This window comes from Thamnophis elegans, chromosome 8 (genome assembly GCF_009769535.1).
Source record: "Thamnophis elegans isolate rThaEle1 chromosome 8, rThaEle1.pri, whole genome shotgun sequence".
Lineage (NCBI taxonomy): Eukaryota > Metazoa > Chordata > Lepidosauria > Squamata > Colubridae > Thamnophis > Thamnophis elegans.
In genome coordinates this window covers 8079422-8223600 of record NC_045548.1, presented here as the reverse complement: position 1 = coordinate 8223600, position 144179 = coordinate 8079422, and the positions used below count along the sequence as shown (strand labels likewise).

At 43.1% G+C, this 144179-nt stretch overlaps 1 protein-coding gene across 1 annotated transcript; it reads left to right on the top strand.

Moving 5' to 3' along the window:
- Positions 1-40220: 40220 nt before the first annotated feature.
- On the top strand, positions 40221-127008 carry NEDD9 (neural precursor cell expressed, developmentally down-regulated 9). The gene is made up of 7 exons (XM_032223349.1): positions 40221-40508; positions 74958-75383; positions 111966-112067; positions 117161-117262; positions 119980-121173; positions 122843-122932; positions 125988-127008. Exons 1-7 carry the CDS (start codon positions 40497-40499, stop codon positions 126495-126497), a joined length of 2436 nt encoding a protein of 811 aa, XP_032079240.1. The 5' UTR covers positions 40221-40496; the 3' UTR covers positions 126498-127008.
- Positions 127009-144179: the final 17171 nt, after the last annotated feature.

Here is a 144179-nt window from a genome sequence, read left to right as displayed (position 1 = left end):
GCACATCTGGGAAAACCCGAATCTGAAAGTTTCCAGGTTTTCCTCACCCAAGTGAAAGTTCAAGTCCCTACCCAGCACCAGAGGTTGGTTCCTACCAATTCGCACCTATTCGGTAGAACCGGTTCGTCAAATCTACCGAACCGGTTAGAAGAGGTTCCACCAGTGGACCCGGAAAGCAGGCCACACCTACAGAAGAGCTTCCAAAATTTTTTGGAACCCACCACTGGTCCTTGGATAGGATTATTCTACACTATCATGCTCCTATTTATAAAACTCAGTGCCTCTGTGAAAGATAAGGATGACTACTGCGTTTGTGGTGCAATCAGAACATTGCGTGTGTTGAAGTTGTTTTAACGCAAACCAAAGATGCCTTTTAAAAAACAAGTTTACATCATATTCTTATGCATGCCAGTGCTGTGTGGGAGGTAATTTAAGGTGGTTCTGACAAGTGTCGTCGGCATCTTCATATCCGGTCACATGGGCAGCAAGCCATTCCCATCCAGTCATATGGGTGGCAAGCCACTCCCATCCGGTCACATGGGCGGCAAGCCACTCCCACAAAGGAGGCCACACCCACAGAGTAGGTTCGAACAATTTTTGAAACCCACCACTGCCCAGCACCCACATGTCCATCACATGATCCAATCAGGCACCGTCCAAAACTGGAGATGCCTCCCAGTCACTACATCGCAGCTGCAGGGCAAGATGGCCTTGACTTTCTGAGAAAGAAAGTTATTTTGACTATATATCACCCCACACTCTGTACAATTCCCCCTCCCGTTTTTGCCACAGTAGAAAATGCGGCCTAACGTCCCAAAGGTAAAAAGATGGCTTCCAGGCCTGACGGTGAATTGAATATGAAAGAAAAAGGTGAGATAAAATTCTAAACCTTTTTAGATTTAGAATTTGCAGCTGACTCCAAAAGTTGAAGTTAGTGAGGTTGACCACTCTATGTCTCTATATTTACTATTGAATACTCAATTGATGAGGAAATTCAGGCTTCACTGCCTCTCTCCTACAGGTTAAGAAAACATTATAGTTCTATGACTAAGTCCTTGAAACTCCACTGATTTCTGCGATATTTTTAAAAGGTGAATTTTATATAAGAAAGGCAGGGAGATACACTGCTGGAGTGAGTCGTCCGTTCCCCCTCCCCCCCACACTTATGAAGAAATAGAAGGGACCGGAAAAGACTTATCTCATATACTGTATGTGGGTGTAATAACTTGTATCTGGAATTATGCATGCATTTGAACCTGATTACAAGTAGTTCTGATGCCGCTAATATTTTTTTTCCTTTGCTTTCACTTGTGTGATGATCAGTATGTGTTGTGTGTTCTCTGTGGAAAAATAATGTCTTAGTGGCATCCACTGGTTAGCATGTGTGAGTCATGGCATCACCCCACTATACAGGAAAGGAGGGAGGGAGGAAGGGAGGAAGGGAAGGGAAGGAAAGGAAAGAAGCAGTGGTGGGATTCAGCCAGTTCGCACCTATTCGGGAGAACCGGTTGGTAACTTTCTAAGCAGTTCGGAGAACCGGTTGTTGGAAGAAATCTCCTTTTGTTTTTTCCCACTTTACAAGGCTAATCCTGTAAGAAAGGCAGGAAGGAAAAATTCTAGTGTTGTTTCTAGCCTAATCTTTATTGCCCTGCTTACAGAAACTGCCTCTCTGGTTAACCCTTATTACATTGTAACAGCTAAGGCGAAGTGCCCATCGACCTGAGTGACGTTGAGTTGGCCACGCCCACCCAGTCACATGACCACCAAGCCCCACCTATTCAGCTGGTCATTAGGGCAGAGAACCGGTTGTTAAATTATTTGAATCCCACCACTGGAAGGAAGGAAGGAAGGAAGGAAGGAAGGAAGGAAGGAAGGAAGGAAGGAAGGAAGGAAGGAGACAAAGACAAAGACAGTCTGGGGAAAACATATATAGCCTATCACAGTGTTGGCTAACCTTTCTGTCCTCACATGCCAAAAGTAAGTGTGCACACAAGATATCAGGCACATGTGTGCCCACACCCATAATGCAATGCATGTGTGACCCCCCCTGTGCATGTGTGTGTGACCCCCCCAACCCCCTGCGCATGCATACATGACCCCCCGTGCCCCATTTTGTGCCTAGCAGGCCTCCCTGAAGCCTCCCAGGACCAAAACAGGGTGTGGGTGGGGCACTGACCCCCCCCATGTGCCCCCTTCACCCCACGTATGCATATGCGACCTCCCCACCCCACCCCTGCACATGCACACACATCTCCGACATGCACAGCAGAGACCCCAAAATCAGCTGGCTGGCAGGAGGCGCACACGCCTGCATGGCGGAGCTGAGCTGGGGCTAGGGCTCGCGTGCCCACAGAGAGGGCTCCACATACCATCTAAAGCACCCGTGCCATATGTTCGCAATCACGGGCCTATGAGTTATCCATCCCTGGTTTAAGTGTCCTTAGTTAGGTGGCACAGTGGTTAAATGCAGCACTGCAGGCTACTTCAGCTGACTGCAATTCAGCAGTTCGGCTGTTCAAATCTCACTGGCTCAGGGTTGACTCAGTCTTCTATCCTTCCGAGGTGGGTAAAATGAGGACCCGGATTGTTGTTGGGGGCAATATGCTGACTCTGTAAACCGCTTAGAGAGGGCTGAAAGCCCTATGAAGCGGTATATAAGTCTAACTGCTGTTGCTATTGCTAACTGCTATTCTCTTGTACATGAATGAAATGAGTTCTGCAGTCTAATGCAGAACGACATGTATTTTTGTCATAATTACATGTATATTTATATTTTTATGAATTAAAAGTAAAATAAGAAAGAAAGAAAGAAAGAAAGAAAGAAAGAAAGAAAGAAAGAAAGAAAGAAAGAAAGAAAGAAAGAAAGAAAGCAAATGAATTTGTGTCCCTAAAACATGAAAATTAAAATCAGAATAACATAATTTCAATTGTGGAATGTCATTCCACATTCTGATTGCTGTGCTGGGATAGACCTAGAGAAAATGCCTAGAAATTGTTCTGTGAATATCTCAGGCTCAGAATGAAGTTTTACTACAATTCTACAGATTGAACAAACTGTCTGTTTTCTTTAATATAACAAACATTGGTAGTTGATTGAATGTTGAATTACCAGGAAAATAGGATATCAACATGGTGTCCACTTCTTATGAAAGCAAAATAATGTAGTCCATTATGAGAAAAATACAGTAATGAGCATAAACTGTACTGAGATCTTTTCTTCTCATTACAAAGAAAAATAAATCTGCTCTATACTTTCAGAAGTTGCAACCCACTTTGAAAAGTCAAAAGCTAGGATGAATTACTGTCCAAATACACTATGCCTTAAGCCATGTTATTTACATGTCTAAAACCTACTCTACCTCTGACGGTATGGGGATTTTAGAAATGTTTTATTGATGCATAAATCAGTACTAAAAGGCAGCCTGAATATAGCCAGGAATTTTATTGAAAGATTCAAATCCCCTAGGCTTGTCTGGAAAATAAGAAACATGTTCAGAGATGAAAAGTACTGCAAGATTAAGGTTCACAAGTGAAGGCCGACCAGTTTTGTCTAGACGGAATGTTAACCTTCTTGTTCAAAACGAGGAAAATGGGACAGATGCTGACTAAATTATTTCTGCATTAGAGTCTTCTGTCTTTGATTAAATGTATGTGACGGGGATAGGAGTTAGCTAAGTCACATAAAGTAACCGTAACAGGGGCAGGGAACAGGAAGCAAAGAAATGCTGTGCAGTAAATGACCTCTGGATTGTGTGCATATTTTTATTGTGTTGATGTCTTCTGTCAGCAATCTAGAAATGAATCCATTTAAAATATGATCAAAAGAGGTGTTCCTCTCCAGCTTCACCTACCTGCAAATTGCTACCAAATATTTTCACTGAATCCCAAATTTGGGCTCACCTCCCTTTTTCTGTCTGTCTGTCTGTCTGTCTGTCTGTCTGTCTGTCTGTCTGTCTGTCTTACAGCAGGGATAGAAACTGTTTTTTCAGCCTGAGAGCAGGATTGAATCACGAAATATCTCCAGGAGTGACAAAATATGAATCAGTGGCCACAGAATCTAAAATCAGGGGTGCCACTTCTTAGACATTCTATACACACTAAGATTCAGTGATCGGGACACATGCCTTTTTTGTCCGCTGGTGTGCAAACTAGGATTGTATGTGTTAGAGTGGGTGAATGGAAGAGACAGGACTCAACAACAAACAGCTCTTTATTCAATAACTATGTACAATCCAGCAATTCGCCTGTCTGACAGCTTGCCTCTCTGCAGAGAGAGGAGTTCCCGCCAAGGCCAACTGTCTGGCATACCAACCTGATGATGCTTTTTGACGATGTCTCCCACATGACACCTGTCGGGTGTTTGGATTGGACTATGGGATGGGGTTACCAAGGGGAGGGGGTTGGGTCACATATTGATATCTATGATTACGCGCGCTTTTGCCCCAGATCTTGCTTTGCTTAGCTGCTATCTACTCATAACCAGTAAAAGTACTCTTAATTCTGCAAAATGGAGTTGAGTGGTTTCTTTCTTGGTTATTGAGAGAAGCAGCCTCGACAGGAGATCTCAGATGGCTCAACCAATCAGCTTGAAGTATTTTCCCGCCAGAACAGTGCAACCTGGTGAAGCCCATTACATCAATCTTGATGTCTAACAGGATGACATGTTGAACCATGGTCAGGAGAAATTTTGAAGGAGGAGGTTTTTTTAGGCCAGATAGAAAAAGATTGTGAAAGGACCTTATGCATGCATTATTATATAACATAGCACATAGTTTCTTGAATAATGAACATTTCTGTGGGATACAACCAGAGGTGGGTTCCTACTGGTTCGGAGGTAGTAACTTGTAGGTAGTAGGTAGTAACTTGGCCGAACCGGTTCTCTTGTTTTTTCTTCTGTGCATGTCAGTGGTGGGTTTCAAATTTTTTTAGAACCTCTTCTGTAGGTGTGGCCTGCTTTATGGGAGTGGCTTTCCGGCCATGTGACTGAATAGGAGTGGCTTGCTGGCCATGTGACTGGGTGGGCGTGGCCAACTTGTAAAATGTGGTGAAACTCATTTAACAACGCTCTTCCTTAGCAACCAAAATGTTGGCTCAGAAACTCTGGCATTTGAAGCACGCAAGTCTTAAAGCTGTCAAGTTACAAGACCCTTGCACCCCTAATGCTTTAGGAAAAAAAACCCAGGTGTGTTCAAACTTGACAGCTTTAAGACTTGTGGACTTCAACTCCCAGAATTCCTCCTCCAGTCATGTTGGCTCAGCATCTCTGGCATTTGAAGCACGCAAGTCTTAAAGCTGTCAAGTTACAAGACCCTTGCACCACTAACGCTTTAGAAAGAAAAACCCAGGTGTGTTCAAACTTGACAGCTTTAAGACTTGTGGACTTCAACTCCCAGAATTCCTCCTCTTGCTCTCCATCTTGATGATGTGCGGACGGGCGGGGGGAGGGAACTGGAACCGGTTCTAAACGGCACTGTAGATTTGTGGAACCTCTTCTATAGAAGAGGTTAGAACTGGCAGGAACCCACCTTTGGCGCATGTGGAGAAGCAATTTTTTTTACTACTGTGCATGTGGGGACGTGAAGCGCATCCCAGAGCAAAACGGCAGTAACCGAAGCCAGAACCTACCGGTGGATACAACATTATTCAAAGTAACAATGCCTTTTGGATTTTCTTGTTTGCACTATATATATCTCTCTCTTTGCAGAGATTAGCACCAAAGTGGATTTACTGTTCTGGTTCCCGTTTTGAAGCCAAGTAAAAATCTTGCTATCAATGCAGAAGGATGAAACTGGCAGCGAATAAAACAAGTTAACATGTTTGCACAGGGATCTGATGCTCTATAGTAGTGCACAGTCCACCTTTCTTATTTTGCCATTATTCTCTGCACCTTTACAAATCGAAAGAGGGCACGGTGCCAGGTAAAGGCTGCATCTTGAGTCTGCATGCCCATTTGCTCAAACACCTGGACCTCAGCCATTGTTCATTGCACCTACCTCATGAAAAAGCATCAGCAGCTCTTTTCTTCTTTGGCCCAATTGTTTGGAAGAAAATGGTTTGCAAACTGATAACAGCTATTGTGTTTTATTGCCTATTGGTTCGTTTCCTGGCATTTAGGCAGAACAAATAGCTTGGTGGGGTCGCTAACAGGGATCCGCTAAGGGACCATACAACAAGGAGTTGGCCTTGCGAAGTACAGTCTCATTAGGAGATTTTTATCAAGGCTCATACAATCCACTTTTGCTTCTACAAAGTCATATAAACAAAGAAGCTCAGCTGGATGAAGCAAGGTAAAAACAAGAGTGGCTGAGGGTGTCTGATATATGTGTGTGTATAATACACACACACACACACACATGCACAGGAGAATGTATGGTATGTGTCATTTGCCTATTTTGCAATGATTTCCCAATGATTGCAATTATTACTTTAAAATATCCTGGAGTTCATATGAGCCTGGAAACTACATAGAGCCGAGGTGGCGCAGTGGTTAAATGCAGCACTGCAGGCTACTTCAGCTGACTGCAGTTCTGCAGTTCGGCTGTTCAAATCTCACCGGCTCAGGGTTGACTCAGCCTTCCATCCTTCCGAGGTGGGTAAAATGAGGACCCAGATTGGTGTTGGGGGCAATATGCTGACTCTGTAAACTGCTTAGAGAGGGCTGAAAGCCCCATGAAGCGGTATATAAGTCTAACTGCTATTGCTATTGCTACATCTTCTCATCCTTCACTTTAATCAGAGAAATTCCATAGCTTAGTAGTAGACATATATAGTACTTTGTAGTTGAGACACTCGAGATTCAATCCATTGCATTTCCAATTAAAAATATAGATACTAATTATAAATGTAAAAAGGAAAATGTTTTCCCTGCCCAGTTGTGTCTGACTCGGAGGGGAATAACTTGGTGGCAAATTCAATCATGCAACCACATTCTATTTTTTTTTTTAGTCCTTTGTCTGAATGTATATATTTTTTTAAAGGTAAGTATCACACTTTTCCTCCTTTTTAATTTTAAATGAATGGAGGAGGAGTCCATTATTTTCCAAGTCACTGAATTATTTTGTGAGTATTTTTATATCTCCAGTAACTTCCAAGGTGGCGCAGTGGTTAAATGCAGCACTGCAGGCTGACTGCTAGATCAGCAGTTCAGCGGTTCAAATCCCACCGGCTCAGGGTTGACTCAGCCTTCCATCCTTCCGAGGTGGGTAAAATGAGGACCCGGATTGTTGTTGGGGGCAATATGCTGACTCTGTAAACCGCTTAGAGAGGGCTGAAAGCCCTATGAAGCGGTATATAAGTCTACTGTTATTGCTATTGCTATTCTACATTTATTTGATTTACACCAGAATAGTGTTTTTAAACACTGTCTCTATCCTTATCAGTGCAACTTATTGTACAAAAATCTTCATTCTTTGGAGCCAAGATTTCAGACTTCACTGTATGAAGACTGATTTTTCTGAGAGGAGGGCCCTGCTCCTCTCTTTCACATTCCTGCCTGTCTATTGGGTCTCACATCTGCCTCTCCACCCCAAAGATCCAATACCATTGGCAATTTTCTCCATTTGATTGGGAAGGGGTGGGTGGGAAGAGAAAACTTTATAGTTGGGGTGGGTTAATAGCAATAGCAGTTAGACTTATATACCGCTTCGTAGGGCTTTCAGCCCTCTCTAAGCGGTTTACAGAGTCAGCATATTGCCCCCAACAACAATCCGGGTCCTCGTTTTACCCACCTCGGAAGGATGGAAGGCTGAGTCAACCTTGAGCCGGTTGAGAGAGAGAGAGAGGGAGAGAGAGAGGGAGGGAGGGAGGGAGAGAGGGAGGGGGGAGAGAGAGAGAGAGAGGGAGGGAGGGAGGAAGAGAGAGAGAGAGAGAGAGGGGGGGGTGCTGGAACTCCTTCTGACCCAGGTTAAAATAAACTAGCATGTTGCAAGTTACAGCGTAAGCAAAGAAAATTTCAATGTTTTTAAGTTTTAGAATAAATGGAAATGGACTCGTATTCTTTGTCTTCTTGTTGATAGCACTTCAAAGAAATATGAGATTTGGCATTCTGAAGCATTTTGTTTTATACATGCTTGTGGATTTTCCATTCTCTGATATTTCTCAACGGAGATCAGGCCCTAATAAGGCTGAGAATTGGCAGCATTTTGATAGGGAAAACAAACAAGTGAAGTTCAAAGATTTTTTAAAAAGAGGGTATCTGCATTTTGAGTAACAGTAACAGTATTAACGTTAATAATTACTTCTGCTTAAACATAATTTTTTGTTGTTGATATATACAACAGTTGAAACAAGGAGCTTTTTTGGTATTAAAAGAGAGAAAGATGAGTGAAATCTCTCTTTGGCTTTAAGACTGTTTACTTTCCAAGTCTTTAGTTCCACATTTGTGAGCCATATTAGCTGGCTAATTTCTTGTTTTGTCTGAAACAATGTGCATGTGTGTTTGTTTATATATGTATATATACATGGAACTAGAGAATTTCTGGTTAGTGACCAGAAGTATTGTAAGTTCTTCAGGACTAGTTATGGCCCCTTATAGTTCTACAGTACCAGTACAATAAAGTTTGATCAGTTTAGCAACAAAACGTTACTTATCTCTGCTGCAAGTACAAAAAGAATGAAAGAAAATTCATTTTGGGGGGAGGAAACCTGGACTATCTGTATCTTGATGGATAGTGATAGGAAGTCAAGGCCTCAAAGATGAACAGCACTGACAGCAATCAAGTCAAGGTAAAGGTTCCCCTCGCACCTATGTGCTAGACCCATGATGGCGAACCTATGGCATGCGTGCCATGAGGAGCCATTTGTCAGGGCACGCAAAGCCGTTTGTCACGTGAAGCCATTGTCAGGTGGCACGCAGAGCTATTTGTCAGGGCACGCGAGTCAGGTCACAGCCTTTTTTTGAGGGTTCCACCACAAAACCGCGTTCGACTAAACCGCGTAGCTGACATCATCACAGGGCGACAACAGCACGGAGACAGAAGCACGCTGTAAACGCTAAACCTAAAATTAACCCCTAAACCTAAACCTAACTCCCCTAAACCTAATCCCAAACCTAACCCTAAACCTAACCCTTAACCTAACCCTAAACCTAATCCTAAACCTAACCCTTAACTTCACCCTAACCCTTAACCTAACCCTAACCCTAACCCTAACCCTAACCCTAACCCTAACCCTAACCCTAACCCTAACCCTAACCCTAACCCTAACCCTAACCCTTAACCTAACCCTAACCCTAAACCTAGCCCTTAACCTAACCCTAAAGCTAACCCTAAAGCTAACCCTAAACCTAACCCTTACCTTAAGTTGAATCGGCTTGCTTTCAAAGCGCTATTTAAAGCGCCCTTCTTTCTCCGCGTTCGCTGTTGTTGCCCTGTTGATGACATCAGTGACGCGGTTTAATCGGGCGCGGCTTAGTCGAGCGCGGTTTTGTCGTGCCACGTTTTTTGAGGCCATTTTTTGCCCTCTGGAGGCTTCCCTGAAGCCACCAAAGCGCGAAAAACCGGCCCTACGGGCAAACTGGAAATTCAGAAATGGACTTCCGGTTTACTCGTAGGACCCTGTTTTTTTGCCCTCCGGAACCTTCAGGGAAACCTCCGGGAACTCAAAAGTTTGGGAATGGTGATTTCTGGTTATCCATAGTGCCGATTTTTGACCTCCGGAGCCTTCAGGAGGCTTCCCTGAAGACTCTGGAAGGCAAAAACCAGCCCTACGAGCAAACTGGACTTCCAGTTTGTCCGTAGGTCTGTTTTTTGCCCTCCAGAGCCTTCAGGGAAGCCTCCTGAAGGCTCCGGAGGTCAAAAATCGGCCCTACGGACAAACTGGAAGTCACCATTTCCGAACTTCCAGGTTTCCTGTAGGTCCGATTTTTGCTCTCTGGAGGCTTCAGGGAAGCTCCTAAGGCCTCTGGAGGGCATCAGGGGGGAGGCTGTTTTTGCCCTCCCCAAGCTCCTAGAAAACCTCTGGATCCTGGGGAAGGTAAAAAAACTGCAGCAAAGCAGGGTTTTTTTGATGATTGCATGCATGTACGTGCATTTGGAGAGGGGCACATATAGCATTATGGGTGTGGCACGCCGGCACACGACCCTCCCTGTGCTCCCCCTGCTTTTGGCACAGCAGGCAAAAATGGTTTGCCATCACTGTGCTAGACGTTCCCGACTCTAGGGGTCGGTGCTCATCTCCATTTCTAAGCCGAAGAGCCAGTGCTGTCTGAAGACATCTTCGTGGTCATGTGGCTGGCATGGCTAAACGCTGAAGGCGCACAGAATGCTGTTACTTTCCCACCAAGATATTCCCTATTTTTCTACTCGCATTTTTACATGCTTTAGACCTGCTAGGTTAGCAGAAGCTGTGGCAAGTAACGGAAGCTCACTCCGTTATGCGGTGCTAGGGATTCGAACCACCGAACTGCCGACCTTTCTGATTGACAAGCCCAGTGTCTTAGCCACTGAGCCCCCACATCCCCTTGACAGCAGCCAAACCACCCGTTATAAAGATGGACAGTGAGACCACATTGGCAGATCAGGGTTCATTATAGGAAGTAGTGAGTGGATATACATTTTCTTTTGGAGAAGGAAACCCCAGACTGACAGCAGGACTCATGGACTAGATTTTGCAAGCAAACCAGCTCTACTGGAGAATATCTCTACTCTACTGACTGGAATACATGAACACATTGTGAAGTTACATTTTCCTCAAAGCAAGTCCTGGTATATTACCACTGTCACTGCGTCTGCACCAACTTTCACTAGTCCAAAGTAAGTTTGTAAGTTTAATTTTATCTATAGGCCGCCCAATCCCGAAGGACTCTGCGCGGCTTACAGAAGGGAAGAGAAAGAAAATAAAAGAAAGTAAAAATAAAATAAGACAAGTTAAAACGACACGGATACATTCATTTCAGTCGGGGCTGGACCACAACAATGAGGTCAACAGCCCCAGGCCTGCCGGAATAGCCAGGTCTTGACGGCTTTTCTGAAGGCCATGAGAGTGGGTGAGGTCCGGATTTCTGGGGGTAGTTTGTTCCAAAGGGTCGGGGCAGCCACAGAGAAGGCTCTCCTCCGGGGAGCCGCCAGCCGACATTGTCTGGCTGACGGCATCCGAAGGAGGCCAACCCTGTGGGATCTTACCGGCCGCTGGGAGGAATGTAGGCGGTCTCGCAGGTATGCTGGTCCTAAGCCATGTAGGGCTTTAAAGGTAATAACCAGCACCTTGTATTGCATCCGGAGACCAATGGGTAGCCAGTGCAGGTCGCGGAGGATAGGTATAACATGGGTGTGCCTAGGTACACCCAATATCGCTCGCGCGGCTGCATTCTGGACTAGTTGCAGTCTCCGAACGCTTTTCAAGGGTATCCCCATGTAGAGCGCGTTGCAGTAATCCAGCCAAAGGAAGACAAAGGAGGTTTCTACCAGGACCTGGATGAGATTATTTGAACAACCTGTGCCAGTGACAAATTTGGCATTTGGGATGAATTCAACAGTAGGTAGGGACAGACAGTAACAACTGGAGCAGTGTCTTTGGAAGACATGGAGTAGAAAACCTAAATAACAATGGCCTGCAGCTTCTGAGCAAATGTGCCCAGCATAACCTGTGCATCACTAACAGGATGTTCAGACTTGCAAACAAGCACAAAATTACCTGGATCATTGCAGGTCCAAATAGTGGAATCTACTTGACTATGTGATAGCACAGCAGCATAGATGAAGTGCACCACATCATGTCTTCTTTGAACCTGGAGGATTATCACTGTATAAAATCCATGTTTGTTCAAGGTAATTTAAGCTGATATCCTGTTTCTTGCAACAGGCAGCCAGATGATTAAAGCTAACTGATTTTTCATAACATGTTAATCCCTCATGAATCATAAAAAGATTCAAGATTACCATTTCAAGCTATGCACTATATTTTGTATACAGTGGCCCACCAAGTGTAGTTGAGCTCTTCTAGTTTGGACAAATTACTGAAATTGAGCGCTCTTTCTAAAAACATTAAATTGAAATAACTAGAAACATTGTTCTATACGGGCTTAAAATATCTTCCCTAAACATTGATTACATATACATGATATCACTGTATGTAAAACCTCTGAAGAAGATTCGGTTCCGGCTTTCTGCTTCATTTCGAGTGGCTAAGATTAAGCAACTATTCATGGGTGGGAAGGAAAAGCCCCAGGCTACATATTATTATATGTTTTCTAATTAGGGCCAGGTTAAAGTAGTTCTAAATCCCTAAAGCAGACAAAATAATGTTCTCATCCTTCGTGTTGGATGATAATTATGGTTTCTTAGAAAAGCAGTTAATGACAGCTTGCTGTTTTATGACCTAAGGCAGAATTGACTTGCAATTGTTTCATTGTAAGCTCCTTCAATTATTCAACGAGGCCACCAAAATCCTGTTATCTCATGGCACAGCAATCTTTCACATTATCCATTGAATATGTGTAAGATGTTCTTCATGTAGTGACCCACACAGTTCACCCAGTCCACTGGAATGTTGTGCATCACCTTTCCCCCACCAGTGATTCTACCACAAAAGAAAAAGGCTCAGTGACAAAAAAATAACAATCAGCTTAGTCCCATCCAGTGGTGGGATTCAATTTTTTTTTTTTTACTACCGATTCTGTGGGCGTGGTTTTGTGGGCATGGCTTTGTGGGCATGGCAAGGGAAGGATACTGCTAAATCCCCATTCCCTCCCCGCCCCACTCACCTGCTTTCCAGCTCCATTCTCTTGTTCAGGGCAACAAAAGACGAAAAGTGGGGGCGGGGCCAGCCTGTTTGCCGGTTCTCCAAACTACTCAAAATTTCTGCTACTGATTCTCCAGAACCTGTCAGATGTGGCTGAATACCACCTCTAGTTCCGTTCCAAGACAAATGTGTAAAAGCAGGTGTAGGCCTCTATTTATTTAAGAAATAAATATAGGTACTACATCTTGGTCATTTCTTTTGTTAAAAAAATAATAAATCCAAAATGTATGGTTGAAAAGTACATTTATTGGCATCAGCCTAAATACCAGCGAAGGATATGCAGGAAAACTGTTGAGTTTTTGCAGAACAAAAAGCAGAAAAGGCTAGAAGTTTTAAAAAAATAAGTCAGATGTTGTAACCGAGAATCTGCAATTTACAATAAATTTATTTTCCTTTTGTCTAATCCTCTTTTGTGAGGAAGAACTTTGCTATAACATTATGAAAAATGTTAACCCAAAAGGGGGAGACATGGCTTTCAGTTGAAGCTCATTTACAGAATCTGCACACTACGGTTTGCCTAAAAAATTATTCTCTTTTGGTCTAATTTAAATCTCCCCTAGTTATTTTTTCTGGATGATGTGATAACCATATGAACGTTGCATATAATTTTATTCTGCTTTATTACAGGGGTGAAATTCAGCAGGTTTTGACAGGTTCTGGAGAACCGGTAATGGAAATTTGGAGTAGTTTGGAGAACTGGCAAATACCACCTCTGGTGGCCCCAGAGTGGGGTGGGAATGAAGATTTTGCAGTATTCTTCCCTTGCCACGCCCACCAAGCCACGCCCACAGAACCAGTAGTAAAAAAAAATTGAATTTCACCACTGCTTTATTATGGTTTTTCCCTTGAAATAATCAGTTCCCAAAAATTAAGTAAATGTATCCCATTCTCTCAATTTTCTAGCACAGAAAACTGTTTAGGTAATATGTGCCTCTTTCTATTTCACATTAAAAATGCAGACTGGCAGAAGACCAAAGGAGCCTTCCTAGAAAAAGGGATCAGTGACTCTATATGTCATTCCAATCAACCTATCCTTCTTTGGGCAATTACCTCAACCAGGAGAAAATGACCTGATGTTCTCCAGAAATTGGAGACTTCAGTTCTAATTAGCCAGAAACGGTTTGGCCAATGAGGAGGGATCATGCTAGTTATGCCCCAGACATCTGGAAGGTCATCGAGTACTGTAATAGATCATGGAAAAATGTTTGTAAGCAGTAAAACGTGTGATTCCAGGTTCATGTGACTTCCTGAAGGATTTATTTTCAGCTCTTTACTATTTCAGGCAGCTCTATGGTGCAATAATGAGAGAGAGAGAGAGAGAGAGAGAGAGAGAGAGAGAGAGAGAGAGAGAGAGAGAGAGAGAGAGAGAGAGAGAGAGAATGAATAACTAGATTGCTTGACTATAAATCAGAAAAAAGCTTGATTTATTGTCAAGTGATAGGTCAGTGGTGGGATTCAAATAGCAGTAGACTTATATACCGCTTCATAGGGCTTTCAGCCCTCTCTAAGCGGTTTACAGAGAGTCAGCATATTGCCCCCAACAATCTGGGTCCTCATTTTACCCACCTCGGAAGGATGGAAGGCTGAGTCAACCCTGAGCCGGTGAGATTTGAACCGCTGAACTGCTGATCTAGCAGTAGCCTGCAGTGCTGCATTTAACCACTGCGCCACCTTGGCTCTGGTCTACCAACCAGTTCTCTGCCCTAATGACTAGCTGGGTAGGCGGGGCTCGGTGGTCATGTGATCATGTGGGTGTGGCCAAGTCAATGTCACTCAGGTCGATGGGGAACTTCGTCTTAGTTGTTACAATGGTAATAAGGGTTAACTGGAGAGGCAGTTTCTGTAAGCAGGGCAATAAAGATTAGGCTAGAAACAGCACCAGAATGTTTCCTTCCTGCCTTCCTTACAGGATTAGCCCTGTAAAGTGGGAAAAAACAAAAGGAGATTTCTTCCAACAATCGGTTCTCTGAACTGCTTAGAAAGTTACCAACCGGTTCTCCCGAATAGGTGCGAACTGGCTGAATCCCACCACTGTGATAGGTATAGCAATAGCAATCCCACTTAGACTTATATACTGCCCCACAGTTTTCTCTGGACACTTTCAATGTCAGCATATTGGCCCTAAACAAACTGGGTCCTCATTTTACCTCTGAAGGATGGAAGACTGAGTCCACCTCGAGCCCTATAGAATGTAAAAGTTAACTTGCATCAATCCATCCCTACTTCAATCGATATTTTCTCCTAGGAATATGTTACAAACTGAGAAAAATAATGTTCTATTGCAGGGACCCCCCACCTTTTGGGTGCCAGGGACCGGTTCTGTAGAGGGTGCTTTTTCTGTAGATCATGGGATTATGTGTGCGGTTTAGTGTGCTGCCTTGGATCAGTGGTGGGATTCAACATTTTTAACTACCGGTTGTGTGGGTGTGGCATGGCTTTGTGGGCGTGGCAGGGGAAGGATACTGCAAAATCCCCATCCCCTCCCCACTCCTGGGGGGAAGGTTACTGCAAAATCCCCATTCCAGTGGTGGGTTTCTGCCAGTTCGCACTGGCTCGGGAGAACCGGATGGTGAAATTTACCGATCCGGTGAGAGGAGGTTCGACCGGTGGACCCAGAAGTAACTTCCAGAACGCCTGCCCCAGTCCTGTCGCTCACTCGCTCACCCCTGCCCATCCGGAAGCAGCTCCATCGCTCGCTCTGCCCGCCCGTCCGCACTATTCTAGCCCAATTCGGTGTCAAGTCCCATACCTGGAAGTGGAGGTGGTGAACGGAGAAGCATGGAGAGGAACGACACAATCCACCAGACAGCAGCAACAAGCTCAGACGTTTTCTCCTGGATTCCCTTCTGTCCTGCCTCCTCCGATCTCCCTAAGTTCTTTCTCCAGCATGTGATAGCTTTCTACTGGATTCCTCTCTGTCCTGCCTCCTCTGATCTCCCAAAGTTCTTTCCCTAGCATGTGATAGCTTTCTACTGGATTCCTCTCTGTCCTGCCTTCTCCGATCTCCCAAAGTTCTTTCCCCAGCATGTGATAGCTTTCTACTGGATTCCTCTCTGTCCTGCCTTCCCTGATCTCCCTAATTTCGGCCCTTAATCCTCCAGTTGTCTATTTTGGGAAGATTTTCCCCTCTTCCCCCCCCCCCCTCCACTTCATAGGAGTCCCAAAAATTTTTGCCACATGGCTTGGGGGTGGGGGTGGTCATGTGACTGAGTGTGCATGAGTGATGTCAAGTTGTCCATACCCGCCTGGTCACATGACTGCCAAGCCACGCCCACAAAATAGGCCACACCCACAGAATAGGTTCTAAAAAAATTTGAAACCCACCACTGCTCCATTCCCTCCTCACCCCACTAACCGGCTTTCCAGCTCCTGTTCAGGGCAACAAAAGAAGATCAGCTGGGAGGATGGGAGACAGGGGGCGGGGCCAGCCTATTTGCCGGTTCTTCCAAATTACTCAAAATTTCTGCTACTGGTTCTCCAGGACCTCTCAGAACTGGCTGAATACCACCTCTGCCTTAGATCCAATGTGTGTGTGTGGATGGGACTTTTCTTGCTTGTGCTGTTTGGTGCCTGGTGGGCTGCAGACCAGTATATCACATGCACATATAGGCAATGTTTCCGCTCCCCTTTTCTAACCTTAAGGAAATCACAGCCTTTGCCATTTTTTTAATATTCTTTTGAGATGAGTCAGGAAGGTTTGGGGCCGTCTTTGAGCTTCAGAAAGGGCAGAGTTTTACATTGCTTCCTTTTGTGGTCAGCCTGTTGCTGAACGTTTTTTTTTTTACCTAGTTTGTGGGTTCCTGTCTCTATTTTTGTTTTCTCCTTCACTTTATATGTAAAAAGGTAAGGTATAAAACCCATCAACAGTAAGGGAGATAGCTGTCTGCTTTCCATCCTTATCTTTGTTTGCTGTTTCATAAAAAATGAATTTGTATTTCAGAAAGCCCCAAGTCAACTGATATTTCTAAGGCTGACATGCACTTAAATCACCCCTGCCTTTATTTTTTGTTGACATCCATAAAATAGAAAGATCAGGAAAGACTGCTTCTGAAGATAGAGACAATAGGATGTTACTGGCAGGGACGTGCAGTCAGGGGAGGCAGGGGAGGCAGAGCCTCACCACTGTCATCAGGAAAAGAAAAAAATGTGAAAGGAAAAAGGCAAGAGCTGAGGTCAGGCTGAGCTAGTTGCTGCCAGAGTCACCATGGATGACTCTGCTTAGTGCTTAACTGTTTAAAAAAGCCTCTAAAAAAGTGCCCTCTACAGGAGGAGGCGGGAGAACGAGGTTCCTCATCTAGTCTGGCTTTATGATCACTCGAGCAGAGCTAAGCAAGGGTTAAAAGCCGAAAAATTCCTGACGTAGATGAGGCACGTCGTTCTCCTGCCTCCTGTAGAGGGCGGGGTTTTTTAGAGGCTTTTTAGAGGCTCTGGCAGCAACTAGCCCAGCCTGACCTCAGCTCTTGCCTTTTTCCTTTTACATTTTTTTTTCTTTTCATGATGGCAGGCAAGAGCAGAGTTGAAATCCTCTCTGAAACAGCTGGAAAAAGTACGTGTGGGTCGGAGGGAGGGGGAGGAATTCAAAAAGTTTGATTGCATGCAGAGCCACGTTGCCTTTTCAAACACACACACACACACACACACACACACACCTGGATAAATGTATATAAGCCCAGCTTCACTGATTACAAGTTTGAAAAGGCAACGTGGCTCCACCTGCAATCAAAGGCTCGGATCGGAAGGTAGCAGGGGAATGGAGGGGTGTATGACAGAGGAGGTGGTTTCAAGCCATTGGAAAATATATCCAATCAAACTTCTGTGTTTGTGTTTGTTTGAGAGTGAGTGAGTGAGAGAGGGATCCAACTTCTCTCTGTGTGTGTGTCTGTTTGAGAGAAGGAGTGGAGGGAGAGAGGGAGGAAGGAGGGGGAGGGAGAAGAAAAAGAATGAAGTAAAACTTTTTCACAAAGGAGAAATGCTGTCGCTTTAAATCGGAACTGAGCATGCCTGGCTGTGGAATTCTGGGAGTTGAAGTCCACAAGTCTAAAAAAATTTGAAACCCCTGTGTCAGTGCCTCACCAGCCATAAACCTCACCGCACGTCACTGGTTACTGGTAAAAACAATATACAGTAATTTCTTGAACTTACCGCATATGTAACAGAAAGGTTGCTGGCAATGCTATATCCTGGCATCATTCTGAACATACAAGTGATGGCACACCTGTTGGAAATTATAATTGCAAATTCTGATTTATCTGTATAATCATCACATATGTTGAAAAAATATACGGAACTGTTTTTTTTTAAAGCCCTCTTTTGTCAGACCTATTCATGTCCTTATTCAGGCTTCAATAAATCCGCCTGCTTTTTCATATCATAATTTTGCAAAGGTTTCAAAGCTTTCTGAGGGAGAAGGCTACCCTGCCTATTCTTCCTGGATCCAGTTAAAAACCCACAGGATCCTGATTTAATCTCCCAGAGTGGCAGCCCAGGCTCCGTTTGTTAGTGAGCTGTGTGGCATATAAATTTAATGAATAAATAAATGAATAATAACAATCTCCATTTGCACAGAGAATTTTTGAACTTCTTTTGTGTGGTGTGGGTTTAAATAAGTTTATAAATCTGATAGCTGCTTTTTTTAAAGGCCACTGGCACATCTTAGCAAGGCTTTGCTTTGGTATTTCCCTACAAAAATGTAGCCTTTGCTTGAAAAAAATGTTTGGCACAAACAAAACATTTTTTAGTCTCCACTTACGAGCTAGATCGATTTGTTCAACACCAGAAAAAGTTAGTAAGTTATGTGGAATGCTCTTACCATGTGTTGCATTGATTCTTAGATTCCTTGTTAATTATGTAGGCTTTGTGGCATTTAATAATAAAGAATTTTTTTTAAAGGATTTGGGGTTGTTTACAATATTTTCTAACAACAAAAAGTGCCATAAATTCATTTCTACAATATCATGATGGAAAAATGTGCTAAAGTATTTCCATAACTCAAATGTAGTCCTTTGGCATTAGCTCTGAGGCAGTAAATTTAGAAAATTAGGACCAGATGAATTTAAAATAGAAACTTACATAACTTTTACATTGTATGGATACGTGTGTTTTCCTAAATGTGTGTGCTTGGTGCAGTGTTAATAAAATTTAACTTTCACATGATGAAAGAAATGACCTTCTGGGTTCGGCTCCAAGTGGGGAAAAAGACACTGGAGACATGGAGGCTGCTTGGAAAGATGGTTTATTGTTGGACAGGACCACATGGGTTGAGCCCTGAACAGAAAAGGTGATCACATGCTTCAATGTTGGTGGAGAAGAAGAGAAGGGCCAAGGGAGGGGCTTGCTAGGCTTTTTATAACCTGTTCAGTCCCACCTCCCTGTTTCCTGTTCCTGTGTAAGAAATGCATTCTGATTGGTTGACAGACTCCCATGGGGCCATGCAGGGGCAACTCTCTAGGCTGCGTTTTGGATCCAGGTTTGGTTGAGTTCTCAGATGCCATGTGGTCAGTTGGGGCCAATATTACCATGCTTTAATCGCATCCCCTTGGAGCTGGAGAAGTCTTTATTATGTAAAGTGGACTAGCTTTGCCCATTGACAAAATGGGGATGGGCAGGAAGCTACAGGCGGCTATTCTGTCTTTTAAAACAGGTTTCTTTCTTTTCACATCCAGAGAAATATTCTGCCTTTTCAATATTTCCTAGGATATTTCATTTTTCTGGGAGAGGGCTGGGTGATAACTTCCTACACATATATCATTTGGCAATTATATGCATGCAATTTGTCCTATTAATGGAGAATACTCTTAGACAGTACAGGCCCACCATTGAATATGTATTTGTAAAGAGAGCTGGGTTTAATTCAATTATGTCAAATATCTTTAAATAAAAACAAAGGCACTAGAGGTAGGGTTTGATTTATTTATTTATTTATTTATTTATTTATTTATTTATTTATTTATTTATTTATTTATTATTTAATTGTTTTGTATGCCGCCCACTCTCGAGAGACTATGAGCAGGCCTAGATCCAGGGGTAGTCTTCAAAATCTTTAGCAAGGGGTTCTCTGCCCGGTTGCTGGGTGGGCGTAGCGATGCTAGGTAGCAGAGGTGGGTTCCTACCAATTCGCACCTATTCGGTAGAACCGGTTCGTCAAATCTACCGAACCGGTTAGAAGAGGTTCCACCAGTGGACCAGGAAAGCAGGCCACACCTACAGAAGAGGTTCCAAAGAATTTTGAAACCCACCACTGGCAAGGATCTTGTAACTTGACAGCTTTAAGACTTGCATGCTTCAATGCCAGAGTTTCTGAATAGCTACGTGGTCCGACCTAAGTACTAATTCATAATTTCATATCCGGTCACATGGGCAGCAAGCCACTCCCATCCGGTCACATGGGTGGCAAGCCACTCCCACAAAGGAGGCCACACCCACAGGGTAGGTTCCAACAATTTTTGAAACCCACCACTGGTAGTTAGGTTAACTAATTTGGGATTAAGGGAAAAGTCCTATAAATCTTATTAATAAATCATTGTTTAAAGACAGCTATAAAGGTATAATGTTGTGTGGGCCTGTGGAGAGGAGAGGTGAGATAAACAGTAAATAACTTTTAGTCAACTACAATAATAACAAGGAAATGTTAATGGATAATATTTAATGATACATACAGGTGTGTTATTGGAGGGGGGGGAATGCTTAGATATCTTATTTAACTGAATTTGTTTTAGAATATGTCATAAAGGTGTAATGTTATTGGAGAGCTATTGAAAACTGCAAATGAATGCCAGTAGGTGGTTGTGTCTTTAAATAGAAATGATTCTAGATAAAAAACACGTTTAAATAACGGTAACCAAATGAGAATTGTGATACAGGGATAGTAAAATACATAATTTTTCCTTCTTGACTTAAAATGTACAACTCGATTTGAATGAAGTATATGTAAGGATTCTGGAAGAAACGCACGGAATATATTTGTAACCAATCGATACGCTTTCTACAAGATGTAACAAAAAGATTATTCTTCTTTTGTGTGTGTGCGTGTGATTTTGTTTAACCTAAAACAATAAAAAAATTCTCAAAAAACCAAGGGGTTCTTTGCCCGGTTGCTGGGTGGGCGTGGCGTAGGTGGGCGTGACAATAGTAGGCGTGGCCTAGTCGGCCTCCTGCACTATGGTGGGGAGGGTGTTTTTGCCCTCCCTTTAAGCTCTGGAGGTTTTTCTCGAGCCTCCGGGAGGGCAAAAATGGCCTCCCCAGGCTCCTGATGCCTTCTAGAGGCTAGAAACAGGCCCGAACTTCCAATAGGGCCCTTTTTCTGCCCTCCCTGAGCCTCCGTGGATGCCTTGCACTCACCTGCATCCAAAATGGGCCCCGTGGGGACTCCTGGGAGGGGAGGGGCAAGGTGGGCAGGGCCAGCCAGGAGTTGGATTTGGGGGTTCTCCGAACTACACACTGCAAACCCCCAGCAGCCCACCCCTGTCTCGCCCCCCCCCCTGCCCTAGGCATTCCAAGGCCTCCCTGACTCCAAGTCACCCCATACTTGGCTTCCTGCCCCTCGGGGTCCCTGCCAGCCTCAAGCCTGCTTTCCCACCCCACCAGAACTCTGCAATCTTTGCCATGTTTAGTAGATGGCAGTAAAACAATTGCTTTTTTTTTTTTTTTGGTTAACAGCAATAAATCAATGGTGTTGCTGTTTTCAATCAGATGATCATCAGGCTTGTGGGAACAAAATTATTGGTTTCCCACTGATAATGACCCAGCAATTTGATATGGCCATCAGGGCGGAAAAGATGACCCACTCACCACCCAGATAAATGCTCTCCCCCCCCCCCCTCTATCTGAAGGTTCACAAAATCAGTGGCCTTCAGCTTTTGCACAGTCGTATCCTGTAAGGATTTTTATATGTCGTGAATGTTGCCAAATGAAATGCGACTCCTTGTTTGGTTGTGATATCCTGAAGAGTGTTTTGAGAAACACTTGTTCACCTGGTATTCAGTCTTAATATCTTTTCAATAGCAGATTAGGGCATTCTAATCATTCCATTCTTTTTCACGCCATGCTGAAATTATTTTGTAGAAAGTTAGCCCCCACCCCTCTCCTAGAAGAATGAAATATTTTGACAAATATTAAAAAGGCGGAATATTATATTTCCCTAAAGGGAGAAATGGAGAAATATGCTCTTGGAAAGCAGCCCCTACTTTTCTTAATAGCCCTGTGGGAAGTTATCATCCAGCCCTCTCCCAGAAAAATGAAATATCCTAGGAAATATTGAAAAGGCAGAATATTTCTCTGGATATGAAAAGAAAGAAACATGTTTTAAAAGACAGAATAGTTGCCTGTAGCTTCCTGCCCATCCCCACTGTTAATGGGCCATTAAGAAGGCCAAGCTAGTCCCTTTTACATAATAAAGACTTCTCCACTGCAGCCCCAGGGGGAATGGGAGTAAAGGCATGATAATATTGGCCCTTTACTCAATTGACCACATGGCATCTGAGAACTCAACTAAGCCTGGATTCAAAACACAGCCCAGAGAGTTGCCCCTGCATGGCCCTATGGGAGTCTGACAACCAATCAGAATACATTTCTTACACAGGAACAGGAAACAGAGAGGTGGGACTAAACAGGTTATAAAAAGCCTAGCAAGCCCCTCCTTCAGCCCTTCTCTTCTTCTCCACCAACATTGAAGCATGTGATCCCCTTTTCTGTTCAGGGCTCAAGCCATGTGGCCCTGTCCAACAATAAACCATCTTTCCAAGCAGCCTCCATGTCTCCAGTGTCTTTTTCCCCACTTGGAGCCGAACCCAGAAGGACATTTCTTTCATCATCCCTCAGCAGATGTCAGCACTTAAGAGATAAAGAGATAGATAGCTCTATTCATAAGCAAATACCATCACCCAAGATCCAACAAAGGTAAGATTAGCCCTCAGCCACAATAGGAATTGCCCAACACTCCTTCATTGCATCAGCAGTCCAAACTTCAACCAAATTTAGCTCAGACAAGCTACAGAGCCAGCTATGATCCCTACATAACCCCTACAACAGCCAATAGAATACATGTTCTTGCACAGCAACAGGAAGTTCAAGTGCAAAGCCCAAGAGAAGGTATAAAAACTGCTCTGTCTCAACCCTATGTGGTCAGCTGCCCAGAAGCACCCATGTGGTTCTGCTTCATCATTAAACCATCTTTCCAATCAGCCTTGGAACTGAACCAGATGGATATTTCCTCCAACAATTTTATTCAGTTCTGAGGTTCATTCAATTTATTGTTCTTTTAGTAAGTAGGTTTAAGTGCTTCTATATGGCTGATGTCCTTTTTCTGGTGCCCAAATCCATGCTAACTTTGGATTTGGATTTTACTTTGTCGTGTTTTATTATGTTAAGTTTGTCTGGAATATTATTATTATTTTGCCACTGTGAGGAATCCTTTCTCTAAAGCAACAAATACATATAATGAGTAAACACATTCAATATTCTTATTTTAATATATTCCTGGGAGGGGGAACTATTCACGTTTTCAAAACCAGAACTGTGGGTGTTTTGCAAAAGGAAGGGGAAAAAGAGGTGGGGGGGGGAATCAAATAAAGCCTCAGTAATGCAATATTGAATCTTTCTCCTGCTTTGTTCACCAAGAATCCTGTGTCACAGTAACACTATTGTTCCGATCTTTTGAAAGTCACATTTCCTAATTACTGGGATGGGACACGGAGGAAATCAGAAAGTCTGTATTTGTGTGTCTGCTTGAGTGTGTAGGAGAAAAGAGAATAATACATATCTGAAAATGACAACGGTATTTCAGTTAAAGAGGCCTGAAGTAAATCCAATATATTTGTGGGAATTATAGGCACTGGATTTTGTTGGGCAAAAAAGTTTCCAGTTTTTCTTAGAGCCAGCGGGGGAAAAATGCTCTTTCTTTGCTCAAGTAGGAGTTGCCCCACACACACTCTCTCTTTTTTTTATAAAACTTCTAAAGTGTGTCTATGTATTAGAGTGGCCACTTTTAAGTGGGTGGGGAGCAGAGAAGAGAATGGGCATTCAGAGCAGCAGAAGATTGCCGGCTCGGCTTTGTTTCAGAAATGAAAGAAACTTTGAAAGTGTCGTTAGAAGCAATTGACTGCCGCCAACCGACATCTGTGCATTCCATTCTTTCTTCCCCTCTCTACATAGTTCAGATTCTTCTCCTGCTTCCGACACACCAGCTTGTGACTGGGCAAAAGACAGACTAGAACCGCAGTCCTGGATCCGTTCTTAATTCCAACAGGTTAAATACGCAGCCATTTGCAAGAAGAGATACAGTGTTTTGATAGAGACGGCGTTTAGCCTATGTGAAGTTTTTTGTTCATCTTAAATACCCAAGACTGAATTCCACGTCTAACCATTTACTTTTAGAAACAAACGGGTATGGCTTTGTCTACAGATGGAGTTCCATAGGTTGTTCCATCAGCATCTGGTATATGGATGATCCGTATACCATACACAACCTGGATTAAGTATTAGGTATTCCCCGTTTCCATCTATCATTTCCCAGTGCACGAAAAATAGTTATGAACATATAATTATGCCGTTGAGCTTCACTCTGAACTTATAGATTCCTCTGGGACACATCCCTCCACTAAAGATATACAGAGCAAGACCGCAAGAGCAATTAGGTTTTACAGCACGCAACTGATTTTGCACCATTAATGGAATTTCCTGTTTAATAAAAAGGATTACGAATAGACTTAGAGGCATTCATGGAGTTTAACCGGCCTTTGTTGTTGGATGCATTGCCTTCTGGGAACATAGCAGTCTATTTTGTTCAAGTGAAAGGGATGGAAGCCACATTAGAAGCTTCAAGATTTTCCAAACCATACAGTCAGGTCTAGAATGGACTTGCTCCAACGGTTAAAGAAGAGGAAAAACGGGGGAATCGTGAGGCCCACATTTGTTGGGATGGTGATTCGGAGTTTCAAGGGACAATGGGATAGATTGAGACAGCATTTTGTAGCACTGTAGAAAGTTGCAATAATAATCTCTTCATAGGCAAATAACTCTCTGATTGCTATGGAGTTTCACTGGGTGATACCCCTCTGCAGTGGGAAGGGACCTGTCACATGTACGGTACTTTGGGTTTTTATCTACTGAAAGGCAATATGAGATAAATCATCCAAGTGACCTGGTATCTAACCTTTATATAGAGGTGAATATGATAGATAGATAGAAAGATAGAAAGATAGAAAGATAGATAGATAGATAGATAGATAGATAGATAGATAGATAGATAGATAGATAGATAGATAGCAGTGACATGTGGTGAGGTTTATGGCTGGTGAGGCAGCAATTTTTTTAGACTTGTGGACTTCAACTCCCAGAATTCCACAGCCAGGCATGCTCAGTTCCGATTTAAAGCGACAGCATTTGTTTTTCTCCTTTGCTAAATAAGTTTCCTTCTTTCTTTTTCTTCCCCTTCCCCTCCTTCCTCCCTCTCTCCCTCCCTCCCCGCTCTCTCAAACACACACACACACAAAGTTGCACCAGGAGGATGAAGTTTGAATTCCTCCCCCTCCCTCCGACCCACAGGTACCTTTTCCAGCTGTTTCAGAGAGGATTTCAACTCTGCTCTTGCCTGTCATCATGAAAAGAAAAAAAAATGTAAAAGGAAAAAGGCAAGAGCTGAGGTCAGGCTGGGCTAGTTGCTGCCAGAGTCACCGTGGATGACTCTGCTTAACTTTTTAAAAAAGCTTCTAAAAAAGCACCCTCTACAGGAGGAAGCAGGAGAACGACGTGCCTCATCTACGTCAGGAATTTTTCGGCTTTTAACCCTTGCTTAACTCTGCTCGAGTGATCATAAAAAGTCAGACTAGATGAGGCACGTGGTTCTCCTGCCACCTCCTGTAGAGGGCGCTTTTTAGAGGCTTTTTTAAACAGTTAAGCACTAAGCAGAGTCATCCACGGTGACTCTGGCAGCAACTAGCTCAGCCTGACCTCAGCTCTTGCCTTTTTCCTTTTACATTTTTTTTCTTTTCATGATGACAGTGGTGAGGCTCTGCCTCCCCTGACTCCCCTGACTGCACATCCCAGATAGATAGATAGATAGATAGATAGATAGATAGATAGATAGATAGATAGATAGATGATAGATAGATAGATAGATAGATAGATAGATAGATAGATGATAGATAGATAGATAGATAGATAGATGATAGATAGATAGATAGATAGATAGATAGATAGATAGATAGATAGATAGATAGATAGATAGATGGATGATAGATGATAGATAGATAGATAGATAGATAGATAGATAGATAGATAGATAGATAGATAGATGATAGATAGATAGATAGATAGATAGATAGATAGATAGATAGATAGATGGATGATAGATGATAGATAGATAGATAGATAGATAGATAGATAGATAGATAGATGATAGATAGATAGATAGATAGATAGATAGATAGATAGATAGATAGATAGATAGATGATAGATGATAGATAGATAGATAGATAGATAGATAGATAGATAGATAGATGATAGATGATAGATAGATAGATAGATAGATAGATAGATAGATGATAGATAGATAGATAGATAGATAGATAGATAGATAGATAGATAGATAGATAGATAGATGATAGATGATAGATAGATAGATAGATAGATAGATAGATAGATAGATGATAGATAGATAGATAGATAGATAGATAGATAGATAGATAGATAGATAGATAGATACGGCGATATATAAAAACCACTTGTTTCTTTTGACTCCACTTCCCAGCTTACAAGGGCAAGGCATGATTGCAGTATTATTATTTCTTTCCTCTCTCTCTGCTGAATTGAAGCAAGCTCTCGTAAAAGCAGTATATTTAGAATGAGTAAGTGGCTTTTGGTAACCCACTGAAAAACGACTCTGACTTTTTCATAAAGGTCAGTGCATCTTGAAGGTGATTAAGTTCACCTTGTGGCTCTTCAATCATTTGCTTTGCTGACTCCTTTGCTCAGTTTAAGCTAGCGGTCAACTGATTGAATCAGAGACAAATGCTTGCTCTTCAGCCACAATGCAACCCTGCCACTTGGATTTGTGTCAGGTGAGCGTGGTTAATAGCAGCAATCCCATAGTCATCAGGTTAATCCAGATCCAAGCAAACAAACATGCCTTGACTTCCATTCTAGAGATCATTTCCAATCTTGGTGTCATGTTGGGCATACAGGTACATCTAAGTATCATAAAAAGCGCAAATGAACTTTTGAATTAGGAAAAGGCTCCTGACTGTACATTATAGGGAAGTTGTGCTACTCGTTTAAAAGCAAATAGATTGACTAGCAGGTATATAATTCCCTCACTGATTCCTGTGGCATCCTAGTGTTGAAAGAAATGTCCTTCTGGGTTCGGCTCCAAGTGGGGAAAAAGACACTGGAGACATGGAGGCTGCTTGGAAAGATGGTTTATTGGTGGACGGGACCACATGGCTTGAGTCCTGAACAGAAAAGGTGATCACATGCTTCAATGTTGGTGGAGAAGAGAAGCGCTGAGGGAGGGGCTTGCTAGGCTTTTTATAACCTGTCCAGTCCCACCTCTCTGTTTCCTGTTCCTGTGTAAGAAATGTATTCTGATTGGTTGTCAGACTCCCATGGGGCCATGCAGGGGCAATTCTCTAGGCTGTGTTTTGAATCCAAGTTTGGTTGAGTTCTCAGATGCCATGTGGTCAGTTGGGGCCAATATTATCATGCTTTAATCCCATCTCCCTGGAGCTGAAGGGGAGAATTCTTTATTATGTAAAGTGGACTAGCTTGGCCTTCTTAATGGCCCATTGATAAAGTGGGGATGGGCAGGAAGCTACAGGAAGTTATTCTGTCTTTTAAAACATGTTTCTTTCTTTTCACATCCAGAGAAATATTCTGCCTTTTCAATATTTCCTAGGATATTTCATTTTTCTGGGAGAGGGCTGGTTGATAACTTCCTACACTAGGATTGTGTCTTTATTCTGATGGAGATACACATTTTATCTGAGTAGTTTTCCTTCAAGAAGATTGGACAATTACTCCAAACTCTTCAAAAAAAATCTAATCTGCCCTTCACTGTGATTATTAATATACCAACCATGAGTTTTAAGGTTGTTAGGGGAAAAATTGATGCTTGATAATTATAATAGGTGCTTGATAATTTATAATTACTTTTTTTTAACAAGCAATTGTGCTACAAAGTCTGGTTAAGCCAACTAATGCCCCAGGCCCAGGCTAATAAAGAAGTTCCTCTACAGAAGTGAAACCCTCACATTGTCAGCATTCCAAGTATCATGTAGAATTAAATCAGAGTCCAAGGCAAAACGATCCTTAAAGTTCCAATTTAATAAAGCAGACATCTTAGCACATCTGTGTTAATCCCAATTCTGGAAATGCCATCAGAATCCCACCCAGTTGAAAGTTCATGATCTTGTCCCCACACCCACAATCCATCACATGGTCCAATCTCCTTCTTCTACGATGGCATCCACACCCAGCTGCTTCCGGTCAGGTGTAAAAGTGCAGAGACAAAGGATGACCAGTTCACATCTATTCGGTAGAACCAGTTCATCAAATCTATCGAACCAGTTAGAAGAGGTTCCACCAGTGGACCCGGAAAGCAGGCCACACCTACAGAAGAGGTTCCAAAAAATTTTGAAACCACCACTGGTGTGTGTGTAATGTCCCGCAGTTATCTACGCATTAATAATGATCTAGTAATATTTCCTTATACATATTAGGGAGCTTTCCTTACATAATTGGTGTTTTCTTTCATACTTTTGGATTTCTAATTTCTGTTTCCGTTAATTGGCAATTGCTAAAACCAATCCCACGTGAAAAAGTATTCAAAGCCTTCTTCATTTTAATTGTCAATTTATTTATTCCTGCACATTCTAATATTTATTCATTTACATCTCTCTGTTTTTCCACTGTTGTGCAAACACAATTCCAGCAGCTGCTAACATGTGTAAAATTAAATATATATTATACTCCCTTTGAAATAGCCAACAAAATATTTCTGGGTTTAATTCCATATCTTGCTTTACAATTGCTTCTAACCACTAACTTCTGAATAGCTACTTGGACCGACCTAAGTACTAATTCATAATTTCATATCTGGTCACATGGGCTGCAAGCCACTCCCATCCGGTCACATGGGCAGCAAGCCACTCCCATCCGGTCACATGGGTGACAAGCCACTCCCACAAAGGAGGCCACACCCACAGAGTAGGTTCCAACAATTTTTGAAACCCACCACTGGAAGAAAGGCTCACTGTTTGATAGAGTCAGTTTCCAGGAAGGCCTGCAGAGCAAAGAAATATACAAATAAAGGACTGGAAGCTCTCAGATTCCACTGACGAGAGATTAATTGGCATTTCACTTAGTTGACCTCCAGTGATTCTAACTGTATGTTTAAGCTGCCCTCTGAAACCAGTCGTAGCCTACGAAGTTCAAGCATAGCCCACATTAAAATAGCCCTTTCAGCATCCAGTTTTATTGGACTTAAGTGTCAGACACTCAATTTTCTAAAAGGGAGCAGTAATATAATATCAAGTTGTAAAACCATTTGACATCTATGGTTGTTAGGAAAATGTAAGTAGTTGCACTGACCGCAACTGTCCTTTAAAGAGTTTGTTATACTTTTGCAGTTTCACCATCTTCGGTATCACTTTTGTAGTGGATTCCGTTTCAGACATTTTAAATTACCTCACACACAGCACTGGCACGCATAAGAATATGATGTAAACTTGTTTTTTAAAAGGCATCTTTGGTTTGCGTTAAAACAACTTCAACACACGCAATGTTCTGATTGCACCACAAACGCAGGAGTCATCCTTCCCTTTCACAGAGGCACTGAGTTTTATAAATATGAGCATGATAGTGTAGAATAATCATATCCAAGGACCAGTGGTGGGTTTCAAAAGATTTTGGAACCTCTTCTGTAGGTGTGGCCTGCTTTCCGGGTCCACTGGTGGAACCTCTTCTAACCGGTTCGGTAGATTTGATGAATCGGTTCTACCGAATAGGTGCGAACTGGTAGGAACCCACCTCTGGCCCATTTTCAAAGGAACATAGAACCGGTTCGCTCTCTGTTTGAAGGCAGCACTACCGGTTCGTTAGAACTGGTCCGAACCTGTAGGAACCCACCTCTGGGTAGGAGTGAAAGATGTGGAAGGAAGAAATGAAAAGAGCAAGTGGTGCTCATCAGCCCATCTCATTTGCCCCCGTTAATTAAAAAATCATCTTAGTGTTGGGTACTAGAGAATTTCTCTAGGGGAGGAATTCCTTAAATTGATGCTAGGAAGGCTGATGGCGAATCTAACAGAGCAAAGGAAGAACCTTGATTGGGTTTAAATGTTATAGCAATTTTCAATATTATTTTGGTGCCTTAGAGGCAATTGGGAATCCTGGCAACTATCTGGACAACTCCATGTGCAAGATTTTCAGAAGCAAACTGCCATTGCCTTCTTCATACGGCTGAAAAAGAGAGAGAGTGGTTGGTTGAAGTCACCCAGTTGATTTTGTGCCTAAGGCAGGATTCCCTGTTGTGGTGGCGCAGTGGTTAGCATGCAGAATGGCAGGCTAATTCTGCCGACTGCCAGCAGTTCAATCCCAACTGGCTGAAGCCTTCCACCCTTCCAAGGTCGGTAAAACGAGGATCCAGATTGTTGGGGGCAATATGCTGACTCTGTAAAACCGCTTAGAGTAAAGCACCGTGAAGCGGTATAGAAGTCTAAGTGAAAGATTATAATTCAATATGAATATGTGTATGCTTGCTAAATGTAACAAATATGATTAAAATACTTTATTTGTATTAAAATATATGACATGCAGAAAATGGTGATTGACATAAAAATAACATATTGAAATATTGAATAACCAAATAATGAAGGTTTATAAGTTGAACAAGCAAATAATGGCATATTTCAATTTAGCATAAATGTTTGTACTATTATTAGAATTATATAAACTTGCTAAAAGTAATAAATATGATTAATAATATTCTATTTATATTAAAAGGTATGACACTTATAATAGAGTGATTGGCATAGAAATGACACATTGAAATATTGAATGACTAAATAATGAAAGATTATAATTTAATAAAAAATATGTGTATTATTACCAAAGAGGGTAACTTTCATAGGAAGTTTAGAGAACAAAGAAAGTTTCTCAGATTAGAAAACATCAGAGATTGTACTAATCAGGAAGCCAAGGAAGAACTTAAATATCCCAATTAAACAAAAACTCCACAAGGAATTCCTTAAATCAGATAAAGATAATTAAGCCTAGTGCTATCCGCTAACTATATGGCAGTATTCATGGAGCCATTCTATTCATCTATGTTCAGTTAAAGAAAGCAAACACCGTTGTCCATTCCAAATTTCTTATAGGTTACTTTCAGGTAAATAGCTCCAGGTATTAGCAATAAAGGAAATTTCCACGTCAAATAACTTCCATTCTTCAATCACTGATAGAAGTAAAACTGAGCTGCAGTCTTCTTCACTTCTGCTGACCTGAAAATGCCAAACTATTTAAGAAATCAAGAGCTCCCACTGGCTGACCAGTAAGACTATACGAAGAGCATCTACCCCAAACTTGATCTTGGAATAAAGAAAATCCTCATTCCCTTGCTCCCCTCAGGAAGGAATAAATGGCTAGCACCCTATTTATGCATTTTATGCAAAAGCATTCATTTATCTGGTTGTGTGCAAAAAGCAATTTTCACCGCACTGTTTGACAACAACATGTTGCATCATATATGGAGTGTGACATTTAATGCAGTGTTTTCAGTCTGCTACTCAGAGGTGGGTTCCTACCAGTTCGCACCAGTTCTGTAGAACCGGTTCGTCAAATCTACCGAACCGGTTAGAAGAGGTTCCACCAGTGGACCCGGTAAGCAAGCCACACCTACAGAAGAGGTTCCAAAAATTTTTGAAACCCACCACTAACACACACACACACACACACACACACACACAAACACACACACACATACACACACACACACACACACATATACAGAGACTCACACAGAGAGAGAAAGAGAAAGAAAGGAAGAAAGAAAGAGAAAAAAAGAAAGAAAAAGTGAGAGAGAGATGAAAGAAGTAAGTTTATAAGTTTATAAGTTTAATAACATTTATATGCCGCCCAATCCCGTAGGACTCCGGGCGGCTTACAGTACAGAATAAATCAAGAAAAAATAAATAAAATAGAAGGAAAGAAAAGATAGATTTAAAAAACACACCATGCACTCCGTTCTAAATGGGGCTGGACCGTATTTTGGGGTCAACAGCCCCAGGCCTGCCGGAACAGCCAGGTTTTAATGGCTTTCCGGAAGGCCGAGAGAGTGGGAAGGGTCCGGATCTCTGCGGGTAGATCATTCCACAGGGCCGGGGCAGCTACAGAGAAAGACCTGTAAAAAGCTCTTTCCTGTAAAAAAAGGAAAAAGGGACAGAGAGATAAAAGGAAGGAGGGAGGGAGAGGGAGAGAGGGAGAGAGAGAGAGAGAGAGAGAGAGAGAGAACACATGGCTGGCAAGCCACTCCCACCAGGTCACATGGCCGGCAAGCCACTCCCACAAAGGAGGCCACACCCACAGAGTAGGTTGGAAAAAATTTTGAAACCCACCACGGCTGCTACTGATGTGTTTACATTGGTTTTTTAAAAATTCTTATGAATCTAGAAATAGCCCCACGATACCTAATAAAAGAACGAAAATCCAGATTCCCCGTTCAGAGTTGCTGGAAATCCAGCTGCATCTACTCTGAAATGGAAACTTTGTACAGCAATCTGGTAAGAGAATGCAGCTTTCTGCTCGGTTTTAGACCTTTGGAAGCAATCCAAGTCCATCTGTGTCTCAGGAATACTGGTGCAGGTCCAAGTTGGTCAGAATGAAAGAAAGAAATCCCAAGTCCTACTAGCAGAATGCTTTGAGTCTCAGACAAGATATATATTTTTTTAGTTCAAATCGTTTTGTCTGGCTGGAGTTAGTCCCAGTCAAGATAGCGAACGTCTAGCCAGGAATCATCTAGGCCTCATTAGAAGGAATGGCAATAGTATTTCACCATTTCATTTTTCTCTGGCTTGTTCCCTAGTGAACTCAGATTACTTTTTCACTATGGCCTTTATTTCATAAATGCAACCAACAGGCAACCTGGGTCATTTTAAACAATTATGTTCTTTGGCACTTGATTAAGGCATAAAAACCAAGTCTTCCATCCCCTCCTTTTTCCCTCCTTTTGCAAGATAAACCTTTGATTTGCTTTTTTAAAAAATCTCAGTAATCAGTGGTGGGTTTCAAAAATTGTTCGAACCTACTCTGTGGGTGTGGCCTCCTTTGTGGGAGTGGCTTGCCGTCCATGTGACCGGATGGGAGTGGCTTGCCGCCCATGTGACCGGATATGAAGATGCCGACGACACTTGTCAGAACCACCTTAAATTACCTGACACACAGCACTGGCATGCATAAGAATATGATGTCAACTTGTTTTTTAAAAGGCATCTTTGGTTTGCGTTAAAACAACTTCAACACACGCAATGTTCTGATTGCACCACAAACGCAGTAGTCATCCTTACCTTTCACAGAGGCACTGAGTTTTATAAATATGAGCTCGATAGTGTAGAATAATCATCTCCAAGGACCAGTGGTGGGTTTCAAAAAAGTTTGGAACCTCTTCTGTAGGTGTGGCCTGCTTTCCAGGTCCACTGGTGGAACCTCTTCTAACCGGTTCGGTAGATTTGACGAACCGGTTCTACCGAATAGGTGCGAACTGGTAGGAACCCACCTCTGTCAGTGATAATATTTGAAGCATTATTTCTTGAGGAGGGGAACAGGGGACGGACCAGTTAAGATGCAGTGAATGTGAGAACTGTCAAATGATGAGCAGTAATCAAGAAAGGCAATTCTTCCTTCTTTCATTTAAAACGAGGGTATTTTTCTTTCTCTTGGAAAAATCAATTCATTCCATCTTAATTTACAAAATAACTTTCCAAAGTACAGAGACTTCCCAACTTAGCGTCTTTTAATCATCGTCCACTTTAGGACACAAGAAATTCTCCAGAATTCTGGAAAATATACTTACATCCCTCTACTTTTGCCCTTTCCAGTTAAATAGTGTTTTATTCATAGGTTTTGCTTTTAAAATTAACCTGCAAATTTTGTTCAAGGAAGCCTGATCTACAAACAAGATAGATACTAGTCTTCCTCACCATTTGGATGAACTGGACCAGTGATGTGCAGTCAGGGGAGGCAGGGGAGGCAGGGCCTCACCACTGTCATGATGGGGAAAAAAAATTAAAAGGAAAAAGGCAGAGGTAGTTGCTGCCAGATTCACAGTGGATGACTCTGGTTAGTGCTTAACTGCAGGGGGAGGCGAGAGAACAACGGGCCTCCTTTACTCTAGCTTTATCATTACTTGAGCAGAGTTAAGCAAGGGTTAAAAGGCGAAAAATTCCTTATGCAAAGGAGGCACGTGGTTCTCTCGCCTCCTCCTACAGAGGGAACTATTTTTAGAGGCTTTTTTTAAACAATTAAGCAGAGTCATCCACGTGGTGACTCTACCAGCAACTATCCCAGCCTGGCTAGAGCAGCTCTTGCCTTTTTCTTTTTACATTTTCATCGTGGCGGACAAGAGGAGAGTTGAAATCCTCTGACACAGCTGGAAAAGGTATGTGGGATGGAGGGAGGGGGCAGGGGGGAGGAATACAAAATTATTTGTAAGTAATTGTAATTTGTTTTATTATAAGCAATTTGTGTGTGTGTATGTGTGTTTTACTTGCCTCTGCTGGCGTGCGGGCTGGCACTTTTTTATTTTTTATTTTTTTAACCCATGCCGCCACACCCTGCCATAGAGTGAAACATGTCCTGCTTTATGGCCAGGAGGTGCGCTGGCACTTTAAAGTGCATGCCGCCACCCCAGGCCCGGCCATACAGCCCACTGTATGCCCAGAGTGGCGGCATGCACTTTAAAGTGCCAGCACACCTCCCGGCCATAAAGCAGGACATTTTTTGCTCTATGGTGGGGCATGGTGGCATGCACTTTAAAGTGCCGGCATGCCTTCCGGCCATAAAGTAGGTCCCGCTGTATGCCCTTGGTGGCGGCATGTACTTTAAAGTGCCAGCGCACCTCCCAGCCATAAATCAGGACATGTTTCACTCTATGACGGGGCGTGGCGGCATGCACTTTAAAATGCCGGCGTGCCTTCCGGCCATTCAGCACGTCCCGCTGTATAGCCGGGGTGGTGGCATGCAATTTAAAGTACCACGCGCCAGGCTGGGTGAGTTGCGGAAGATGGGCGGGAGATGGCGCAGGTATCCAGAGCCCCTTCTGTCATCGTCCCTGAGGAGCCACCACCGCTGCCTCACTCCTTCTCGTCTTCACCGCACGTCACTGAACTGGACTATAATTGCAGATCTCTAGAATGGTGTTTTTTGACTGCTGTAACTTTAAGAACAACCTCCCAGAATTCCCCATGCTGGCTGGGGAATTCTGGGAGGTGCAATCTACATATCTCAAGGCTGCCCAGGTTGAGAAACACTGCTCTAGCATAACAAATGGGCCCTTCTGTGTCCAAATAGTCTTTGTCTTACAACCATTTGTTTAGTGACCATTCGAAATTACAATAGCATGGGAAAAAAGGCATTTATGACTGTTGTTCAGACTTACGACCATTGCAGCATCCCCATGGTCATGTGATCAAAATTCAGACACTTGGCACCCAGTTCATATTTACGACGATTGCAGTGTCCCAGGGGCATGCAATCGCCTTTTGCCACCTTCTGATAAGCAAAGTCAATGGGGAAGCCAGATTCACTTAAAAGCCATGTTACTAACTTGTTGTGGGCCAGCAGGAGCCGTTGGAGCTGCCACCAGACTCCGACAGCGAGGGGCCCTCTGATTCGGCTCTGGAGGATGTGGAGGACCCTGGACAGGGTTCCGACACCGAGCAGGGCGCAGAGAGGCTGGTTGGCCACCAGGAGGTGCCTGAGCCTTGGACCAGTAGGGAGAAGACAAGGGAGAGTGAGCCAGAAGCCAGTAGTGAGTTGTTCCGGGATGCATGCCATCGAAGAGCTAATAGGCATCAGGAACAATTACGCAATTACAGGTAATTGCACTCAGCTGGTGGTCATTAGGCTCCTCTCCAGACTATAAAAAGCTACTTGTGCACATGCCCCTCTTTGCCGAAGTCAACGTAGGATTGAATGTTGGAGAACATCGTTATGAGCTTGGCAGGCTGGATTGCTGCCAAGCCTTATCTGTGTTTATTGCTGCCCGAGCTTGTCTGTGCCGGTTTGCTGCCAAGGGCCTGTCTGTCTGTTAATTAAATGCCGTAATTTATCTCTGGCTCGGAGCGTGCTTTGGTGTGGAACGAGGGGAGTCAGAACACTAACTTAACAACTGAAGTAATGCACTTCACAACTGAGGCAGGAAAGGTCGTAAAATGGGGCAAGAGCCACATAACACATGTTTCACTTAGTGATAGAAATGTTGGGCTCAAATTGTGGTTGCAAGTCAAGGACTACCTGTTCTTTGCTTTCTGATTCTTTTGTTCAGAGTCTCAGTGGACAAAGCAACTGTTCTACCACTATGAGCCAATTGCTCCCTGGGTAATGCAATTAGATATTCAAAGCCCATTTCCTTACTTGCTAAATTCCTAAGAACTAAAATGCTGTTCCTGCAGATACTGAGATATTGCTATCCTACACATCAGTGGTGGGTTTCAAATTTTTTGGGAACCTACTCTGTAGGTGTGGCCTGCTTTGTGGGAGTGGCTTACTGGCCATGTGACTGGGTGGGAATGGCTTGCCAGCCATGTGACCGGGTGGGAGTGGCCAAGATGATGTCAGCATTCCCAGTCAAGATAGAGGTATAAATTACACAGAAAAGAAAGAGGCATCCATACATCAGAATTTAACTTCAAAGCAGTGGCAACAACTTAAATTCATTAAAAATTAATGTTTTTTAGGGCTATGCAGTGTTTTTGAATATATAGGAATGTAAAGCCCACAGCATCTACTTGGTACTTTTTAAAGCAGCGGCACCTTTTTCCTGGATTCATGAAATATCTACTTTAAAGAGTTGTGGGTGGGGTACTATATTTAGAGTCTTATTTGCTAGACTGTAGCTTTCCTTCGCATCTTTTGGGATAGATATAGGCTTAGTGAGATTTCCTTTACAATTTATTTATTTTTTATTATTCTGAAAAAACTCACTGCAACACATATACACCAAATCTGGAGATTTCATGGTGAGGCATGGTATTTGGCTTTTATATATATCTTTTATGGTTCCACCACAAAACCGCGGTAGACTAAAGCGCGCTCGACGAAAGCGCGTACGTGACGTCGTCACAGTGCGACGAAAACAGCACGCTGTGAGCGGTAAACTTAAAATTAACGCGTAAATCTAAACCTAACCCCCCCAAACCTAACCCTAAACCTAACCCTATACCTAACCCTTAACCTAACGCTAAACCTAACCCTAACGCTTAACATAACCCTAAACCTAACCCTAACCCTTAACCTAACTCTAACCCTAAACCTAATCCTTACCTTTATGTGAATCGGCTTGCTTTAAAAGCGCTTTTTAAAGCGCCCTTTCTTCTCCGCGGTGGTATTTGTCGCGCTGCTGATGACGTCAGGTACGCGCTTTAATCGGGCGCGCTTTAGTGGACCGCGGTTTTGACGGGTCACGATCTTTTATATATATCATCTCACAGTGGAAGAATAAAAGACCAAGTAAACGACTCGGCTCCTGCGTTTGGTGCACATTATGAGAATGTACGAATCCCAAGCCACCCAAAGACCCTGGTGAAAAGTGATCCAGTGATCCATTAACTCAAGTCTTCCACAACTTTCCATCTTTAGCTTGGAGCTGCAATCCTAACATATCTGCAATTGTGAAAGTCTTGATTAAAGTCAATTCCCCTTGTGGGCGGAAGGTACCCGGAGTGTCGAACAAAACCATAGGCGTGATTTGGTGGTTGCTACAAGACCAGACTTTTGTCTATAGAAAAACTGATGTGGTCTCTCCCAGCCACTTTTTAACTAATTTCTTATGTGTTAACTATTCCACAACACGCCAACCTGGGGTTAATTTTGTCCAGGCATCAAGTATCAAGACTATTGCTTCAGCCACCTGTGATTTCTGATCAGTTATTTCAGTGTGGGCAATTCTGGGAGTTGGAGTCCACGCATTTTAAAGTTGTCACACATTTAAAAAGTTTAAAGAGGCTGAGAAAGACGAGGTTGTTTGGACCTCGGGTTCCGTTTGACAAACCAGAGCCCGAGAGCCGAAGCCAGCGGTTTCCTGTCAAAGAGTTTCGCTTTCAAAAAGAGACTTTTGAACACTTCGGGCTGCTCCCTAAACGAGGGTTTCGTACGCTTCTTGTGAGAACTCATATTTCCCCCTCCTCCTTCGGTGCTTTGCAGCACAAAGGAGGACCTATGCAGAAGATCGGGGCGAGAGAACGGAACGAGCCGACCACCAAGATCTCTTTTTCTTCTAAAACGGCCCTTCGAGCCAAGGCGGAGAAAGGCAGGCGAGCGAGCGAGCGAGCGACGGCGCCGCGACTACCTTCCCTTAGCCGTAGCTCGCTGGCACCGTGTCACCTAAGGAAGCCGCGGCTTCTAACGCCGCAACATTGCGAGAAACTCTGGCGGAGGAAGCCGTTTCAAGTTAACAAATCCCAAATCCAGGATACTGAAAACTTCGTACTTTTTCCCCCCCTCCGAAGCGACCGACTTCGGAGCAAAACTTCGGATGACTTTCGCACTCGAACCCTAAAAGCGGCGTCCCTGATTGGTGGGGGGAGGGGAGAGAGAGGGAGAGAGATAGAGGGAGGGGGAAAGGGAGAGAGAAAAAGGAAGAGGCAGGGGGAGAGATAGAGGGAGCGAGGGAGGGAGGGAGAGAGGGAGAGAGATAGAGGGAGGGGGAAAGGGAGAGAGAAAAAGGAAGAGGCAGGGGGAGAGATAGAGGGAGCGAGGGAGGGGAGAGAGAGGGAGAGAGATAGAGGGAGGGGGAAAGGGAGAGAGAAAAAGGAAGAGGCAGGGGGAGAGATAGAGGGAGCGAGGGAGGGAGGGAGAGAGAGAGAGGGAGCGAGGGAGAGGGGGAGAGGGAGGGAGGGAGAGGAGGAGAGAGAGGGAGGGGGAGAAAGAGGGAGGGGGAGAGAGAGGGAAAGGGAGGGGGAGAGAGAGAGGGAGGGGGAGAGAGAAAAAGGGAGAGAGGGAGGGAGGGAGGGGGAGAGAGGGAGGGAGAGAGATAGAGGGAGCGAGGGAGAGGGGAGAGAGAGGGAGGGAGAGGGAGGGAGGGGGAGAGGGAGGGAGGGAGAGGAGGAGAGAGAAAAAGGGAGAGAAAGAGGGAGGGGGAGAGAGAGGGAAAGGGAGGGGGAGAGAGAGAGGGAGGGAGGGGGGAGAGAGGGAGGGAGAGAGATAGAGGGAGCGAGGGAGGGAGGGAGGGGGAGAGGGAGAGAGAAAAAGGGAGGGGGAGGGGGAGGGGGAGAGAGAGAGGGAAAGGGAGGGGGAGAGAGAGAGGGAGGGGGAGAGAGAGGGAGGGGGAGAGAGAAAAAGGGAGAGAGAGAGGGAGGGAGGGGGAGAGAGGGAGGGAGAGAGATAGAGGGAGCGAGGGAGAGGGGGAGAGAGGGAGGGAGAGGGAGGGAGGGGGAGAGGGAGAGAGAAAAAGGGAGAGAGAGAGGGAGGGGGAGAGAGAGGGAAAGGGAGAGGGAGAGAGAGAGGGAGGGGGAGAGAGAGGGAGGGGAAGAAAGAGAGGGAGGGGGAGAAAGAGAGGGAGGGGGAGAGAGAAAAAGGGAGAGAGAGAGGGAGGGGGAGAGAGAAAAAGGGAGAGAGAGAGGGAGGGGGAGAGAGGGAGGGAGAGAGATGGAGGGAGGGAGAGGGGGAGAGAGAGGGAGGGGGAGAAAGAGGGAGGGAGGGAGGGGGAGGGGGAGAGAGAAAAAGGGAGAGAGAGAGGGAGGGGGAGAGAGAGGGAAAGGGAGGGAGAGAGAGAGGGAGGGGGAGAGAGAGGGAGGGGAAGAAAGAGAGGGAGGGGGAGAAAGAGAGGGAGGGAGAGAGAGGGGAGAGAGAGAGGGAGGGGGAGAGAGAAGGAGGGGGACAGAGAGGGAGGGGGACAGAGAGGGGGAGAGAAAGGGAGGGGGAGAGAGAGAGGGAGGGGGAGAGAGAGAGGGAGGGAGGGAGGGGGAGAGAGAATGTAAAATAATTATCCAAATGACATTGCACTGAAAAACACCTTTAAAAAGGTGGCATTTTCTAAAGATTTTCCTCTAAGCCCAGAAGCTCCCATAGAAGTGCAATTTGTACACAATTTTGTATAACTAACACACACACACAAATATACACACACACACACACACACACAAAAACACCGAGAGCAGGAGGGCGGGGCGACGTCCGCGCCGTTGCCATCTCCGTCCTCCCCCCTCCCCCCCCCAGTCCTGCGCTCGGCTGGCTTTCTCGCCAATCACGGGCCGGTATGCAAACGAGCCGAGCGTTTTGCCCGCTGCGAGCAAAACAATGAGCTCAGACTGGCTGGGGCAAGCGGAGCGGCGGCGGCGGCGGCGGCGTTTGCGTGCGAGGCGGCTCTTTGGCCCGCTGAAGCGGCGGCGCATCCTCGGCGGGCTCTCTCTCTTGAACCTCGCGCTTGAAGGCGGCCGGGGAAATGGAGCGCTCGGCTCGCGCCAGCTGCTGCCTGTAAAGCCCACCGGATTTCGCCCAGCAGAGACATCTCCCCCCCCCCATCCCACCCCGCCCTCCCCAACCCGCGTCCGCGAGTATGAAGTACAAGGTATGGTGCAGCAAGAGATCGCCGTGTTTTTGGGGAGTCGGGGCGGGGGGAGGCTGAATGCACGCGCGGGGCTGTGTGTGTGCGAGCAACTTTCCAGCTGCTGGTTGCAAAAGAGAAACCGAGCGGCTCCGGAGGCATCTCGGAAGGAAAGGACGGAGCGAGCGGATGGTGCCGACGAGGCAGCTCCGCTGTGCAAACCGGTCTGTCAAAGGAACCCCCCACCCCACCCCGGGGAGGGGGGATTTAAACTAGGGGTGTGTGTGAAAGGCTTGCTACCTTCCTGCCGTGACACCGACACCGATTCCCGCCTTTCAAGCGGAGCTTTCCCGACCTGGCGCCCTGCAAGATGCTCTTCAAGCTGTCCGTGGAATCCGTGGGATTTCAGTTCAACTCGGAATTAGAGCTGGAGGGGACTTTGGAGGTCTTCTAGTCCGACCCCCCCTGCTCAAGCAGGACACGCTATGCCAGTGGTCTCCAACCTTGGCAATCTTAAGTCTGGAGGACTTCAACTCCCAGAATTCCCCAGCCAGCTTAGCTGGCTGGGGAATTCTGGGAGTTGAAGTCCTTCAGGCTTAAGATTGCCAAAGTTGGACACCACTGCATACCATTTCACACAAGTGACTGCCCAGTCTTAAAAAAAAATCTCCGGTGATGACGCTCCCACAACTTCTGAAGGCCAGCTGTGCCACTGGTTAATTGCTCTCACTTTTAGGAAGTTTCATCCGTGATTTCAAGTTGCTTCTCTCCTCGATTGATTAACATCCATTGTTCCTTGTCTTGTTCTCTGGAAAATAAATTGACACCCCCCCCCCCCTGTCTTCCTTGGAGCAGCCCCTCAAATACTGGAATACTGCTACCATGGCATCCCTAGTCCTTTTTCTCTATACTAAATGATAGTTGTCGGCATCCAGAGGGCGCCAGGCTGAAAAAGGCTGCTGTAAACTTTGAGGAGAATTGCCTTTTGCTTTTATTGCTTCTAATGTGGGAACTTTTTTTTGCTCCCAAGATAACAACATATGCTGGGCATTGGCATCATTGTTGTTGCTCTGAGTCAAGCCCATTGCATCAAATAAATCCCACGCAATGCCCTTTATCTAAGCCTAAATCCTGTTGAACTAAGGAATCATATATACATCATCCGGCCAAGTTTATTACTTACAAATAAGTCTGTTAGCTCAGTTTTGTCATAAGCGTAGCAAATGTTTAACTTTTCTGACTAAGAGGCAAGGTAAAAAATATGACAAATGCCTCATAAAACCATGTAAATCAGTCTTGAATGGGCAGCTAAAAGAGAAGCCGTTCTGATTACATTCAGTTGCTTAAAAAAATCTGCTTACTTGTGAATCAATCTACAGGTAGTCCTTGACTCACAATAGTTTAATGGTTTAGTGACTGGTAAAAGTTACCATGGCATTGAAAAAAATGGATTGATGACCATTTTTCACAGTTATGACTCAAAGCTCTTGTGATCAAAATTTAGATGCTTGGCAATGGGTTCATACTTATGACTGTTGCTGTGTCCCAAGGGCACGTGATCGCCTTTTGCAACCTTCTGATAAACAAAATCAACTTAACAACTGTGGCAAGAAATGGAGCAAAACTCACTTAACCAAAAATTGTGGGGCTCAATTGTGGTCGTAAGTCGAGGAATACCTGTATTAATGTTGCCTAAGTAAAAATGACAACCTCAGATATGCAGATGATACCACTCTAATGGCAGAAAGTGAAGAGGAAGTAAAGAGCCTCTTGATGTGGGTGAAGGAGAGTGCAAAAGTTGGCTTGAAACTCGACATTAAGAAAACTATGATCGTGGCATCTGGCCCTCTCAATTCCTGTCAAATAGATGGGAAAGAAATGGAGGTAGTGACAGATTTTATTTTCCTGGGCTCCCAAGATCACCGCAGATGGGGACTGCAGCCAAGAAGTTAAAAGACGCTTGCTCCTGGGGGAGGATAGCTATGGCAAATCTAGACAGCAGACTAAAAAGCAGAGACATCACTCTGCCAACAAAAGTGTGTATAGTCAAGGCTACGGTTTTCCCAGTTGCAATGTATAGCTGTGAAAGTTGGGCCATAAGAAAGGCTGAGCGCCAAAGAATTGAGGCCTTTGAACTATGGTGCTGGAGAAGACTCCTGCGAGTCCCTTGGACTGCAAGGCAATCAAACCGGTCAGTCCTAGAGGAGATCAACCCTGCCTGCTCTTTAGAAGGCCAGATCCTGAAGATGAAACTCAAATACTTTGGCCACCTAATGAGAAGGAAGGACTCACTGGAGAAGAGCCTAATGCTGGGAACGATGGAGGGCAAAAGAAGAATGGGATGACAGAGAATGAGGTGGCTGGATGGAGTCACCGAAGCAGTAGGCATGAGCTTAAATGGACTCCGAGGGATGATAGAGGACAGGGAGACCTGGAGAAATGTTGTTCATGGGTCACGATGGGTTGGACACAACTTCATGACTAACAACAACAACAAAGCAAAAATGATAAAAAGATTGCATTGGGATCCTTTCAAGCTCCGACTTTAAGCAAGACAAGTATTTCTTTGGCTTTTCTGAAATCATAAATCAGGATTTTATTTCCTGGTACTTAAGAAAATAGCTTTTGCAACATAACAATCAGCTGTTGACTTGAGAGGAGGTAGAATTTCACCTTGTCTCATGCAAGTATATGTAGACAGTGTGAATAGATGGTTTCCCCCCCCCCCCAGTGAAATACCATGTTTTGATAAGCAGTACTGTATAATTGCGGAATAATTGCTTGTTTACTTTAAGTAGAAATGCTTTAATGGACAGTGGGGCAAAGTGCTAGCTTCCTCGATCTGATGCTTCTAGATATGATGGACTATACTTTTTGGCATTTCAGGCCTTGGTAGTGGATGTTGGGAATTGTAATCCAGGACATCTGGACTCAGGCAAGAGAGCAAGGGATGATCCTTATTATTTCTCTACACTAAATTCCTTCATGGCACGACAAAACCGTGCTCGACTAAGCCACGCCCGATTAAACCGCGTCGCTGACGTCATCAACAGGGCGACAACAGCGAGCGCGGAGAAAGAAGGGCACTTTAAATAGCGCTTTGAAAGCAAGCCGATTCAACTTAAGGTAAGGGTTAGGTTTAGGGTTAGGTTTAGGGTTAGGTTAAGGGTTAGGGTTAGGTTTAGGGTTAGGTTAAGGGTTAGGTTTAGGGTTGGGGTTAGGTTAAGGGTTAGGTTTAGGGTTAGGTTTAGGATTAGGGTTAGGGGGGTTAGGTTTAGGTGTTAATTTTAGGTTTAGCGTTTACAGCGTGCTTCTGTCGCCCGGTTTCGTCAAGCGCGGTTTAGTCGAACGCGGTTTTGCGGTGGAACCAAATTCCTTGCCTTTCTCAAACTTGGCAACTTTAAGCCAGCTAGGAAATTCTGGGTATTGAAGTCCACCCATCTTAAAATTGCCAAGTTTGACAAACACTGATCTGGAAAGACACTATAACCCTCTGTGCACTGATGTGTGCGCAACCATGGAATATATCTGGGATATGAATTTAGCAAATACAGCCACTACAATCTTATTTTCTTAAAACTGACAAGGATGTGGGAAAGCAAGCACATCAAGATTATCAAAAATCCATAAGCTCCCAAAATTGTTCACAACATCAACATTATTTGGGGTGGTGGTTGAGTCTTTAGCTATAGATAAACTTTCATATATTCAATATATACAGTACTGTAGTTTTGTGTTGCTTCTAGGAGCCTATAGCAATAGCACCTAGACTTATATACTATTTCATAGTGCTTTTACAGCCCTCTCTAAATCAGAGGTGAGTTCCTACCAGTTCGCACCAGTTCGGTAGAACCGGTTCGTCAAATCTACCGAACCGGTTAGAAGAGGTTCCACCAGTGGACCCAGAAAGCAGGCCTACAGAAGAGATTCCAAATTTTTTTGAAACCCACCACTGCTCTAAATGGTTTACAGAGTCAGCATATTGTCCCCAACGAACTGGGTCCTCATTTTACTCACCTCGGAAAGATGGAAAGCTGAGTCAATCTTGAGCCTGTGAGATTTGATCTGCCAAACTGCAGCCAGCAGTCAGCTGAAATAGCCTGCAGTACTGCACTCTCACCACTGCGCCACCTCAACTCTATATCCTATGATGATAGGAGGGCCCGGATATGCAAAAATAAGAAAGTAAATAATGATATCAACTAGATAAGCCGTGACCCATTGCTTCAGAGATATTTTCTTATGTTGAATGACTGTGGCAGATGCAATGGAAATGGGAGTGGCTTCCAACTTCCTGCCAGCTTCCCCATTGACGTTTCTTCTAGAAAGCTGGCAGGGAGTTGTTAGAAAAGACAATGACATGATTTCAGCTGATCGTGGCAGCACAGAAGTGCTCAAAACTTTGCCAAATTTTAATCCCACAGGAGTCGTGGGTCGCAGATTTTGTGTGCATTTTGTAAATTAACCCATTTGTGACAGGTTGATTCAAAAATTATTGCTCTTTGATGCACTGTGTTGCAATATTCAGATGAACACAAGGGTTTTAGTAGTATATAGATTCATGCCTAAAGATAAATATAGTACCTAAAAGTAATCTATTCATGTCTTTTCGGAACTTACCAGACACATGCAAACTACACGTTAAGTAGACATTTAAAGATTATAGCAACTGCACGCCTATTGCAGTTATTGCTTGATTACAAGAAAATTGACAGAAAGATCCTCGAAGGACAATAGGAAATATCTATGAAACTAGTGTGAATTTCTCTAGTCTGGTATCATTCAGAGGTACTGGATTATTACTACTATCATGCCATTGGGGCACGTTGAAGCTGTGGGCCAACACATTTGCAACACCATGGGTTGCAAAAACCTGGTTAGGAGTATAATGTAGTTAGATCTTTTTCTTTTTACTAAAAGTGCCTCTTCTTGAGAGGAACCTCAAGCAGCTGCAATCATAAGACCTACCTGCAATTTGACTGCAATTAGCCATAGCACTAGGGCCAACAATTGGTGTCTTTAGGGTTTGTGTGTCTACTAGGACCTTAGTATCATTGTAAGGCCCATTACAGGTGTGTGGTTTGGAACTGTATAAAGAGCTGGGTCTGTTTCTCGCAATCCTTGTAATCTCCAATCGTATCCGAGACCTAGGTGAAGAGTTGAAAAATGGTTAAATCCAGCCACACAGTTCTGTTTAGAGCAGTAGGAAACCCTGTCATAGCCAGGGTCTTCTGAAACAGGACCTGATTTGATCACAAGCATCTGGAAGAAGCAGAAAGAAGGCAGAGAAATTGTTACTGTGACTTGGAGAGGACACAGTACTCATTTACTGAGACACGCTGTTGAAATATCCCAAATGAGAGTGGAATTATTTTTGTTGCTAACCCCCAATTTTTTTCTTATTTTTTATTTTTTTTTGCTTTTCTTTTTGATATATATATATATCAAGGAAGGAAAAAGTGCTTTGCGACTTGCAAGTTCCGCTACTGTAACCTTATCATAAAGATTAATATTCTTGGTTTTGCTTTCCTGGTCTGGACTACTTTGAAGGGCTAGGTTCAGTGGTGGGATTCAAATAATTTAACAACCTGTTCTCTGCCCTAATGACCAGCTGGGTAGGCGGGGCTCGGTGGTCATGTGACTGGGAGGGCATGGCCAACTCAATGTCACTCACGTCGATGGGCGCTTCGCCTTAGCTGTTACAATGTCATAAGGGTTAACCAAAGAGGCAGTTTCTGTAAGCAGGGCAATAAAGATTAGGCTAGAAACAACATCAGAATGTTTCCTTCCTGCCTTCCTTACAGGATTAGCCCTGTAAAGTGGGAAAAAACAGAAGGAGATTTCTTCCAACAATCGGTTCTCCGAATTGCTTAGAAAGTTACGAACCGGTTCTCCCGAATAGGTGCGAACCGGCTGGATCCCACCACTGGCTAGGTTGTTGCTAAGAATGGTACATCGATATGTCTGTCACGTCATTAGGAGACAACACTGATTTTATTTTCCATTTTTAGGCTTGCAAACCATTCTAACCAAGTTGACTTGGGAGCCCTGTACTTTACTGGTTTCTATGTAATTTACTTTTGGGATAGCATCGCAAAGTAGTCTTAACTGAATCAAACCATTTCATCTCAACCCATCGTGCCAGACAGCCAAGTTTGCTCAATAAATTCTTATTGCTCAGACAAGAGATTGAAGTTAAATTGGCATATCTACTTAGGAGTAGCTAACTGTTGAGTAGACACATAAACGTTTGTGCTTCGCAGCTATATTTTTCACATGTGTAAAGTCTGTACTCAGGCTGTAATAGTGCCTGGGTTTTTCCAAAACAAGTGACTGTTCATTTGTTTTAATTGTTCGGTATGTTAATTGTTTAGAAATTTCAGAGGCCTTTCACATCGGTTCAGGACACCTGTCATTGGAAAGAAATAGGAGATCTGATTTGAGGTGCATGGCCCTATTAAAACCCAGAGTGATTTCATTATTCATGCATTGTGAGCCATGGTTTGTTAAATCATGCAGCATTGAATAAACCACAATTGGCTGGATAAACACAACATGCTAAAAGTACATTATGTCTTAGTGCAATGTGCAAACCCAGCAGTCACTTAATTAAATGTGGCATATTTTGGTTCAGTTACAAATTCTCTTCTGGGTAAAAACAATGCACTGTAGCTTAGTATTTCTAAGCCACAAAACTCAAATTAATAAACCTATTTAATACCAGGTTTCTTTGAACTCACCCATTTTAGTCAGAAAAATATATATATTTCATGCTCTATAATATGCCTTCCCTATATTGAGCAAAAATCAGCAGTTCTAATTAAGGAGATTGTTATATAATTCTAGAAGGAACAGTCTATTCAGTGTTTTTCAAACTTGGCAATTTTAAGATGTGTGGACTTTAACTCCCAGCATGCTGGCTGGGGAACTTTGAGAGTTGAAGTCCACAGCTCTTAAAGTTTGAAAAACACTGTGCCAGACAAAAGAAAGACAAATAAAAGAAGGAAGGTTTTTAGCTGCCATAAAACTTTTTCCGTCAGACTAGTATGTTTACTTTTCATACGAAATATTTTTTTAAAAAAAATTCTTTAGCCATGGTTAGCGTTCTTAATCTGAAGTCCACAAGTGATTTTGTTCTGGAATACATCTGTTGACTCCAGGGATAGTAAAAAATGAGTCCTTGCAATTATTACAATTTCTTAAAGTTAAAGAAAGTCTATAAAAATATAGACTTTGGGTAAAACAAGCCGATCAACCCCCCCCCCCAAAAAAAAGCCTATTATGTATTTGTATTTTATTTACTGCAGTGATTTTCTGAAGCCGAGTAACTTGGGTAAGATCATCCTTGCACCTCAAGATTTCCTCTTCAATCAATATTCATTAATGGTTTATTAATGGGAAATGCCATGCATGCATCTCAAAACTGCACTGGCAGTTTTGAAATGCAGTATACAGATGATAACAGTACTTGGATTTCCAACAAGTGCTGGTTGGGGGTTCACCGATAAAAGAGCGAATGACAAAAGCGCACCCGACTAAACCGCGGTGACAAAACCGCGAGTTCTAAAGCGCGCCGACAAATGAGCGATGAAGCACGGCAACAGAAGCGCGCTGTAAACCTAACCCTAAACCTAACCGTAACCCTAAACCTAACCCTAAACCTAATCCCTAACCGTACCCCTAAACCTAACCCTAACCGTACCCCTAAACCTAACCCTTACCATAATTTAAATCGTGCTTCTGTCGGTGCGCTATTGTTGCCGGGTTGATGACGTCACGGTTTTAATGCCATGGTTTTGTCGGCGCACTTTTGTCGTGCGCGCATTTGTCGGGTCACGCTGGTTGGGTATTTAACAAGGAGTCCTTGGGTAGACTAGACCAATCTCAGAAGGCTATAATACTTTTGCCTTCATCTAATTTTCATACAATGTCCTTCTCTTGCAAAATGTAAATCCATATTGCAGAAGTGGGGAACCTATGAAGAAAAGCCACCTACGGCTCTCCACTTTCATTTTTTGCAGACTTCAGAAATCACGATATGAAATTGTTATAGTGCAATTATACTTGGGGTGGAAAATGAAAGGAATTAGGTTAAAACTATTTCCCCTCCCCCTTATCTAAAACCACCCAAACTTTTGTTCTTCCCTGCAGTGGTATCACATCACCTGCTATGGTTCCCTTTGGGACTGAAATAAATACTTTAAAAATTGCAGCTGTCTCCAACCGAGCAGTTCAAAAGCATGTAAATGCAAGTAGATGAATAGGTACTGCGTATAAGCATGCGGGAAGGTAACAGCATTAAGTGTTTCATCGTATGCTCTGTGTTGTGGTGTGATATGCTGGTCACATGGCTATGGAAACATCTCCAGACAGCACTGGAGGTGAGCTTCACCCCCTAAAGTTGATCATAATTTACAGAGTAAAACTCCTAGGGATACCCTTACCTTTATCAATTACAAGAAGAAGTTGAACTAGGGACCACTTTATCAGAAACTGAAGAAAGGATCGAAACCAGCATTTTCCCAAGCCTTTTGTTACTTCTCTGTCTCTTGACATCTGCCTGGCATAGATTCTGGTACTTAAATCCTTCTTACTCTGTAATTTGTCCTTAGGAGAGTGATTTGTGGGTGCGTTTCCAAGGCAGAAAATTGTAACTTGGGAAGTTGCAGTAAGCACCATATTCTGGGAGCTGCAACTAGCTAAGGAGTCACCGGACGTTTCTGGCCAAAGGAGAAGAAATTAGGGTTGAGAAGTTAGTGTTGTAACTACTCATACATGAATACATACAAATAGCAAGATGTTTTCAGGGCCAGTTTTGGGTGGGTTCCTCCACATCCCTGACCAAATTTGCTTCTCGGTTTCAACCAAGAGACCATAAGAAAGTTTCCCAGAGAATAAAGCAGTCCCTTTTTGGCCTCAAGGAAATCAGTATGGCTCTGCTGGTTTTTCTCCCTAAACTAATTTATGGGAACTAACTTAAAATTCCATGTAATCTTGCTTTTAGCTATTCTGCAGTAAATAGAAGTGTAAGATATATGAAATTATATACTGGAACAATTTTCTATTAATCAACTAATAGATGCAAATTCTGGTTTTTGAAATGTACTAGTTTTTGTATTGTCTGAAAGAATAATGGAATTTTCTTATGATTCTTGCGTGACCCGACAAAACCGCGAACGTCAAAAGAGCGCCGACAAAACCACGGCGCTAAAACCGCGATGTCAAAAGCGCGCCGACAACAGCGCGCCGACAGAAGCGCGATTTAAGTTAAGGTAAGGTTTAGGGTTAGGGTTAGGTTTAGGGTTAGGTTTAGGGTTAGGTTTAGGGTTAGGGTTTAGGGTTATTTTTAGGGTTATGTTACAGCGCGCTTCTGTCGGCGCGCTGTTGTCGGCGTGCTTCAGCGCTCATTCGTCAGCGCAGTTTTATCACCACGGTTTAGTCAGGCGCGCTTTTGTTGTCCATTTGTGGTGGAACCTGATTCTTGAGTAGTCAAAGCAATAACTAGATACAAAACTACAGATTCTAAAGTAGTAAGTATTCCCAAACCCAGGAGGATAATCACATAGGCATGTGAATGATATCAGAGTGTACTATGTTACAATTACAGTAGTGGCATGACTACTACAGGTTAGTAATTTGAAGATGTCTTCACACATAAACTGAAGTGTGGTAAATTTGTTATAATGGCTGGGTTCATATAATACGTTCATTCACAGTTCACAGACAAAAGTGCGCCCGACAAAAGTGCGCCCGACTAAACCGCGGTGACAAAACCGCGAGTTCTAAACCGCGCCGACAAATGAGCGCTGAAGCGCGCCGACAACAGCGCGCCGACAGAAGCGCGCCGACAGAAGCGCGCTCTAAACCCAACCCTAAACCTAAACCTAACCCTAAACCTAACCCTTACCTTAAGTTAAATCGCGCTTCTGTCGGTGTGCTGTTGTCGGCGCGGTTTTAGCGGTGCGGTTTTGTCAGCGCGCATTTGTCGGGTCACGCTCATTCACAAACCATGGTTTATATCGTATAGTGATTCAATTCATGCAGTACACTAATCAAATAAAACTAACTTAATATGGCATGTGAACCCAGTCTAAAGAAGGGCATATGAAAAGTTAGTCAACCTCTTGGTTCAGCTACTATACTGTGTCCTATAAAGAACTATAAAGTTCTTGATAGGACATATTGCCTAGTATTTTTCCTTCCAAAATCTCATATGCAACGTTTATAAACTATGAAACAGGGGGGGAAATCCAGACTCCCCACCCATTGTGTGATATTAGTAATACTACTATGTCATGAAATAAATGATTTAAACAGTCTTAGACAAAAGAGAAATCCATTACATTTAATAATCTGGAAATTCAGCCAGTTATTTCTATAACGAAACAGGAAAAAATAGCAATTGCCCTTGTTTGTAGGACAGAAGGCCTTTCTTTGTTCCCTGAAGGAAAATAATTAAAATATTTCAGATAAATACTTTTATTAAAATTTATAAATTTGAAACTATGATTATGGGGGCCTGTTTTCTTCCTTATATCGTCTGGTCAGGATTATTGTTACAGTCTTCCTTGATCTTGGTGTTTCGTGGGTATTGAGAATGTGAGAAGTTTGTCCTGTCTTATCTACGCTGACTTGCGAAAGGCAAGTTGTTTAACTGTTTAATTAAGTTGTTTAAACTTAGATTAAAGTTGTTACTTAATCTAAGTTATTTAAATTAACTTAGATTAAACGATTTTTGTTTACATCAGTCAAGATAGTGAGTGCTTACTAATGATTAAGATGTTGGACTAGAAGCTAGAAGGACCAGGTTCACCTTCACTGACAGAAGGTCACTCACTGGGTGACTTCGGGCTTGTTGATTTTGTCGTTAATCTTACAATCTCAACATATTGTTGAAATTCTGATGTCAGTGTGTCATAAATTGCAGGGAAAATGAATAGGCGAAAGAAGCTTTTAAAAAAAACCCATATTGTTCAAAGGCCTCTAATTAGATAGGGTGAGTGGGAATTCATGTCCCTTCAAATATATTATGAGACTACAACTCAGATCATTCTTGACCTTTGTCTGGGTTGCGTTAGTACTGGAATTCAACATCTTCTGAGAAATAGGTTACAATCTATCCCCCTACTACTACTGCAATGCGCTCTACATGGGGCTGCCCTTGAAGAGCATTCGGAGACTTCAGCTCGTCCAGAATGCAGCCGCGCGAGCGATTGTGGGTACACCTCGGTACACCCACGTTACACCTATCCTCCGCGAGCTGCACTGGTTACCGATTGGTCTCCGGATACACTTCAAGGTGCTAGTCGTCACTTATAAAGCCCTTCATGGTATTGGACCTGGGTACTTGAGAGACCGCCTGCTGCCAATTACCTCCCAAAGACCCATTAGAACACACAGGGTTGGCCTCTTCCGGGTTCCGTCTACCAGCCAATGCCATCTGGCTACTACCCGGGGGAGGGCCTTCTCTGTGGCAGCTCCGTCCCTTTGGAACGAACTCCCTGCAGAGATCCAGACCCTCACCTCTCTCCAGGCCTTCCGAAAAGCCGTTAAAACCTGGCTGTGTCGGCAGGCCAGGGGTTGATGAGTTCCCTTCCCCTCTCGATTTGTGTGTCTGTTGGTTATTTTTAAATGCTTGTATTTGTAGTTTTTGTCCTTCCCTTCCCCCCTTGGGTTTGTGAGCCGCCCTGAGTCCCGCTGGGAATAGGGCGGCATATAAATAAAACGAAACCTAAACCTAAACCCCCAAATCACCAGATAAAATCAGGATTCAAAAGACTAGAACTTGGAATGACTATATCCTTTGTTCACGTCAGTGGTGGGTTTCAAAAAAATTGTGGAACCTCTTCTGTAGGTGTGGCCTGCTTTTCAGGTCCACTGGTGGAACCTCTTCTAACCGGTTCGGTAGATTTGACGAACCGGTTCTACTGAACCGGTGCGAACCGGTAGGAACCCACCTCTGGTTCACGTCCTTCCTTGTAGTCCTCATCTATGTTTTGTGACATGATAACAAGCCCTTAGAGTCCTTTCTGAATAATCATATTATGAGAGTACACGGAGCAGAAAGAGACATCCCCAAAAGATGGAATCTACCCATGAAGCTTAATTTCAGCTGCTTTTTTTGTTTTGTTTTTTTGTTTTGTTTTGTTCTGTTGCACCTGAAGGCAGGACAGGAAACAGCAGATGGAAACTAATCAAGGAGAGAAGCAATCTAGAACTAAGGAGGAAATTCCTAACAGTGAGAACAATTAACCAGTGGAACAAATTCCTTTTGGAAATTGTGGGTGCCCCAACAGTGGAGCCTTTTAAGAAGAGACCGAAAAGTCATCTATCAGAAATAGTATAGGCCTCCTGTGAGAGCACGAGGTTGGGCTAGACGACCTTCAAGGTCCCTTCCAACTCGGATACTGTTACTGTTTGTTACTCTGTAGAGCTTTCTTTGGTTCTGCAGTCTGAAATGCTTTTCAGTGGAGATGCCTGAGAGTTGATTTTGCAGTACGCGACCTGTGTGCCTTCATCCCTAAATAATGGCCTTATGGCTAACAGGCACTTAAATTTCTTTTCTCAATTGCTTTTCCTTGAATAAAATTTCCTTGAAATATATTCTCATGGGCCCGTTTGAACTTCTGGAGCCCATGCATTAATTTAGGCTCCATTTTTGGGCAGCCTGGAATAGAGAAAAAGAAAATCACAGTTGATTATGCGTACCAGCACAATCATATTCAAACAAACGTTGCATGCCAATTACCTTTAAAATACCAGAAATCTCTTGTAGAGAAACTTCGTTGGGTGATTAAGAATCAGAAAGAAAACTCCCAAGTGATCAGTTCGCAATCTAATGGTTTCCGTTACCACTGCAGAAACTTACGAGTTTTGATTATCTATTTTTAGATAATTTGTAGGAAAGAAAGAAACTTAAACAAATTCGTTTGTAATGCCTGCCACTTGGATTGCATACCGCCTTAAATGTAAGTCTGCATTGCCAAGGCAAACAGTGTCACTGGGAAGAATGACTGTATTTCTAATAATCTGCTTTAAAAAAAAGAAAAAAAACTTTCTGTAACCAAGGGGATGAAAGCCCCCAAGCATGTAACTCTGTAAAGGGCATAGGAATGGCATGCACTGTCTCAAATGTTTGTACTTGACATTCCTGATTACTACCCTCTGACTGTCAAGACATAAAGGATGGGGAATGAGATCAGCAAAAGATGAGGCACTGGTCACACCGTCATAACTGCGTGCCTTGATATGGCAAGGAAGGAAATCACTTGCTATTTTAAAAGGATTACTCTCGATGTGAAATATGTTACAAGCATGACATCAATAATAAAAATATTATATTAGCCTTCTTCCAAACTTGTGGATTTCTCGTTGTATTTATCTCCTGCCGGCCTGATTAAGAGTCATAGATTAGGATGATGGAGGGATGCAGCCAGAGGTGGGTTCCTACCAGTTCGCACCTATTCAGTAGAACCGGTTCGTCAAATCTACTGAACCGGTTAGAAGAGGTTCCACCAGTGGACCCGGAAAGCAGGCCACACCTACAGAAGAGATTCCAAATTTTTTTGAAACCCACCCCTGGTCCTTGGATAGGATTATTCTACACTATCATGCTCATATTTATAAACCTCAGTGCCTCTGTGAAAGGTAAGGATGGCTACTGCGTTTGTGGTGCAATCAGAACATTGCGTGTGTTGAAGTTGTTTTAACGCAAACTTGTTTTTTAAAAGGCACAAAGATGCCTTTTAAAAAACAAGCTTACATCCTATTCTTATGCATGCCAGTGCTGTGTGGGAGGTAATTTAAGGTGGTTCTGACAAGTGTCGTCGGCATCTTCATATCTGGTCACATGGGCGGCAAGCCACTCCCCTCTAGTCACATGGGCGGCAAGCCACTCCCACAAAGGAGGCCACACCCACAGAGTAGGTTCCAACAATTTTTGAAATCCACCACTGAGTGGAACACATTTGAAGGGAAACCGAGTAGATCAGAATTGGCTCAAAAGAAAGAAGGGAAGACAGGGAGCAGAAAGGGGAGGGAAGGGAGGGGAGGAAGTATGAAGCATGTCTTGATTTTCTTTTTGGAAACTGTAATTCCACTTGCTTAGTACATTTAGTCTTCGACTTAACAATAGTTTGTTTAATGACTTTTCAAAGCTACAACAGCACTGAAGAAAGTGACTTATGACTGTTTTTCACACTTAACAACCATTGCAGCATCCCCATGGTTCCACGATCAAAAGTCAGACACTATAAGAGCCGAGGTGGCCCAGTGGTTAGGGTGCAGTACTGCAGGCCACTTCAGCTGACTGTTATCTGCAGTTCAGCGGTTCAAATCTCACCGGCTCAAGGTTGACTCAGCCTTCCATCCTTCCGAGGTGGGTAAAATGAGAAGCTGGATTGTTGTTGGGGGCAATATGCTGACTCTGTAAACCGCTTAGAGAGGGCTGAAAGCCCTATGAAGCGGTATATAAGTCTAACTGCTATTGCTATTGGCAACTGGTTCATATTTTATGACAGTTTCACTGTCTGGGTATCATGTGGTCCCCTTTTGTGACCTTCTGACAAGCAAGGTCAATGGGGAAGTCAGATTCACTTATTGTCGGTGTTACTAATTTAACAACGGCAGCGATTCGTTTAATTAAATACCAAGAAAAGTCATAAAAATGGGGCAAAACTCACTTAACCAATGTCTCACTTAGCAACAAAAATTTTGGGCTCAATTAGAGTAGTAAGTCGAGGACTACCTACGCACAACATTTCTCTTGTTACAACTTTGCATCCCCATAAAATGAATGCAAGGTTTATACCTTGAGTTTAATTAAGTGTGTAATTTAATTTTAAGTGTGTAAATGTAATTGAGTGTAGTCAAGGTATATACCTATATCTTGAGTGCAATTAAGTTTAGTCTGACTGAAGGAAAGTCAGACAAATTAGAGAGGCAGTGACAACATATTCTCATTCTCTTTACTAATGAGTTTTTGCTTGTGACCTTCCTACTTTTTAAAAGTAGTGAAACCAAGGTGGTTTTCTACACATATTTATCAGTAGGACTTAGTTTTCATTCTTTGTGTCTGGGTTGTGTGATCCAAAAGTAAATTATCTAACCTGACGCAAACGGTAATAGTTATGCGCAACTTTGGATATACTTTCTGAAAATGTCTAGCAGCTTTCAGCAGAACTAAGATTTCTTCATCTCATTTGTCTGCTTCATTTTGCCCTTATAAAGAGTTCAAATTGAAGATGTACTTAAGTTTTGGAACAAAGAGTATCATCAGACTAACTAAGGAACAGGAGGGATCTCAAATAAGTTTCATACAAAAGCAAGAATTAGAACAATGTTTTTTCTATATACAGGACTTAAATTGTAGGCCTGCCTTGTCAAATGTAGAACTCTCCAAATCCTTTGGGCTACAACCTCTGGAATTCCCAGTGAGATAATAATGGAAAAGACTGACTTCAAAGATAGAAAGTAATAGGTTGCCTGTAGCCACTCACCATTTATATTTCCTGGGGGTGTCTTTCCTCTTTGCCCTACAGAAATTCAATTCCTATGAAATTATGCTGGCGTTTATACTTTCTGATTATTTGTTTTAGCATTAAAAGGGAGCTTGCAGTAGATGCCAAATTGCCTGTCTTTAATTTACTACTACTTAATTCAAGCGTGATAAATCCATAATGACCTCTTGATGGATATGGCTTGCTGCATTCTCAGAACGGTGCTGTGAATGAGCATGAAAGGTGACTCAGAATTTTATGAAAATAGTGGGTGATGATGTGCAAGTGCTTATTCATCTCTGCCCTCCATCATAATTGGTGAAATCCAGTATGGTTCATTTAAGCTATCTGGGCAGAAAAATAGAGAGAAAGAGGAAATAACATGTGTCGTTGCTCATTAAGTCCAAATTAAAATGTTACAAAACAATAGGACCAGTTATCCACATCCAATCTCTCCCCCAACCCTCCCATGCATACTCAGATCTATATTTGTCCCAACTAATTTCCAAGTGCGTAAATGGAATGTAAGGTTGGATTCTGCCAAGCAGAAGTGAGAACAAGGTATTTCTATTGCAGATCCAGCAAAGAGGTTTACACCAGTGGTGGGATTCACTTACCTTTGCTACAGGTTCGCAAATGTGAGCACGCTCGCTCACATCGCTCACACGCACCACCTTCTGAGCATGCGCACTGCTTTCTATGCATGCACAGAAGGTTGCACATTACATTGGCGCGTGACCTGACAAATGCGCGCGCAACAAAAGCGCGCCAACAAAACCACCGTGAGAAAACAGCGTGGTCGAAATTGCACCCACAACAGCGCGCCGACAAAAGTGCGATTAGGGTTAAGTTAAGGGTTAGGTTTAGGGTTGAGGTTAGGGTTATTACCTTGTTTTCGCGTTGTTTGTTGATGGCGTGCTTTTGTCGGCGCGCTATTGTCGGCGCGCTGTTGTCGGCGTGATTTTGACCTCACTGTTTTCTCGCAGCGGTTTTATCGGCGCGCTTTTGTTGTGCGCGCATTTGTCGGTGAACCACATCGGAGTGGATGGGTTTGCCCAAACCGGTAAGAACTGGCTGAATAGCACCTCTGGTTCACACACTAAGTCCAAGTTCCAGTGTTTGAGCATTTGAATCCCATATGCTGCTTTTTTGGAGAGCTTCCACCTCCCTTTTTTTTTTGTTCAGATTTGAACAACAATGAAAATGTTCATCTGTGAAAAAACTTAATTCACAACCTGAGATGTATGGCCATGGAATTGTACAGTTTCGTCAAAACGACAAAAAAAAAAAAAAAGCATTACAACAGTGGTGGGTTTCAAAAATTGTTCGAACCTACTCTGTGGGTGTGGCCTCTTTTGTGGGAGTGGCTTGCCGCCCATGTGACCGGATGGGAGTGGCTTGCCACCCACGTGACCGGATATGAAGATGTCGACGACACTTGTTAGAACCATCTTAAATTACCTCCCACACAGCACTGGCATGCATAAGAATATGATGCAAACTTGTTTTTTAAAAGGCATCTTTGGTTTGCGTTAAAACAACTTCAACACACGCAATGTTCTGATTGCACCACAAACACAGTAGTCATCCTTACCTTTCACAGAGGCACTGAGTTTTATAAATATGAGCATGATAGTGTAGAATAATCATATCCAAGGACCAGTGGTGGGTTTCAAAAAATTTTGGAACCTCTTCTGTAGGTGTGGCCTGCTTTCCGGGTCCACTGGTGGAACCTCTTCTAACCGGTTCGGTAGATTTGACGAACCGGTTCTACCGAATAGGTGCAAACTGGTAGGAACCCACCTCTGGAACACAACATCATAATGCAAATGTTGCCTTGTGGATACAGACACGCAGCATTATGACACAGGGACAAACAGAGTGAAACTTGCGTGGTTTCCTCTTTTGCCGTCCCTAAGGAAGCTGGTAGATGTAACTTACAAATGAGAGGAATACGTTTGCTGAAACTGGGCAGTTTTGTTTGTGTAGGTTGAAGAGACTGGCTAGTTTTTTTGGTCTCTTATAAAAGGGGCCCACTCCTTTTTGAAGTTTGTGTGTTCCCCTGTTCATTCATTCATGTGTTCATTCATTCATTCATGCAACCCGGATGGATTAGTATGCTCCCAGTGAAGTTGAGGAAATAAGAATGGATTTAGCCTGCATGAATTTAGGCAGCATAATAAGAGACCTCTCTTGAGAGGTGCCCCATTGACTGAAAACTTGGACTTTCCGCAGGGAAACCCAGTGATTCATTCACACACTGTAGTCTTTGAGAACTGCTTAATAATTGTGAGAATAAAGTTTTGCTAAGGGCAATCTAGTCTCAACGAAAGAGTAAAAGGTCATGAAGAATCAAGAGATATTACGCTTAATGCATTAGTTCAGAATAATTGGATATGCAGAAAGATTCTGATATTGTTATTCATAATAGCCAAAACTTTATCTGTAGTTTTGTTATTTGCTATGTTTGATAGAACTAATTGACTATAGTTGATTGCCCAGAAAATGTCACATCATTCTGCTTTTGACTAGACATTGCTGAAGAAGTTTTTCAATACTTTCCAGAGGGAATGTCATAGATGGCTGTCCTCCCTCATTGAATTACAGCTTTTCAGAAGCTTTTCAGATGAGGGGATAGAAGGGGAACTCATCAAACTTGCAGAGGACACCAAGCTGGCAGGAATAGCCAACACTCCAAAAGACAGGATCAAGATAGGGAAGAATTTTGACAGACTTGAACACCGAGCCCTATCTAACAAAATGAAATCTAATGATAAGAAAAGTAAGCTTCTATGTTTAGGTAAGAAGATCACACTTAGAATATTCCATCCGCTTTCGGTGGCCACAATATAAAAAAGATGTTGAATCTCTAGAAGGAGTGCAGAGAAGAGCAACAAAGATGATTAGGGGAAGGGAGATTAAAACACACGAAGAACGGTTGCAGGAATTGAGTATGTCTAGTTTGATTAAAAGAAGGACTAGGGGAGACATGATGGCAAGTCTTCCAATATCTGAGGGGTTGCCACCAAGAAGAGGGTGTCAAGCTATTCTCCAAAGGACCTGAGGGCAGGACAAGAAGCAATGGGTGGAAACTAATCAAGAGAACAAACCTAGAAATAAGGAGAAATTTCCGGACAGTGAGAACAATTAATCAGTGGAACAACTTGCCTTCAGAAGTTTTGAGTGGAGGTTTTAAGAAGAGATTGGACAACCATTTTGTCTGAAATTATATAGAATCTCCTGTTTTGAGCAGGACTAGAAGATTTCCAAACTCCCTTCCAACTCTTATTATTCTTATTATTCTGTTAAGTGTAGTGAGGATGAGAACCGGAATCTGTCTGATGTCTTTGATGTTGATAAGAACTTTTTGTACCATGAATAAAATGTTCACATATTAAAATTCAGGACTAATTTATCCTTCGGTTTCTATCCCCGTGAAGCTCCATTCAAGCTCTGTCATGACATACAAAATCACATCTGTTGGATACAAAATCACATCTGGTATCCTTTGTAAGCTAATGGCTGGTTACACAATATATTCTATCACCACACAAGCAACCTCAGCTTTTGAAAATATGAATTCCTAAGCCACAAACAATTTCCTCATCCACAGACCTATTCTTTATTTAAAGCATTTACGACCTCTCTTTATTCCGAAGAAACCATCAAGATTGGTTACAATCCAAATGAAAATATTTCTCAAGTAAAATCTTCACAAATTAAATCACTTAAAATGTATGAGACAATAACTGGAAAGCAACGGATGACAAAACATTGCAATATTACTTGCCAAAAAGCACAAACTGCATGAATTCATAATTGTGTCTGTCAACTCTGCATCACTTAGGCTTGTATCTAAATATTTGCACCATATGTCTATGGATTCTGGTGGAGCAATATTCAAATCGTGGTGAAATCTTAACTTGGTTTGTCTGATGCCCAGAATATGTTTGTCTCTCTTTTAGTATACTATTTTGTCTATGTATTTTTGTCTATGATCAAAAGCACTACAGTACATAATATATTATTGTGCCTTTAAAAGAAAGCCCCTTTTCACTTTCAGAGGTAAAAAAAAAAAATTCAGGAAATTGGAAGTAAATACATATTTGGGACAAATTCTGTGAGTCTATGCAGCTTGTAAAGCCTTGACTAGACTAGGCTGGAAAGGAAAAAGGGGAAGCTTCCCTTTTTTGTATAAAATTAGGTCATTTCAGGGTTGCGCTCAATTCTCTGGAAAACCCTAAGGAGTCTGGGAAATATGATCAGTCTGGTTCTCCTCTCTGTTTCCTCTAAACATATTGTCTGCGTGTGTCTGTCTGATCGTTCAGGGCATATCTTGGAAAAGCTTTATGCCCCTTACAACGTTGCAAGAAGAGCAATTCAAGTCAGAGAGCTATAAAAATATCATCTTCCTCTGCATTCCTTGTGATGTGCTTTATACATAAGCAATACCCTGATGGATCAGACACATCTGGCCATTCTAGACCAACAGTCTGTTTCTACTGTGTACAACTCACTGTATAAGGAAGCTCTCTTAGTCTCCCAGCAGATAACAGAGTTGGAAGGGATCTTGGAGGTCTTCTACTCCAACTCACTGCTCAAGCAGGAAACCCTATACCATTTCAGACCAATGGTTGTCCAGTCTTTTCTTAAAACTTCCACACGCAATGTTCTGATTGCACCACAAATGCAGTAGTCATCCTTACCTTTCACAGAGGCACTGAGTTTTATAAATAGGAGCATGATAGTGTAGAATAATCACATCCAAGGACCAGTGGTGGGTTTCAAAAATTTTTGGAACCTCTTCTGAAGGTGTGGCCTGCTTTCCGGGTCCACTAGTAGAACCTCTTCTAACCGGTTCGGTAGATTTGACGAACCGGTTCTACCGAATAGGTGCGAACTGGTAGGAACCCACCTCTGGCAGAGGACCTGTGGCCTGAGAGAGGCGGTCTATCCAGGATTAAATCTTGGATAGTAGATACCATGGATGGATAATGAGCTGACAATGGAAAAAGGGGGCCTTTTAAAGGAGTCACTTCAATTTCTCTGAAAGAAAAGATGCATAATAGGCACTTTGCTTGCCTTTTAGAGTAATCATGACTTGTTCCTTCCCTTCCTTTGGCTTGTAATGCTTCCAGTCTATGAGGTTACCTCAGTTCCAACTCATTCATTCTGTAAGAAACTAGAGATCAGATGACATTCTTTAGAAATCCTTACTGAAAACTTCTCATTTTCCTACTCTCCAGCACTTAACAGCAGTGGGTTTATTTCTTAAACTAATTTATGTTTCAGTAGGATAGCCTACTGAACTTTATCTTCTGCTGCTTGGGAATCACCTCTGATCCCTGTATGACTTTTTAATAGAGAAATGGGAATAAGACTCCATTAAGGAAGAAAGAAATGCCCCCAAAAGGCTTGGATTAGAAGATAAATTAAGAAACTTCCCAGAAAAACATCGATGTATCTGTGCCAATATTATTTTTCTGTTCTTCCTTTCCTTCAAAAGGAATAATAGAAAAGGAAATTCAACCAAGTATGGATAAGCGCATAATATAATATTATATTATAATCATAATTGCCAGTAAGGAAATAACGTGCTTTGAGAAATCATATTAGTTAATCATATTTTTATTAAAAGGAGGTGGATAGAAAATCTTTCCCTATTTCTTCTCTTTTCTTTCACATTTAGCTGTGGTACAGCAAAATCCAACACAACTTCTCTAAAGAAACTTCTTTCATGGCACTAGAGATGCAGAATCAGAGGTGGGTTCCTGCCAGTTCGCACCAGTTCGGTAGAACCGGTTTGTCAAATCTACCGAACCGGTTAGAAGAGGCTCCACCAGTGGACCCGGAAAGCAGGCCACAACCACAGAAGAGGTTCCAAAAATTTTTGAAACCCACCACTGGCAAGGATCTTGTAACTTGACAGCTTTAAGACTTGCATGCTTCAATGCCAGAGTTTCTGAATAGCTATTTGGACTGACCTAAGTACTAATTCATAATTTCATATCAGGTCACATGGGCGGCAAGCCACTCCCATCCGGTCACATGGGTGGCAAGCCACTCCCACAAAGGAGGCCACACCCACAGAGTAGGTTCCAGCAATTTTTGAAACCCACCACTGTGCAGAATGAATAAGATCACTATTGTTCTCAGATTCATCTCCCAATTGACTTCAGAGGAAGAGAATTAACTAGAAAAGGAGATACTAGTCAGCATGCCTTCAGAGGTTCTATCCTAAAGTCTGAATCATTCTTGCACTGCGTCAAAACCTTGAATAACAACCAACAAAACATCTGGAATCTTAACGTTGTTTAGTGCATGCCTGCCACACCTTAAAATGAGCCTGGCATTGCAGGGTTTAACTTGGATGTGAATTTAGGACATGATGCCAGGGGAAAGAATGCAAGTGGTTTAACTTTTTTTTTTTTTTTAAACAGCAAGGCTATAATTATCTTTTTAAAAACATGTACGTGGTGATTATAAATGCATTTTGAATTCTTGCTTTGCTTCTGTTGTCTAAAGCTGATGATGGCTTCATTGCAACCTCTGCTGGACCTCATATGTGATGTGGTATAGGAAAACAGGGAGTTACGATATAATAGCTCCATGGAATGAGGGATAGAAATACTCGCATTTTCCAACACAGGCCAAAGTGTTTCCTTCTGCTGTGGCCTTCAGACAAATTAACAGTGCTGAGTTCAAATTTGTAGGCTTTATGGTTCTGGAGATTTCGTGATGAGTGAGTGGTATTTGGCATAGATAACTAGATAGATGGATGGATGGATGGATGGATGGATGGATGGATGGATGGATGGATGGATGGATGGATGGATGGATAGATAGATAGATAGATAGATAGATAGATAGATAGATGATAGATAGATAGATAGATAGATAGATAGATAGATAGATAGATAGATAGATAGATAGATGGATGGATGGATGGAAGCTTTTAGGAGGCTCTCAAAGTAGATATGAAGTTATAAAACAAGATGATCTAAATAATCTACGAGACCATCTTCTGCCACATACCTCCCAGCGTCCAATAAGATCACACAGGATGGGCCTTCTCTGGGTGCTGTCGACTAGACAATGTTGTCTGGCGGCTCCTCGGGGGAGGGCCTTCTCTGTAGCTGCCCCGGCCCTATGGAACTATCTACCCCCAGAGATCCGGACCCTCCCCACTCTCTCGGCCTTCCGGAAGTCTACTAAGACCTGGCTATTCCGGCAGGCCTGGGGCTGTTGACCTCATGAACGAGGTCCAGCCACACTAAGGTTGAGTGCATGATGTGTCTTTTTAATTTGTTTTCTCTCTATTTTAAATTTTTAGTATTCTTTTTAGAATTTTTATGTAAGCCACCCGGAGTCCTTCGGGATTGGGCGGCATATAAATTTATTAAACTTTGAACTTTAATGATGAGCAAGGAAAATGGAAGAGTGAAGGAAGAGGAAAAGAACCACAGCCTTTATGACATTTGAAGGGTCCTTTAAAGTCAACTAGACTGAAATAGAATAAAGAGAATCAACTCTAGGACTCTGGGAACTACCATCCCTACTAGATTAAATGATGAGACCCATCATTTTTCCCTACCAAGACCCACTAGTATGGTGATGATGAGTTAATAGGTCTGCGTAATGTTTTGAATTGGCTTCGGAGTAGGAGCCTTGAAATATAAAGAAGCAGGTATACAGCACCTGTTTTTTTTGTTTGTAGGACTGAATGGCTTCTGTAGAGAAATTTCTGCTGCAGTTTAATGACCTGGAAGGAGATGCAGCTATTTTAATGAGTTACTGACAAAAGTTTGTATTCATGCTTACATGTGTGCCAAATGGACTTTGAGAAACTGTATTAAGTAATAAGTAGTACTTGACACAAACACCCAGTAGGAAATATCCTGTCTTTTACCAGAATCACTGGAGTTGCCTTGTAATTCCATTCCTTCTGTTCTTTGTAGTATAAAATTCAAGTATATGTGGATAATGTAGATCCATGCTGTAGTCATCCGACTTAGAGCTGTGTGTTGGATATTTTTATGGAAATTGTTTTCCTAGAATTTGCTAGGAGTAATTATACATTTGCAAACAGAACAACCTTTAAAAAAAAGAAAGAAAGAAACAGCTATACTTATTTCTGTGGCTAAGACTTACTTAGATAACATCTTTACTCGTTCATCCATGGTGAAGATCTCCCTATTTGCATCTACTGAATAGTTAGACAAAATAAATTTTCCATTTCTTGAGGGGGAGGAGAAGCAGAGTTTTTCCAGAATTGTAATTTTAAACTCTGTAGTGGGAATTAGACTGTTTTAGTTCCTGCAAAAACTTCTGCTTTCTGCTTTGTGCAGATTTGTCACACCCAATGCTTCAGTGCAATACAATAGACACTTTATCCCGGGGGTGAGGGATAAGAGGAGCTGGAGGCCAGGTTGAGGCATAAAAGAGTGGCATAAAATTGTATGCTGGCATTTAGAGCTTTTCATTATCAGGCGCACACAGCACAGCGTGCATTTTCCTTGGTTTACTCCCTGACCTTGTTTTAATCCCATGGTATCTTTTGTTATTAATCTTAGAGACTCCCTTTGGCTGCCTTCTCTTGGGGGAGGGGTGTTAAAAAAATTCCACAAATGGATCAGCCATGAGGTTTAATAGATTTCCTAGCTATAGGAATGTAATTTCTTACAATCAGGAGGAAGGTAAGCAGAAGGCTCTTTTAATGACTGAAAGCTCTCTGTTTAAAGCGATGAAAGAAATGTCCTTCTGGGTTCGGCTCCAAGTGGGGAAAAAGACACTGGAGACATGGAGGCTGCTTGGAAAGATGGTTTATTGTTGGACAGGGCCACATGGGTTGAGCCCTGAACAGAAAAGGTGATCACATGCTTCAAAGTTGGTGGAGAAGAAGAGAAGGGCTGAGGGAGGGGCTTGCTAGGCTTTTTATAACCTGTTCAGTCCCACCTCTCTTGTTTCCTGTTCCTGTGTAAGAAATGCATTCTGATTGGTTGTCAGACCCCATGGGGCCATGCAGGGGGCTACTCTCTAGGCTGCGTTTTGAATCCAGGTTTGGTTGAGTTCTCAGATGCCATGTGGTCAGTTGGGGCCAATATTATCATGCTTTAATCCCCTGGAGCTGAAGTGGAGAAGTCTTTATTATGTAAAGTGGACTAGCTCGGCCTTCTTAATGGCCCATTGACAATGTGGGGATGGGCAGGAAGCTACAGGCAGCTATTCTGTCTTTTAAAACATGTTTCTTTCTTTTCACATCCAGAGAAATGTTCTGCCTTTTCAATATTTCCTAGGATATTTCATTTTTCTGGGAGAGGTCTGGGTGGTAACTTCCTACAAAAGGAAGAGGTTATATAACATCCTGGGACTTACTTCTTGAGAGGGAAAATTTTATATATACAGTACCATCTCCAGCAGCTAGGGTGGGTGAGGTGGGGAAAGGCAGAGAACCTGATTTTTTTAATTAAAAAAATTCATAGTGATTCCTGACAAAGAATTGACACCAATCTTCCACCATTCCTGGGAGTTTGCAAACGTGTTTGTTGCTTTATTTAATTTATAGGTTGCCTGACTTTTTTTTCAAAGATTTTTATTAACAAACATGTAAAATACACACACAAAAATTAGACGTACATCACATTTATACAATACAATACGAACAGGAACTTCCTGTTCTTTATAATAGCAATTATCAATCGATATCTCTCACCTTATATTATTTCCCCTTCTATTGCATTTCATTTGGATTTCACCATTCTTAACCCTTTTATTTTACTCATAACTATTATTTTTTGAGTTTTGTTACATTCCTTCATTGATTCTTGTTTCTTTCCTCCATCCACCTATACCATTTATCCCATATATGGTAAAATTCTGATTCTTCTTTTCCCTGAATTTCTTTAGTTAGTTTATCCATTTCGGCACAGTCCATAATCTTTCTTATTATTTCATCTTCGCTTGGGATTAATTTGTTTTTCCATTTCTGGGCAAAGGCAATCCTTGCTGCCGTAATTATATGGTCTCGTAGATTTTTTAGATCATCTTGTTTTATAACTTCATATCTACTTTGAGAGCCTCCTAAAAGCTTCCATCCATCCATCCATCCATTATATGTAGTATTAAATACTGGATTTCTTTTTTGTATTTCACAGACATAATTCCTAATTAAAAAACTTCAGGTTTCCATTCCATTTTAACCCCTGTTATTTCCTCCAGCCAATTTTTGATCCTTTTTGCAAAAGATTTTAGCCTCCTCACAGATCCACCATAAATGGTAATATGTTCCGTGTATTGATTCGCATTTCCAGCATTTTGGGGAGGTATTTGTTAAGATTTTAGCTAACCTTGTTGGTGCCAGGTGCCATCTGAGCTTGCCTGACTTCCACATGGGCGGCTTGCAAGTAAAATTCAGCTGAGGGTGGAAAAAAATCCAAATAAAGCCAGGCAAAGCAAACTGGCAGGTCCAAAATTAAACCCAAGGCCTGAGAAGAACCTGGCCTTCAGCAACTTCCTAAACAACATAAGGGCGGCAGCCAAACGAATCTCCCTTTTGGAGTCAATAAAAAAATCAAGGCAAACAGTGGGAGGAAGATAAAACAGCCTATAAAAGATCGGCTACAAATTCTTCCTGGTTTTCTTTTCTCTTTTTAAAAACAATCTTGGCAAATGGCACTGGTCTGCTGTAGCTTTTGCTTGAGACACTTACATCATGTATGTTTCCTTTCCTCCAACCTTCCCACCCTCCACCCACCCTTAACCAAGATAAAAGATACAACAGCTCATAGTGGAAATGATGCCTCTTTTACTCAGAAAAGGTGATTGCTACCAAGGAAACGGTTAACAATAAACTCATGGTGTGCGTAGGTGTGTCGGTCTGTACTATTAAAAAAAAGAAAAGAAAAAAGAAAAATCAGCCTGGTATATTGCTCAGGGTACACAAAGATACGTGCCTGGGAGCATTTCCTTCGCCCTTCTTTCAAACGGTGCCAGGGAGGGCGGGAAAGGGCTGGCAAAGCCTTCTTCAGCAGTTTTCTTATTAATTATCGTGGCCCAGGGAAGCTCGCAATGCGCAGCCTTGTCTTTTGCACTAAATGCAAATAGATATTAAAGAAGCCACTGTACTTAGGGTGCATTGATTATTGTTTTACTGTTTACGCTGAGGCTGCATATCCTTACTAGGTTCTTACGGTCGGCTTACGTCACTGTCATTCTCCCTGTTTAGTTTATCGGACAGGATGGATACTCCCTGTCGTCCCACCCTATTGCCTAACTGGCCTCTTTCCTTTGGCTCTGTGAAATGCGTTGGCTCGTGGCCTTTCAGAATTTTATTTTATTTTCACTTCCCTTGCTTCAAAAGAACTAGCTCCTTTCCCACCTTCTCTAGCATGCTCAGAAAATTTTACCCTTCTATGGATGATGCCTTAATCTGCAGGGGTGGGTTCCTGCCAGTTCTAACCTCTTCTGTAAAAGAGGTTCCACAAATCTACAGTGCCGTTTAGAACCGGTTCCAGCTCCCTCCCCCCCGCCCGTCCGCACATCATCAAGATGAAGAGAGAGAGGAGGAATTCTGGGAGTTGAAGTCCACAAGTCTTAAAGCTGTCAAGTTCGAACACCCCTGGGGTTTATTTTTCTAAAGGGTTAGGGGTGCAAGGGTCTTGTAACTTGACAGCTTTAAGACTTGCACGCTTCAATGCCAGAGTTCCTGAGCCAACATGACTGGAGGAGGAATTCTGGGAGTTGAAGTCCACAAGTCTTAAAGCTGTCAAGTTTGAACACCCCTGTGGTTTATTTTTCTAAAGGGTTAGGGGTGCAAGGGTCTTGTAACCTGACAGCTTTAAGACTTGCACACTTCAATGCCAGAGTTCCTGAGCCAACATTTTGGTTGCTAAGCAAGAGCGTTGTTAAGTGAGTTTCACTACATTTTGCAAGTTGGCCACGCCCACCCAGTCACATGTGTGGCAAGCCACTCCCACCTGGTCACATGTCTTGCAAGCCACTCCTACAAAGCAGGCCACACCTACAGAAGAGGTTCTAAAAAAATTTGAAACCCACCACTGTTAATCTGAGTGAGGTTGGCAAAAGATTTTGCTTAGAAATTGTAGCAGTTTGGGTCTTTAAAGCCATCAGTGCAATGCATTTAGAAGGAAGTGTATTCAAATCAAAATTCAAATCAGAAGCAGGAACAGTAGAATTTGGGCCAATGTCTGGACAGTTTGGGACCAGTCCCATACTAGCACAAATGATGCCTGACCACACACTCAAGAGCCTTGTGTTCCCTTTCATGCTATTGAATATGTGGAACTGAGTCAGCCTTGATAGATTCCAAAGAACTGTACACAAATAACCCTAACTTTATTTAACTAATTCAACTCAAATTGTAAATTAACTAGCCTGTATGCTGTTATGAAGATGTTTTGGGGCTCCTATGGAAGGGATTAAGATTTAGAGGGTTTTTTTTCCCAATATATTTTTTATTATTTTTACATTTAAAACATGCAGTACCGCGAAATCGGAGTGACTATACATTCACATTATATACAGCTAGTCACAACTATTAACAATTAGCCTACTAAATACATTACCAATCCTTCTGTCCAATCACAATATATACAGTTTGTTCCAGTCTTGTCACCTTGTCTTATACCAGTCATAAAATCTGTTCCAGACTTCAAAATATTCTGATTCCCCTTTATTTTTAAGTTCAAGAGTGAGCCTATCTGCTTCCGCGCAGGCCAACACTTTTCTGATTATATCTAGCTCTGATGGTGTATTTTCTTTTTTCCAATATTGTGCATAAGTCATGCATGCCGCAGTTAGTACCTGAATAATTAAATAAAGTGTATCTTTCTTAAACCCCTCCGGTATTATACCTAGGAGAAAAATCTCCGGTTTAAACAAGATTTGGTCTCCCACCATTTGTTCTAACCATGATTGAGTCATTTTCTAATAATTTTTTGCCTCATTGCATGTCCGCCACATATGATAAAAAGTGCCTGGTGTTTTTTTACACTTCCAACAATTTGGGGCCAGATTTTTAAACATTTTGGAGAGCCGTGCTGGGGAGAAATGCCATCCGTAGAACATCTTATAAAGGTTTTCTTTATACGCCGTAGCCATTGTTAGTTTTTGATTAAGTAGCCAGAGTTTTTCCCACTTAGCCAATTCCACATTGTAACCGAAATTTTTCGCCCAGGCGAACATAGTTTCTTTGACATGTTCCTCCTCTAGCGTGTATTCCAACAAAAATCTATTGCTTTCTTATGATTTATCAGTTGTGGTTTATAATTTATGATTGTAATTATGATTTATGGCCTATGACCTATTACTTGCTCTTTATAGCCACACTTGTGAGTTTATGTGCCTGATACAAATTCCTTGTGCATCTGATCACACTTGGCCAATAAAGAATTCTATTCTAAATTGTTGAAACATTAATAGGCCACGTGGGTGAGCCAGCCACAACCAGTGAAAAGAGGATGAAGGTAAAAGGACATAATACACATTATTCCCAAGCCTTTGTGCACGGATATGGCCTTGTGCATGTGTAGTAAGACTCTTGGTAATTGCTTGGACCAATCCGTACAATTTGGCTGAGAAGAAACTACTGCCTTGAAGTTACCAGCAGGCTTCATGCTTAAGGCAGGACTTGAACCCATGGACTCCTCATTCCTAGCTCAGGGCTTTCGTGACCCGTCAAAACCGCGGTCCACAAAAGCGCGATCGATGAAAGCGCGCATTTGACGTCATCACAGCGCGACGAAAAAAATTAAAAATTGAAATAAAAATTAAATTAAAGCAAGCCGATTCACATAAAGGTAAGGGTTAGGTTTAGGGTTAGGGTTAGGTTAAGGGTTAGGGTTAGGGTTAGGTTAAGGGTTAGGGTTAGGTTTAGAGCGTTAGGGTTACGTTTAGCGTTAGGTTAAGGGTTAGCGTTAGGTTTAGCGTTACGTTAACGGTTAGGTTTAGGGTTAGATTTAGGGTTAGGTTAAGGGTTAGGTTTAGGGTTAGGTTTAGGGTTAGGTTTGGGGGGGTTAGGGTAAGGTTTTCGCTTTATTTTTACATTTTTCGATCACAGCGCGATGTTTTCGTCGTTCTGTGATGACGTCAAATGCGCGCTTTCATCGACCGCGATTTTGTCGTCCGCGGTTTTGTGGTGGAACCAGGGCTTTCTGTGTCTTAACCATTGTACCAACTTTTTTTTTTCACTCTTCGGAGCAAATAGGCACCCTTGCAGCAGAAATAGGTATGGCCCAAATCTGTTTCTGTCTAAAATAAAGATAGAGATTACTCTGAAGAAGAGGAATACATATTTAGCTGGCATCAGACTTCAAATAGGCCAAGAATATATTCCATTTACTTAGAAAAATACCACTGAACTCCTGGGGCTTATTTCTTGGTTGACATTGAATGACACTATAAATATACTTTCTTTAAAATTTGCGTTGATTATCTTGGGAATATGTAAATGTATTTAAATCTAGCTCATAATTTGTCAAAAGGCAGGTGATTAGATAGCTGAAACTCCTTTAATTAGCTGACAGCACTGTTAAATGCCTTCTGCCATTTATGTAGAATGTTCAAATCAATTCTTGTTCATCAAACTGGCTTGTTTTTTATAATGATCTAGTTCTTAATTTAAGACAGCGACAAAAAAAGGCATTAGGAATGCAAGGCTAAGAAAGCTAAATGTAAATATGTAATATGTAATATGTAAACACAACAACGGATAGGGTGGATGGAGGGAGGAGTGGAAGGAAAGATAGGAAGGAGAGGAGAAAGGAGAGGAATAGGAGAAAGGGAAAGGCAGAGGAAGAATGGGAGGGAATGTAAGAGTAGGAAAGGGGAGGAATGGGAAGAAGAGGGGAAGAGTAAAGAGGAGGAAGGGGAAGGAGAGAAGAAAGAGAAGAAAGGGGGGTAGGAAGGAGGGAGGGAAGGAGGGAGGGAAGCAAGGAGGGAAGGAAGGAGAGAAGAAAGGGGGGAAGGAAGGAGGAAAGGAAGGGGGAAACAAAGGAGAGAAGGAGAAAAGAAAGGAGGGAAGGAAGGAAGGAGGGAGGGAAGGAGGGATAACAATTAAACAATTGTAGTTAAATGGAGGTATAATGATGGTAATATGTATAAATATCTGAGTTAAAATACTTCAGTTAATATGAATTATGCTTGATGACTCTGCAAACGTATACTATCTTGAATCATTTATTTGCTTTTAAAAAAATATTTTCTTCAGAATCCTCTGTATTATTTCAACCAAAAGAGATGGAGTACCATGGCCGATGCAGATGTTCAGCTTTCCCTATCTTGCTCCTTCCAGATGTACTGTAAATCCATTCCCCAGAATTTCTAGCCTACAGGGCAAAAGGCTGGGTGCTCTGGAATTGCAACCCCAACACATCTGGAGAACACCAAAGAAAAGAAGAGTTGCCTCTGGGCCACTTTCATGAAAAATACTTTCGGGAAGGTGTGAGCAACGAATATGAATCACTTCTGTGTTAAAACCTTTTAATCAAGTGGCTTATTATTCAGAAAAGAACACTTGTTCTTTCTTTTTTTCCCCCCACTATGTGGGAAAAAAGAAAGTAAGCTTATTGTGAAATTGGTTTGCGTGTGTAATGCAGTTTTCCAAACCGAGTGTGTTGTAGTTTATTTATTTTTAAATGCATTTTTACAAGGTGGCAAACATATCCAACACATTTTCTTCCTCCTATTTTCCCCACAACAACCACCGTGTGAGATGGGTTGGGCTGAGAAACAGTGACTGGTCCAAAGTGACCCAGCTGACATTCATGGTTAAAGCGGGACTTGAACTCATGGTCTCGCACTTATTAGCCTGGTTACCTTAACCGCTAGACCACACTTCCTCTCATAGTTTTGAGATACTTGTGATTTTGAAGTAAACCCCTCTGGGGAGTGGCTGGATTTAATGATTGCAATAAGCCATAAATTAACTTGTATGGCTTTATCTTGGGGTCTTGCATGAAGCAGACTATTGTGGTTAATAAATCATGTTTTACAGCTTATTGTGTTGTACAAATCTAACCAGTGATTTATTGTCTGCCCTTTGAGGTAGACCAAGCTTGGAAAAACCATTATGAATACTAATCCTATTCATAATAGAGGCTCCTCCTCCCGTTTCTCGAGGTTATTCTCACATCCTATTACATTTATGGATTAAACGGCTATGGTTTAGGGAATGTAGGCAATTATTTATTTGTAGTTGAAGCAGCAATTTGAGCAAAACTTATAAATAGGTGAAATGAGATGCCTTGTCTGTCTTGTGTATTTTAGCAGACCAGGTAATACATTCCTCATGTTTTTTCAGAGCTTGCGACTCTTTGAAGTACTGAAGCCACAAAATGAATAGCTGTACTTTGCAATATCTAGCAGAGCCAAGAAATGAAAATATTTCGTAACAAGCCTCTCTGAAGATTTCTAATAATAATAAGACTCCCTATATAGTTTGTCTCCTTTTCTCTCAAAGTCTGCTTGGCTGACAAACTCCTGTATAGATGGTGCCAGACAGCCCCATATGCCAAAAAGAGAGGGGATGACGGCAAGGCATATTTTGTCTATGAATGGAGATAGCAGACTTTTTAAAAAAATAGGTGTGGGCTAACATTGCCACCTATTAGGATGAGGAGAGCTAAGGTGCTTTGCAGTGGATTCCTGCCAACACCTAGATTGGATCCCGTCTTTCTTTAGCTTGATTACTTCCTTATCAATTGAAGCTGATTTAGGAGCAAACTGGATTCAAAGAACAGGAAGTTAAAGGCACTTGGGAGCTCTAAATGTATTGATTTCCCCCACTCTATTTGGTATTGTTGAAAGAAATGTCCTTCTGGGTTTGGATCCAAGTGGGGAAAAAGACACTGGAGACATGGAGGCTGCTTGGAAAGATGGTTTATTGTTGGACAGGACCACATGGCTTGAAGTCCTGAACAGAAAAGGTGATCACATGCTTCAATGTTGGTGGAGAAGAAGAGAAGGGCTGAGGGAGGGGCTTGCTAGGCTTTTTATACCCTGTTTAGTCCCACCTCTCTGTTTCCTGTTCCTGTGTAAGAAATGTATTCTGATTGGTTGTCAGACTCCCATGGTGCCATGCAGGGGACTACTCTCTAGGCTGTTTTGAATCCAGGTATAGATGAGTTCTCAGATGCCATGTGGAGAGTTGAGTAATATCCCTTCCCCCTGCAGCTGCAGTGGGGAAGTCTTTATTATATAAAGTGGGCTAGCCTGGCCTTCTCAATGGCCTATTGACAAAGTTTGGATGTGCAGGAAGCTACAGGGAACTATTCTGTCTTTTAAAGCATGCTTCTTTCTTTTCACATCCAGAGAAACATTCTGACTTTTCAATATTTCCTAAGATATTTCATTTTTTCTGGGAGAGGGCTGGATGATAACTTCCCACAGTATCTTGAAAATTAGCGGGGAGCTACCTTTGATGGAATATGAATAGTAAAACATTGAAAATAGTCTTTTAGATATTAAGAATGCTCTGCTGAGCTGACAGGAAAAAACATACTACGTAAAGCATTTGCTTACAAAAAATTAGCTCCTGAGTAAAGGATTAGACCAGTGTTTTTCAACCTTTTTTGTGCAAAGGCACACTTTTTTCATGAAAAAAATCACGAGGCACACCACCATTAGAAAATGTTAAAAAAATTTAACTCTGTGCCTATATTGACTATATATAAAGTAATTTTCCCACGGCACACCTTACACTATGTCACGGCACACTAGTGTGCCACGGCACAGTGGTTGAAAAACACTGGATTAGACAGCAGTCTAAAGGATTTAGTAAAGGATTAGACAGCAGGAGCCGAGGTGGCGCAGTGGTTAAATGCAGCACTGCAGGCTACTTCAGCTGACTGCAGTTCAGCAGTTCGGCTGTTCAAATCCCACTAGGCTCAAGGTTGACTCAGCCTTCCATCCTTCCGAGGTGGGTGAAATGAGGACCCAGATTGTGGGGGCAATATGCTGACTCTGTAAACCGCTTAGAGAGGGCTGAAAGCCCTATGAAGCAGTATATAAGTCTAACTATTGCTAACTATTGCTATTGCTAAACAATTCATTTATACATTTCTGATTTGGTGGCTCAGAATGATTGGAGGAGAATTGGAAGCCTCATGAAGAATCCATTGAAATTGAGTAGCTAATAGATTTATAATAATAACAACATAACAACAACAACCATTTTACCCATGATTTTTTAAAAAATCAGGTTTTTAGTTGTTCTCCTGCCTTCCCAGGAGGTTTCTGGTTTAGTTTTAAAAAAGCATCCAGAATCATTTTTGTTGTGATTGCTATTTAGGAATTGTATTTGCACAGTTATTCAGCTGGTTGCTTTTTCAAGATGGGTTTGCGGTAGAAGTGTGGGACATTAGTAAGAGAAAGAAAATGATTGGAAAGAATGAAAATCCTACTGTATGAATGTTGAAAAGACAAATGTAGTGGCTTAAAAAAAAATCTATATCAAGAAAAGTGGTGTCAGGAGCTTTCAAACTGTGGGGTCCTCCTTGGTATTCTTTGAGCTTGGTATTTTTTTATTTTTTTGCAAACGTTTCATTACCAAACTAGGTATTATCATCAGTGCTAGCTCAGACAGCATCAAGGACTCCACAGTTCAATCCTGAACTGCAAATATTCTCTTCTATCAATTTGCAAAGTGCATGCCCTCTTGAAGTTTGTAAATTCCTGTAGTTCAAGATAAGTGAGTGCTTCAATCTAAAATTGTGAATTCTGGATAACAACGATCAGAAATTAAACATTTGAAATGCACTTCATGAGAGTACTGGTAATCTTAAGATTTAATTTACAGATTTAATTTCCACACAACTAGCAAAATAACTATGTTTTTAAGTAAAGGCAGATGTATTCGGGTTGTTTTATTTATGCAACATATTTATCCTAAATTTGATAATGCAACTAATTAGCTGTGTTATACTTAAATTCTCCTTCCCCTTGTCTGTTTTCTCTACAGAACCTTATGGCAAGAGCCCTTTATGATAATGTCCCAGAGTGTGCAGAAGAATTGGCCTTCCGGAAAGGTGATATTTTGACTGTGATAGAACAAAACACTGAAGGGTTGGAAGGATGGTGGCTCTGCTCTTTACATGGACGACAAGGCATTGTTCCTGGAAACCGTGTGAAACTTCTGGTAGGCCCCGTACAAGAGAACCCATCTCACCACCAGGACTTGCCAAATTCAGGACTAGCAACTCAGTCTCCTAATCAGCAAAAAGTCTACCAAGTACCAAATGCTCATTCCTCTCCTCGGGATCCCATCTATCAAGTTCCGCCTTCTTATCTGAATCAGGGAATCTACCAGGTACCCACTGCCCACGATGTTTACCAAGTGCCTTCATCCGGGCAGAGAAGTTTTGGTGGAGTTGATGCAGGCAATAAGGTTGGTGCAACTGATATTTCAAGCATCTGCTTCCAAAGCATGTGCATGAAACACATTATTGTGGGGTTGAAAATGCAGTATTATATTAAGACACGTCGATGCTAAGGAGTTAGACACTCTACTCCCCCTCCCTACCCGAAAGGAACCCTGTTCCAACTGCCAGTTACCCTATATGGGTGTGGCCAGCGTGTGACTCATCCGGCCTGTGGGCTGGCCCGACCGCATGGTTTCGTAGCAAAGCATGGGTATCCAGCTAATATGTTAATAACCAAGAGGGACGAACAGCCATTCATTCATTCATTCATTCATTCATTCATTCATTTATTATATTTATATGCCGCCCTTTTCCCCCGAAGGGGACTCAGGGCGGCTAACAAATCAAATCAGGGAAGAGGGGGGGGTACCGACAAAAAATAAAAAATAAACGATACATAACAATACATAATTTAAAAACACACAACAGTCATACCATTCAAGACGGGGGCAACAGCTCTTTAGTCCCAGGCCTGTCGGAACAGCCAGGTTTTAACGGCTTTGCGGAAGGCCTGGAGGGTGGTGAGGGTTCGAATCTCCACGGGGAGTTTGTTCCAAAGGGTCGGAGCAGCCACAGAGAAGGCTCTCCTCCGGGTAGTCGCCAGTCGACACTGGCCGGCGGATGGAATTCGGAGGAGGCCTAATCTGTGGGATCTGATCGGTCTATTGGAGGTGATTGGCAGCAGGCCAATAGTCAAAGCACTACAGGGATAATAGAATTAGACAATTCCTCCGAATCCTATCCTCTAAATGTATGTATTCAAATCAAAATTCAAATCAGAAGCAGGAACAGTAGAGTTTGGGCCAATGTCTGGACAGTTTGGGACCAGTCCCATACTAGCACAAATGATGCCTGACCATACACTCAAGGGCCTTGTGTTCCCTTTCATGCTATTGAATATGTGGAACTGAGTCAGCCTTGATAGATTCCAAAGAATTGTACACAAATAACCCTTAACTCAGTGTTTCTCAACCTTGGCAACTTGAAGATGTCTGGAATTCTGGGAGTTGAAGTCCAGACATCTTCAAGTTGCCAAGGTTGAGAAACACTGCCTTAACTTTATTTAACTAATTCAACTCAAATTGTAAATTAACTAGCCTGTATGCTGTTATGAAGATGTTTTGGGGCTCCTATGGAAGGGATTAAGATTTAGAGTTTTTTTTTTAAATATATTTTTATTATTTTTACATTTAAAACAGTGCAGTACCGCGAAATCAGAGTGACTATACATTCACAGCTAGTCACAACCATTAACAATTAGCCTACTAAATACATTATCATTCCTTCTGTCCAATCACAATATATCCAGTTTGTTCTGGTCTTGTCACCTTGTCTTATACCAGTCATAAAATCTATTCCAGACTTCAAAATATTCTGATTCCCCTTTATTTTTAAGTTCAAGAGTGAGCCTATCTGCTCCCGCACAGGCCAACACTTTTCTGATTATATCTAGCTCTGATGGTGTATTTTCTTTTTTCCAATATTGTGCATAAGTCATGCGCGCCGCAGTTTGTACATGAATAATTAAATAAAGTGTATCTTTCTTAAACCCCTCCGGTATTATACCTAGGAGAAAAACTTCCGGTTTAAACAAGATTTGGTCTCCCGCCATTTGTTCTAACCATGATTGAATCATTTTCCAATAATTTTTTGCCTTAGAGTTTTGTTAACATAAATCCACACCAATGGTATTGAGTGTGGTTCACAGTATGTGCAGCCTCCAAGAACATATCATCCTAGACACTTCGTTGGTCACACGTTCTTTATTTGTACCAAAATTATGCAAATACCAGCTTTAGATAAAAGTGCCTGTTTGTTTAATGGATGTATGTTGCAGGTTACGTGGAATGATGCAAGCGTGGCATTATGACCATGCCAGAAATAACAGGAAGTCTGGATAATCATAATTAAAAGGGTAACTCGGTGTAAAATTTAGAGCAGAGAAAGTGTCACCTGGCACTCCTCTATAGCGTTAACACGTCCCTGGCATGAGTCAAGGTAATTGCCTATTAAAAGCTGGAGGGGAAAAAAAAATATTTATTTTTAAAATAAAACCTTTGCAATTCCTCTGATAATGAGGCTGGAAAGCAGGATTATCAGAATACTCCTCGGAATACTTAAGTCTGGTTCTTTAGCCATTATGAATGTGTTATAATGACATACAACAGCTAGGAAGTACATGTCTGGCAGTGCCAAAGTTTAATCTTAACACTGAAGTTGATAGGAGCTGACGTTCTGACTGCCTTTTCAACTATGAATCCTTCCAGCTTACCCTGAATTACACCCCCATTTAATTTAGAGAAACTTAAAACCAGTAAGAATTAAGAATTCCATTTTCTATTCAGCCTTTTTTGTGGGGTGGGGGTGGGGGAGAAACCTTATCCGATATTTTGATTGTGGATTCCTCCCTGCCTCCCCCATTGCAATAGGCATATTTTCTACAGACAGCAAATGACTTTCTAGTTCATTTATTTACTGGGCAAACCATCCACAGATACCGAATTTAATCATGGGGAAAACATTTGTGCCCGTTTGGGGGAGATGACAGAGATTCGAGGAGGTACCAGTGAGGAGATGAAATGGGAGTACAAAAACGCCATTCAGGCATAACCCATCTGTTCTAACCTTTGGTTTAACAAAAAAGTCTTTAACAAATTACGTCACTGAAAATGTGGCTACCAAATTTGGGCAGCTTGTGGTGTGGGTGGTTTGGAGATTGCAAAGTAGGATTTGGGGACAGCAGATGACAGATGGCCAACTGGGTTCTATAATTTTGAAATTGTACTGTAAATTATGTCTAAACTGATTTCATCTGCTTAACTAAATTCCAATATAAAATACCTTGATATGAAATCATTTCCTTGCCACTGCTACCTCCTCCTCCTCCTCCTCCTCCTCCTCCTCCTCCTCCTCCTCCTCCTCCGGGCTACTCTGGAAAGGCTGACTTCACTGTATAGGAAACTCTTTTGGACTTAAACGTTGGCAAAACTTATATTTGAAGAGTGACCATCTAGTGGACAATTGGAGTCGAAAGCAAAGTTCATATGAGTACAGGTAGTCTTCGGCTTACGTCCATAACTGAGTGCCAAATTTCTGTTGCTATGTGAGACAGTTGTTAATTGAGTTGAGCCCTATTTTATGACCTTACTTGCCACAGTTATTAAATGAATTATTGCAGTTGCTAAATTAGTAACACCGTTGTTAAGTGAACCTAGCTTCGCCATTGACATTGCTTGTTAGGAGGTCTCCAAAGGTGATCACATGACTCTGGGAAACAGCAACTGTCATAAATATGAGCCAGTTGCCAAGTATCCGAAATTTGATCACTTGACCAAGGGCCGGATTTTCCTATAGGCTAACTAGGCTTCAGCCTAGGGCTTCAAGATCAAGAGGGGCCTACATTCAAATTGTTAGCAAAATTAAAATTACACTATTCTAAAAACAGTGAACACTAAAACACTGAACTGAAAATAAGGAGAAATTCTATGCATATGACTAATAAACAAACATAAAAATGTATTGGTTAAGATCGTTCCAGCGCCGCGGCAGTTGGGGAGCCCGCCCACGTTCCCGGCACCGGTGGTCGGGCGAGAGGTGTGGCCGCTCCCAATAGCCATCCCGTCGATGCGGAGCCCACCAGCGGCCAGGCAGGTGAGGGCGTGGGGGCCAAGCCAGGCAGCTGAGCGCAGCAGGGGAGGCGGCTGGCCTCGCTGCCTTTGCCACAGAGCAGAGCCGCCCTCCGTCGGGAGGCCAGCTATATATATTGATATATATTGATATATATCACAGTAATGATGTATTTTATTGTCTCTCATGTAATTTACAAACTTAAAAATGGGAGGTGAAAGGGCCTCATAAGTGGAATAGCCTAGGGCCTCTTTTCATCTAAATCCGGCCCTGGCTTGACCATGGGGATGTTGCAATGGCTGTAAGTATGAAAAATGGTAATAAGTCACAACAAGGGCTGTTGTAACTTGGAATTGTCACTAAACAAATGGTTGTAAATTGAATCCTACCTTTATTCAAAGTTAAAATCAAAGCCAAATTACATAACCTGAAGCTGTAACCCTAAGAAATATGAGATGGCATCCCATCATATATCTCCTACTTGCAAAAAAAAGTATATTGATGAACTCCTTCATGCCGCTTTGTCACTTTGTGAGCGATATTAAATATAAATTTAATAAAAAACAAATAATAAAATAAATACTTGACACCTAAAATATGAATGTCATTCCTTCAACTGACAACACCTGTCCCTAGCAGATTAAATGAGCTGCTGTGCTTAATACAGGCAATACTTGCAAGTATTCTGTGTGTCTTGGCAAGGCTGTGGAGTTAAAAATATTCCATCTCACATAATCTCAGAGAGCCTTATTAATAGCAGAGGGTCAAATATCTGGAAGCCTTCAGCCAGCCTGCAAATGGCTTGCTCCTGTTTTCTAGCAAGGTTTTCTCGTGCAAACCACAGTTTGTCATCATCCTTGTTCAATGAGAAGGCAAGATGATAAGCTAAGGAATAAATGCAACAAATATCTCAATTTTCTGGAGGAATTTGCAGGATTAAGCAGGATTGGGTATTATGATGTCCAATTGGCCTCGAGACAGAGTTAAAACTGAAGCCACGCCTCTGTGCTCCTTGCTTCTGGTTCCCAGTTTCAACTCTGTCTGGCCGAAGAAGGACGAGTTGCTTTTGGTTCCAGTGATTCCCAAACACAATCCAGTGCCATCCTGCAAATTCCTTCTCCCTGCCTTCTCCCTTTTGCCTCCATCTGCTTCCTGGAAGCCTCCCCTTAGTGTGGCTCGCTCCTGGCTGCCAGTAAGGGTTTTACAAGTTGTTTGTTGGGGCTATTAGAAGCAGGACATCATTCCGGCGGCCATTTTGGGCCTCGTGTTCCAGCGGGCCGCATGGGCTGAGGCAGAGGCTGCTATGGAGCCTCGATCTCATCCCTGCCATCCTGGGGGGGGGCATCCTTTCTACAGCGGCAGCTGCGGCAAGGCCCTGCAGACCCAGAGCTAGGCCAGGAGGCCCGGAGTGGCACGAGACAATGAGGATCGAGTACCAAGCTGCATGGTGCTTCCAGCAGCTGCGCGGCTTGAAAACGGGCCGGAAAGGTCTACCAGCAGCTGAAATCATCGCGCAGAGGCCATGAGTGACTGGGGAAAGCTGTTTTTACTACGGGTCGGGTGGGCTGAGCCTGGAGGAGCCCGACCTGGTACCATGGCGGATGGAGAGGAGAGGCCTGATTCCCCCCCATTGTCTCCTGGGGAGGGACCTTCCAGTGGGGCCCGAGAAAGACCCACAGCCTCTGCAAGTCTGCGAAAGCTTGTACAGGTGGGGAGCTCTCTTGGAATCCCGGATGGCACAGGACCATTGGACCTGGTTGGACCTCCAACATAATATCAACTGGCTGGAGCTGCGAGTGATTCACTTGGCACTGTGTCACTTCAAGGACCATGTTCGAGACCGGAACGTCTTGGTGCTAACTGACAATGTGGCGGTGAAGGCCCACATCAACCAGCAAGGCGGCACACACTCCAGAGCTCTTCGAACCGAGGCGATGGCACTCGGCACCTGGGAAGAGAGGCATCTTTGATAGCTCAGGGCGGAGCACAACACAAGAGTGAACAATCATCAAGCCGACTGACTCAGTCGGGCCATGGTCGACCACGGAGAGTGGAGCCTTCTCCCGGAACTGTTCCAGACCATCTGCTCCAGGTTTGGCCGTCCGGAGGGGGACCTGTTTGCCACACCGCAGAATGCTCAGGTGGAAAGTTTCTTCTCTCGGTTCCCGACTCGGGGGACGGAAGGGGTCGACACTGTTTGGACTCCGTGGCCGGAGGGCCTGCTCTACGCTTTCCCTCCCCTTCCCCTTCTCCCTGGGGTAGTTCGGAAAGTAATCTCAGAGAGGGCGGAGCTCATCTTAGTGGCGCCTTACTGACCGCGCCGGGCGTGGTTTGCGGATCTCATGTGCTTGTCGGTGTCACATCAGTGGAGGATCCCGGGGAGAGATGTAGACCTAAGGCAGGGGAACCTGGTGCATCCCGAGCCACAGTGGCTGCAACTAGCCATGTGGAGATTGAGCAGGAATGCCTAAGGGACTCCCAGCTTTCCCAGAGGGTAATCTCCACCATTGAGGCCTCACGCAGGTTCCACCACCAGGATCTATGATTCCACCTGGCGGGTCTTTGCAGAGTGGTGTCAGGTCTCGGGAGCAAATCCCCGCGAGGCTTCAATACCGCACCTCTTGGAGTTCCTCCAAGATGGGTTGGATAAGGGGCTTTCACATGCACCCTTAGGAGGCAGTTAGCGGCCCTATCCACAATCATTCGGGGAGAAGGTCTCCTTCCACTTTCCCGGCTTCCATTAGTTAAGAGGTTCCTGAGGGGTGCAGCGTTTGGTCGTAGGGTGGTACAACAGGTGGTAGTGCATGGGGAGCCCAGGAGCAATAGTGCCCCCCCCCCGAGGGACGTTAGCTTGGGTATGTCCCAATTCTGGCTAATCCTGCAAATTCCTCCAGAAAATGACAGTTGGTCTTACCTGAACTGTTATTTTGGGAGATTTGCCAGGTTCCCGCCCTAGCATTGGTCCATGGGGTTGGGAAGTTCAGGGGGGGTAGGGTGTGTCCCCTTATGACTTATTTTCAGGTGTTTTTCAGTGGACTTGACTCATTGAAACTGGGAACCAGAAGCAAGGAGCACAGAGGCGTGGCTTCAGTTTTAACTCTGTCTCAAGGCCAATTGGACATCATAATACTCAATCCTGGCTAATCCTGCAAACCTCCCAAAGTAACAGTTCAGATAAGACCAACTGCCATTTACAACTTTCTTTTAAAGATGTGGATATGGTTTATTTTTACAGCCATAATTTATATAGAGGAGAAAGAGGGACATATTATTTCTTCAATGTTAAAAAAAATAGAGAGGCTTCCAGTACTGTCCTGTATATAGCACGTCAGCTGTGTGTAAGACAACAGAAGGAAACGTTAAAAAAAGAGAGTATATAAGTATGCATATACATCGACAAAAAGATGACTCCGTGCATATCAGCGGTGGGTTTCACATTTTGTTACTACTGGTTCGCCGCATGGCGCCCTTCCGTACATATGCCTGGCCTTCTGCGCATGTGCTTTGCTCGCATGCGCGCCTTCCGTGTATGCCCCCAGCCTCAAAATCATGCCTAAATAGGAGCCGGGGGAGAGGGCAACCTGCAATTTCCGCTCCTGGTTTGGCCGAATCAGGCCGAACCAGCTGAATACCACCTCTGGTGCATACATAATTATATTTAATCCAGTATATCACCACCCTGAGGTGACCATAACATTGATTGGTTGATTTGATTGATTTAGTTTATTTGTATGCTGCCCTTCTCCGGGAGGGACTCAGGGCGGCGAACAACTCGAAAGGGGGAAAGGGAATACAAACATAATACACATAATTAAAATACACAAGGGTTATACAGCCATACAAGTCGAGAGGGGAGGGGAACTCATCAACCCCAGGCCTGCCGGCACAGCCAGGTTTTGACGGCTTTCCGGAAGGCCTGGAAAGAGGTGAGGGTCCAAATCTCCGCGGGGAGTTCATTCCAAAGGGCTGCTACAGAGAAGGCCCTCCCCCGGGTGGTAGCCAGATGGCATTGGCTGGTAGACGGAACCCGGAGGAGGCCGACCCTCTAACGGGTCTATGGGAGGTAATTGGCAGCAGGCGGTCTCTCAAGTACCCAGGTCCAATACCATGAAGGGCTTTATAAGTTACGACTAGCACTTTGAAGCATATCCGGAGACCGATCGGTAGCCAGTGCAGCTCGCAGAGGATAGGTGTAACGTGGGTGTACCGAGATGCACCCACAATCGCTCGCGCGGCTGCATTCTGGACGAGTTGTAGTCTCCGAATACTCTTCTAAGGCTGCCCCATGTAGAGCGCATGAGAAAATAGAGCTGCACTGCTGGAATAAATACTTGCAAATGGTTCTCAACATGGAAAATATGTCACGAAAGAGCAAACGAGCATATCAGGAAAATGAGCTGGACAAAAACCTGGTGCCACTTAGTCCATGTGCCTCTATTAAAATAGCAGATATCTGCAGGGACCAGTTGTTCAAAGAGATCTTTAAAAAAACTATAACTATGAAAGGGAGCGGGCACCGAGCTCCTTACAAGTGGCTAATTCCCTCTGTGGAACACAGTGTTTGCTGCTTAACAGTTTCCATTAGATAAGCACTGCGCATTATAAAACCATGCTCACACAGCAGTTATTGCTGGCTGGCATGGCAAGGCAGGTCGGAGAGACATCTCCAGGCAGGTGATTAGTGTGATGCCATAACTGAGGAATGTGAAGGCCATTGCTGGATCAACTTCTCTCTCGGTGCTGAAATAAGCTCTGAAAACAAATGCTTTCAAATTGGCTGAAATCAGTGGTGGATGGCTTGAATAAGTCTTTGAATCCCTTGTTGAAAATGAGATTCTCAATCGGGATTGTATGTCGCAAAAACAAATTAAAAAGGCCGACTTCCCAATACATTTACAACACGTTTGCTACTTCTATCTAAAAGTCCATAATTCTGACTGTCCAAAAAGCCCTAATTCTTGAACAATTTTGAGATCCTTGATGGCTTCCCAGCAGAGGTGAATAACTGGACATGTAATTCAGCAGTGTCAGAGGTGGGTTCCTACCAGTTCGCACCTATTCGGTAGAACCGGTTCGTCGAATCTACCGAACCGGTTAGAAGAGGTTCCACCAGTGGACCCGGAAAGCAGGCCACACCTACAGAAGAGGTTCCAAAAAATTTTGAAACCCACCACTGGCAAGGATCTTGTAACTTGACAGCTTTAAGACTTGCATGCTTCAATGCCAGAGTTTCTGAATAGCTACTTGGACCGACCTAAGTACTAATTCATAATTTCACACCCAGTCACATGGGCGGCAAGCCACTCCCATTCGGTCACATGGGCGGCAAGCCACTCCCACAAAGGAGGCCACACCCACAGAGTAGGTTCCAACAATTTTTGAAACCCACCACTGCTTCCCAGGTTTTCCCACCAGCAGTGATAAATGTTTAGATTTAACTGCTATTGTTCATTCTTTAGCTTTGCGGTGAGCTTAGAAGTAACTGAAATCGTTTTTCAATCTGAGAAGTCCTTTTTCTTGCCTGTAGTTTTCAGGACACTTTATGCAAAGGGGAAATTGTGGCAATGTTTGGGTGAGAGCTACCTGGATTTACTGCTGTCAGGAACAGCGGTGAGAAGGGTATGGAAGTGCCCTAGGGCAGTGGTCCCCAACCCCCGGTCCGCGGACCGGTGCCGGGCCGTGGAGTACCTGGCACCGGGCCGCGCAGCGGCCAGGGGCCATGATCGCTGCAGCGGCCGGGGGCCATATTTGCAACTTTGTAGTCCTCATGAACGCGCCCTTTCTCTGCCCCCCCCGCCGCCCCAGATGTGCGGGGCTGGGGGGGCGAGGGGAGGCCCGATCTCCCCCCCGCCCTCTTGCTCTGCTCGCCCCGGGAGGGAGGGGGCGGCGGCGGCGGCCTCGGCCCGAACTTGGGATGCTGCTGGCGGAGGCTGCCTGGGAGACGAAACTTTGTCCGCGGACTCACCCGGCCCGCCTGCCCCGTGGAATGACGAGGGGGGGGGGGGCAGGAGGGGGCGGCGGCGCTGCATTTTCCTCCCAAGGAGAAACTAAGGTTGCGGGGGGGAGGGGCGCAGCGCGGCCGTTTCGGAGGAACTTGGGGAGCTTCGCCGTTCCGAGAGGCGCTTCGCGCGCAGCCCCACCCAGGTGGGAGATGTTTTCCTCCGCCGAGGCGGGGAGGGGGGGCTTTACGTAAGACTCGCGGCGCAGCTCTGCCCCCCCTCCTGGAGTGTCACCTGCCTCCTGCCCCTCCCCCCCGCCGAAGCGCTTTTTGTGTCAGGCCGGCGGGGCTCTCGGGGGCCCTTCGGCCGCAGCCCGCCTTCTCCCCCTCTTCCCTTCATGGAGCGCGGCGCGGAGGCCCACCCCCTCGGAAGCAGCCGGCCTCAGCCGCGCCAGCCGCCCGCCCGCCCGAAGTAGGACACAGGGCCATCTTTTTCCCCCGCCGAACTGCAGCGAGGAAAAAGGGCTGCCCGAGCGAGCGGATCGCGGGGTCGGTTCCCCCTCCCTTCCCCCGGCGGCCGAGGAGGAGGAGGCGGGGCGGCCTCGTGGGCTGTCGGCCTTGGCGTGAAGGAAGGCCCCCCCCCCGCCCTGCGGAACGCGCGCCCAGGATGGCCGCCTTCCCACCCGCCGGTCCGGAAGGCCGAGGGAGGCTCGTCTGACTGGTCCGCGGCGATAAAAAGGTTGGGGACCACTGCCCTAGGGTATGGAAGAGTGGTGGACCGAGACATTCTGGGCTGTGGACAGGAGGCTTGGAATTGTCCACCTGACATCCTGCCCATTTGATTTATCCATCACAGCTATTGCTGGACTTAGAAGGTAAATAAGATAAATAAACTTTGGGGAAACCTCATACCATTGAACAAGATTCTGATCTTTCGAATGTGTGTATTTGGACACTTTCTGATTTAAATGATGATAGTTTCAAAACACCTGACACTGTTCCACTGTCCCTCAATGTACCACTGTTGCTAGGAATTAGAGAATAATGCATAGTAAGTAACATGTACATACATATCTGTTCTGACCCCCCTCATCCCACACCAACACATGAGTCAAAGATAAATTACGGCATTTAATTAACAGACAGACAGGTCCTTGGCAGCAATCCAACACAGATAAGCCGTGGCAGAAATCCAGCCTACCAAGCTCACAATAATGTTCTCCGACATTAGTTCCTGCGTTGACTTCTGCAAAAGGGTGTGTGCACAAGCAGTCTTTTTATAGTCTGGAGAGGAGCCTAATTACCACCAGCTGAGTGCAATTACCTCCTGTACTTGCACAACTGTTCCTGATGCCTATTAGCTCTTCGGTGCCGGGCATCCCGGAACAACTCACTGCTGGCTTCTGGATCACTCTCCCTTGTCTCCTCCCCACTGGTCCAAGGCTCAGGCGCCTCCTGTTGGCCAACCAGCCTCTCTGTGCCCTGCTCGGAGTCGGAACCCTGTCCAGGGTCCTCCACATCCTCCAAAGCCGACTCATAGGGCCCCTCGCTGTCGGAGTCTGGTGGCAGCTCCAACGGCTCCTGCTGGGCCACAACACATATCCTTAAAAGGTTTAGTGCGATCAAGAATAGATTTGATGATGGAGTGATGATGGAAAAATCATTTTAATCTTTATCCTACACTTCTCTCCCCCCCCTTTTTTTTCTTTTCCCATTTCCGCACTATTTTCATTTTCATTTGTATTTTTATATTTTGATAATTTTTATAAAAAATATTAAGAATACATCTGAAAGCCGAAGAGCCAGCTCTGTCCAAAGACGTCTCCGTAGTAATGTGGCTGGTGTGACTAAATGCCGAAGGAGCACGGGACGCTGTTATCTTCCCACCAAAGGTGGTACCCATTTTTCTACTTGCATTTTTTACGCGTTTTCAAACTGCTAGGTTGGCAGAAGCTGCGCTAGGGTTCCAAACCGCCGAACTGCAATGCGCTCTACATGGGGCAGCCCTTGAAGAGTATTCGGAGACTTCAACTCGTCCAGAACGCAGCCGCGCGAGCGATTGTGGGTGCACCTCGGTACACCCACGTTACACCTATCCTCCGCGAGCTGCACTGGTTACCGATCAGTCTCCGGATACGCTTCAAGGTGCTAGTCATAACTTATAAAGCCCTTCATGGTATTAGATCTGGGTACTTGAGAGACCGCCTGCTGCCAATTACCTCCCAAAGACCCATTAGATCTCACAGGGTTGGCCTCCTCCGGGTGCCATCTACCAGCCAATGCCACCTGGCTATTACCCGGGGGAGGGCCTTCTCTGTGGCATCTCCGGCCCTCTGGAATGAACTCCCCGCAGGGATTCGGACCCTCACCTCTCTCCAGGCCTTCCGAAAAGCCGTCAAAACCTGGCTTTGCTGGCAGGCCTGGGGGTGATGAGTTCCCTCCCCTCTCGACATGTATGGTTGTGCGACTGTTGTTTACTTTTATTATTTGTATTTTGTTTTTTATGTTCCCCTTTTTCCCCCTTGAATTGTTCACCGTCCTGAGTCCTCCCGGAGAAGGGCGGCATACAAATAATAAAATTCTATTCTATTCTATTCTAACTGGCAACCTTTCTGACCGACGAGCTCAGCTGAGCCACCGCGTCCCTATTTTAGCCAGTAGAGAAGCTCACTGCATTCTTGAATGTGTGTCCATGGCACCGTTTATTACAATGTTGTTTATTCCAGGTCTGAAATCTTGGCACTGACAACAAATGCTTTGGCTGAGCTCCACTCATAATTAAATCCCCGTCAAAAGCAGCACAAAGGGATTGTGTATCGTAGCAAAGCCAGAGCCCGCTACTTGTTATTAAAAATGTATTTCCAAAATTGGTGGGCTACCAAGTGTTTAAAAGTATTGTATCACAGACTAAATAGAAAGATAACTCCCATCCAAAGCATTTATACGATCATATAAACATCGTGGAGCAAACTGTTCAAAACTGTGCTTCCATGAGGCTTACCAAAAGAAAGGAACTTCTCTGTTTTTTTCTCTATCCCATTTGAAATTGGCAAAGGTTCCCTCGGTAATGAGTCTCATCGTCATACTGTTCCATGTTCCCATGTCTTTCCTTCCAATTAAGCTGCAATCACGACTTCAATTAAGAAAGAGAGAGAGGAGGGGAAAAGATTGAAAGTTTTTTTTAAAAAAACATTTTCTCTAGCCCATTATTGTTTATTGCTGTTGTTCACATGCTCTTTGAAAGCCAGAGGCTGTGGTTATGGTGAAAGCAGCTAAATTTTGTTTATTCTTTCTGCACAAGATATTTTAACATCAAAGGGAGAAAAACATCTGCACTATTTGAAGTTAGATTGTGAACCATTTTTTCCCATTTGGAGAATACTTCCTCTCCCCCCCACCCCGGCCCCATATGCCCTCATTTCAACCTTAGTCGCATAATGCCCCCAATTTATTGCTACATCATTCTCAAAGTGAAGTTTACTTTAGAAAAGGAGGTCTAAACATCAGTGTATAGTTTCATTTCTCATTTTAAACATGCCAAAATAGTTGTGGTTCTGGTGAGCAGGATGCTCTAATTCTCTGCTATCACTTAAATTTCTCACATTCCCCCCCCCCTCAAATAGAGGTTATTGCTTTTAAACAGTTCAAGGAAATAGTCTGCAAAAATGAAATTATCATATAAAACAATGGTTTCAAACGTTCACACACTTTCATGGTGACAAAAGCATTGTCTTCAGACTGTTGGGCCATATTAACAGCAAAAGTGCAAACTATGCTAAATAATTGATTCTAATTATCAACTAATCAAAACAGCATAAAAGACACGTGTTTTCAAATTCTCCAGAACATCCCATCAATAGCAATAGCAATAGCAGTTAGACTTATATACCGCTTCATAGGGCTTTCAGCCCGCTCTAAGCGGTTTACAGAGTCAGCATATCGCCCCCACAGTCTGGGTCCTCATTTCACCCACCTCGGAAGGATGGAAGGCTGAGTCAACCTTGAGCCGGTGAGATTTGAACCGCTGAACTGCAGATAACAGTCTGCTGAAGTGGCCTGCAGTACTGCACCCTAACCACTGCGCCACCTTGGCTCAAGCAATTTTGGGGTGCAGAAGTAGGCCAGAAATCACAACCACAAGGTCTTTTTTCCAAAGTCAGCTCCTTAATGCAGATTGTAGTCTGAATGCAGTAGCTATTAGTAGAAGTGCTTAGTAATAGGTGCTTTCAGATTACACATACAATTAATGCCCCTAATTGCTAGATATAATCTGACACTGATAGTACATCCTGTTGACTAATGTGTTCATTCCTTGATCTTCACCCTGAAACAGATTTTAGCCTGCACTTTGGTTAATGGTTTATGGGATAAAAATTTGTCAAACTTGCCTGATTTCAAAAAATGAGAAGCAGCTTTAGATTTGGATGGATTTGGATGGCATATGCTAGGAAATAGCAGGGCTAAAGGCCAGATTAAAAGAAAGCCAGAGCAATTAACTTGTTATGAACAAAATAAAATAACAAATAAAATAAAATAGTTGACCCCAGGAGCCAAACTCAATTTGAGGAACTCTTTCTTTTTTAATCTAGTTATTGTTCTATTTGCCTCATGAACAGGCAGTTAAAGTGGATTGTTAAACAAAAAAACAACCACAGAAATTATACTAATGCAAATGGGTGTATAATGTAGGTGTACTGATCATTTCGATAAGAGTTAAGAGGCAATTCTTAATTCCTGTCTGTTGGTCTTACAACTATCTCTTTCATTTATTGGTCTCTCAGGATTGTGGTGCATTGTTTATTTATTTACATTGCACTATTATTATTATCGCAACAACAGAATTGTATCACAGCGGCCAGTTGTTTTGCTGGATTTGGCATTGGTTACTACTCAGGCCCCACCCAGGGGCCTAGGACGTCGTAACATATTTTCGTAATATGCGTGCAGGTCCAAGCAGTGCGGCTTTTTGCATTTGACTGATGGTGATTTTGTCAATTTTTAACTGTTTTAAATGTAATTCCAGTGCTTTTGGAATAGCACCCAGTGTGCCAATTACCACTGGACTTACCACTGCTGGTTTGTGCCATAGTCATTGAATTTCGATTTTTAACTCCTGGTATTTCGCGGTTTTTTCACATTCCTTCTCGTCGACCCTGCTATCACCTGGTATTGCGATGTCTATGATTGTAACTTTATTTTTCTCAACCAGTGTGATGCCTGGTGTATTATGCGCCAGTATTTAGTCCGTTTGTATACGGAAATCCCACAAGATCTTGACCATCTGATTTTCGGTGACTTTTTCAGGCTGATGTTCTCACCAGTTTGTTGCTGTTTTAATATTATAATTTTTGCACAAATTCCACTGGATCATTTGTGCTACTGAATTGTGCCGCAATTTATAATCAGTCTGCACGATTTTTTTACAGCAGCTGAGTATGTGATCAACAGTTTCATCAGCTTCTTTGCAAAGTCTGCATTTGGCATCATCAGAGGATTTTTCGATTTTGGCCTTAATGGCATTTGTGCGGATAGCTTGTTCTTGAGCAGCCAGGATTAGTGACTCTGTTTCTTTCTTTAATGTACCTGCTGTTAACCATAACCAAGTTTTTTCACTGTCGACTTTATCTTTTATTTTTTCCAGAAATTGGCCATGCAGTGCGTTGTTGTTGTTGTTGTTGTTGTTATTACAAATAACTCTAGGCAGTGAATATATCCAACTCACTTTCCTCTGCCTATTTTCCCCACAACAATAACCCCATGGATGAGTTGGACTAAGAGAGAGAAAATGGAATGTTTCAAGCCAGTCCCAGCTGCTCTCTCTGACACATTCGTACAGTAGTATCATCCATTATTTTATTACTTAAAGCTGAAAACTTGCTTTGTTCTCCTTGCCCTCTAATAGTTCTTTTGATCTTCTGTCCACAGTAGTCAACCAGAGGTGGTATTCAGCAGGTTCTGACCAGTTCTGGAGAACCAGTAGTGGAAATTTTGAGTAGTTCGGAGAACCGGTAAATACCACCTCTGACTGGCCCCGTCCCCATCTATTCTCTGCCTCCCGAGTCCCAGCTGATCGGGAGGAAATGGGGATTTCGCAGTAACCTTCCCCTGCCTTGCCCGCCAAGCCACACCCACCAAGCAATGCCACACCCACCAAGCCACGCCCACAGAACTGGTGGTAAAAAAATTGAATCTCACCACTTAGTCAACCTGAGTGTTATATGGGCTCAGATTGTGAAGAGAAAAGTGTTTTATGTAAAGAAGTTCATAATCTTGATGGCTATAATGGGGTATGTCCCAGGATTATGTACTTTAACCGTGTAAGTGCTAAATGCTACATGTTCTTCTAATTTTGGTGTCAATCTAACCAAGTAACTGGATCCTTTGATGCAGGAAGCTGATTGAGTGGGTACTACATGGAGGGGTGGGATACTATAATATGAAACATCAGATTTGTTGGTGATCTATGGATGACTGCAACATGCATGTGGGTTAATTTTTGAATTCTAGTGAACAGGCTTGCCCATATATCAAAATATTGTATAAAAGGCTCCTGCAATCAAATGCATTATGCTTGCTTCCAGTGTAACAGAATCTGAAATGCTCCATCTTTTATTTGCTCCGCATATTTATTGAGCACTTTCATTCATTTCAGCCATTAGCACCCAGGTCTCTGGCTATTCTTTAAGCTGGCAAGCTTTCTCAGAAAACCACTAATTGAAGACTCGTCCAACCAGGAATAAGGAGTGATTCACTAATGTGACCGTAGAAAGTTTGAGTTAGAGACCAGAATTTGTACAAAGATGTCTTTTTTGACTGAGTGAGCGGATTTATTCATTTTCACACCAAATTTGGCAAATGAGCCTTAATTACTTTTTATCTTGATTATGAAAGGCAAATGAAAAACCACTACAGCTTATAATATATGTATTTGATATGTATATGTTCACTTGAATGCAAGCTCCATTGGTTTCAACGCAGTCTAGATTTTTACTTATTTTAGAAATTTAAACAATCCATTTTCTTTTCTTATTTTAGAAGACATTTTACCTTGCTTTTTCCTTTCTCTCGAAAAAGTCACTCAATGCACCTTGCTGAACATGAAAATTATAAAAACAACAAATGAGAAAAATAACAGCAAGGAACAACAACAAAATAAAATAAGACCTTATTAGCAATCCAGTCATAGCGCCAGTTTGATCTAGTGATTAAGGCACCAGGATTAAAAAAAAGGGAGACTATGAGTTCTAGTCCCATTTTAAGTGGGAATATCAGCCAAGTGACTTTGAGCCAGTCACTCTTTCAGCCCAGTCCACCTCACAGGATTATTATTGTGTGAGAAAATTAAGAGAGGAAGGAGCGTTCTGTATGTTTGCCACCTTGAGTTATTTTTTTTAAAGCTATAAATAAATAAATACAGCTAATCAACTACAGAAAGACATGTTTGTTTCAGTCGAAGAGTTTTCAGCAGACTACAGAATACTGGATCAGGTGTAGAACTGGCCGTTTAGAGACCCAGCTTCTACTTCACTTTCAGCCCTGGAGGTTCACTGGATGAGTGGGCCAATAATTCCTTTGCAGCCCAACTTCATTCCCATGACAGCAGAGATGGTATTCAGCCAGTTCTGACTAGTTTTGTCGAACTGGTAGCGGAAATTTTGAGTAGTTCGGAGAACCGGTAAATACCACTGCTGGCTGGCCTCGCCCCCATCTATTCACTGCCTCCCAAGTCCCAGCTGATCTTCTTCTTTTGGTTGGGTTATCTTTTGTTGCCCTGCACAGGATAATGGAGCTGGAAAGCAGGTTATTGGGGGGGGGGGGGAATGCGGATTTTGCAGTATCTTTTCCCTCAGGAGTGGGGTGGGAATGGAGATTTTGCAATATCTTTCCCCCAGAACAGGGGTGGTTCCAGCTTCTTCTACTGCTAGTTTGCTGAGGGACGTGCTTCAGCTGTGCGCAGTAGGTTAAAAAAATGTGCATGTGCAGAAGCAAAAAAACAAGATGGCACCACCTGCGCCGGTGCTGATAGAACCAGTTCGGGGGCATGGCCGGCCGAGTTGCTACCTACTTAAGTCCAGTTTGAAAAGCACCTTTGGGGCACCTTTGGACCTGGATAATTGAAAATCTCCATAGATATAAAGATGCCATAATTGCCTACTCTGGGTCTAAATGAAATGAATACATGCACTTTTTCCCCCCTGTCAAAACTCCGGTTAACAGCACTTCCCAAGGGCTTCAAGGACAATCCAGTTTGGTATAAAAGACCAACTGAGATCTAACAGCACATCTGATCGACGCTGAGTGTACTTGTGGGCCAGATCCAGCTGCTAACTAGGCAGACATACCATTGGCCACAGCCAGTTCTTGGGAAAACATTTAATGACAAGGCTGGTTGGAAGAGAAGTTTCTGTTTTATTTCAATGTGGTTCCGTTTCTTCATCCTTTTCACAATGTAACTATTTGCAGAGCTCCACTGAATTTTATTCATCTTTACAAACACGTCGTTTATTTGCAGTCATGTGCAACGCCATGTACAAAAGTACAGATACACATAATTACTAGCTACATATGCTCAGACAAGTGGCACAAACATTTGCTCAGCTGATTAACTCTCTGTTGGCACCTACAGTATTAAACAGTTACCCTAACAGATGGGCGACATGTTTTTCTCCTCCTCTCTGGAAGAAATTCATGGAAATCCTGGGCTTTTGCACAATGTTTTATGGAAGGAGGTGCTTAAAAAAATCTTTTTTGTGGGCTGTGGATGAGTTGAGTCTTCCAGGAAACTGTCACTCCACCCACGTATATATTTATTCTACATGGAAACAATGTGAAACTAAAGCAAAAACTTAATAACTAGAAATTATCTCCCATTAGGGTGATAAAACTCTTCTTAGGGCACTGCGTGATATATAGGGGTATTTTTTACTTGTGAAAGTGGCTAACTGTGAGTCAGAACTGATGATGGCGTCCCTTGATGGTTTTTGCTGTGAGCCTTGCAAAGTGAAGTTTCTGAGTGCTGCAAAGGGCAGAAATCCAATAAAGCTAACCAACCATGTTTTTTAAAGTTAAATTTAAATAAAGCATGGATTCTCATTGATGTATACAGATAGTCCCCGACTTACAACAGTTTGTTTAGTGACCATTACAACAGCGCTGAAAACAGGGACTTAAGATCATTGTTCACACTTAGGACTGTTGCAGCATCCCCATGGTCACATGATCAAAATTCAGGTACTTGGCTGACTCACCTTTATGGCCGCTGCTGTTTTTATTTTTTTATTGAAAATTTTAAAGAAAAAAGTTTTACAAATATATGCCTCCCCTCCCCCCACAAACCCAACCCCCCCCAACCCCCCCCCCCCAACCTCCCAGAGCAAATACAGGGTATAAACATTAACATCCATATTCTAAAATGAGCTAACAAGACTTTAGCATCATCTCTCACTTTTACTTTAACTCCCCTTTTGTGAAGCTAACTTTAAGCAAATTGTATCCTTCCTTGCTCATTCACTCATAAGCTATCTGGAGTTTCTTAGTCCCATATTTATTCTGAATATAGTCAATCCATCTTCTCCATTCCAGATTATATTTCTCATCTGAATGGTCCTTAAGATATGCTGATATTTTAGCCATCTCTGCTAAGTTTGTTACTTTTAGTGTCCATTCTTGAATAATAGGCAATTCTTCCTTCTTCCAGTACTGCGCCACCAACAGTCTTGCTGCCGTTGTAAGGTTCAAAATCATATTAGTCTCTTATAACTGTACAGTCTGGAATTATACCTAACAGGAATAACTGAGGAGTAAACTTTTATCCTCTTTTTAAGAATATTTTGCATAATCCACCATATTTTTAACCAAAATGCTTTAACCTTTTTACAAGTCCACCATATATGGTAATACATAACATCAACACAATCACATCTCCGGCATTTAAAGAGCATTAAAGAGCCGAGGTGGCGCAGTGGTTAAATGCAGCACTGCAGGCTACTGCTAGATCAGCAGTTCAGCGGTTCAAATCTCACCGGCTCAGGGTTGACTCAGCCTTCCATCCTTCCGAGGTGGGTAAAATGAGGACCCGGATTGTTGGGGGCAATATGCTGACTCTCTGTAAACCGCTTAGAGAGGGCTGAAAGCCCTATGAAGCGGTATATAAGTCTACTGCTATTGCTATTTAGGTTGTAAATTTGGACACATACAAGCCAATTTTTTAGGATCTAAGTGCCATCTCCGCTGCTGTTTCTCAAGGTCATGTGATCGCCTATTGCCACCTTCTGACAAGCCAAGTCAATGGGCAAGGAAGATTTGCTTAACAACCACGTTCCAAACTTAACAAGGAAGATTTGCTTAAGAACCATGTTCCAAACAACTGCAGTGATTCACTTAACAACTGTGGCAAGAAAGGGGGCAAAACTCATTTAACAACTGTCTTATTTAGCAACAGAAATTTTGGGTTCCATTTTGATCATAAATCGAGGGGTTGTGATAGTAATTGGGACTGGGAGTGCCATGTCTAAGTATTTCGGTGATAAAATGCAATGTCACATGATCACATCACTCAACAACAGCGAACCTATTATTCTCATAACCCTTGGACTGTGTGCCTTGTTAAGTGTGGAAGAGGTGGTAGTATTAGACAGAGGATTGCCTGGGTGGGCATGTTCTAGGGAGGTGGGTAGGGGCTGCTATGGGCAGACTTGTGCTACGGAGCGCACACTCTGTGTGTGTGTGTGTGTGTGTGTGTGTGTGTGTGTGTTACCAAGCCCAAGACCTTCTACTCTGTGGTGAAGTTCTGCAGGAGAAAAAGAAGTTTGTTAATCAGTTTATTTTGCAAAATCAGAATGATCTCTCTGTATGCAGATGTCATCACATTTGCTATTGTTCCAGTTCAGTGAACATTGAAAGGATTTTTAATCTACATTTTTTTAACACAACTTAAGTTGATACATGCTTCCAGTGTTAACCACGTTCTAAAAGTTGGAGAGAACATTGGATTCTTTCATTAAGAACAATTTGTTTTAATTACATTGTGTACTGTTTTTAGAAACTGCCATTTAACAGATCCCTTGGCCTATAGCAGGAAATAAAAGAAAGCACCTTCCCCCCAAAACTCTTCAGTCTGATGCCTTCAGTCTTTTGCTTAAAACATTTAGAAGCATAGACAGAAATGGCCTTTGTTGAGTCATGTTATATCATCATTTCCTTTTGACCTTCAACAGGGTTAAAAGAATACAAGGAAGCAAAATTCGTTTATAAAATATTTCCTTCTGAATAAACAACTTCAAATAACTATTGAAAGTCTTTGGACAGGTGTAACAAACAATGTATATTAAGCATTATATTACGATAGTGCTTATATTGTAATATGATAGTGCTTATATTATAATATGATTCTTATTGTAATATTATATTATTATATCATAATATGGAATTGTTGGGCATAATGACTCAAAGCTGCTTTTTCAAGAGGCAACTGGACTTTCTTTGAAGGTGTTTTGCTTCTCATTCAAGAAGTTTCTTTAACTCTTGGGCATAAAGAGTGTTTTGGACTCAGAGAGATAATAAGAACCATCTCATGTCCTGTGCTTATCTTCCAAGGTCGGTGCAGTTTCTGAGTAAGTCACCATGTCAATAAAATTACATAATGTATTTATATACAAGATATATATGTGTGTGTGTGTGTGTGTGTGTGTGTGTGTTTGTTTTATTTGTGCTGATATACATATACAACAAAGGCAACAGTAAAAATATTGGGTTTCTGTCGTGATGGACTCCTGTGACGAGCCGATTGACAGATGATGGAAGCAGTTAGCTTCCTCCCATAATTGGGGCTTACCAGGGGTTGTGACACTAAATAAATATAAATAAATAAATAAATAAATAAATATATATATATATATATATATATATATATATATATATATATATATATATATATATATATATATATATATATATATATTCCATCACGACAGAAACCCAATATTTTTGAACAGGGTTCGAGTTCCCTTATTCTTTTAATCATTACAGAACACACACACACACACACACACACACACACACACATATATACACATACATATATACACACACACATACATACACACACACACACACACATATATATATATATATATATATATATACACACACACATAACATGCATGCATGCACACACGCACGCACACACACAGACACACACACACACACACACATATATATATATATATAAAGAAAAACCTAATTTACTTTTGGAGGAGCTCTTTACAGCTGCCTGTCCTCCATCTTAGCTCCTCCCTCCTAGGAGGACTTCAAAAGAAGGGGAATCTTTTTTGGCCTGCTAAATTTAATTCCTTCCATCAGCAAGCGAATACAGTCGAACGTTGCCATGGTGCTTTTCAGGCTCTTGGGAGACACATGAAAGAGTTCTAAATAAATAACCAACCTTGCCAAATGCACCACCTTGTTTGGGCTTGCCCACTTCTTCACTCTGCCCGGTTATCACAGTCTTAGATAGTGTTCTGTAATGATTAAAAGAATAAGGGAACTCGAACCCTGTTCAAAGTTCACTGCAGCTATAAACTCTGGGAGAACAAGCGTGCTGTTTGTTATCCATTCCTGCCCCTTACCCACAATATCAGCAGAAGAGCTGGAAGCGTTAACAGCTGATGATTTATTACTGTATTGTCTCTTGATCTAGCTTTTGTTGTGTTATCACTATTTCATTGCAACCCTGCTGTAACAGTCCTTCACTCCAAGGCTAGGTAACTTTCTGATGGCTAGGCTGCACTTTGGGGGGGTTTAAGCGAAGTGCGTAGAGCTTTTTTCCCCCCCTCAGTTAGTGAGGAGAATTTTATGGGGATCCTGTGGGATTTGGGACTTTTTATTTTTTAAAACACGGTTAAACATTTTATAAGATGGGCAGTGCAGTTATAGTGTGGCTTCTGCCTTGTGGTTTGGAGAAATTATGGCATTGATCTGAACCAATAGTAGTTAACCTGCAAAATAAAGAACCTTTGTGAATATGTTTAATTTCGGGGTTGCAAAATTAAGTGATCCAAAGCTGTCCATTTCCCCCAGGATTATACTATTTCGTAGAAAGGGATGGGGGAGTTCAGCAATCTCTAGAAGTAATCTTCCAATCTGTAAGAGGTTTGAAGAATGAATCAAATGGTCCTGATCCATCTAGAACATTAGGTCCAAACCTTCTTCAATAGGTTTGGACAATTTATTTTGGGAAAATGCTGAACCTCTCTTTCCCTCTCATGCCATGATCCAAAAGAAGGTATAATATTCTAGAGTTCTCCAGAAGATGCATTCCTGGATTGATGAATTTTGTGTAGGTTTTATTCAAGTTTTTAAATTGTTGTTTAAAGTAGGGCTGTGCATCTCTTTGGATTTGATTTGGAAGAAATGCTTTGGACCATGCAAGAATGCAAATGCAGCAAGCATCTTGTCCAGAATGCAGCCGCGTGAGCAATCGTGGGTGCACCTCGGTTCACCCACGTAACACCTATCCTCCGCGAGCTGCACTGGCTGCCTATTGGTCTTCGGATACGCTTCAACTGCAGTGAGGTGACACGAGGCTGGATCCAGGCGGCTGTAACCGCCTCTCTTCGGGAGGGGAACTTCCCCGCCGCACTGAAGGCGGCGGTGGTGAGACCCCTCCTGAAGAAGCCATCCCTAGATCCAGCTGTCCTTAACAACTACCGCCCGGTCTCCAACCTCCCCTTTCTGGGGAAGGTTGTTGAGAAGGTGGTGGCCTTCCAGCTCCAACGGTCCTTGGAGGAAGCAGACTACCTAGACCCCTTCCAGTCAGGCTTCAGACCCGGTTACAGCACTGAAACCGCCTTGGTCGCATTGATGGATGATCTTTGGAGAGCCAGAGATGAAGGACACCCCTCCATCCTGGTCCTCCTTGACCTTTCAGCGGCTTTCGATACCATCGACCATGGTATCCTTCTGCGAAGACTGCGGGAGGTGGGAGTGGGAGGCACCGTGTTACGGTGGTTCTCCTCCTACCTCTCGGACAGGTCGCAGTCGGTGTTAGTGGGAGGGCAGAGATCGTCCCCAAGGCCCCTGAAATATGGGGTGCCGCAGGGTTCGGTCTTATCCCCCCTACTATTTAACATTTACATGAAACCGCTGGGAGAGATCATCCGTAGGCACGGGATTAGATACCATCAATACGCGGACGATACTCAATTGTATCTGTCCGCCCCGTGCCAAATCAATGAAGCGGTTGACGTAATGGACCGGGGGCTTGAAGCCGTCATGGACTGGATGAGGATTAACAAGCTTGTGCTCAACCCAGAAAAGACCGAGTGGCTGTTGTGTTTTCCTCCCAAAAATTTGGCCATTAATCCAACACTCAGGCTGGGGGGTCAATTTTACACCCCTCAGAGAGGGTTCGCAACTTGGGAGTCCTCCTGGACTCACAGCTGTCATTCGACCATCATATAGCGGCTGTGACCAGGGGGGCATTCGCCCAGGTACGCCTGGTGCGCCAGTTGCGACCCTACCTGAACCGGGAGGCCCTCACAACAGTCACTCGGGCCCTCGTGATTTCTAGGCTGGAATACTGCAACGTGCTCTACATGGGGCTGCCCTTGAGGAGCATCCGGCGACTTCAGCTAGTGCAGAACGCAGCCGCGCGAGTGATCGCGGGTGCACCCCGATTTCACCCGCATTACACCTATCCTCCGCGAGCTGCGCTGGCTACCTGTCGATCTCCGGATGCGCTTCAAGGTGCTATTGATCACCCATAAAGCCCTACATGGCAGTGGATCTGGATACTTGAGAGACCGCCTTCTGCCAATTACCTCCCTACGACCTATAAGATCTCATAGGTTAGGCCTCCTCCGCATTCCATCGGCCAGCCAATGTCGGCTGGCAACCACAAGGAGGAGGGCCTTCTCAGCAGCGGCCCCGACCCTTTGGAACGAGCTCCCCGTAGAGATTCGTACCCTCTCCACCGTCCAGGCCTTCCGCACAGCCTTGAAGAACTGGCTCACCCGTCAGGCCTGGGGATAAGGACCATTACCCCGCCCGAATGTTTGTATGCATGTTGCTTATTATTTTATTATGTGTTGTCGTCTTAGTGCTGTATTCCCCCCTCCCTGGTTTTCTGTGAGCCGCCCTGAGTCCCCTCAGGGAAAAGGGCGGCCTACAAATAAAATCAATTCAATTCAATTCAATTCAATTCAAGGCGCTAGTCGTCACTTATAAAGCCCTTCATGGTATTGGACCTGGGTACTTGAGAGACCTCCTGCTGCCGATCACCTCCAATAGACCGATTAGATCTCACAGATTAGGCCTCCTCCAAATTCCATCCGCCAGCCAAGGCCGACTGGCGACTACCCGGAGGAGAGCCTTCTCTGTGGCTGCTCCGACCCTCTGGAACGAGCTCCCCGTGGAGATTCGAACCCTCACCACCCTTCAGGCCTTCCGCAAAGCCCTTAAAACCTGGCTGTTCCGACAAGCCTGGGGCTAAAGAGCTTTTGCCCCCCTCCTCGAATGGTATGGTTGTTGTGTGCTTTTAAATTGTGTATTGTTTTGTTTGTCTTTTTATCCCTTATCTGTATCCCCTTCCCTGACTTGGATTGTGAGCCACCCTGAGTCCCCTTCGGGGAAAAGGGTGCCATATAAGTGCAATAAATTCAATTCAATACAATTCAATTCATCTGTCTGCAGCGAACAGTTGCATCTGCATCCAGGATTGCATAGCTGTTGCAAAATGTAAAAGTTACAGCAGTTTTAATGAGCCATCAATACATTTGGTGGCTTTTTTAAAAAAGAAAATTGAATCTGAAACATTGCACAACCCTATTTTAAAGCTGGAAGTGTGTTCAGGATGCTGTATAATAGCTACCCGTTCTCATTGTCAGTGATTTTCCATGAGAGGCATAAATTGAATGCTAGTAAATCCATATCAGAGCCTTAACATAATAGTGATATATTTGTTCTTTTCTATATTTGTGCCGCTTCTCATCCGACTCCACAATGATAATTCCATTGGAATTCCATTAAGGGGGGGGAAAAAATCTAACCAAGAACGTTCTGAAATAAGAATGGGTCCAGTTCTCCACTTAAACGACCCCTTTGTCTACATTTTTTTTCCATGAAACTGATTCTTAGCTATGTTGAAAGAACATTGGATTAGCTAGACTGTTAAGTCCAATCGTGCAAGGCCTTTCTCCAATGATCTTCTGTTCTTCTATATTAGGCAACAAAAAAGGAAGAATTCCTCTCACTTTTCCTTGGGTAAGGAAAAAGGATTTAATGAACCACAAAGTTGGATGCCTTACTCAGTACATGCAGCATCAGCATTTCCCTTGCTAACAGAACACAGAGCTGGCACCAGAAAAGCCCCAGTCACCACTTTTGGAGAAGGAACAACTCCGATAGGCAACCAGCTTTGTTCTTTTTTTAAAAAAACGCATTCCTATAGGCGGCAGGATTGACACACGTACGCTATTTGCCTCCCAAAGTCAAGAGAACACTTATCGGTTGTTTCGCCCAGAGGAGATTATCACAGTGCTTGGCAATTGCCAGAAGATAGATATCAGAGGAGGAAAAGGAATTGTGGGTACGCCATCTGGTTTCGTGGATGCATAAACAAGTTTAAAAATCTGGTCTGAAATGCGCAATTTTTAAAGAACCAGATGACCACAGGCATTCGGAAAGAGAAGGGGAGAAATGAGAACCTTCAGTTCCTTGACGTTTCTCAGGAAACAGATTCCTGCATACCAGAAAGTTGAAAAGGAGGGAGGGCAAAAAGACAACTGGGGAGGGAATATGGGGATTTTTCTCCTTCTTCTTCTTCCCCTGTTTCCTTTCTCAAAACGAGAACTGCAGCTTTGTTTTATTAAATCAAATGAGTTTGAGTTTATTGGTCTTGTATGCCGTCCACTCCCGAAGGACTCCGGGCGGCTTACAATAAACAAGGGAAGGGGATAAATAAACAAAACAATACTTTAAAATACACAACATTCACAGTTACCGTGGGGCTGGATATTTCACAAGCCCCCCGGCCTGCTGGAGCAGCCAGGACTTGGTGGCTTTGCGGAAGGCCGGGAGGGTAGTAAGGGTCCGGATCTCCATGCGGAGGTCGTTCCAGAGGGCCGGAGCTGCAACAGAGAAGGCTCTCCCCCGGGGAGTCACCAGCCAACATTGGCTGGCAGATGGAATCCGGAGGAGACCTAACCTGTGAGATCTAATCGGTCTATGGGAGGTAATCGGCAGGAGGCGGTCTCTCAGGTACCCAGGTCCGATGCCATGTAGGGCTTTATAGGTGACGACCAGCACCTTGAAGCGGGTCCGGAGACTAATGGGTAGCCAGTGCAGCTCGCGGAGGATAGGTGTGACGTGGATGTACCTGAGCGCACCCACAATCGCTCATGATGATGGCAACAGGGGGGAATCAGTTGAACTGAAGATATCACCTATTAAATCAATATATGCCTTGTGTAGATAAAAGGCCACGGGTAATCATTTAGATTTTATTCTGAATTTAGATACAATGCAGTTAAGACACCAGGCTTGAAGTCAGGAGACCATGACTCCTAACCCCACTTTAGATACAAAGCTAGCCCTAGAAAGAAGGTAATGGCTAATTATTTCTGAAATCTTGTTAATAAAGTTTCAGGCGTCAACAATTACTGCAAGATATCCATGTGTATGTGTGCAGGGTGCAATCAAAGTACCCTTTGATAACAGGGTCGTGATATTTTCATTTAAGATGTCATACTTCTAAGGTAAAAAAAAGCAAAGAAACCAAGAGAGAGATGTTTGATGAATTTTGAAATATTGAAATTATTTCTCTGGGAGTTCATTATTTTAAATGCTACATTGCAAAATGAATCCATGGATCGTTCGCTGCTTTAAATATAAAGCTCACTGGGAGACCTAGAGAGGGTAGAATCGTGAGTGATAGACAATAGACCAGAGGTTATGTGCCAGCCCCATCCTTATGCCAGCTGTGCCCAGCTACAATCCAGGTCCAGGGAGGCGTTGAAATTCTAGTTCAGTCTCAAGACCAGTTCAGAGCTTTCTAAAGCTTTTTTCCACAAGGCTGGAGCCCCCACTGTCCTGGCAATATCTGGTAGGAAAAAATAACGTACATTGAGTAACTGACATGGATCCTTCCCATGCTTGCATTTTTCAGGCCCCCAAGAGGGGCATAAGCATGGGGGAAATCCACAACTATTTGCCCAACCAACCCACCAACCCAGCTTCTTCCAAGCCTTTTAATCTACCTTCGCCAAGTCTTTCTTTTTTCTTTTTTAATTTTGGCTTTATTTTGCTTGATTCGCTGTTATTGACGATCGCTGAGAATTAAGTGATGGAGGTTATACTGCAGAAACCTAAGAACAGAAACAGGACCAGGAGAATTAAGTGGGCCTGAAATGCAGCAGAGAAAAGTAGTAATTGATTTTTGGTCTTGGAAAGAATTGGAAAATCCACCAGCCTTGTCTGCCTGTGTATCTGATTTGCATAACCAAATACAAATAAAACGAGACCATTAAAACAAAGTATTAATTAAACATTAAACACAATTAAAACATAAAAATAAACAAAAATATGGGAGAGTGCATTCCAGATCTAACATAGCCGTTTTTTCAGAGTCCTTGTTTCCCTGGGATCCCCAGGCTTGTTGGCAAAATTTTATATATTTTAAAAGATTTTTCTCTTAATGCAGCAAATCTGGATCTATGAATGATGAAGTAGCTCAGTGGTGGGTTTCAAAAATTGTTCGAACCTACTCTGTGGGTGTGGCCTCCTTTGTGGGAGTGGCTTGCCGCCCATGTGACTGGATGGGAGTGGCTTGCCACCCATGTGACCGGATGGGAGTGGCTTGACACCCATGTGACCGGATGGGAGTGGCTTACCACCCATGTGACCGGATATGAAGATGCCGACGACACTTGTCAGAACCACCTTAAATTACCTCACACACAGCACTGGCATGCATAAGAATATGATGTAAACTTGTTTTTTAAAAGGCATCTTTGGTTTGCGTTAAAACAACTTCAACACACGCAATGTTCTGATTGCACCACAAGCGCAGTAGTCATCCTTACCTTTCACAGAGGCACTGAGGTTTATAAATATGAGCATGATAGTGTAGAATAATCATATCCAAGGAACAGTGGTGGGTTTCAAAAAAGTTTGGAGCCTCTTCTGTAGGTGTGGCCTGCTTTCCGGGTCCACTGGTGGAACCTCTTCTAACCGGTTCGATAGATTTGACGAACCGGTTCTACCGAATAGGTGCGAACTGGTAGGAACCCACCTCTGTTAATGACCATCACGATTTGCGAAAGTAATGGGCAGGCACCACATTAAGCTTATGAATTGAGGACTAGTCTTTTTCTCAATCATATTTGGTGTGGCCTGTTCTTAACAAACCCATGCTGATTTCAAGGGATCACCTTGTTCATTTCTAAGCACTCACAAACCGTCTGCTTGATGATCTTTCCCAGGATTTTTTCCAGGTGTTGACGTCAAGCTGACCAGCCTGTAGTTTCCTGAATCACACACACACACCACAGTTTATAAAGATTGGGTTCACACTAGCTCTTTTCCAATCTTCTGGCAGTTCCCCAAGTGCTCCAGAAGCTCTCAAAGAGTTCATTCAATGGTTGTGAGATCATATCTGCCAGCTCCTTCAGAACTCAAGGGTGCAATGAAAATAAATCGGCAAAACAGTCCGAACAACAGAATTTGTCAAAGGTGCATTTTATACTGCAATCCAAAGGCGTGGGAGATAGAAAGCGCTGATTCTCTGGATGCACCATTTTATAAATTATATGAAAAAGGACAAAAAGGCAGTCATTATAACATTAAAGATGCTAATAACTCAAAATACTTTGGCCACCTAATGAGAAGGAAGGGCTCATTGGAGAAGATGGGAAAGATTGAGGGCAAAAGAGAATGATAGATAGAGACACTGAAGCAGTCGGCGTGAGCTTGAATGGACTCCAGAGGATGGTAGAGGACAGGAAGGCCTGGAGGAATGTTCTCCATGGGTTCCCGATGGGTCGGACATGACTTCGTGACTAACAACAACAAAAGCTGCTAATATTTGGTGAGAAAATATTTAACTCCAGTACATAGGGATTAAGAAACTAACAAACAGAAGAACTGCAAACATTATATTCATCAAGAGATGAAAAACTTCACTTGTATTAATGAGTCCTGTAATTTTTTTTGGGGGGGGGGGAATATTACAGATTTGGAGGGTATCTATCAAGTTGATTTACAAAGACATTTAAAATTCCAAGTAGACTAATTTTCATGTGCTTCTAAAAATAAGGCTGCCGATCATTTTGCTGTGGGGTTTTGAATCTTAAAGGGGGCGCGGTGGCTCAGCGGCTAAGATGCTGAGCTTGTCGAACAGAAAGGACGACAATTCGGTGGTTCGAATCCCTAGTGCCACATAACCGAGTGAGCTCCTGTTACTTGTCCCAGCTTCTGCCAACCTAGCGGTTCGAAAGCATGTAAAAATGCAAGTAGAAAAAATAGGAACCACATTTGGTGGGAAGGTAACAGCACTCCATGTGCCTTCGGCATTTAGTCATCACCACTCCACATGACCACAGAAATATCTTTGGACAGCATTAGTTTTTCGGCTTTGAAACAGAGATGAGCACCGCCCCCTAGAGTCGGGACTTACTAGCAGATATTACCTTTACCTTTGAATCTTAAGAATTGTGTGCCAGACAGCATAGAAGTTGTTGATTATTGATTTTTAAAATGTTTGTGATCACCTACCCAAGAGGATGGCTTGAGAATGCAATTCCTCTTCCTGTGGAATTACAAAACCAGTCATAGCAGTAACTGGAAAGAGACAGTTCGTTGTAGTAGTTAAGGAACCAGGGTAGAAAGCAGAAAACCGTAAGTTCTAATCCTGCCTTAGGCATGAAAACACCTGGATGACTTTACGCTAGTGATTCACTCTCAGCCCACAATTTCAAGCCCAGGAGAGAAGCTGGATCAATGAATCAACACATGATTGTTTTTTTTTTTAAAAAAATCATTTTCAATTGATAAATAATTATAGCAGCAAAACTAACAGTCTCCTAAAAAGTATTTACAACACTAACTCTATGGGATAGAGCCTCTCCCAACAGATGATTTGACTATGTGCAAAGATTAACTGAGCCGAGGTGGCGCAGTGGTTAAATGCAGCACTGCAGGCTACTTCAGCTGACTGCAGTTCTGCAGTTCGGCTGTTCAAATCTCACCAGCTCAGGGTTGACTCAGCCTTCCATCCTTCCGAGGTGGGTAAAATGAGGCCCCGGATTGTTGTTGGGGGCAATATGCTGACTCTGTAAACCGCTTAGAGAGGGCTGAAAGCCCTATGAAGCGGTATATAAATCGAACTGCTATTGCTATTAAATGTTCACCCAACTTTGGGCTAACTCCTAGAAGCCCTGCTTCGAGTGAACAGCAAGCCTTTAAGGATAAATACAACGTAGAAAGAGTATCCTTATTTGCAAGTGGTGTGTATTTTCATTTTATTATTCCTAAGAAAATATTAATACCCAGAAATTCATCTGATACAAGTGTCCTTGGCTAGGATTCAGAGGGGCAGATTTCAAAACTGCCACGACTGAGAATGTCTCTTTATGTATTAGCTGCTGAACACTAAACTTGTGTTAGCCCAAAGATTAAAATGTAAGGCTATCCTGAGATGAAGCTTTTCTTTCAAATTATCTTTTAGCCCCCAGAGGACAGTTTGTAACACCACGGGGACTTGTTGGTTATGTAAAAATCATTGCAAACAAAGAGTCTCTGTAAGATCAGAGTTAATACATGTTCTCTCTCACTCTGTTATTTTTAAGCACAAAAAAGCTTTAGTTCCAGAGCAGTGGGTTTTTTTTTAATAAATTAGTAGGTCAGGCAGCTTGTCACGGAGGGATACAGGTAAATCAGTGGTGGTATTCAAATAATTTACCAACCAGTTCTCTGCCCTAATGACCAGCTAGGTAGGTGGGGCTCGGTGGTAAATGTGATCATGTGGGCGTGGCCAAGTCAATGTCACTCAGGTCGATGGGCACTTCGCCTTAGTTGTTACAATGGTAATAAGCGTTAACTGGAGAGGCAGTTTCTGTAAGCAGGGCAATAAAGATTAGACTAGAAACAACACCAGAATGTTTCCTTCCTGCCTTCCTTACAGGAGTAGCCCTGTAAAGTGGGAAAAAAACAAAATATTTCTTCCAACAATCGGTTCTCCGAACTACTTAGAAAGTTACCAACCGGTTCTCCCAAATAGGTGCGAACTGGCTGAATCCCACCACTGCAGGTAATCCTCGATGTACGATCACAATTGGGACCAAAATCTCAGATGTTGAGCCAAGTGATCATGAAGCAAGACATCGAATGATTGCTGTGCCCAACAACCACAATCCCAATGTTCCCGGTTGCAGTCATTAAGCTGTCTCGCGAGTTGTTAAGTGGATGGTCCAACAGTGTTCAACCCCTGAGCAAAGGCATACTCACGTGCAGCCTGTGTTAGGCATCCCAGGACTTCCGTCCCTCATCTGACCCAGAGATGGTATTCAGCAGGTTCTGACCAGTTCTGCAGAACTGGTAGTGGGAATTTTGAGTAGTTTGGAGAACTGGTAAATACCACCTCTGACTGGCCCCACTCCCATCTATTCTCTGCCTCCCGAGTCCCAGCTGATCAGGAGGGAATGGGGATTTTGCAGTAACCTTCCGCTGGAGTGGGGAGGGAATGGAGACTTTACAGTATCCTTCCCCTGCCACACCCACCAAGCCACGCCCACAGAACCAGCAGTAAAAACAATTGAATCCCACCACTGAGATTCTGATCCCATGCTTCTTAATTTTTTGTGAGCCTTCTCCACTCCCTGTTTGAATTTTTGGCTCCTTGTGACCGAATGCTGGCTAGAAGAACTGCCTACCGAATGATTTCTGCTCCTCTCCATATACAGAGGGGGACTCCTCTGGCAAGGTGCAGGAGTGAGCTCAAATTTTTGTATCCTACTGAAGGACTTCAGTTTCCTCGGGAGGCAGTTCTTTTATCCATCCCTTGAGGCAAGAGGAAGCCCTACTAGCAAGAAGCAATCGCTTGCAGTTTTGCAACAAGATTGTAAATGGTAATCACCTGATCACAGTGTACTTGGGAACCAGTCCTAAGTGTGAACAACGGTATTGCCAACCACCCAGATTGTGATCGCACGACCTTGGGAATGGTAATGCAACATTTTGCAATGGCTGTCATAATTCCAGACCATCATTTAATGTACAGTCGTAAGCTGAACACTAACTTGTATTATTTTGCACATCAGTCTTAAGAATAGACCAATTCCAGAATAGCTTGTAGGTTCAAAGGAGTGAAAGAAACTGAAACAGCTTGTGGGCATTTGCGTTTCCTGTGTGTTTGTATACATCAACACATTTGCAGGGTTATAAAGGCATACATGAAACACAAATTCACAGTATGTGGTTGGTTGACTAAATTGATCTACCAGCCAAATGATTTCATGCAGCTAAGCACTTCAAGTGAAGCCCTTGAGATGAAATTTCATCATCTTTAATGGACAGCCTAGCTTTCTGCATTTAGGGTGCAGTACTGCAGGCCACTTCAGCTGACTGTGATCTGCAGTTCAGCGGTTCAAATCTCACCGGCTCAAGGTCGACTCAGCCTTCCATCCTTCCGAGGTGGGTGAAATGAGGACCCAGACTGTGGGGACAAGTTGCTGACTCAATTTGCTAAAAAATCTGTAAACCGCTTAGAGAGCGCTGAAAGCCCTATGAAGAGGTAGATAAGTCTAATAAATAAATAAATAAATTTCAATGGAAAATAAAGGCCTGAGAATATTCATTTATGTGTTCGTCCTCGGGTTACATAACTACCCATGTCACTTCTGTTTAGACTTTTGTTGTGTTTGCATGAACTGTGGACGGGAAAGAAATCTTGCAAGTTTTACGTCAAGTGTTTTGCTTCTAGTACCTGAATAGCAGGGTAGATAGAAACTGTTCTCTAAAGGGCCAACATGCATTTGAGTCTGATGACGACCCGAATCTAAAACAAAACTTCCTTTCTTAGAAAAACCAGCATTCTTGCTACCTGTGTTTCTGAATCAGGTAAAAAGAAAAGCATCTACTTTTATAGTAATGCCTATTGCCCCAAGGCTAGGCATCTGTTTTGGAAAATATATGGAGCTAGATGACATGTTGATACGTCTAATGACAATTTTCTTCTTGCCTGCTTGTTAGATTTATTAAGTCCTTTCCCTTCAGATTTCTCAAGTCCATTTTTGCACCTACGCATGTGGATTTTTTGGGAAACAGGTTGAACAATGTGGATTACCCAAACTTCAGTTAATTGAATGCATTTTTTTTTGGTATCTAGAAGGTTCTGTGTTTAATCCCTGACATTACCAATGGACAGGTCCATACATTTGGTGATGGTGATTACTTTTTCCAGAAGCACTGAAAAGCTGGGTGGAGAATTCGTTTAAACCACTAAAAGATATATTCTTGTAACCAGAATCATTCAAGTGTAAAACGGATTTATTGAAAAGCCATTCTACCTACCATGTTTTCCCCAAAATAAGGCAGGTTCTTATTTTCTTTTGACCCCCAAAATAAGGGTTCCATCACAAATGCGCGAATGACAAAAGCGTGCCTGACTAAACCGCGGTGACAAAACCGCGCCGACAAAACTGTGCTGACGAATGAGCGCTGAAGCGCGCCGACAACAGTGCGCCGACAGAAGCGCGCTGTAACCTAAACCTAACCCTCAACCTTACCTTAACTTAAATCGCGCTTCTGTCGGCGCGCTGTTGTTGGCGCGCTTTTGACATCGCGGTTTTAGCGCCGCGCTTTTGTCGGCGCGCTTTTGACGTTCGGGCTTTTGTCGGGTCACGCAAAATAAGCACTTGGCCTTATTTTCGGGAAGGTCTTGTTATTTATGAGATGCAGGAGGCAGAGAGTGTGGTGCCCTCATGGCTGTTGCTATGTTGCAATATTTTCAGGGGAGGGCTTATTTTAGCACATATGCTCAAAAGCCTGATTGGGCTCATTATCCGGGGAGGTCTTATTTTCAGGGGAAACGGGGGTATCTCAAAAGGGAAGCCATAATATTTAACATAATAATTCAGAAAAACCATCATGCTGTATTTTCACACCAAACTTTGATCTACAACTATACTTAAACAATATTTATTAAATAATTATTTGGCTAGTTTCTCCAACACGGTATACAAATTATGAGTTCGGATATAACCATTTATGGTAAGATAGAATTTGTGAACTAAGAGCAAAGCATGATTCAGTTATGATTATTTTCCAACAATCTTTATTGGCATAGATTTGGATGTCAACTAGACTAAACTGATTTTGATTTGTATAAACTGGTTTACTGTGTGACTACACACTAAAAATAGGTTTATGAATAAATTCTACTTACATTTTCCCCAAACTCAGACATTAAATCTACTGGTTTTTTGCCTTCTATTTGAGGAAACCAAAGCAATTCCTCCTGAATCCTCTTTTGTGAAAATAAGCAGTTCATTTATTATCCATTTTCAAACACATGTTAGTTTTGTCCCTGGATTCATTGTGCAGTATATGTTTATTGTTTATGAAGTATCAGTTTATTCTATAAACGCTATTTATAGATGGCTTTATAATTTTTTAAAGGCAAGCAAAACTAAAAAGTTGCCCTTCATTGACAATTTCGATATAAACCCTTCATTTGTTACCCAAGATTAGTATGAAACTATTGAGGTTTATTTGTTTTAAAACAGAGGCAAAGCAATTAGAAATTGCATTATTTGCTTTTAAAAAATGTATTGCAAATTTGGCATGCCTAGTCCACATTAGAATTTTGGCAGAAAAGGCAGAAGGATTTGACTTCACTATGCATCTAATCCATTTTTCTCTTTCCCACTCCTACACGTAACGTAACTTTCACCTGCTACTTGCAATTGTGGGAGGGCAGTATGGGGAGGATCCGTTCAAATTGTAATCACACTGGCTTTGAATTAAAATCAACCACATTCCAGTTTACCATATCAGATAAATTCAATCTGTGATCATAGTTCAATGTGCCATGTGAACAATATGTCAGCTAGGCTAATTGAGCCTGCTGTGATCAAGTTAACCATAATAGCAATAGCAGTTAGACTTATATACCGCTTCATAGGGCTTTTAGCCCTCTCTAAGCGGTTTACAGAGTCACCAAAATACCAATTGTAAATTGTACCACTATAATCCCAATATTCTGGAAGAAATACTGTTGGGAAAGTCTAATTATAGTACCTAAGGCATTCCTTAGGAAGTCCCTGAAATTCACTCCTTTTCCTCAAAGTCTTTAGGCCTAGTCTCCTGTCTCAGAAACCTCAATTGCGAGGTGGCGCAGTGGTTAGAGTGCAGCACTGCAGGCCACTTCAGCTGACTGCAGTTCAGCAGTTCGGCGGTTCAAATCTCACCGTCTCAAGGTTGACTCAGCCTTCCATCCTTCCGAGGTGGGTAAAATGAGGACCCAGACTGTTGTTGGGGGCAATATGCTGACTCTGTAAACCGCTTAGAGAGGGCTGAAAGCCCTATGAAGCGGTATATAAGTCTAACTGCTATTGCTATTGCTAATTTCCCAGTCTTTTCAGCTACATTGAATTTGATCTGTCAGCTAATTGCTTGTATACAGATTGAGTAGAAAAAGTAAGTAAACAGAGCGATGTCATTTGTTACAAATGATTGAGATGAGCTAAACTACATATCCTAGTTGGGCGTGCATATTTTTTCTATCCAAAATAAGGACGGTTAAGTTTCTCACTAATAAAACCACCACTGTTGTTTATGTTCCCTTTCCCCTCTGAGTTGTTCGCCGCCCTGAGTCCCTCCTGGAGAAGGGCGGCATACAAATAAACCAAATACAAATACAAATACAGATAGAATGCATCCACAAATGCTCACTATTTATACTGTTCTGTACTTCTCTTTTAACTTTTAGGTGGTAACTCCGGTCAGATCAGGACAAGGTTATGTTTACGAGTTTCCTAGCAAATATCAGACGGATACCTACGATATCCCGCCAGTTCGTCCTCTTCAAGGGGTAGGTAGTAATAAAAATGTCATCAGCTCTGAAATTAAGCTGCCACCATGGTCTTGACACTGTAGCTATTCCCTCTGCACATATTTCATTCTCACATTCTAAGTTAAGCATGTGACTTGCTTTCTTTTTAATCACAAGATGAACTTTTTTGCTTTCTAAATAGCCAGAATATTAGGTTCCACCACAAAACCGCGGTCGACTAAAGCACGCTCGACGAAACCGCGTACCTGACGTCATCACAGCGCGACGAAAAAAGCACGCTGTGAGCGCTAAAGCTAAAATTAACCCCTAAACCTAACCCCCCGAAACCTAACCCTAAACCTAACCCTAAACCTAACCCTAAACCTAACCCTTAACCTAACCCTTAACCTAACGCTAAACCTAACCCTAAACCTAACCCTTAACCTAACCCTTAACCTAACGCTAAACCTAACCCTAAACCTAACCCTTAACCTAACCCTTAACCTAACCCTAAACCTAATCCTAAACCTAACCCTTAACCTAACGCTAAACCTAACCCTAAACCTAACCCTAAACCTAACCCTTAACCTAACGCTAAACCTAACCCTTAACCTAACCCTTAACCTAACCCTAAACCTAATCCTAAACCTAACCCTTAACCTAACCCTTAACCTAACCCTAAACCTAATCCTAAACCTAACCCTTAACCTAACCCTTAACCTAACCCTAAACCTAACCCTAAACCTAACCCTTAACCTAACGCTAAACCTAACCCTAAACCTAACCCTAAACCTAACCCTTAACCTAACCCTAAACCTAATCCTAAACCTAACCCTTAACCTAACGCTAAACCTAACGCTAACCCTTAACCTAACCCTAAACCTAACCCTAACGCTTAACCTAACCCTAACCCTTAACCTAACCCTAACCCTAAACCTAACCCTTACCTTAACGTGAATCGGCTTGCTTTCAAAGCGCTTTTTAAAGCGCCCTTTTTTCTCCGCGGTCGCTGTTGTCGCGCTGCTGATGACGTCAGCGACGCGCTTTAATCGGGCGTGCTTTAGTGGACCGCGGTTTTGTCGTGCCACGGAATATTTTACAAATACACTGAAAGTTGGGAAGCAGAAATGAAGAAAATCCACCTCTTTGGTTAAGAGAGACAGTTAATTCATCATGAAAAATATGAGAAGGCCGTAAATATTCTCCGTTGTATAGGGGGGGTTTTCTCTCAAAATGCCGAACCCATTTTTTTTTGGCGTGAACATTTACAATAAATAGAGCCGATATTAGTGCAACATCAAATCACTACAGTAAAACTATGGCTTGAGAGAACACTTGTAGGTACAAATCTACATTTGTGTTGTTTTCACAATGGTGTCCTTTGCAGTTATATCTTGATTTAATAGATAAACTCATTTTAACAGAAGCTTGTCAGACATTAGACAGATGTTAGAACGATTAATCAGTGGAACAACTTGCCTCCAGAAGTTGTGAATGCTCCAACACTGGGAGTTTTTAAGAAGATTTTGGATAACCATTTGTCTGAAGTGGTGTAGGGGTTCCTGCCTAAGCAGCGGGTTGGACTAGAAGACCTCCAAGGTCCCTACCAACTCTTTTATTCTATGATTAGTCTGTTGAAAAGGGGTTGAATGCAAACCAAGTATTCGTCCATTACATTCAAAATCACTGGCATCTATTAAATTCAGGTTTTACTTTAAAAGGAAGTACTTATCTGAGAACCAGTCTTTAGCAATGGCAGTTAGACTTATATACCGCTTCATAGGGCTTTCAGCCCTCTCTAAGCGGTTTACAGAGTCAGCATATTGCCCCCAACAATCCGGGTCCTCATTTCACCCACCTCGGGAGGATGGAAGGCTGAGTCAACCTTGAGCCGGTGAGATTTGAACAGCCGAACTGCTGAACTGCAGTCAGCTGAAGTAGCCTGCAGTGCTGCACTTTAACCACTGCGCCACCTCGGCTCTTTATTTTTTAAAATTTCTCTGTGTTAAATGCCTTCTGGGCTAACTAAACTGAGTTTCATTTTATTTATGACTGCATAACTACAATGAGATTTGGGTGAGCCCTGATGGAATCTGGGGGTCTACTTCATTGAAATAAACATATTCCAGTGGGACTGAAACAGCAGTCAGGGATAAGGGAACAAGCTACGAAAATAAAATATGAAATACCCACGGATTGCTGTCATGGTGAAGAGACCTCCATTACCTGTCCCAACTTCTGCCAACCTAGCAGTTCGAAAGCACGTAAAAAATGCAAGTAGAGAAATAGAAAACACCTTTGGTGGGAAGGTAACAGCGTTCCATGCGCCTTTGGCGTTTAATCATGCTGGCCACATGACCACGGAGACGTCTTCGCACAGCGCTGGCTCTTCGGCTTTGAAACGGAGATGAGCACCGCCCCCTAGAGTCAGTAATGACTAGCACATATGTGTAAGGGGAACCTTTACCTTTTAAAGAGGCCTCAGAGAGTTCAGACCTACGGTACCATTCTTTCCCTTAAGGATTCGATAGTTTCCGACTTTATTAGTACTGCAATCCCCAAAACATTAAATTGGTTCTGTTTTGGCATTATTGGAACTTTTCTTTCAGGAATAAGTCACACACACACACACACACACACATACACAACCTTATAAAATCTTTCTAGCTCCACATCTAATATGTAGTGGAGAATATCTTTGCTGGCCTTGGTGCAACAGAGTGTGGAGTGTTCTTGCACCTCATAAAAATTGTTGGGGATTAGACATCAATGTGAGGATTAAGCATGGGTTACCCTTAGCAGCTGCACTCGTATTTCAGTAAAGATGACAGCAAGGGGGTGTGGGGGCTGAGATAAATCACAAGAATTAATTCTTCAGAAGGATCAAGGTCTCTCTCTTTGTTTTTGTTTTGTTTTTAATTTGGGGGGGGATCATCCTGAGCCCTGACTGCATATACGGCTTAAATGTCTCTCTCTACCTAGTTCTTTCTTCTTGACAAGACATCACTATCAAATGATTTGGACCGAAAAATAATTGACTTATTAAAGGCCTTTCACAGTGTTTTATAGGGTGAAAAAGGATCTTAACTCTGCCTTTTTTATCTTCTGTAGCTGAGAACCACTGTGTACATTATGTTTTTTAAGGGTTTCTTTCTCTTTCTGTTAAGATCTGAGGTGGGGGAACAATATGTTGATGTTGATGTTGATTTTATTTATATGCCGCCCTTTTCCCCCGAAGGGGACTCAGGGCGGCTCACAACTCAACCAGGAAAGGGGGATACAAACAAGAATTTAAAACGACATAAACAACAATGCATAATTAAAACACAACAGTCATACCAATTCGAGACGGGGGCAACAGCTCTTTAGCCCCAGGCCTGTCGGAACAGCCAGGTTTTAAGGGCTTTGCGGAAGGCCTGGAGGGTGGTGAGGGTTCGAATCTCCACGGGGAGTTCGTTCCAGAGGGTCGGAGCAGCCACAGAGAAGGCTCTCCTCCGGGTAGTCGCCAGTTGACACTGACCGGCGGATAGAATTCGGAGGAGGCCTAATCTGTGGGATCTAATCGGTCTAGTGGAGGTAATTGGCAGCAGGCGGTCTCTCAAGTACCCAGGTCAATATATATAGCATATTATGCTTCTTCCTGTACTGGTATTGTCCCTTATCTTTGGTCATAAAAAATAAACTGATAAAAAATAAACTGATCAGAGAGCCAGGATTGGCTACAGCTCCCTGCTGAGCTCTCCAAGAAGCCTTAAATGATTGGTTGACTTCATTCTGTTCTTTCCTCCCCACTCCCACTCCTTGGAAGAAACCCCAGCACTTCCAAGTCTTGATGGCAGTTAATCCCCTCTGATAATCAAAAGGGGACTTTCCACTCATCTGCTTCTGGTGTGTTTCTTTAAAAACATCAGAGGCAGAAAATCTTCCAGCAATAGAGCACTGCCAAGATATTTTGGGGTAAACAACAAACAAATAGCAATAGCAATAGCAGTTAGACTTATATACCGCTTCATAGGGCTTTCAGCCCTCTCTAAGCGGTTTACAGAGTCAGCATCTGTACTGCTGACTCTGTAACAACAATCCGGGTCCTCATTTTACCCACCTCGGAAGGATGGAAGGCTGAGTCAACCCTGAGCCGGTGAGATTTGAACAGCCGAACTGCAGAACTAACAGTCAGCTGAAGTAGCCTGCAGTGCTGCATTTAACCACTGCGCCACCTCGGCTCTTATATTCTACACACAGACAGACACAAATACACACACACACACACATTCCTCTATTTTATGTGCAGAAGTGAACTGGACTTTAGTCCTAGGGAAGCCAAGATACTCTTAGACCATCCAAGAGATGTCACCTCATTTGAAGGGGCATCAAGCAGTGTCTTCCTGTGGGTGATCGAGGAGATTCAGGAGGAATTCTCAAAAGCCATTTCTGCTTTCCAACTTTGTTCTGTGAGCACTTTCCTCAGGGTGCCTAATCCTTAGGGCAGTGGTGGGATTCAGCCAGTTCGCAGCTATTCGGGAGAACCGGTTGGTAACTTTCTAAGCAGTTCAGAGAACCGGTTGTTGGAAGAAATCTTTTGTTTTTTTCCCACTTTACAGGGCTAACCCTGTAAGGAAGGCAGGAAGGAAACATTCTGGTGTTGTTTCTAGCCTAATTTTTATTGCCCTGCTTACAGAAACTGCCTCTCTGGTTAACCCTTATGATATTGTAACAACTAAGGTGAGTGCCCATCGACCTGAGTGACGTTGAGTTGGCCATGCCCACATGATCACATGACCACCGAGCCCCGCCTACCCAGCTGGTCATTAGGGCAGAGAACTGGTTGGTAAATTATTTGAATCCCACCACTGCCTTAGGGCTAACCCTGAAACGAACCCCTTGGCTCATGAACCAAAGCAGTTTTTCAAAAGTTCATGGAAGGGGGAATGGGGTGATTGAGAGACCATAAACAAATTTTGTTTATTGTCAGGAGATATTGGACAGACATTCACAGCTATTGGCTGGAGCAGCTTTAGTTATCCTACCGCGAGATGCCATTTGCCAAGGAATCAATTAAGAGAGCCCAGACAGATTTCATCAAGGCCGAAGATGTTTTTTTCTTTTGCGTAATGCATTGTTTCTCTGCTTAGATCTATGATGTCCCCCCTGGATCAGTTAAAAGTCCTCCACAAGGAGCTCAAATGAGTGATATGAAATCTCAAGGGATCTACGACGTTCCTCCCACTAAAGGGGTAAGTTTATTGAAGTTCCATTTAGAGCAAACATGTAATTTCATGCTGGATTGAAGACGTGTTTAAACAAAAAGTATATTTTGCATTGAAGAGAAGACGGGAAGAAATAGCAGAGTGCTTTGAACTCCGGGCCTGTTAACATTCCCCTCAAGCTTTATAGCCCATTTATTTTTTGTTTGGTTTATTTTTTATAACTGTTATAAAAGGTATACTGCCGAGCATAATTATTATCCTCATGTAAGATATTCTTGTAATTAGTGTTGTTGTTTTTTTTAAAAAAATCTGTACACATGCAACGGGCTGATTGTATCTTTGTGCTTATCTAAGGGGAGTTCAAAAACTATGAAGAAGATATAGTCTTTTGTGAGGCTCTGTCAGCACAAATCTCTGTGTAAGGTTAATATCAGGGTGCACATCGGTTGTGCAGTCAGTTTGTCTGGACTTCACTTCTGTGACACACTGACTGGATTCACACATCATGTGGACCAGGGGTGGGTTTCAACCGGTCCGCGGCGGTCTGCGCTGAAGGGCCCACCCGCCCGTCCTCGCTCCTTACCGGTCTTTAAAGGCTTCTGCGCTTCCACGCAGGCGCGTGGTACATACAGCACCTGCGCGATTCTCCGCGAGCAGCTGGAGCATTGCACAGGCGCTAAGACGCATGCGTGAACTGCGTGTGTGCACGAGGATTAGCAACCCATCACTGATGTAGACTCTTCATATTGCTCCTTTGGTGTAGCGTGTGGCATCAGTCCAGTTGGTTTGGTGAGGGCCCTTCCACATGCGCCAGTCAAGGAAAGAGGCAGGCCTTGGCTGTCCCGCCAACTTCTAAGGCAGTGGTAAAATTCATTGTTTTTACTACCGGTTCTGTGGGCGTGGCTTGGTGGACGTGGCAAGGGAAGGATACTGCAAAATCTTCCTTCCCACCCCATTCCAGGGGGAAGGATACTGCAAAATCCCCATTTCCTCCCCACTCAGCCAGAGGTAGCATTTGCCGGTTTTCCGAACTACTCAAAATTTCCGCTACCGGTTCTCCAGAACCTGTCCAAACCTGCTGAATTTCACCCCTGTTGTTAGGGCTACTGCAGTCTCTGCACATCATGTCAGTTAACATTAAAATTTGATCCATGGTTTTGCTGCTCCAGAAAAATAACACAACTAAAATAAATTTACTAGTTTTTCTCTCTGATAGGTTTTCACTGTCAGGAATATTTTCCTCATCCCGGTCCTTGGATTTTTTTTTTCTTCTCCTCCTCCTAGATTGAGCATTGAAGGACATTGTTCCTCCATTGTTGCTGATCTGAAGTAATTTTGCTATATTGCTAGGGAAGAGATTTAAACGCACACACACTTAGATACACAGCAACAAAAGAGCAAGGGAAAGGACAGGGCACTGAGTATCTTGAGGGAGTTCTCAACAGCTACACCGTGGAAAGGTGAGGATTCTCAAGGGGTACCACACAGCAGCCTGCAAAGAATGTTGATGGTTTAGTGGTCAGGTGGAATGGGTTTAGTCAGTGACTATTAGGCTGACACTTAAACTGGCTCAATTTGTAATAGTCTTTATGCAGAGCATGTCTTAGTATCCTTGAAGTGTAAGTAGTAGTCAGTGTAGAGCCGAGGTGGTGCAGTGGTTAGAGTGCAGCACTGCAGGCTACTTCAGCTGACTGCAGTTCGGCTGTTCAAATCTCACCGGCTCAGGGTTGACTCAGCCTTCCATCCTTCCGAGGTGGGTAAAATGAGGACCCGGATTGTTGTTGGGGGCGATATGCTGACTCTGTAAACTGCTTAGAGAGGGCTGAAAGCCCTATGAAGCGGTATATAAGTCTAACTGCTATTGCTATTGCTTTTGCTATTGTATCCTTGTAAGTGTAAGTAGGTTGTCATTTTTTGTGCCAGATATCCACTGTACAAGATTTGATGTTTGTTGAGCTCTTCTCTTTGAGTTTGACAGATTGCAATTCAGAAACATGTCTCCAACTGCTCATATATTTCATAATGTTCAGGTTAACTGCGCTGTAGGAAAACCATCTCAAATCATTGCTTTCCGGGCCAATATCAACTTTCCCTGGCCACTTTCAAACAATTACATTATTTTTCTGGGATTTGACCATATTCAGTCAGAAATAGCTCTTCCATCTAGTAACTCTGCTTATGGTCCATGTAAATGGTAATCATATATGCATTTGATAATTTAATGTCGCGGAGAGTCGTGGTGGCACAGTGGTTAGAATGCAGTATTGCAGGCTAATTCTGCTGACTGCCAGCAGTTCGATCCTGACCAGCTCAAGATTGACTCAGCCATCCATCCTTCTGAGGTCAGTAAAACAAGGACCCAGATTGTTATGGACAATATGCTCTGTAAACCGCTTAGAGATGACTGTAAAGCGTGACCCAACAAATGCGCGCACGACAAAACCGCAGCAAGAAAACGGCAAGTTTGAAATCGCACCCACAACAGCGCGCCGACAAAAACGTGATTAGGTTAAGGTAAGGTTAGGGTTAGGGTTAGGATTATTACCTTGTTTTCGCATTGTTTGTTGGCGCCCTGTTGTAGGCGCAATTTCAAACTTGCTGTTTTCTCGCCGCGGTTTTGTCGGCGTGCTTTTGTCGTGCGCGCATTTGTCGGTGAACCGCTGTAAAGCACTATGAAGCGCTATGGTAAGTGCTATTGCTACTTCTTTTAGCCTAATAACTTAAGTTTGCCTGTTGTGTTCCAGATCTGTACCAATCCCTCTTCCTCATTCAGAAATGATATGGATGCTAGAGAAGGAATCCCTGATTTGGCTGCTGGCGTAAAGCATGAAGCGAGCTCAGAAGGTGTATATGACGTCCCTCCTTCCACAGCCAAGGCAGCCATCTCTTCTGAACTGACACCACTCCAACAAGGGCTCTATGATGTTCCAGTGAGCCACCAAACTCACTTTGTTGGACAGCAAATAGTTCCCCAGGCAGATATTTATGACACCCCTCGGGGAATTCCCTTTCCTGGACAGCATCTAGCATTCGGTGAAAGTCTGAATCCAGATGGAAAAGAAGGAATATATGACGTCCCTCCACAGGTCACACAGGACATTAAAAGGCTACAGGATGTCACCGATGGGATAAACCGGCTGTCTTTTTCAAGCACAGGGAGCACCCGGAGCAACATGTCCACTTCTTCCACAACATCGAAGGAATCTTCTTTGTCAGCTAGTCCTTCTCACGACAGAAGAATCGTTCTGGATCCCGACTCGGCCATCGAGAGACTCTATTGGAATCAGAACACAGTGGAAAACGCTGTCTCCAGTTTGATGGCCTTCATCCATCCCGACTGGCGGTCGTACGAGAACATGGAGAAACACATCAACAAGATACATACCGCGGTTGACAAAGTGGAGCAGTCCCTGGTCGACTACCTCCATTTCGCCAAGGGGGCCACCGCCAACGCTTCCTACCTGCCGGAACTTAGCCTCTACAATAAAATGAGGAGGGAGCTGCAGAGGCTGGAAGATTCCTACCAGATTTTGACCCAGACTAGCCATGACCTCAGTAATTGCAGCTGGTCCTTGAATGTCCTAGCAGTCAACAAGCCTCAGAATAAGTGTGATGACCTGGATCGTTTTGTCATGGTGGCAAGGACGATCCCAGATGATGCCAAGCAGCTGACCACCAGCGTCAGTGTCAACGCTGAGGTGCTCTTCAAACAAGGACCTTGCAGCTCCTCCATAAAAAACGCACCTGAGGGCATGAACCCTGCTGCTGATTATGTGTATGATAACCCTCAGGCTCTAACGTTGCACCCTGGAGATAAAAACCAGGACCACTGCACTTCTCTATCACCGCTCCTTTCTAAAAACCAGCCTTACCAATGCAACAGCAATAATAGCTTAGAGAAGAGCTGGATGGATGATTATGATTATGTGCACTTACAGGTGAGTCCCACCTACCTTTTCTAGAGGTGTCAGCCAGAGCAGGGGTCTCCAACCTTGGCAACGTTAAGACTGGCGGACGTCAACTCCCAGAATTCCCCCGACAGCTTTGCTGGCTGGGGAATTCTGGGAGTTGAAGTCCGCTAGGCTTAACATTGCCAAGGTTGGAGAGACCCCTGATCCAGAGGCTTCTGGGATGTTTATAAGATGCTGCCCTTCTTTGTTGTTGCTATACTTTTACCCATAGCGGATAATATCCATCTTCTAACTGTCCTTTCAAACTATGCCTGAAGTGGTCATAGACACACCCATTAGAAATGAACTTCCCAAGTCAGTTGCTTTTCACTTAATTTTCCTTGTTTCAATCATGAATGCCCCAAACCTGATTAATGGGTGAGGAACGAAAGTGTCTTTTCTATATTGAGATACATGATAGTTCAGGATATTTTAACCCTGATTAAATAACAGTTAAACAGGACCTTGAAGTTCTTCTAGTCCAACCCCCTGCTCAGGTAGGAGATCTTATACCATTTCAGATAAATGTCCAATCTCTTCTTAAAAACTTCCAATGTTCGAGCATTCACAACTTCTGGAGGCAAGTTGTTCCACTGATTAATTGTCAGGAAATTTCTCCTTAGTTCTAGGTTGCTTCTGTCCTTGGTTAGTTTCCATCCTTTCCTTCTTGTCCCGCCTTCAGGAGTTTTGGAGAATAGCTTGACTCCCTCTTCTTTATGGCAACTCCTTAGAGATTGTAACTTCTCTAAGATCTGTGTTATGGATCCGCCATCTCTTTCATTTTCTAGCCAGTGAGTAATTATTGTCTTTCCCTACTCCATTCTCCCTACTTGTTCAGCAGAGAATAGAAATTGTCTACCAGTTGGGTTGTGGGTTCCAGAGATATGTCCTAACTAGCCACTCTCATGTCAAAATGTTATTAAGCAGTATAAAATGCAGCTGGACCATCATCAGGTCAATAGAAATAAAAATGAAAAAGCTCCATCCGTATGACAGAATGCACAAAACCCTTTAGTGCCTCCCCTGCCATTTCGCAGGTTCCACCACAAAACCGCATTCGACTAAAGGGCGCTCGACGAAATCACGTAGCTGACGTCATCACAGCGTGACAACAGCGCGGAGAAAAAAGCACGCTGTAAACGCTAAACCTAAAATTAACCCCTAAACCTAACCCCCCTAAACCTAATCCTAAACCTAACCCTAAACCTAACCCTTAACCTGACCCTAAACCTAACCCTAAACCTAACCCTAAACCTAACCCTAACCCTTAACCTAACCCTAAACCTAAGCCTTACCTTAACTTGAATCGGCTTGCTTTCAAAGCGCTATTTAAACCGCCCTTCTTTCTCCGCGCTCGCTGTTGTCGCCCTGTTGATGACATCAGCGATGCCGTTTAATCGGGCGCGCTTTAGTCGAGCGCGGTTTTGTCGTGCCACGCATTTTGCAGGCTGTGCAACTCCTGTTTGTTAAGATCCTATCCAGACTATAAGTTCTCATTGTTCTCATTTACTTTTTCCTCACTACTAATTAAAAACCCAAGGGTAAACACAATAAAATACCTGCTGTTTAAACAAACTAGTTAACTGCCCTGTGAAGAGGTGTTCGTTTGTGTGATGGGATATATTCTTTTTTTGTATCCCAATTTTCTTCTGATTAGGGGAAGGAGGAGTTTGAAAGGCAACAGAAGGAGTTGCTGGAAAAAGAAAACATCGTTAAGCAGAACAAGACACAGCTTGAGCATCACCAGGTAAAAATCTCTACAGGTAGCACAAAAACAATCAGGAAGGCAAAATATAAAGACAAGGATTCTGGGAGGGAGAAATGTTGTCCTAAAAACATTTGCATCAACGGAGGCTTTAAAAAAAACAACTTGTGTTGCCCAGTGTCGGTTAGACGGTGAGTGAGATAGTTGGCAAATAAGGTTAGTAAATATCATCATCATCATCATCACAGTCATCAAAACCCGAGTGTACAATTTATTGATATTGCTCTACTAGGAAACGCCAGAGTCGAAGTAAAAGAACTAGAAAAGAATCATGAAATATTGCAACATGGCCATCAAAATTACCCGATTATGGATGAAACACGTGACAGTGATACCCATTGTCTTTGGGACACTTGGCACCATGTCTAAGAATTTTACACAGTACATCAAGAAATTGCAGCTTCCTGCAACACACAAGAACTGCAAAAAACTGCCCTATTTGGAACATCATGCATTTTAGGAAGATGCTTGGTCGATATCTAGGATGCTGGCAGCAACCCGTATCAACCATCAGTGCCAGTTAATATCTGTGATACATTTTTGAATGTTCAGTTGACTGAGTTTCATGTTTAACGAATAAAGTATATAATGATGGTAATGATGATGATGATGTAATAGAAAGTAACATATCCAACTATATATTTACTTACTAAGCAGTGGTGGGTTTCAAAAATTGTTCAAACCTACTCTGTGGGTGTGGCCTCCTTTGTGGGAGTGGCTTCCCGGCCATGTGTTCTCTCTCTCTCTCTCTCTCTCTCTCTCTCTCTCTCTCTCTCTCTCTCTCTCTCTCTCTCCTTCCTTTTGTCTCTCTGTCCCTTTTTCCTTTTTTTCTTTCATCTCTCACTTTTTCTTTTTTCTTTTTTTTCTCTATTTCTTTCTTCCTTTCTTTCTCTTTGTCTTTCTCTGTGTGTGTGAATCTGTGTGTGTGTCAGTGGTGGGTTTCAAAAAAATTTGGAACCTCTTCTGTAGGTGTGGCCTGCTTTCTGGGTCCACTGGTGGAACCTCTTCTAACCAGTTCGGTAGATTTGACAAACCAGTTCTACCGAACTGGTGCGAACTGGTAGGAACCAACCTCTGTTACTAAGAGATGAAGTATAAGTACATTACTATAATTCCTGGCTATATTTTTCTCTGCTTCATAATAGAATTCATACACATGGAGTAGGAAGAGTCCAAGTCTTCTACCCATTCCTACAAGGAACCATGTTTGAAAAAAAATTGTGAATGAATTTGTGAGTGGAGAAAAAAACAGTTTTTTAAAGCCTCCATTGATTGCAAGTGATGATCATCTCCAGAACACTATAAGCTATAAGGAGTTCAAATAATCAGTTTACTCCATGACTCCTCACTCACAGTAGCTCTGTGTCATTTTTTCCCAAATGCCACCCAAGAGTTGATGCCTGTTGGTGTTTCTCCAGTTTTCTCTGGATGATTGGGGAGCACCCATTGGGGATGTCCATGGAGATTCTCAGCCATCCAAGTCATGGTTGTGCTTTTTCAAAGGCGCTTTTTCAAGAGGCAACTGGACTTTCTAGTTTTTCTTTGAAAACATTTCACTTCTCATCCAAGAAATTCCTTCAGCACTGACTGGATGGTGGGGAATGGAAGGATTTATATTCCTTGCAGACAGCTGGTCATTTGGAGAATGCTTCCATTCCCCACCATCCAGCCAGAGCTGAAGAAGCTTCTTGGGTGAGAAGCAAAACATCTTCAAATAAAAAAAACAGAAAGCCAGTTGCTTCTTGAAAAAGAACCTTTGGGGCACTCATTGGAGATTGATGGGGAGTGTTGGTTCCCGTGGCGACGGAACCATGAAACAAGATGAGAATCCAATGGCAGGACAACACACGGATAAACAACTCTGTAATCCGTGACGTTCTGCCTTTGGCCTTCACAATGCAACGGTCACTGCCTTGTGGACGTTGACATTTACGAAGATTAAGTCCAAGTAAGTCCATTGGAGATTGTTTGTTTTTTAAGTCATCACAATCATGATGAATTTAGATTATTGTTGCTCATTGATACATCCATAAATCTATGTTCCTTGTGTATGACAGTCTAGAGCAGGGTTAGTCAACCTTTTTATACCTACCGCCCACTTTTGTATCTCTGTTAGTAGTAAAATTTTCTAACCGCCCACCGGTTCCACAGTAATGGTGATTTATAAAGTAGGGAAGTAACTTTATAAAATTTATAAAGCGGAGTTACAGCAAACCCCTACCGCCCACCATGAAAGCTGGAACGCCCACTAGTGGGTGGTAGGGACCAGGTTGACTACCACTGTTCTAGAGACTTGTAACACAAAGATCATAATAATCATCAATTGAGAAACGTTTTATACTTTTTCTCATCTTGTTTGTTTTGTTTGTTTGTTTTATTAGTTTTGTATGCCGCCCACTCCCGAAGGACTCCGGGCAGCTTACAATAAAAAGGGGAAGGGGATAAATAAGACAACAACAATTTAAAATACAACAGCATTCATAGTTACAGTGGGGCTGGATACTTCAACAGCCCCCGGCCTGCCGGAACAGCCAGGACTTAGTGGCTTTACGGAAGGCCGGGAGGGTAGTAAGGGTCCGGATTTCCACGGGGAGCTCGTTCCAGAGGGCCGGAGCTGCAACAGAGAAGGCTCTCCCCCGGGGGGTCGCCAGCCGACATTGGCTGGCAGATGGAATCCGGAGAAGGCCAAGCCTGTGCGATCGAATCGGTCTTTGGGAGGTAATTGGCAGGAGGCGGTCTCTCAGGTACCCAGGTCCACTGCCATGTAGGGCTTTATAAGTAACGACTAGCACCTTGAAGCGTGTCCGGAGCCCAATGGCCAGCCAGTGCAGCTCGTGGAGGATAGGTGTAACGTGGGTGTACCTAGGTGCACCCACAATCGCTCGCGCGGCTGCGTTCTGGACTAACTGAAGTCTTCGAACACTCTTCAAGGGCAGCCCCATGTAGAGCGCAACATCTTGGGATTCTCCACTGTAAAAGTAAGGGTGCTAAGCACTGATAGAACTACATGGTGTTGACTTTCCTATTTGCCTTTCAGTTGAATCAGTTCCAGCGATTAGAACAAGAAATCACCAAGCCAGTGGAAAATGACATCTCAAAGTGGAAGTCACCTCAAAGTCTTCACCCAACAAAGAACTTGGTAGCCACTCAAGAGAGGCAGCTTCTTTTGTTTTATTCAGAACAATGTGAAACTCATTTCAACTCTCTCCTGAACGCCATCGATGCCTTCTTCAGCTGCATCAGTGCTGCGCAGCCCCCAAGGATCTTCGTGGCTCATAGCAAGTTTGTCATCTTAAGTGCTCATAAACTGGTCTTCATTGGGGATACCCTGACTAGGCAGTTGACAACTCAGGAAATGCGCAACAGCATCATGAATTCCAGCAACCAGCTGTGTGACTTGCTGAAAAGCATTGTTATGTCAACCAAGGTGGCCGCCTTGAATTATCCTAGCACATCCACTTTGCAAGATATGGTGGACCGCGTGACAGACCTTTCCCATTATGCACAGTTGTTTAAGTGTTCTTTGGTTCACATGGCATCTTACTGAGATATACAAAGATGGACTCAGACCAACAAAGGAACTGGAACGTGTCTTCTATAATATGTACAGATTTTAAAACTTGGATCATGTAATTTTTTTTTTCTGTAAATGTTTTTATATGGAAATTTTTAAATTCATTTTATGGATTAGGAATGACAAAAATTTTCAGCAGTCTAAATTTATTGGTTTTGATATACATTTATAAATATTAAATGCATTCTCATATATGTATATGTGGGGACAATTCATAGAATCTATTATGTCTGCACCTTAACAAAAGCATCCATCAGTTGTATAATGTATATATAGGGGCTTAATTTTAGTATACCCATTAACCTACATTTCCCTTTTGGGGTCTACAATGTATATTTTATTTTAGCTTAATTATGTCATGTAGACAATGTTGTAAAGGCTATGGCAACTCTTAAAATATTGTTTTACGTCCAAAGGAAAGATGCCAACAAACCCTATCTGGAATAATTGTTAGTAAATAAACTATACCTCCTTTAAACACTAATGCTCTGCAAATTTTATTTGGAAATGAAAGCATGTATATTTCCACGCATTTCATTTCAGAATGACTGTCTTAATTTTATCTTAGATTCTGCCGCCCAGAGTCCTTCGGGATTGGGCGGCATACAAATTCATTAAATCTTGAATCTTGCAGACTGCCGTTTTGAAAGATATAAATTGTACACTTCACAAGAGTAAGGGCCAGTAATTTGGACCTCAAAAATTGAGGTTTCCTTTGGATGAAAGCGAAGGCACACCAAAATGCTAATCCTTTCTTGTCATAGTTCTTCCAATTTTCAGCCATCCAGAACTGGTTACTTACAAAAATACCGGTTCCCCTTTTGTGAAGATCTGATAATGTTCAGAGTCAGAATTCACCCTGAGTTGAGTTCAAGCAACCAGATAATACAGGGTGAAAAGAATAGTAAGTGATGCTTGAAAGGTCAGATGATGGATCTATAAACCACAGTCGGCGATTAGATATCTTTCTCTTCCAGAAAGATAATAGATATGATTCAGTTGAAGAGTGCTTGATCTTTGGCATCTGCACTTACTAACTGTGAGGTTGAGAAATGGGAAAAAAAAAACTACTGTTAAACACCGTGGGGCACAGCTTCCATCAAGTGGTTACCCCTGAGTCTGATAGAACATTCTCTAATTGTGCAAGCAAGGCAAACTTATACCACACACTGGTGGATACGGCACAAATTGCAGGCTGAGTTATTTTCTATGGGTAACAAGGGGAAAAAAATCAATACGAGTCTTGTTAAGTATTTACAGTTGATTAACATTTATACATTTCTCAATTTCTTACAAGATGGCTTACAGGTGCTTCATCAATGTTCCACATTAATGGTGCTACAACACAGGGGTATCAAACTCGCGTTGTCACGGTGTCATCACATGATGTAGCGGGACTTTTTCCCCCTTCGCTAAACCAGGTGTGGGCACGGCCAGCGCATGACGTATCTGGCCTGTGGGCCACGAGTTTTGACAGCCCTGCGAGATCACAACCACCTCCTGTTTCAGAGTTTTTCCCTTTAACAGTAACAATTGCTGCCACGCGGTTGAGTTCGGGCAACTTTTAACCGTGACCCGTCAAAATCGCGCTGGACTAAGCCGCGCCCGATTAAACCGCGTCGCTGACGTCATCAACAGGGCGACAACAGCCAGCGCGGAGAAAGAAGGGCGCTTTAAATAGCTCTTTGAAAGCAAGCCGATTCAACTTAAGGTAAGGGTTAGGTTTAGGGTTAGCTTTAGGGTTAGCTTTAGGGTTAGGTTAAGGGTTAGGGTTAGGGTTAGGTTTAGGGTTAGGTTAAGGGTTAGGGTTAGGGTTAGGTTAAGGGTTAGGTTTAGGATTAGGTTTAGGGGGGTTAGGTTTAGGTTTAGGGGTTAATTTTAGGTTTAGGGTTTACAGCGTGCTTCTGTCTCCATGCTGTTGTCGCCCTGTTGATGACGTCAGCGACGCGGTTTAGTCGGGCGCGGTTTAGTCGAGCGCGGTTTTCTGGTGGAACCCTTTTAACTCTGCAGCAGCAAGGATTAAAGGGCCAGTGTGCCAGCAATGTTCAGTCATGATTGAAAGTTCAATGGCGTTTCTGTCTCTGTTGCTCTGTGATCATTTGCGCTAAGCTAACTCTTGCACGCTGCTTATGCAGCAGGTTGCTGCCAACTAAATATTACCTACAACCTTGTGATCAGTTGTCAACTTAAATAAACTACAGGTCTTTTCTGCACACAACAGCATGGTTTTTTTTGTAGTCTGAGTCTTTGTAGTCAGTATATTTATTTGTCAGATAATGCTTTACATTACAACCCAATCTATATGCCTGTTGACTCGCATCTAGTGGTTGCCAGTTGCAGTCAAGAGATTCCTGCTGTTCTCTTTCATACTAATTTCTACAACTGGTACCCTTGATCTAAGGCTGGTCAACAAAGCATGGTGAGGAGTTCTTTTCATTGCTGCTTTCCAGTTATTTACACATCACTCTTTGTAAGAATTACAATTGTTATTTGTTTCGAGCTTGTTAGGTCAGAACCCCAACATCTTACATAGGTTACTGTTGTGGCCCAGCAGGAGCCGTTGGAGCTGCCACCAGACTCCGACAGCGAGGGGCCCTATGAGTCAGCTCTGGAGGATGTGGAGGACAGGGTTCCGACTCCGAGCAGGGTACAGAGAGGATGGTTGGCCACCAGGAGGCGCCTAAGCCTTGGACCAGTGGGGAGGAGACAAGGGAGAGTGATCAGGACGCCAACAGTGAGTTGTTCCTGGATGCCCGGCACTGAAGAGCTAATAGGTGTCAGGAACAGTTGCGCAGTTATAGCAGGTAATTGCACTCAGCTGGTGGTCATTAGGCTCCTCTCCAGACTATAAAAAGGACTGCTTGTGCACACGCCCTTTTTGCAGAAGTCAACGCATTAACTAATGTTTGATGAACAGTATTGTGAGCTTGGCAGGCTGGATAGCTGCCAGGGCTTATCTGCGCTGTATTGCTGCCCCAGCTTATCTGTGCCGGTTTGCTGCCAAGGACCTGTCTGTCTATGAATAAATTCCATAAAGTATCTTTGGCTTGGAGTGTTTTGGTGTGGGACGAGGGGGGTCAGAACAGTTACTCATGTTATCTCCCTAACAACCTAGTGGGGTAGGTTGAACTGAAAAAATCTTACTGGTCCATTTAGTCAACACTATATATAAACAGGCAGCAAACCCCACAGACTTAAGATGTGTGCCGTAGTTGTGCAGTGCTTAGAATGCAGCATTGCAGGTTAATTCTGCCGACTGCCAGTAGTTCCATCATCACCGGCGCAAGGTTGACTCAGCCTTCCATCCTTCCGAGGTTGGTAAAATGAGGCGACGGATAGTTGGGGCCACTATGCTGACTCTGTAAACCGCTTAGCAAGAGCAGTAAAATACCATCAAGCGGTATGCAAAAGTGCTACCGCTATTGCTAAGATGTTACCTAGTTGAGTGATGCGACAGAGAGCACCAAGACCTTTTCACCCAATTAAATTGCTTGGCTGGGAATTGACAACTTTTGAGAAAAGGACAATTTTGTTCATTTATTAAATTTGTTTGCTGCCTATCTCACCCAAAGGTGACTTGGGCAGCTTACAATGTTAGAAAAAAATGAAACAATACAGAAACATGTATATAATAAGAATAAAACACTATAAAAATACAGATTAACAATAGATAACAGTAAAGTAAAATAAACATACTCATTCATTCGTTCATTCAAATTTATTAGCCATTTACTGCATTGTATAAGTTCCAGCTGTATCTATTCAGAGCCACCCCAAATAGCTGAACGGAGAACTTGTAATGTGTAATCGCCGTTATGGCGAACCTATGGCACGCGGAGCCATATCTGCCGGCACACGAGCTGTCAGCTACAGCGCGCATACGTTCTCCTGCCATCACATTTTTGGCCTTCCGGAGGAGGCCATTTTCACCCTCCCCAAGCTTCAGGAAAGCCTCCGGAGCCTGGGGAGGGCAAAAAAAAGCAACCAATGGGCCTACTGGAAGTTCGAAAATGATCCCTTTCCAGCTTCTGGAGGGTCTCCAGCATGCCGGGAGAGGCCGTTTTCACCCTCAGGGAATTCTCCAGAGCCTGGAGAGGCCAAACAATGGGCCCAACAGGCCTACCAGAAGTTTTGACTTCCAGTAGGCCTACCGGAAGTTTTGACTTCCCGTAGGCCTACCGGAAGTTTTGACTTCCAGTAGGCCTACCGGAAGTTTTGACTTCCCGTAGGCCTACCGGAAGTTTTGACTTCCAGTAGGCCTACCGGAAGTTTTGACTTCCCGTAGGCCTACCGGAAGTTTTGACTTCCAGTAGGCCTACCGGAAGTTTTGACTTCCGGTAGGCCTGTTGGCCCTCTTTTGGCCTCCCATGGTTCCGAAGGCTTTCCTGGAGCCTGGGGAAGGTGAAAATGGCTTCCCGCCGCCCCCCCCCCGGAGGAAATACCTAGCTCAGCTTGAAGGCAAGCAGTGCGGCACGCATGGAGGGGGGAGTGTTGAGGGTAGTTGTGTGTGCATGCGCATGTGGGGGCACACTTTGCATTATAGATGCCGGCATGTGTGCACGCTATGACGTTCGTGCACTCACATTTTTGGTACCCAACAACAAAAAGGTTAGACATCACTGGTGTATCGGCTTATTTTTACCCACAGATATATACTGTTAGTCCTCGATTTACGACAGTTCATTCAGTGACCAAAGTTACAACAGCACTAAGAAAGTGACTTATGGCCATTTTTCACACTTGTGACTGTTGCAGCATCTCCATGGCCCTGTGTTCAAAATTCAGATGGTTGGCAATTGGTTCATATATGAAGACCGCAGAGTCCTGGGATCATATGATCACCTTTTGTGGCCTTCTGACAATTAAAGTCAATGGGGAATCCAGATTCACCTAACAATAGCAATAGTAATAGCAGTTAGACTTATATACCGCTTCATAGGGCTTTCAGCCCTCTCTAAGCGGTTTACAAAGTCAGTATAATTGCCCCCACAGTCTGGGTCCTCATTTCACCCACCTCAGAAGGATGGAAGGCTGAGTCAACCTTGAGCCGGTGAGATTAGAACCGCTGAACTGCAGATAACAGTCAGCTGAAGTGGCCTGCAGTACTGCACCCTAACCACTGCGCCACCTCGGCTCTCGGCTAACAACCATGCTACTAACTTAACAAATGCAATGATTCACTTAACAATGGTGGCAGGAAAAGTCATAAAATCTGACTTAACAAATGTTTCACTTAGCAACATAAATTTGGGGGTCATTTGTTGTAACTCAAGGACTATCTGTATATGCACCATGTGAAACTTGGAAATAAAATTTAAGAAAAACCTTTAAAAAGAACAGTACGCATTTTTGATGGGAGGGGAGTAATATATTGGTAATACAATATATATTGTATTACATTTTAAATTGTTCTGGATGCCACAGTTTCTTCCTCAGCCTTAGGAAGCTCCCATTAATGCTAATGGGAGTTCCCTAGGAAAAATTCCAAGCCTTAAAGGTTCATTTGGCACATAAGATCATTTTGCAAATAGACTACAAAATGCATTACATTTATTTTGCTATCTCACGTAATGAGGTGGTTTTATAACACTATTCCACAAAGTATGCCCGGAGTAATAGTTTTCTGAAATGTAAATAAATGACCCAATTCAGCAAAACCCTAATTACAGAGTTTGCTGTTGAAATTGAGATGTTCTGAAGCATGATTTTGAATGTAAGTTTCAAGGCCTTCATTGCATTCCAGGGCTAGGTGAATGTTTGTTTTTTTGAGAGTCTTGAATGAACGTATGACTTTTCATTCCATCTTCTGTACCAATTATCTGTGATCACTGAATGGAACAAGAAAACATTGCTTACATATCACTTTGAGTTTGTGGCTGATAGCATACAAAGCTACTACATTCTTGCTAGCTGGTTGGTTGGGTAGCTGGCTTATGTGCTATTCCAATCACAACCGGTTCTGAGCAGCTTATAGATTGTGTTCCGTTAAATACAGTTTAAAATGTACCTGCAGATCGAACAAATAAACAATTCACAACTCTTGCCCTGGACAATAAACTGATTCCAATAGATTCAGAGGTGGGTTCCTACCAGTTCGCACCTATTCGGTAGAACCGGTTCGTCAAATCTACCGGACCGGTTAGAAGAGGTTCCACCAGTGGACCCGGAAAGCAGGCCACACCTACAGAAGAGGTTCCAAAAATTTTTGAAACCCACCACTGGTCCTTGGATATGATTATTCTACACTATCATGCTCATGTTTATAAAACTCAGTGCCTCTGTGAAAGGTAAGGATGACTACTGCGTTTGTGGTGCAATCAGAACATTGCGTGTGTTGAAGTTGTTTTGACGCAAACCAAAGATGCCTTTTAAAAAACAAGTTTACATCATATTCTTATGCATGCCAGTGCTGTGTGTGAGGTAATTTAAGGTGGTTCTGACAAGTGTCGTCGGACAGGCAGGGGGAGGGAGCTGGAACCGGTTCTAAACGGCACTGTAGATTTGTGGAACCTCTTCTATAGAAGAGGGTAGAACTATCAGGAACTCACCCCTGATTATTTGCTTGATCAGAAGTTGATATGTGCTTAGAAATATTATTACAGGTCATTGTAGAGCCAATAGGTTTCTCTTCTGAATGAAGTACGGTACATTTCGCCCAAATATTCTGAGGTTCTTTTTTTTAAAAAAAACAACAATATTACAGTTTTGAGATCACATGTGTAGAAAGAGTGCTTGAAAACAAAATTTTGCATTAGCTTTCTCTTTTTTTTTTCAAATACGTTTTGTATATAGCATCGAGGGAAATTTCTTTAGCATGGTTTGAGAAAAAATGCATTAATATCAGGTTTTATATACTTTGTTTTATTTCAGTTTTTTCCCCCAATCTGGACACTTCAACATGCATCAATTTAATTTCCCAGAATTCCCTAGCCAGCTTGACATTTACTGGGATTTTTGGAAACTGAAATTCACCTTTATGGAGACTCCTAGGGGAAAGGGGCAGATATCACGAAAACTAACCAAGTTTGTCAACTACTTTAATGCAGTAAAAGAGTTCTTTCGTGTGATTGATGGACCCTGCTCATCTGCAGATCTCTATTTGGATGGGAAATCTGGATCATAGCCTCCTTTCACCAAAGAATTATAATCTGGCACGATCTCTGAAAAAGGACACTTCCAAATCTTTAAACTTCCATTCTGAAAACCGGCATCATCTTCCAATTCCCATTGTACCAATCTTTGTAAACGTTTCAACATTCCTAAGCATTATAGCCAAATATATATATATAACTATTCTGGCAGCCATGGATTTAAATCTCATTTTATCCATGTCTGTACATTACTTAATTAATTCAGTTCAGCCTGAGCTTTTCAAAAATTTTGATCCAAGAATATCTTTTTCCCCCCTCTTTGCTTAGCCTGATATTTTAAAAAAAAACACACACCAAATGAACTTGTGAAATTCTGTAAAAGTTTGTGTTCATGACTACATAAGAAAGGATCAGGAATCATGTTGTCACAATCTGTGGTTTCTGAGCAATCTATTCTGGGCTCTTTTTTGAGTGAAATCTGAAATCTTTGCCTCCAGCTATGTGGAAATGGAAAAACCCAGGCAGATGAGTTGGGGAGAGGGACATGAAAGAGAGAAATGGATTTTCATTGCTTTTTCATCCTGCAGGATTTTCCTTCTTTGAAAGATGACAAAATGCCTCATTTTGTCCCACTAAAGCTTTTTATCTAACTCCCCCACTAAAGCTTTTTATCTCTGAGGCAGACTTGAGCTGGCTAGCAATAGCTGTAATGAATGAGCCTTCAAACAAGAATTAAAAATAACCTTGGTGGTTTGCGTGGTCCTGGGTTTTAAAGGAAACAGGACAAGACAAATAGATTTGCCTGCGCAACACACAATTTTTGGGAGGGTTTACTGGACTTTGGTCAGAGGTGGGTTCCTACCAGTTCGCACCTATTCAATAGAACCGGTTCGTCAAATCTACCGGACCGGTTAGAAGAGGTTCCACCAGTGGACCCGGAAAGCAGGACAAACCTACAGAAGAGGTTCCAAAAATTTTTGAAACTCACCACTGACTTTGGTCAAGTAGCACCACTGTACTTCAAATCAAAAGTGCTTAGGATCATTTCTTTGTTTCTCTCCTCCTGGGAGAATTTGAGCACGTCACCCCACTAGCAGCTCTAGATATTAGGATCAATAGTAATGTAAGCTATAGTTTAAGAGCCTATAGAGAAGGGTTTCTTAACATTGGCAGCTTTTAAGAGTATGGACTGCAGCTCTCCAAATTCTCAATGGCCATGCTAGCTGTGGAATACTGGGAGTTGCAGTGAGGGTGAAATCCACTTACCTTTGATACTGGTTCAGTAGCAATGTGAGTGCACGCGTGCATGCGCACTTGCCCCCTTTGCGCATGTGCAGGACCTTCTGCGCATGCACAGAGCGTGCTTGCAAACAACCGGGGGGGGGGAATCTGCTGTGCCACATGATTTAGGTTAGCTAGACAGCAGGAAATCCTGTTTTCTAGCGAATATAAACCATGGGTTACAGGTGATAGTCGGAAGAACCATTTTTTTTAAAAAAACTACTGGTTAAAGCATATTTTACTACCGGTTCATGCGAACCGGTCCGAACCTGTAGCATTTCACCCCTGGTTACAGTCCACACCCCTGGAAATTGCCAAGTTTGAGAAATACTGCTCCAGAGGGGGGAAAAAAAAGATAATAATTTGCTTTTAGAGCTGCCACTTTGGAATGGAATGGAATAGAATATAGAATATAGAATATAGAATATAGAATAGAATATAGAATATAGAATATAGAATATAGAATATAGAATATAGAATATAGAATATAGAATATAGAATATAGAATAGAATAGAATAGAATAGAATAACAGAGTTGGAAGGGACCTTGGAGGTCTTCTAATCCATCCCCCTGCTTAGGCATGAAACACTACACCACTTCAGACAAATGGTTATCTAATCTCTTTAAAACTTCCCGTGTTGGAGCATTCACAACTTCTGGAGGCAAGTTGTTCTAACTGTCAGGAAACTTTTCCCCAGTTCTCAGTTAGTCAAATTCAGGCTGCAAAAATCTAATCAACCAACAAACGTCTAAAAGCTACAGGGGGGGGGGGGGGGGGGGAAGCAATCATCTAACAATCCTTCAAGTTGTAGCCCCCTAATCCAGAATGCTTAACCTAGTTAGTGAACATTCCTCCCCATGCTAAGAAAATGCACCGAAGGACAAGCTGCCTACAAAATGGACAGCACCTGTGCTGCTGTTTGTTGCCCTGTCCCTTTAAGGCCTCTCCCAAGCCAGCGCAGCAATTATTGCCTATAAAAGCAGAGTGGAAGCTGGGTGTGGTTGTGTTGGTTGTGGGAGACTAGGAGGGAGGGAAGGAAGGAAGGTGCGTGTTCCTGAAGCAGCCTAAAGCAAAGCTACTATTCTACAGCAGTAGGACTTGTTAAGAAGTAGTAATAGATATGTAGTAAGGAAGACAAAAGGGAGTAGTGAGTACTAACTACCCTTTGAGTATTTGTGTGTATGTGTGTACCTGTGGACCTGTCTGATATTTTAGCTCAGGTTTTAGAGGCCGTTGAGTTGGGTCTGTGTAAAAAGTGCCTGTCACACAGACCTGAGACCTAACTAATGATCATGTAGCCATTGAAAGGGTGGCTTTCAGAGCCTATCAAAATTACTATTGTAGAACATTCCAAGCTCTACATACTATGGGGAGAAAATATATATCCGTTGCATTTAACTACATCCAATTTATCTACATTTAATTAGAATTTGCTCAGCGATTCAGGCCTTTCTGCCTCTTCATTATCTGCCAAGGACTTTTTTTTTTTGAGTTATTGTACAAATTGTATCTAACCCGCTGGTCTTTTGCTAGCCTGCTTCCTTTCATTTTCCTAACCATGGATAATGGTGCCTTTTCCAAAGATTCTTGAAAATGGGACACCCCCCCCCCAAAAAAAAACCCAGGGGAGAGGTGTAACTTAGAAAATCAAGCTCAAAACCTCCCTTTAAAAAAAAAAAGTGCTACAATTTGAAAAAAAGAAAAGGTTTTCAATTGGTAGCAGTTGCTACCTTGATATATATATATATATATTTAGTCTCATCAGTTCTTTGAGGTGTAGACCAGGAAACTTGCACCAAAAGAAATAATAGAATACTTTATTGACTGATTTATAGGCTGTTATAACAGAATTTGGGAAAGCCTTTCTCCTTCACTTCTGTTTTACCAAGGAAAAGTCCAAAGGAGAGGCATCTTTGATTTCTTTTTTCATACCTTCTTGTTTTCCTGGGCTAAGTTCATTTCTTCACCCAGAAATTTCACATAAGCCATTGTTAAAATTAAACCAACTTCACCTATATCCTCATCTAAGATCTAATTGCTGTTTGAAGTTTGTTTCACCTGGAACAAACAAGGAACTTCTAAATGAGGGCCAAGGACAGCTCTTTCCCCCTCCCAATTGCCTATACCTCTAAATCTACTCTTGGGAAGTGAAGTGAAATTCCTTTTTATTCCTCACTCTAGTTTCTCTTTTACCATTCAACCCAATCTCCACTCCCAGGCTAGAAATCAACAGTGAGGTCCAGGCATGAAAGCCAGCAGGGTGAATTTGAGCCAGTCGCTCTCTCAGCCCAACTCATTTCACTGGTTGGTTTGTTGTGGGGAAAACAGAAGCAGGAATATTATGTCCACCACCTTGACTTATTTTTTAAAACGATAAAAGCAGGATAAAATGAAACCTTTTTTAAAAAAAATTCCCAGCAGGCAGAGAAAGGAAGTGGATCTTGGGAGAAATAATAAGAGAAGCTGCTGCAAATATTTGGTTCAGCCGCAGACTTGAAAAGTTGCAAGCCTCTTTCCCTCTTTACTACAAAACCTATAGGTAATCCTTGACTTACTTCCACAATTGAGCTCAACATTTCTGTTACTGAGATATGTTAGATGAATTTTGCTCCATCTTACGACCTTCCTTGCCACAATTGTTAAGTGAATCACTGCAAGTGTTAAGTTAGTAACATGGTTAAGCGAGCCTAGCTTCCCCATTGACTTTCCTTGTCAGAAGCTCTCTAAACAAGGCCCTCGGACACTGCAACTGTGATAAATGCCAGTTACCTAGCTCCTGAATTTTGATCACTTGAGAATGCTGCAACAGTTGTGCCACTTTTCCAGTGCCTGTGTTAACTTCAAACAGTCAGTAAACAAACTTGTTGTAAGTTGAGGACTGCTTGCAGAAACAACAAGGTGATTGTTCGAACCCCTAGTGCCGCGTAATGGAGCGAGCTCCCATTTTGGCTTCTGCCAACCTAGCAGTTCAAAAGCACGTAAAAATGCAAGTGGAAAAATAGGAACCACTTTTGGTGGGAAAGTAACAGTGTTTTGTACATCTTTGGGAGTTGAGTCATGCCGGCCACATGACCCCCGGAGACATCTCCGGACAGTGCTGGCTCTTCGGCTTTGAAACGGAGATGAGCACCGCCCCCTGGAGCCTGAATGACTAGCACATATGTGCAAGGGGATCCTTTATCAAGTTCACTTCCCTTACCTCAGGGGTGTCAAACCTGCGGGCCACCCGGTTTAGCGAAGGGGGGAAAAGTCATGTGACAATGACACAAGTTTGACACCCCTGCCTTACCTCTACAGAAAGCACAACTTTTCTCAGCTATGCACCTTGAGAGTTGATTTTAAAAGCTTTTTTCCCAGACTGACTTGAGATACTTTGCAACTCTCCACTTTATAACAAAAGCTGGTATTGTCCACAGGTTTCTGCAGCTTTTTACTCAGAACATGGCTTGTTTCTTGTACATTTCCTTCAGCCAAGACTGGAGGAAGTCAGTCATACTTTCAGAGAAGTACGTGTGGTTACAGCTAGTTGTTCGGCCTTGATTAAATCTAGATGAATTCCAGTCATCTGGTTACAGTTCCTCAGCAGCTTCTTTTAAAGTAGGTAATTTAAAAAAAAGAGGAGATAAGCTTGTCCTTGGCGTGAAGGAAAACATTTGAACTACCAGATGAACTTAGCAACATTTTTAAGGTTCAGAACAGTGAAGTCAACGTGTATACAGCTTTTTAAAGAAAAAATAGGTGTCGCAATTTGGAAATTTCTTCCAATTGGGGAGGCCAGAACTACAGAACCCCATTAGCAAGACGTGGAATAAAAATCCAAGCAGACCTGCAAGAAACTGGAAAAAAAATATGTTACTTGTAGTTTCCCATGACACACACAATCTCCAGTGAGGGGGGTCCAGAAGGTTGTGTCTGCTGTTGCGATAGTTGTGAAGCTGCCCACAAGGAAGCCTCCAGCTTTGACGTATTTGCAGAGGCATTGAATGGCCTCCCCATTTCAAACAGTTTTGTTGCCCTTATTTGCACCGGGCGTCAGGACTGGCATTTGTTCTTAAAATGATTTGATTTTTCTCTCCGGTAGAATTTGGAGACAGGGATAAGGCAACGTTTCTGATGCCTCGGGTAGCAAAATTGGATTGCTGCTATGTACTCTACATAGGGCTGCCATTGAACGTCTGGAAATTACAAATGGCTCAGAAATGTTGTGATTTGGTCACTTTCGCCCATATTATACCACTGCTACGAAGATTGCACTAGCTTGCAGTTTCCTTCCAGGTATAAATTGAAGCTGCTGGTTATTATCACTAAAGCCTTACATATGCATGGCACTAGAATACTTATTATTTATTTATTTATGTATTTATTTGTCTTGCATGCCGCCCACTCCCGGAGGACTCCGGGCGGCTCACAAAAGACAAGGGAAAAGGGGGAAAACGAGACAAAGACAACATATTAAAAACAAAACCAACATTCACAGTTTCCGTGGAGGTAGATGTTTCTCAGAAGGACTCTTGTAGGACTCTGCTCCCCAGGCCTGCTCCATGCTTCTTTCTTTACATTTTGCCTTCTAGCAAGATTTTTAGGAAGTGGGTCTTCTCTGTTGCTGACTCTGCCCTTGGAGAACACCACCACCACCCCCGAGATCCTGCAGTTCCCCTCCCTCTGGGCCCCCTGGAAGGCCTTGAAGGAGGGCATCTTTCCCCCAAGCACCCGGGGTAAGATGAGGCTAGGGGCCAGCAAAAATGTGTAGAAAGTTCTGCCCGGGGGTGCATGAATGTTTTAAAAATTAACATTTTGATTTTTCCTATTTCTGTTTGAGTGTGTGTGCCACGCAGGGTTATACAGTATGGTTATACTGGGTTATATAGGGTTATACAGTATGTTGTTAGTTGCAAAGTCATGTCTGACCCATCGCGACCCCATGGACAACGTTCCTCCAGGCCTCCCTGTCCTCTATCATCTCCCAGAGTCCATTTAAACTCATGCCGACTGTTTCAGTGACTCCATCCAGCCACCTCATTCTCTGTCGTCCCCTTCTTCTTTTGCCCTCCATCTTTCCCAACATTAGGCTCTTCTCTGGGGAGTCCTTCCTTCTCATTAGGTGGGCAAAAGTTTTGAATTTCAGGATCTGTCCTCCTAAAGAGCAGTCAGGGTTGATCTCCTCTAGGGGCTGACCAGTTTTATTGCCTTGCAGTCCAAGGGACTCACAGGAATCTTCTCCAGCACCAGAGTCCAAAGGCCTCCATTCTTTGGCGGTTCAGCCTTTCTTAATGGTCCTACTTTCACAGCCGTACATTGCAACTGGGAAAACCATAGCCTTGACTATGCGCACTTTTGTTGGCAGGGTGTGATGCCTCTTGCTTTTTAGTGTGCTGTCTAGACTTGCCATATGGGTGGCCATATAAATCTTTAAAAACAAATTTCTCCTTTGCGTGGGAGAGAACCTTGTGGAATTTCAAGAGATGGGCCGTAGAAAGCAGATACTAAACTTGGAATTGAAGGATTTTTGCCATATCGGGTAGCTTTCTTTCAAAATGGTTAGGCTGGGGAAGTTTCAAGCATTTTTTTTTTTTAGCAAGTCAATTCTGGCTTCCTTTGCTGCTGGGCAACCTAACCCTTGGTTACAAAACTCTCACGTTGTGAAGTGAAGTTCTTTAGTAGCAGCTTGGCATGGCAGCTGAAGACTGAAAGGAGAGCATACTTAACCCAGCTTGATAGGCAGGTTTGCAATTTTTGGAAATCCTGGTGCTTCTCTGGCAGTGATGGTTTGTTCCAACAAAGAAACATTCTCGGCTCACAGAAGTTTGACATAAGGGCCTGAACTACATTCTAAACGATCCAAACCTCTCTTTTTTTGGGGGGTGGGGAGAGAAGGGAATGAACTCTTCATAGTTCTGCAAATTGAAATGCGGCATGCCCATTATTAGTTCACTGTTTTGTTTTTAAAATAGACAAGAGGAAACGTGACCAGTGGAATTTTCAGGCTAAAAAAAGCCTGTTGCTTTTCAGAAGAGATGACGTTAACAAACCTGGCTGAGAGGCGCCCCCTTGTGGCAAAAATATGCAGGAACGACCTCTTAATATTAGTGTGAGGATGTTGGCGGTGAATGATTTGATTGATTTGATTTGATTATATTTTTATGCCGCCCTTTTCCCCCCCGAAAGGGACTCAGGGTGGCTCACAATTCAAATCAGGGAAGGGGGCTACAGACAGAAAATAAAAAGACGAAACATAACAATACATAATTTAAAAACACACAACAGTCATACCATTCAAGACGGGGGCAACAGCTCTTTAGCCCCAGGCCTGTCGGAACAGCCAGGTTTTAAGGGCTTTGCAGAAGGCCTGGAGGGTGGTGAGGGTTCGAATCTCCACGGGGAGTTCATTCCAGAGGGTCGGAGCAGCCACAGAGAAGACTCTCCTCCAGGTAGTCGCCAGTCGGCACTGGCCGGTGGATGGAATTCGGAGGAGGCCTAATCTGTGGGATCTAATCGGTCTAGTGGAGGTGATTGGCAGCAGGCGGTCTCTCAAGTACCCAGGTCCAATACCATGAATGTACCAAAAGTTAAAATTCGAGGATAACTTCCTTATTTGTGTCAAGTTGCTTCTTCCTCCAAGAAATTCCATAAATCCTTCAAAAGCTTTCCCTCCTCAAAACTTGTTTTGTTACAAGGTTGGACTATCTGCCTTCCTGTTTTCAGCAGAATTCCCCTGAATGTTGAGGGGCCTCTTGAGGTCATCGGGCCAAGGAAATAGAAAGACCTGCTACAAGGGCAATATATAGGCCAGAGATTGGCAACACTCCCCCGCCCCTTCAAACCTCAGGACTTTGAAGTACTCCAGACAGTGTTTCCAGAGCCTCTAAATTAAATATCTATGTATTAAAACATTTTAAATGTCTGAAAGTTGAGGGGTAAACTTATGAGAGATTAGCTCATTGTGTTTATTTATTTATGGCACCTGAAACAAAAACAAGAGAGTATATAATAGTTCTCAGAGTTTGAAACGTTGCTGTTTTAGACATAAATATTCAAGCCTGTTCAGAAATAGATTTTGTTCTTTGATCTAGTAAAGTGTTTCTCAATAGATAGGGCTGTAGGAATATCACTGGTGGGACTCACTGGATGATGTTTGTCCATTGTGTTCGAAGAGGACATCTCGACATCTAACAGGTTGTGGGATTTCCACGGTGTGTCCGCAGGTGGCTGGTAAGGCCTATGCGGGCATAAAATGTTCTCCCACATATCGGGCGGGCACGTGGGCACCATTTTTGCATCATTGGTGGCTCTGGCTTTGTGGAGTGCTCCGCTTCTCTTGTGTTGTGGTTGTTCTTCTGTCTTCAAATGTCTTGGTGGTTCAGCATGTGCCATGTTGATCTATCTTGTGGCAGATATTTCCAAGAGATGATGATGATATCCAGGGATTTGAAGGAGGCTTTCAACGTGTCTTTGAATTGCTTCCTTTCTCTGCCTTGAGGTCGCTTTCCTCGCGACAGGTCACCATAGAGGAGCTGTTTAGGGATGCGATGGTCTGGCATCCTTGCAACATGGCCCGCCCGGCGTGTCTGGGCTTTCATTAGCAGGGTGTGAGCCCTGCTCTGGAGAAGACTTTGGTGTCTGGCACCTTGTCCTGCCACCGGATCCTCAGAATTCTACGGAGGCAAGTCATGTGGAAGTGGTTCAATTGCCTAGCATGCCTCCTGTATACAGTCCAAGTCTCACTGGCATACATCAGGGTTGTTAGCAATACTGAGCTTTTTGTAGCAAGGCTTATTCTACGGCAGTCCCACTGGATATTAGATAGGTCATTGACACCTTTACGTTTTAAAAGGTTACTACAAAAAAAAAATACATTTATTAACCATGCTTTTAAAATATACATCTCCATGGAGACTTGTCAGCATTTGAATGGGGCAAAACAAGCTCAAATTAAGCCTTTCGAAGATGAAAGTTTTTCACCGATAACCTTAAAGGCAAGAGGTGGGTTCCTACCAGTTTGGACCGGTTCAGCCGAGTACTGTTTACTGTTTATTAAATTTATAGGCCGCCCAATCCCGGTGGACTCCGGGCGGCTTACAGAAACAAAAATTAAGAAAGATTAAAAACAAATAAAACACAACAATTTTTTTTTAAAAAAAGACACAACATGCACCCAATCTAAGCGGGGCTGGACCTCAATCCAGAGGTCAACAGCCCCAGGCCTGCCAGAATAGCCAGGTTTTAATAGCTTTTCGGAAGGCCATGAGAGTGGGTAGGGTCCGGATCTCTGGGGGTAGCTCATTCCATAGGGCCGGAGCAGCAACAGAGAAGGCCCTACTCCGAGGCGTCGCCAGGCGGCATTGTCCAGCTGATGGCACCTGGAGAAGGCCCATCCTGCGCGATCTTCTCGGTCTTAGGGAGGTGTGCGGCAGAAGACGGTAGTAGGTAGTAACTTGGCCGGCCACGCCCCCAAACCGGTTCTAGCGGCGCCGTAGGCACCACCATCTTGTTTTTTACCTACTGTGCATGCACGCATAGCGCACATCAAGTCCCCACCCCCAAAGCAGTTCCCTGAGCAAACTAGCTGTAGAAAAAGCAAAAACAAAAGATTCCAGTTATATTTCTGGATAGGACTATGCTGTACCTGAATGGGTGGACCTCAACAAGGAGCACTTTTTAGATTTACAGCCTCTAGTTAAACAGGAGGCAGAATTCATGACCGGAGAGGCATTGCTTCAACTTTGATTTATATATCTGTTGTGCCCTGTCTCAACCAAGGTTTTGTGAGAAACTCATACCTTGATTGCTATGTGGTTGGAATGATTGCAGAGTGATATATGTGGAGCAGCCTTTGGAAGTGATCCAAAGGTCCCAGTGATACTCATACTGGCTTCCTATTAGCTTCCAGGCCCAATTCAAAATATTGCTAATAGGGTTCTGTATGGTACAGCATGGGTTACATCAGCCATCACTTTAACTTCATTCATCCAGTTTGGATATCTCAAGAAAAGCTGAGAGTCCTTTCTCGTGAGGTTTATGGGGCTCGGACAAGATAGCACACCTTCCCACAGATTGCCTATATCTTATGGGAACATTTACTGAATCCTGGACATTCAGAGGGCCCCCTCCTTTCTTGCATTCAGGAAGATTGTGAAAACATTCCTTTTTGTCAGCAAGCCTTTATTTATTTTTATTTTGACAAAAAAACTCTACATTGAAAATTTAAAACATTAAAATACGAATAGCTTTAAAAATAATTTTGTATAAGTTATGATCCTTTTTGACAGTACTAACATAACATA

Excerpts from the sequence above, each read along its gene's own strand:
- NEDD9 (XM_032223349.1), top strand. Across the intron at positions 117,263-119,979 it reads ACGTTCCTCCCACTAAAGGG|ATCTGTACCAATCCCTCTTC; the intron begins GTAAGTTTATTG and ends GTTGTGTTCCAG. Across the intron at positions 122,933-125,987 it reads CACAGCTTGAGCATCACCAG|TTGAATCAGTTCCAGCGATT; the intron begins GTAAAAATCTCT and ends TTTGCCTTTCAG.